Source organism: Pseudophryne corroboree, unplaced genomic scaffold (assembly GCF_028390025.1).
Source record: "Pseudophryne corroboree isolate aPseCor3 unplaced genomic scaffold, aPseCor3.hap2 scaffold_1234, whole genome shotgun sequence".
Lineage (NCBI taxonomy): Eukaryota > Metazoa > Chordata > Amphibia > Anura > Myobatrachidae > Pseudophryne > Pseudophryne corroboree.
Window position 1 is genome coordinate 18,274 of NW_026967860.1, and position 144,179 is coordinate 162,452.

At 50.6% G+C, this 144,179-nt stretch overlaps 1 protein-coding gene across 2 annotated transcripts; it reads right to left on the reverse strand.

The window, feature by feature from the left end:
• Positions 1 to 33,985: 33,985 nt before the first annotated feature.
• On the reverse strand, positions 33,986 to 99,331 carry LOC134993038 (zinc finger protein 345-like). Of its 2 annotated transcripts, none has more exons than XM_063950832.1 (6): positions 99,211 to 99,331; positions 90,501 to 90,681; positions 61,773 to 61,890; positions 53,213 to 53,314; positions 52,481 to 53,053; positions 33,986 to 35,638 (listed from the first exon to the last, which is right to left on the reverse strand). In XM_063950832.1, the coding sequence occupies exons 3-6, from the start codon at positions 61,843 to 61,845 to the stop codon at positions 33,987 to 33,989; spliced, it is 2,400 nt and encodes a 799-aa protein (XP_063806902.1). In that variant the 5' UTR covers positions 61,846 to 61,890; positions 90,501 to 90,681; positions 99,211 to 99,331; the 3' UTR covers position 33,986. The 2 variants fall into 2 exon arrangements, with proteins under 2 accessions (XP_063806902.1, XP_063806901.1); XM_063950831.1 differs by having other exon boundaries at positions 33,986 to 35,641; positions 99,211 to 99,330.
• Positions 99,332 to 144,179: the final 44,848 nt, after the last annotated feature.

A 144,179-nucleotide genomic window follows, 5' to 3' on the forward strand; every position in this document is an offset into this window, starting at 1 on the left:
GCAGCAGCGGCAGCAGTAGGCGTACCACCCAAGGATCCTCTGGAAGAATCCCGATTAGGAGAGGACTCGTCAGTCATCCCAATGACATGGCCTGCAGAAACACTGACGTTCCTGACTAAGGAGGAAATTGACATTGAGTGAGTTGGTGGTGTGGCTTGCAGGAGCTTGGGTACAACAGGAAGAAGGGATTTAGGGGTCAGTGGACTACTTATGCTCTTACCCAAAGTTTCTGAACTTGACAATGACTTCTGATGAATGTGCTGCAGGTGATGTATACGGGTGTTCCTAGGTGGTTAAAATACTTGCCCCTACTTATTACGGATTGACAAAGGCAACACTTGGCATGACACCTGTTTTCCGTATTTGTGGAGAAATTATTCCACACCGAAGAGGTGGCTTTTTTGGTATTTTGCCCAGGTATGATAATGGGTTTTCTCATCCCACGGACAACAACTGTTTCCACTGGTGCCTTATTCAAACAAACCACATCACCCTCAGAATCCTCATCGTCAACTTCCTCCTGTCACGAACCGATCATTCACCACTGTGGGTTCTGGGGTCTGTCCGTTGCCAGCACGGTTGCTCCCAGTGCTGTGTGGCTGTGTGGGGATGCGGTGTGGTCAGCAGCAGAGCTGATGTAGGTTCTGGGAGCTGGGAGTGCGGGGACCGAATGCTCTGCTGTGTGTCTGCAGTATAGGAGGTGGCCATGTTGGAGACCAAATGAGTACCTATGAGAACTTGTGAAACACCTGTGGGTAAGTGTTAGCCAATCCTGTGCTTGTGCTGCCTTTAAGTAGGCTGGGATTATGTTACTCTGAGCCAGTGCTTTGTTGTATGTACTCTATGCCCTAGCTCTGTGCTTTCTCTGTGATATCCTGTGTGGTTCCAGTGGTCCTGATATCGCCTCCGCTCCCAGGGGTCTGCCTGCAGCCTTCACCACAAGAGATCCACCAGCTCCCTGCTGTGCTGTCAGTAAATCGCTCTCCAAGTGGCAACAAGTGGATTCCCGGAGCCCTGTGAGAAGTTTCCCTGTTTGTTCCGTGACTGCCTGCATCAATCATACAGTCTGTGGAAGTTTCTACCTAATCCTGATCCTAGTTCTCTCATCATCCAGTTGAACTCATTCTTCACCATTGTTATCTGCTGCAGCTTCACAGTGCTTCAAGTATTATCTTCACAGCCTGCAAGTATTCTTTTCAGTATTGTATCTTCATTGTTGCTTCATTCAAGGACAATTCTTCACAACCTTCCAGTTTAACCTTTAAGCTTCTGTACAAGTCTCTACAGTTATTCATTTATGTCTACAATATCCAGTTAACACTCCTTACAGTTTGGGACCAATCATTGCTTCATTTGGACAATTCTTCATTCATTCTCAAGCCTGTTTGAATTCAGTTGTATGAACATTTCTTCTATGCATCTATAATACTGTTCCTACTTATTATTATACCATTCATTGCAGTACGTCAGTTTACATTCGGTGACTCATGATTGTCATTTAACTCATTATTGGAATAATTCTCCTGAAATAAATATATGAAACTGAACTTTCCTCGTCCTCCCTGTTTTCACCTTACTCCAGCACCTACACCTTCGGTTGGTCCAGGGTTAACGGATTGACAAAAACAGTGGGCCCTGACACCTATTCAGAGCCAGCTACACCTACATCCTCCTCATCCTGGTGTACGTCTACAGTGTTATCCTCAATCTCAATATCAGCAACTGGACTGGCAGTGCTCTTCCCAGCACTTGCAGGGGGCGTGCAAATGGGCGTAGGAGCCTCCTCTTTCCATATAGTCTTGGGAAGTTCAGTCCTAGACATCACAACCGCGGACACACTTGGACTCTCCTTGGGGATTTGTGATATCTCTGAACGCACAAATGTTTTTTCCTGTGTTTTAACAAGCTTCATTTTTTACATTTTTCAAGAGAGAGGAGGGCTTCCATCCTCATGAGAAGATGAGCCACCAGTCATGAACATAGGCCAGGGCCTTAGCCTTTCCTTGCCACTTCGTGTCGTGATTGGCATATTGCCAATTTTATGTTTCTCGTCAGATAATTTCTTTTTTTTTCTGATTATTAATTTTTGCTTCTTGCTTTTTACACGCCCTCTATGACATTGGGCATCGGCCTTAGCAGACGACGTTGATGGAATTAAATCGTAAATGTCATGACTGGTGGCAGCAGCAGCTTCAGCACTAGTACTAGGAACTGGAAGTGGTTCCTGATCTTCCACTATTTTTTCCTCCAAATTGTTCTCCATTTCACAGGACAGCACCCCTTTATTACTACAGCGCACAGAGCAGTGCCCCTTTATTTTTATAGCACCCCTGTATACTTACAGTATAGAGAGCCAGTGTATTGTTACTTGAACAGCAACACCCCTATATTTTACAGCATTCAGCAGTGTGCTTTTAATTTTTAACAACTGCACCCCTGAATTTTTATAACATACTGGGCCAGCAGCACCCCTATATTTTCCAGCATACAGGAGGACAGTGCCCTTACACCCTGTACAACACAGTGACAGCCAGGACAGCAACACCCATGTACAGCTGCAGCACATGAAACACCAGTGACAGGACAGCACCCCTAACACAGCACAGGTACACCACAGTGACGGCAGCAGCACCCCTACAGAGCACACACTGACCCCACCCAATGCCACCACCCACAGAGAGAGACAGGGGTCTGTCTCCCTCACTCTCCAAGTCTGTGGTGAAAATGGCAGAGACATGTGGATGTTTATATGGAATCCAAATCCCGCGGGAATCTGACAGTGGGATGATGATGTTTTGCCTCATTCTGGTTTCCAAGTTTGGCTGGAAGTCCCGAGCCAGACTCGGATCCAGGCTCAGAGCGTGAAGTTCGGGGGGTTCAGTTCTCAGGGATCCAAACCCGCTCATATCTAATAATAATGTGTAATAAACATTACGCTGTGTAATAATGTGTAATGGGCATTACGGTGTGCAATAATGTGTAATGGGCATCACGCTGTGTAATAATGTGTAATGGGCATTACGGTGTGTAATAATGTGTAATGGGCATTACGGTGTGTAATATTGTGTAATGGGCATTACAGTGTGTAATAATGTGTAATGGGCATAACAGATGTGTAATAATGTGTAATGGGCATAACAGATGTGTAATGGACATTACAGTGCAATAATGTGTAATGGGCATTACAGTGTGTAATAATGTGTAATGGGCAATACAGTGTGTAATAATGTGTAATGGGCATAACGGTGTGTGATAATGTGTAATGGGCATAACGGTGTGTGATAATGTGTAATGGGCATAACGGTGTGTAATAATGTGTAATGGGCAATACAGTGTGTAATAATGTGTAATGGGCATAACAGTGTGTAATAATGTGTAATGTGCATAACGGTGTGTAATAATGTATATTGGGCATTATGATGTGTAATAATGTGTAACGGTGCTGGAGATAAGTTTCTATTTTTCAGCTGGAAGCTCATGCTGTTTGTGCGTGTTAAGCACACCAGTGCTGACAGGAGTATACCGGTGTATGAACAGAGAGGGATGCAAAGCAAACGAACTCACAGACAGACATGGGAGTATAACATAACATACACAGAAGGTGATGGAATAACTAATAAACACAAAGTGAACAAAGAAGCTTGAAGGCTCAGGAATTGGGTGTCTCCCTAGTGTCAGGAATGCTCAGATGGAATAGAGCGGACAATGAGGCGAGATGTAGTGATTTAACATGTGGAGCACCCGAAATGATGTTGCTAAGAGCAACAGAAGGAACCCTAAAGGGTTACCAACGGGTGTGGAAATAAACTCCTTGGTCAGAGATAGAAGTATAGACACAAGGACAGTATCCACAATCCTAACCCCCACTTGCAGGGCACAGGTTCAGCTTACTGCCACTAAACTGACACCTGGACGCCCTGCACAGTGAGAGAGGCAGGCAGGTCTGAGAGTACAGCCGCAAATCTGCTGGGATCACAGAATAGCAAAAGAACCCCAGCAGGTTAAACAACTGACTCCAGTCTTACTGCTAGGTCCGGATTGGCAGAATGATGTACCGAATCCCAAGGCCTATTTGTAGTAAGCAACAAGTAAATACAAAGTAACACAGCACTAGCGAACTCTCTGGAACTGACTAACAAACAAAGATTCAGCAGCACCTGCCTAGCCTGAGAAGATGGTTTATATAGCAGGTGCTGTCCACGCCCCACTCAGACCTCACAGACTGTGAGCACAAAACCAGCGCGGATTCCCTGCCGTGCAGAGCCTGTAACCACTGCACAGTAAAAACCCGGACCGGAGTATCAGCTGCGCTCAGGTTACTTCGCTAACACTTGCCTCCCGGTTGCCATGGCGATGTGGCAGCACAGAGCAGGAGATCCTAACAGTGCGTTACTATACAGGTTGTATGACACAGGTGTGTACATTACACTAGTACTTTGTAGTTAACTTGTGTGTAATATTTTTCTCACAAATATATCAGCAGAGAAATATCGCAAATTCTAGTCTGGATTAATTGAATTGTATCACGAGAACGAGTGCCTGTGGTGTGTAATAAGCGTGGACTATGCCAAGAGGACACAGAGGAATCGGGCATATGACCAGATGATCAGATACAGTAGAGCCAGGAACAGCTAGTTTTTGTAGGATTACAAGAAGTACATGTATTCACAATGTTCAGGAGACGGGACGGATGAGGTTTACAAGCCAACGCTGTGGTATTATGACCTCATGAAAACCACTTTGGAGCAAGAGACAAGGATAAGGTCACAGTGTAATCTGGATCCGGATTCTCCCACTCTTGTGGAAGAGGAGGCATCGGAGATTCTGGATCTGGTAAGTACATACACATTTTTATTGTATTGTACCCACACATTTTTACATGGAGTTAATTTTTGCTTTATATTGCTGGATATTACACCGGAGCTGGAAGTGAAGCCTTCCATGAGCGAGACAACTGAAGTGGACGACCCAACCCCACAGCCATGACCCCCGAAACAGCGGAGGTCATCCGGAAACCCACTTCTGCCCCGCCCAGCTCACAACAGTTTTTTTTACTCTCGCCGAGGAGGTTCTTAATAGGCCCCCGGACTTGGAGCAATCGTTTGGCAATTACATCATGGTGGAAATGTGACTGACGAAGGAGGATCAAAAGAAGATCTACAAGCGTCTGGTTCTTGATACTACCTCATTCACAAATGACAAATCTCTTGTTGAGGTGCGTGAGATAACACTTGGGATAAGGTTGGTTTATTATCCTCCCTGCGCTATCGCCCCTCGGTGTCTAATGTTGTAGATTTCTTGATAAAAGTAACATTTCTTGATACAAGTAAATGACTTAATCTGTTTGCTACTAGATGTCACATGTTACACATAAATCCCCGCTGTTCTTGCAGTCTGGGTTGAACATTGCATGTGACTATGTAACAGAAGACTATATTATGTTCCTCCAATAAGTGTGAATGGAATAAAATAGTCTCATCTTGTGCCTGTATTCTGTATAATGTATTATTCCTATCAGAAAGATGTTACCTGGGTGTTATATATATAGTTACTGGGATACTAGTGGGCTTAGAGAGTGTTTGATCCCAGGATGTAAAGATATTATCTTCATATACAAATTATGGATCGTACTTCATTGTCCTGGTTGAGGCCTTTGGGTGTTTGGGTCACCATGTGGATTATCATACGCAGGTCCTCCCTGTTGATGGTGTGTATGTAGTCACCCCCTCTCCAGGTTTTCTTAACCTCCTTCAGTCCTGTGACCTTGAGTAGTTTGGGATTTGATTCATGATGTTCTTTGTAATGTAAGGAAAGTGGATGTTCTTCCAAACCTTTTTTTTATATTCCGTATGTGTTCATTTATTCTCATTTTGAGTGGCTGTATAGTCCTTCGGTTATGCACACCAGTGCCTGCAGGAAAGTACTGGTGTCAGAACTGTTATGCACTCCAGTGTCTGCAGGAATGTACTGGTGTTTGAACTGTTATGCAAAACAAATGGACTCACAGACAAACTGGGGAAAATATTATATAACGTACACAGAAGGTGATAGGGTAACAAAATACACACAAAGTGAACAGAGAAGCCCAGAGGCTAAGGAACTGGGTATCTCCCTTGTATTAGAACTGCTCAGATGGAAAAAGCAAGATGTTGTGTTTTAATACGTAGAGAACCCGAAATGCTGTTGCTAAGGGCAACAGCAAAACCCTAAAGGGTTACCAACGGGTGTGGCAGTAAACTCCTTGGTCAGAGATGGAATGATAGACACAAGGAGAGTCTCCACAATCCTAATTCTCACTTGCAGTGCACAGGTTTTAGCTTACTGCCACTAAACTGACCCCCGACACCTAGCACAGTGAGACAGGATTAGACAGGCAAGTCTTAGAATACAGCCGCAAACTTGCTAAGTTCACAGAGTAGTAACAGAACCCCAGCAAGCTAAACGACTGACTCCAGTCTTACTGCTAGGTCTGGATTGGCAGAGTGTAATACCAAATCCCCAGGCCTATTTGCAGTAAGCAACAAACAAATACAAAGCTACACAGTACTGGCTAACTTTCATGAACTGACTAACCAACAAAGATTCAGCAGCATCTGCTTACCCTGAAAAGAGGCATTATAAAGCAGATGCTGTCCACGCCCCACTCAGACCTCACAGACTGTGAGCACAAAAACCAGCACCGGATCCCCTGCCGTGCACAGAGCCTATAACCACTGCACAGCAAAAGACCCGAACCGGAGTATCAGCTGTGCTCAGGTTACTCCACTAGCACTTGTCTCCCGGTTGCCATGACGACGTGGCAGCACAGGGCAGGAGACCCTAACAGTACCCCCCCTCTGACGAGGGGTCAAAGAACCCCTACCACCGGGTTTATCGGGGAACTGCGAGAAGAAAGAGCGTATCAGTCTGGGGGCATGAAGATCACAACTGCGCACCCACGACCGCTCCTCCGGGCCATACCCCTTCCAGTGCACCAAAAATGACAGCCGACCCCGAACCACCTTGGAGTCAAGAATCCTTTCAACAACAAACTCCCTCTGGCCACGTATCAGAAGAGGGGAAGGTCTTCCACTGGAAGAAGGATTACTAATCGCCCGTTTTAAAAGGGAACAATGAAATGTTTTATTGATACCCAAAGAACGGGGCAGATCTAACTGAAATGCCACCGGATTGATAACCCTGGTGATCTTATAAGGGCCGATGAACCGGGGCCCTAACTTATGAGATGGCTGTCTCAACTTCAAATTCTTGGTAGACAACCAGACGAAGTCTCCTAATTTGAAGCTGCAGGGTCTTTTCCGCTTATCAAAAACCCTTTTGGTCACTAATGACACAGACACAAGGGCTTTCTTCACTTTCCGCCAAATACCTCTAAGGACCGAAACCACAGAGGAACCACCAGGCGTGGAGTCCAGGGGGTCAAAAAAATTGGCCTTAGGATGATGCCCATACACACAAAGGAAGGGAGAGATCCCTGTAGCAGAGTGAGCCGCGTTGTTATAGGCAAACTCCGCCATGGACAGATGAGCAACCCAGTCAGTCTGACACTTGGAGACATAACACCTGAGGAACTGCTCCAAGGACTGGTTCACCCTTTCAGTCTGCCCATTAGACTGCGGATGGTAGCCTGACGACAAGCTGACAGAAATCTGGAGATCGGAACAAAATGCCCTCCAGAATTTGGCCACAAACTGGGATCCGCGGTCAGAGACCACATCAAGTGGCAACCCGTGGAGACGCACAACATGCAGCATAAATAATTCAGACAGGCGTCTGGCTGATGGCAGCCCAACCAGTGGAACGAAGTGCGCCATCTTCGAAAACCTGTCAACGACAACCCAGATGGCTGTCATCCCCGAGGATTTGGGCAAGTCCACCACAAAATCCATTGAAATGTGGGTCCATGGCTTAGATGGGATAGAGAGTGGATGTAATGGGCCAACAGGAACCCCTCTAGGAGTCTTATTTCGGGCACAGATGTCACATGCCCGAACCCACTGATCCACATCCTTAGCCACCGAGGGCCACCACACCGCCCTAGATAGCAACTCCCGAGTTCTGGCAATACCCGGGTGACCTGCCGACTTCTTGGCATGGAATTCCAGGAACACTCGCTGTCTTAACCTAGGAGGCACAAACAAAAGACCTACCAGAAGGTCTGGAGGAGCCTGCTCCTGTGCTCTAAGGACTAATGATGAGAGGTCCTGGGTAATGCCCACTTTAATACATGATGGGAAAACAATGGGCAACGGCTCCTCGGTGGTCTCCTGGATTGGAGCAAAACTCCGCGAGAGCGCATCAGCCTTGATGTTTTTTGACCCAGGGCGATATGTTGTAAAAAAATGAAAGCGAGCAAAAAACAAAGCCCATCGTGCCTGCCTGGCATTGAGACGCTTCGCTGACTCTAAATATGCCAGATTCTTATGGTCAGTGAGAATTGAGACCACAAACTTAGCCCCCTCAAGCCAGTGTCTCCACTCCTCGAGTGCATCCTTAATAGCCAACAATTCCCGGTTACCCACGTCATAATTCATCTCGGCAGGCGAAAATTTACGGGAAAAGTAAGCACAGGGATGAAGGCGATTATCAGACACTCCCATCTGAGAAAGCACTGCCCCAATACCCATCTCAGAGGCATCCACCTCCACCACAAAAGGACGCTCTGGATCTGGGTGTCGCAGCACCTTGGCCGAAACAAATGCCTCACAAGACCAGTGAGCAACATCCGCCCCTTTCTTAGTGAGTGCCACCAAGGGCGCCACTATAGACGAAAATCCAGCGATAAATCGTCTATAAAAATTCGCAAAGCCCAGGAAACGCTGAAGCACCTTCAAACTAGTGGGCTGCACCCAATCCAGGACTGCCTGTACCTTGGAACCCTCCATTTGGAAACCTTCTGGGGAGATAATATATCCTAGAAATGCGATTTGCTGAACTTCAAATTCGCACTTCTCCAGCTTCGCCCCAAGCCGGTGGTCTCTGAGTTTCTGGAGGACTAAGCGTACATGCTTCCGATGTTCCTCCAGGGAATGGGAGAAGATTAGGATGTCATCTAAGTATACAACTAAGAATCTATCCAAATATTCCCTGAGCACATCATTCATGAAATCCTGGAAGACTGCCGGGGCATTACAGAGCCCAAAAGGCATCACCAAATATTCATAATGCCCTGAGTGGGTATTAAAGGCAGTCTTCCATTCATCCCCCTCTCTTATTCGGATTAGATTGTACGCACCGCGTAGGTCAATCTTAGAAAAAATGGTGGCAGTACGAAGCTGGTCAAACAAGACCGAAATGAGAGGCAGTGGGTATGAGTTTTTAATCGTGATACGGTTCAATTCCCTGAAGTCGATGCAGGGTCGCAACGAACCGTCCTTTTTACCCACGAAGAAGAACCCCGACCCAACTGGAGACTGTGAAGGTCTGATAAATCCCTTAGCCAAGTTCTCCTGAATGTACTCTGCCATAGCCTGAGTCTCAGCACGTGACAGGGAGTACAACCTGCTCTTGGGAAGCTTAGCATTTGGCAACATATCAATGGCACAGTCATAGGGGCGATGGGGAGGTAGTACCTCTGCGACTTTTTTGGAGAACACGTCCGCAAAATCTGCATAACACCCTGGCAATCCTGGCAAACTTAGCTGCGAGAGCCTGACTGGAAGGCTCAAGCAACTCCTGAAACAATCAGTACCCCAACTAAGAATCTCCCCAGAGACCCAGTCAAATTGAGGATTGTGGGCCCTTAACCAGGGTAACCCCAACACCAATGGGGCAAAAGTACAGACAGTCACATAAAAGGACAATTTTTCAGAGTGTGTGGCTCCAATAAACAAAGAAATCTGGCTAGTGCAAGAGGTAATTTTACCTTGGGATAATGGTTCCCCGTTTAACCCACAAATCTCAATTTCCGATGCCAAGGGTACTAAGGGAACAGAGTGTTTCAGGGCGAATTGGCGGTCCATAAAAACCCCGTCGGCCCCACTGTCCACAAAGGCCTCAGTCTTGACAGTTTGACCGAGGATATTCAAGGTCACCGGAATGATAAAAGTCTTCTTGGGAAATTCTGACTTCTGGCCTGACAGGATATTTCCCATCACCCTCAGGCCCTGAAGTTTTCCGGCTTTTCTGGGCATGATACTACTACATGACCTTTATTCCCACAGTACAAACACAACCCCTGCTGTCTCCTCCGCGTCTTCTCACGCGAGGAGAGGCGGGTAGCCCCGATCTGCATAAGCTCCTCAGAAAATTTCTCAGAGTCTGAGGTTCCCTTGGGAAGGAAGGAAATCTCAGTCTCCCTTTCAAGCCTACGCTCTCTCAGCCGTCTATCCACCCGGATGGATAACTGCATGAGCTGATCCAAGCTATCAGGCAAGGGATATTATACCAGTTGGTCCTTTATCTGGTTAGAAAGACCTCTTCGGTACTGGTGTCTCAGGGCTGGGTCATTCCACTGGGTATCATGGGCCAACCTCCGAAACTCCGTACAGTAAACCTCAACTGGCCTTCGCCCTTGCTTAAGGATCGAAATCTGAGCCTCGGCTGAGGCCGTCTTGTCAGGGTCATCATACAACATGCCCAGTGCCGTAAAAAAAGCATCAACACTTTTAAGCGACGGACAGTCAGGCTGCAACCCATATGCCCAGACCTGTGGGTCTCCTTGTAGCAAGGAAATCACTATGCCCACCCGCTGAATCTCCGACCCAGAAGACTGAGGCCTAAGCCGGAAGTATAGCTTGCAGCTCTCCTTGAAACAAAAGAACTGCGAGCGATCTCCAGAAAAACGATCCGGGAGATTTACTTTCGGCTCCTTAACCCCTGCAGGTGCTGCTGCTGCGGGAGCTCCGCCAGCAGCCTGGGAGGTGTGCATTTTAATGGACAAATCATTAAATTGTCGAGTCAGGACCTGCACCTGATCGACCACCTGTTGCAACGTATTTTGAGGGGTATGCTCCATATTCCCACAAAATTTCAACAGGAGTATTAGGCTGCTGAATATGTTATGCACACCAGTGCCTGCAGGAAAGTACTGGTGTCAGAACTGTTATGCACTCCAGTGTCTGCAGGAATGTACTGGTGTTTGAACTGTTATGCAAAACAAATGGACTCACAGACAAACTGGGGAATATGACATAACGTACACAGAAGGTGATAGGGTAACAAAATACACACAAAGTGAACAGAGAAGCCCAGAGGCTAAGGAACTGGGTATCTCCCTTGTATTAGAACTGCTCAGATGGAAAAAGCAAGATGTTGTGTTTTAATACGTAGAGAACCCGAAATGCTGTTGCTAAGGGCAACAGCAAAACCCTAAAGGGTTACCAACGGGTGTGGCAGTAAACTCCTTGGTCAGAGATGGAATGATAGACACAAGGAGAGTCTCCACAATCCTAATTCTCACTTGCAGTGCACAGGTTTTAGCTTACTGCCACTAAACTGACCCCTGACACCTAGCACAGTGAGACAGGATTAGACAGGCAAGTCTTAGAATACAGCCGCAAACTTGCTAAGTTCACAGAGTAGTAACAGAACCCCAGCAAGCTAAACGACTGACTCCAGTCTTACTGCTAGGTCTGGATTGGCAGAGTGTAATACCAAATCCCCAGGCCTATTTGCAGTAAGCAACAAACAAATACAAAGCTACACAGTACTGGCTAACTTTCATGTACTGACTAACCAACAAAGATTCAGCAGCATCTGCTTACCCTGAAAAGAGGCCTTATAAAGCAGGTGCTGTCCACGCCCCACTCAGACCTCACAGACTGTGAGCACAAAAACCAGCACCGGATCCCCTGCCGTGCACAGAGCCTATAACCACTGCACAGCAAAAGACCCGAACCGGAGTATCAGCTGCGCTCAGGTTACTCCACTAGCACTTGTCTCCCGGTTGCCATGACGACGTGGCAGCACAGGGCAGGAGACCCTAACACCTTCCTATGTATTGTTGCGGACAGGGACATTCTAACATATATATGATGCCCTTGCTGTGGCATGGTAAGTTGTCCTGTGTGTTACATGTTGTGGAATGTGAAACAGACATTACTGTTTGGGTAGGTGTGGTGCTTCTAGCTTTTGTTGTGTTGCAGCCCATGCAGGTCCCTTAGTGGTAGAAGTCCCCTTCTTATGTGTTCCATCTATAGTAGTTTGTGTTTTGGTGGTACGTGGCTGTGTACCAGCTTCTTCTTAATGTCTGGTGCTTTCAGGAACACTACATTTGGTTTTGGAGGTATGATATCTGCTAGTGTGTCATCTTGAAGTATCGGCCAATGTTTGTTTATGATCTTTTTAATCTGATTTGCTTGTTTTGTGTATTGTGTTATGAAAGGGATCTCTTTGTCTGTTTTCTGTTCTGGTCTCTTTTTGTATTGTAGGGAGGAGGTCTATCATTTCCCTTACCCATGGTATATGCTGTCTGTACCTTTTCTGTATCGTACTGTTTCTCTCTAAATTTTAAACTTAGTTCTTGTCCTTGTGTCTCATAATCGCTGACTCTGGAGCAGTTCCTCCTGAGTCTTTTGAATTGGCCTACTGGGATACTGTTCAACCAGTTTGGGTGGTGGCAGCTGGAGGTTAGTATGAAGCTACGGACGTCCACTGGTTTGTTGAACGTGTTGGTATGCATTTCGTTATCTGTGATGAATATGTAAATATGTAATTAGTACCAGTGTTGGATTCTTGACCTCATTGTCCTGGACTTCTGATCATTGTGATCTATGCACTTCTTATGTTCCTTATAAAAGCACTGTTCAGAAATCTGCCCTTTATCTTCTATACCCAATGTATGGTGGCAGCACTGATATTCTGTGGGATACGCCTGGTTACTGTTGGCATAGTCCTTGCTAAAAAGACACTTGTTCTCATGATAGAGTCACTGAATCCAGACCAGAATTGGTGATTTTCTTCTATTTTTTTATATATATATATAAAGTTTTTTTTAAAAAGTGTTTTTCTTGTTTAATTAATGGTTGTTAATGCAAATGTCATTTTGTGTAGAATCAGAGTGTCAGCGAGACGTTATGGAGCAAATGTATCATTTACTATTTGCTACTAATTCCCTCAAAACAACCGGACCTCCCAAATGTAAGTAGAAGGAACTGCAGCAGGTATCTCCCATACCTTCATACATGGACATCTCCAGGCAAGGGTCAGGTAAGTTTATTTTTCCAAATACAACAACCCTAATTCACCTACAAGTTAAAAAACAACATTTGAACAGACATAATTAATTTAAAACTAACAAATAAAACTTTCTTTACACAGAAAGAGACCCCCCCTTCCCTCCCGTAATATCATCCCACTATTCAAATGATTTGTCAAAATCGGACACAGCCAAAATCACACCGGAAATCTTTTGATTTTAAACTACTTTATTTCATATCTTTAATTCACATATTTTTGTCTATATTTTAAACTTAAAAAATACTTTACTCAGCAGTTTGCTTGTGGTGGCGAAATGCACATGCGCAGCGGCCGCGCAGACACACACATTGTGGCGGCATCCCTGAGGGGCGAAAGCGGGCGGGCCGGGACCATTTTCCAGGGGCTGCGTGATATCACACCTGCGGTCATCTCTGAGTAACCCCCTATAAGCTTCCAGAGTGCACCACATATCTCATCTTTTCCAAGTTACTACAAATGATATGAGATCGGCAGCAGCACTACTTTCAGGATTATTACACAGAACACACATAAAGGCTGACACAGCAAATAACAGTAACACATACAAGGGATTCATTAGAAATAAGGAAGCATAATCATCATTAAGTCTAATTATCAGCTGATTCTGTGCAGGACCCATACACCTCTTTACTGCCTCCAGCATTCCCTGGTACTGCACTGCGGCCATCTGCCCTGTCTCCCCCCACTACTGCCACCCACAATGTCTCCCCCCACTACTGCCATCTGCCCTGTGTTCCCCCACTACGGCCAACGCACTGTCTCCCCCCACACATGCCACCCGCCCCGTCTCCCACCAACATCTCCCCCCCCATTACTGCCACCCACCCTGTCCCCCCCTACTGCCATCCACCATCTCCCCACCACTACTGCCACCCACCTGTCTCCCTCCATGGTACTAACAGTCCTTCATCAACAGATGGAAGTAACCAGGGCAGTACAGAGGCAGAAGCTGCTTCTGGTACATGGACCCTGGTCATGTAGGGCTGGGAGAGTCAGTAAGATTATGTAATAGGAGCCTACAGTAAGTCAGTACGGAGGCAGAAGCTGCTTCTGGTACATGGACCCTGGTCATGTAGGGCTGGGAGAGTCAGTAAGATTATGTAATAGGGGCCTACAGTAAGTCAGTAAGGAGGCAGAAGCTGCTTCTGGTACATGGACCCTGGTCATGTAGGGCTGGGAGAGTCAGTAAGATTATGTAATAGGGGACTACAGTAAGTCAGTAAGGAGGCAGAAGCTGCTTCTGGTACATGGACCCTGGTCATGTAGGGCTGGGAGAGTCAGTAAGATTATGTAATAGGGGCCTACAGTAAGTCAGTAAGGAGGCAGAAGCTGCTTCTGGTACATGGACCCTGGTCATGTAGGGCTGGGAGAGTCAGTAAGATTATGCAATAGGGGCCTACAGTAAGTCAGTACGGAGGCAGAAGCTGCTTCTGGTACATGGACCCTGGTCATGTAGGGCTGGGAGAGTCAGTAAGATTATGTAATAGGGGACTACAGTAAGTCAGTAAGGAGGCAGAAGCTGCTTCTGGTACATGGACCCTGGTCATGTAGGGCTGGGAGAGTCAGTAAGATTATGTAATAGGGGCCTACAGTAAGTCAGTAAGGAGGCAGAAGCTGTTTCTGGTACATGGACCCTGGTCATGTAGGGCTGGGAGAGTCAGTAAGATTATGCAATAGGGGCCTACAGTAAGTCAGTACGGAGGCAGAAGCTGCTTCTGGTACATGGACCCTGGTCATGTAGGGCTGGGAGAGTCAGTAAGATTCTGTAATAGGGAACTACAGTAAGTCAGTAAGGAGGCAGAAGCTGCTTCTGGTACATGGACCCTGGTCATGTAGGGCTGGGAGAGTCAGTAAGATTATGTAATAGGGGCCTACAGTAAGTCAGTAAGGAGGCAGAAGCTGTTTCTGGTACATGGACCCTGGTCATGTAGGGCTGGGAGAGTCAGTAAGATTATGTAATAGGTGCCTACAGTAAGTCAGTAAGGAGGCAGAAGCTGCTTCTGGTACATGGACCCTGGTCATGTAGGGCTGGGAGAGTCAGTAAGATTATGCAATAGGTGCCTACAGTAAGTCAGTAAGGAGGCAGAAGCTGCTTCTGGTACATGGACCCTGGTCATGTAGGGCTGGGAGAGTCAGTAAGATTATGCAATAGGGGCCTACAGTAAGTCAGTACGGAGGCAGAAGCTGCTTCTGGTACATGGACCCTGGTCATGTAGGGCTGGGAGAGTCAGTAAGATTATGTAATAGGGGCCTACAGTAAGTCAGCAAGGAGGCAGAAGCTGCTTCTGGTACATGGACCCTGGTCATGTAGGGCTGGGAGAGTCAGTAAGATTATGTAATAGGGGCCTACAGTAAGTCAGTAAGGAGGCAGAAGCTGCTTCTGGTACATGGACCCTGGTCATGTAGAGCTGGGAGAGTCAGTAAGATTATGTAATAGGGGACTACAGTAAGTCAGTAAGGAGGCAGAAGCTGCTTCTGGTACATGGACCCTGGTCATGTAGGGCTGGGAGAGTCAGTAAGATTATGTAATAGGGGCCTACAGTAAGTCAGTAAGGAGGCAGAAGCTGCTTCTGGTACATGGACCCTGGTCATGTAGGGCTGGGAGAGTCAGTAAGATTATGTAATAGGGGACTAAAGTAAGTCAGTAAGGAGGCAGATGCTGCTTCTGGTACATGGACCCTGGTCATGTAGGGCTGGGAGAGTCAGTAAGATTATGTAATAGGGGCCTACAGTAAGTCAGTAAGGAGGCAGAAGCTGCTTCTGGTACATGGACCCTGGTCATGTAGGGCTGGGAGAGTCAGTAAGATTATGTAATAGGGGCCTACAGTAAGTCAGTAAGGAGGCAGAAGCTGCTTCTGGTACATGGACCCTGGTCATGTAGGGCTGGGAGAGTCAGTAAGATTATGTAATAGGGGACTACAGTAAGTCAGTAAGGAGGCAGAAGCTGCTTCTGGTACATGGACCCTGGTCATGTAGGGCTGGGAGAGTCAGTAAGATTATGTAATAGGGGACTACAGTAAGTCAGTAAGGAGGCAGAAGCTGCTTCTGGTACATGGACCCTGGTCATGTAGGGCTGGGAGAGTCAGTAAGATTATGTAATAGGGGACTACAGTAAGTCAGTAAGGAGGCAGAAGCTGCTTCTGGTACATGGACCCTGGTCATGTAGGGCTGGGAGAGTCAGTAAGATTATGTAATAGGGGACTAAAGTAAGTCAGTAAGGAGGCAGAAGCTGCTTCTGGTACATGGACCCTGGTCATGTAGGGCTGGGAGAGTCAGTAAGATTATGTAATAGGGGCCTACAGTAAGTCAGCAAGGAGGCAGAAGCTGCTTCTGGTACATGGACCCTGGTCATGTAGGGCTGGGAGAGTCAGTAAGATTATGTAATAGGGGCCTACAGTAAGTCAGTAAGGAGACAGAAGCTGCTTCTGGTACATGGACCCTGGTCATGTAGGGCTGGGAGAGTCAGTAAGATTATGTAATAGGTGCCTACAGTAAGTCAGTAAGGAGGCAGAAGCTGCTTCTGGTACATGGACCCTGGTCATGTAGGGCTGGGAGAGTCAGTAAGATTATGTAATAGGGGCCTACAGTAAGTCAGTAAGGAGGCAGAAGCTGCTTCTGGTACATGGACCCTGGTCATGTAGGGCTGGGAGAGTCAGTAAGATTATGTAATAGGGGCCTACAGTAAGTCAGTAAGGAGGCAGAAGCTGCTTCTGGTACATGGACCCTGGTCATGTAGGGCTGGGAGAGTCAGTAAGATTATGTAATAGGGGCCTACAGTAAGTCAGTAAGGAGGCAGAAGCTGCTTCTGGTACATGGACCCTGGTCATGTAGGGCTGGGAGAGTCAGTAAGATTATGTAATAGGGGCCTACAGTAAGTCAGTAAGGAGGCAGAAGCTGCTTCTGGTACATGGACCCTGGTCATGTAGGGCTGGGAGAGTCAGTAAGATTATGTAATAGGGGACTAAAGTAAGTCAGTAAGGAGGCAGAAGCTGCTTCTGGTACATGGACCCTGGTCATGTAGGGCTGGGAGAGTCAGTAAGATTATGTAATAGGGGACTAAAGTAAGTCAGTAAGGAGGCAGAAGCTGCTTCTGGTACATGGACCCTGGTCATGTAGGGCTGGGAGAGTCAGTAAGATTATGTAATAGGGGCCTACAGTAAGTCAGCAAGGAGGCAGAAGCTGCTTCTGGTACATGGACCCTGGTCATGTAGGGCTGGGAGAGTCAGTAAGATTATGTAATAGGGGCCTACAGTAAGTCAGTAAGGAGACAGAAGCTGCTTCTGGTACATGGACCCTGGTCATGTAGGGCTGGGAGAGTCAGTAAGATTATGTAATAGGTGCCTACAGTAAGTCAGTAAGGAGGCAGAAGCTGCTTCTGGTACATGGACCCTGGTCATGTAGGGCTGGGAGAGTCAGTAAGATTATGTAATAGGGGCCTACAGTAAGTCAGTAAGGAGGCAGAAGCAGCTTCTGGTACATGGACCCCGGTCATGTAGGGCTGGGAGAGTCAGTAAGATTATGTAATAGGGGCCTACAGTAAGTCAGTAAGGAGGCAGAAGCTGCTTCTGGTACATGGACCCTGGTCATGTAGAGCTGGGAGAGTCAGTAAGATTATGTAATAGGGGCCTACAGTAAGTCAGTAAGGAGGCAGAAGCAGCTTCTGGTACATGGACCCTGGTCATGTAGGGCTGGGAGAGTCAGTAAGATTATGTAATAGGGGCCTACAGTAAGTCAGTAAGGAGGCAGAAGCTGCTTCTGGTACATGGACCCTGGTCATGTAGGGCTGGGAGAGTCAGTAAGATTATGTAATAGGGGCCTACAGTAAGTCAGTAAGGAGGCAGAAGCTGCTTCTGGTACATGGACCCCGGTCATGTAGGGCTGGGAGAGTCAGTAAGATTATGTAATAGGGGCCTACAGTAAGTCAGTAAGGAGGCAGAAGCTGCTTCTGGTACATGGACCCCGGTCATGTAGGGCTGGGAGAGTCAGTAAGATTATGTAATAGGGGCCTACAGTAAGTCAGTAAGGAGGCAGAAGCTGCTTCTGGTACATGGACCCCGGTCATGTAGGGCTGGGAGAGTCAGTAAGATTATGTAATAGGGGCCTACAGTAAGTCAGTAAGGAGGCAGAAGCAGCTTCTGGTACATGGACCCCGGTCATGTAGGGCTGGGAGAGTCAGTAAGATTATGTAATAGGGGCCTACAGTAAGTCAGTAAGGAGGCAGAAGCTGCTTCTGGTACATGGACCCCGGTCATGTAGGGCTGGGAGAGTCAGTAAGATTATGTAATAGGGGCCTACAGTAAGTCAGTAAGGAGGCAGAAGCTGCTTCTGGCACATGGACCCTGGTCATGTAGGGCTGGGAGAGTCAGTAAGATTATGTAATAGGGGACTACAGTAAGTCAGTAAGGAGGCAGAAGCTGCTTCTGGTACATGGACCCTGGTCATGTAGGGCTGGGAGAGTCAGTAAGATTATGTAATAGGGGCCTACAGTAAGTCAGTAAGGAGACAGAAGCTGCTTCTGGTACATGGACCCTGGTCATGTAGGGCTGGGAGAGTCAGTAAGATTATGTAATAGGTGCCTACAGTAAGTCAGTAAGGAGGCAGAAGCTGCTTCTGGTACATGGACCCTGGTCATGTAGGGCTGGGAGAGTCAGTAAGATTATGTAATAGGGGCCTACAGTAAGTCAGTAAGGAGGCAGAAGCAGCTTCTGGTACATGGACCCTGGTCATGTAGGGCTGGGAGAGTCAGTAAGATTGTGTAATAGGGGTCTACAGTAAGTCAGTAAGGAGGCAGAAGCTGCTTCTGGTACATGGACCCTGGTCATGTAGGGCTGGGAGAGTCAGTAAGATTATGTAATAGGGGCCTACAGTAAGTCAGTAAGGAGGCAGAAGCTGCTTCTGGTACATGGACCCTGGTCATGTAGGGCTGGGAGTCAGTAAGATTCTGTAATAGGGGACTACAGTAAGTCAGTAAGGAGGCAGAAGCTGCTTCTGGTACATGGACCCTGGTCATGTAGGGCTGGGAGTCAGTAAGATTCTGTAATAGGGGCCTACAGTAAGTCAGTAAGGAGGCAGAAGCTGCTTCTGGTACATGGACCCTGGTCATGTAGGGCTGGGAGAGTCAGTAAGATTATGTAATAGGGGCCTACAGTAAGTCAGTAAGGAGACAGAAGCTGCTTCTGGTACATGGACCCTGGTCATGTAGGGCTGGGAGAGTCAGTAAGATTATGTAATAGGTGCCTACAGTAAGTCAGTAAGGAGGCAGAAGCTGCTTCTGGTACATGGACCCTGGTCATGTAGGGCTGGGAGAGTCAGTAAGATTATGTAATAGGGGCCTACAGTAAGTCAGTAAGGAGGCAGAAGCTGCTTCTGGTACATGGACCCTGGTCATGTAGGGCTGGGAGAGTCAGTAAGATTATGTAATAGGGGACTACAGTAAGTCAGTAAGGAGGCAGAAGCTGCTTCTGGTACATGGACCCTGGTCATGTAGGGCTGGGAGAGTCAGTAAGATTATGTAATAGGGGACTACAGTAAGTCAGTAAGGAGGCAGAAGCTGCTTCTGGTACATGGACCCTGGTCATGTAGGGCTGGGAGAGTCAGTAAGATTATGTAATAGGGGACTACAGTAAGTCAGTAAGGAGGCAGAAGCTGCTTCTGGTACATGGACCCTGGTCATGTAGGGCTGGGAGAGTCAGTAAGATTATGTAATAGGGGACTACAGTAAGTCAGTAAGGAGGCAGAAGCTGCTTCTGGTACATGGACCCTGGTCATGTAGGGCTGGGAGAGTCAGTAAGATTATGTAATAGGGGACTAAAGTAAGTCAGTAAGGAGGCAGAAGCTGCTTCTGGTACATGGACCCTGGTCATGTAGGGCTGGGAGAGTCAGTAAGATTATGTAATAGGGGCCTACAGTAAGTCAGCAAGGAGGCAGAAGCTGCTTCTGGTACATGGACCCTGGTCATGTAGGGCTGGGAGAGTCAGTAAGATTATGTAATAGGGGCCTACAGTAAGTCAGTAAGGAGGCAGAAGCTGCTTCTGGTACATGGACCCTGGTCATGTAGGGCTGGGAGAGTCAGTAAGATTATGTAATAGGGGCCTACAGTAAGTCAGTAAGGAGGCAGAAGCTGCTTCTGGTACATGGACCCTGGTCATGTAGGGCTGGGAGAGTCAGTAAGATTATGTAATAGGGGACTACAGTAAGTCAGTAAGGAGGCAGAAGCTGCTTCTGGTACATGGACCCTGGTCATGTAGGGCTGGGAGAGTCAGTAAGATTATGTAATAGGGGCCTACAGTAAGTCAGCAAGGAGGCAGAAGCTGCTTCTGGTACATGGACCCTGGTCATGTAGGGCTGGGAGAGTCAGTAAGATTATGTAATAGGGGCCTACAGTAAGTCAGCAAGGAGGCAGAAGCTGCTTCTGGTACATGGACCCTGGTCATGTAGGGCTGGGAGAGTCAGTAAGATTATGTAATAGGGGCCTACAGTAAGTCAGTAAGGAGACAGAAGCTGCTTCTGGTACATGGACCCTGGTCATGTAGGGCTGGGAGAGTCAGTAAGATTATGTAATAGGTGCCTACAGTAAGTAAGTAAGGAGGCAGAAGCTGCTTCTGGTACATGGACCCTGGTCATGTAGGGCTGGGAGAGTCAGTAAGATTATGTAATAGGGGCCTACAGTAAGTCAGCAAGGAGGCAGAAGCTGCTTCTGGTACATGGACCCTGGTCATGTAGGGCTGGGAGAGTCAGTAAGATTATGTAATAGGGGCCTACAGTAAGTCAGTAAGGAGACAGAAGCTGCTTCTGGTACATGGACCCTGGTCATGTAGGGCTGGGAGAGTCAGTAAGATTATGTAATAGGTGCCTACAGTAAGTCAGTAAGGAGGCAGAAGCTGCTTCTGGTACATGGACCCTGGTCATGTAGGGCTGGGAGAGTCAGTAAGATTATGTAATAGGGGCCTACAGTAAGTCAGTAAGGAGGCAGAAGCAGCTTCTGGTACATGGACCCCGGTCATGTAGGGCTGGGAGAGTCAGTAAGATTATGTAATAGGGGCCTACAGTAAGTCAGTAAGGAGGCAGAAGCTGCTTCTGGTACATGGACCCCGGTCATGTAGAGCTGGGAGAGTCAGTAAGATTATGTAATAGGGGCCTACAGTAAGTCAGTAAGGAGGCAGAAGCAGCTTCTGGTACATGGACCCTGGTCATGTAGGGCTGGGAGAGTCAGTAAGATTATGTAATAGGGGCCTACAGTAAGTCAGTAAGGAGGCAGAAGCTGCTTCTGGTACATGGACCCTGGTCATGTAGGGCTGGGAGAGTCAGTAAGATTATGTAATAGGGGCCTACAGTAAGTCAGTAAGGAGGCAGAAGCTGCTTCTGGTACATGGACCCCGGTCATGTAGGGCTGGGAGAGTCAGTAAGATTATGTAATAGGGGCCTACAGTAAGTCAGTAAGGAGGCAGAAGCTGCTTCTGGTACATGGACCCCCGGTCATGTAGGGCTGGGAGAGTCAGTAAGATTATGTAATAGGGGCCTACAGTAAGTCAGTAAGGAGGCAGAAGCAGCTTCTGGTACATGGACCCCGGTCATGTAGGGCTGGGAGAGTCAGTAAGATTATGTAATAGGGGCCTACAGTAAGTCAGTAAGGAGGCAGAAGCTGCTTCTGGTACATGGACCCCGGTCATGTAGGGCTGGGAGAGTCAGTAAGATTATGTAATAGGGGCCTACAGTAAGTCAGTAAGGAGGCAGAAGCTGCTTCTGGCACATGGACCCTGGTCATGTAGGGCTGGGAGAGTCAGTAAGATTATGTAATAGGGGACTACAGTAAGTCAGTAAGGAGGCAGAAGCTGCTTCTGGTACATGGACCCTGGTCATGTAGGGCTGGGAGAGTCAGTAAGATTATGTAATAGGGGACTACAGTAAGTCAGTAAGGAGGCAGAAGCTGCTTCTGGTACATGGACCCTGGTCATGTAGGGCTGGGAGAGTCAGTAAGATTATGTAATAGGGGACTAAAGTAAGTCAGTAAGGAGGCAGAAGCTGCTTCTGGTACATGGACCCTGGTCATGTAGGGCTGGGAGAGTCAGTAAGATTGTGTAATAGGGGTCTACAGTAAGTCAGTAAGGAGGCAGAAGCTGCTTCTGGTACATGGACCCTGGTCATGTAGGGCTGGGAGAGTCAGTAAGATTATGTAATAGGGGCCTACAGTAAGTCAGTAAGGAGGCAGAAGCTGCTTCTGGTACATGGACCCTGGTCATGTAGGGCTGGGAGAGTCAGTAAGATTATGTAATAGGGGCCTACAGTAAGTCAGTAAGGAAGCAGAAGCTGCTTCTGGTACATGGACCCTGGTCATGTAGGGCTGGGAGAGTCAGTAAGATTGTGTAATAGGGGCCTACAGTAAGTCAGTAAGGAGGCAGAAGCTGCTTCTGGTACATGGACCCTGGTCATGTAGGGCTGGGAGATTCAGTAAGATTGTGTAATAGGGGCCTACAGTAAGTCAGTAAGGAGGCAGAAGCTGCTTCTGGTACATGGACCCTGGTCATGTAGGGCTGGGAGAGTCAGTAAGATTGTGTAATTGGGGCCTACAGTAAGTCAGTAAGGAGGCAGAAGCTGCTTCTGGCACATGGACCCTGGTCATGTAGGGCTGGGAGAGTCAGTAAGATTATGTAATAGGGGCCTACAGTAAGTCAGTAAGGAGGCAGAAGCTGTTTCTGGTACATGGACCCTGGTCATGTAGGGCTGGGAGAGTCAGTAAGATTATGTAATAGGTGCCTACAGTAAGTCAGTAAGGAGGCAGAAGCTGCTTCTGGTACATGGACCCTGGTCATGTAGTGCTGGGAGAGTCAGTAAGATTATGTAATAGGGCCCTACAGTAAGTCAGTAAGGAGGCAGAAGCTGCTTCTGGTAACATGGACCCTGGACATGTAGGGCTGGAAGAGTCAGTAAGATTATGTAATAGGGGCCTACAGTAAGTCAGTAAGGAGGCAGAAGCTGCTTCTGGTACATGGACCCTGGTCATGTAGGGCTGGGAGAGTCAGTAAGATTATGTAATAGGGGACTACAGTAAGTCAGTAAGGAGGCAGAAGCTGCTTCTGGTACATGGACCCTGGTCATGTAGGGCTGGGAGAGTCAGTAAGATTATGTAATAGGGGACTACAGTAAGTCAGTAAGGAGGCAGAAGCTGCTTCTGGTACATGGACCCTGGTCATGTAGGGCTGGGAGAGTCAGTAAGATTATGTAATAGGGGACTAAAGTAAGTCAGTAAGGAGGCAGAAGCTGCTTCTGGTACATGGACCCTGGTCATGTAGGGCTGGGAGAGTCAGTAAGATTATGTAATAGGGGCCTACAGTAAGTCAGCAAGGAGGCAGAAGCTGCTTCTGGTACATGGACCCTGGTCATGTAGGGCTGGGAGAGTCAGTAAGATTATGTAATAGGGGCCTACAGTAAGTCAGTAAGGAGACAGAAGCTGCTTCTGGTACATGGACCCTGGTCATGTAGGGCTGGGAGAGTCAGTAAGATTATGTAATAGGTGCCTACAGTAAGTCAGTAAGGAGGCAGAAGCTGCTTCTGGTACATGGACCCTGGTCATGTAGGGCTGGGAGAGTCAGTAAGATTATGTAATAGGGGCCTACAGTAAGTCAGTAAGGAGGCAGAAGCTGCTTCTGGTACATGGACCCTGGTCATGTAGGGCTGGGAGAGTCAGTAAGATTATGTAATAGGGGCCTACAGTAAGTCAGTAAGGAGGCAGAAGCTGCTTCTGGTACATGGACCCTGGTCATGTAGGGCTGGGAGAGTCAGTAAGATTATGTAATAGGGGACTACAGTAAGTCAGTAAGGAGGCAGAAGCTGCTTCTGGTACATGGACCCTGGTCATGTAGGGCTGGGAGAGTCAGTAAGATTATGTAATAGGGGACTACAGTAAGTCAGTAAGGAGGCAGAAGCTGCTTCTGGTACATGGACCCTGGTCATGTAGGGCTGGGAGAGTCAGTAAGATTATGTAATAGGGGACTACAGAAAGTCAGTAAGGAGGCAGAAGCTGCTTCTGGTACATGGACCCTGGTCATGTAGGGCTGGGAGAGTCAGTAAGATTATGTAATAGGGGACTAAAGTAAGTCAGTAAGGAGGCAGAAGCTGCTTCTGGTACATGGACCCTGGTCATGTAGGGCTGGGAGAGTCAGTAAGATTATGTAATAGGGGCCTACAGTAAGTCAGTAAGGAGGCAGAAGCAGCTTCTGGTACATGGACCCTGGTCATGTAGGGCTGGGAGAGTCAGTAAGATTATGTAATAGGGGACTACAGTAAGTCAGTAAGGAGGCAGAAGCTGCTTCTGGTACATGGACCCTGGTCATGTAGGGCTGGGAGAGTCAGTAAGATTATGTAATAGGGGACTAAAGTAAGTCAGTAAGGAGGCAGAAGCTGCTTCTGGTACATGGACCCTGGTCATGTAGGGCTGGGAGAGTCAGTAAGATTATGTAATAGGGGCCTACAGTAAGTCAGCAAGGAGGCAGAAGCTGCTTCTGGTACATGGACCCTGGTCATGTAGGGCTGGGAGAGTCAGTAAGATTATGTAATAGGGGCCTACAGTAAGTCAGTAAGGAGACAGAAGCTGCTTCTGGTACATGGACCCTGGTCATGTAGGGCTGGGAGAGTCAGTAAGATTATGTAATAGGTGCCTACAGTAAGTCAGTAAGGAGGCAGAAGCTGCTTCTGGTACATGGACCCTGGTCATGTAGGGCTGGGAGAGTCAGTAAGATTATGTAATAGGGGCCTACAGTAAGTCAGTAAGGAGGCAGAAGCTGCTTCTGGTACATGGACCCTGGTCATGTAGGGCTGGGAGAGTCAGTAAGATTATGTAATAGGGGCCTACAGTAAGTCAGTAAGGAGGCAGAAGCTGCTTCTGGTACATGGACCCTGGTCATGTAGGGCTGGGAGAGTCAGTAAGATTATGTAATAGGGGACTACAGTAAGTCAGTAAGGAGGCAGAAGCTGCTTCTGGTACATGGACCCTGGTCATGTAGGGCTGGGAGAGTCAGTAAGATTATGTAATAGGGGACTACAGTAAGTCAGTAAGGAGGCAGAAGCTGCTTCTGGTACATGGACCCTGGTCATGTAGGGCTGGGAGAGTCAGTAAGATTATGTAATAGGGGACTACAGTAAGTCAGTAAGGAGGCAGAAGCTGCTTCTGGTACATGGACCCTGGTCATGTAGGGCTGGGAGAGTCAGTAAGATTATGTAATAGGGGACTAAAGTAAGTCAGTAAGGAGGCAGAAGCTGCTTCTGGTACATGGACCCTGGTCATGTAGGGCTGGGAGAGTCAGTAAGATTATGTAATAGGGGCCTACAGTAAGTCAGTAAGGAGGCAGAAGCAGCTTCTGGTACATGGACCCTGGTCATGTAGGGCTGGGAGAGTCAGTAAGATTATGTAATAGGGGCCTACAGTAAGTCAGTAAGGAGGCAGAAGCTGCTTCTGGTACATGGACCCTGGTCATGTAGGGCTGGGAGAGTCCGTAAGATTATGTAATAGGGGACTACAATAAGTCAGTAAGGAGGCAGAAGCTGCTTCTGGTACATGGACCCTGGTCATGTAGGGCTGGGAGAGTCAGTAAGATTATGTAATAGGGGACTAAAGTAAGTCAGTAAGGAGGCAGAAGCTGCTTCTGGTACATGGACCCTGGTCATGTAGGGCTGGGAGAGTCAGTAAGATTATGTAATAGGGGCCTACAGTAAGTCAGCAAGGAGGCAGAAGCTGCTTCTGGTACATGGACCCTGGTCATGTAGGGCTGGGAGAGTCAGTAAGATTATGTAATAGGGGCCTACAGTAAGTCAGCAAGGAGGCAGAAGCTGCTTCTGGTACATGGACCCTGGTCATGTAGGGCTGGGAGAGTCAGTAAGATTATGTAATAGGGGCCTACAGTAAGTCAGTAAGGAGACAGAAGCTGCTTCTGGTACATGGACCCTGGTCATGTAGGGCTGGGAGAGTCAGTAAGATTATGTAATAGGGGCCTACAGTAAGTCAGTAAGGAGGCAGAAGCTGCTTCTGGTACATGGACCCCGGTCATGTAGGGCTGGGAGAGTCAGTAAGATTATGTAATAGGGGCCTACAGTAAGTCAGTAAGGAGGCAGAAGCTGCTTCTGGTACATGGACCCCGGTCATGTAGGGCTGGGAGAGTCAGTAAGATTGTGTAATAGGGGTCTACAGTAAGTCAGTAAGGAGGCAGAAGCTGCTTCTGGTACATGGACCCCGGTCATGTAGGGCTGGGAGAGTCAGTAAGATTATGTAATAGGGGCCTACAGTAAGTCAGTAAGGAGGCAGAAGCTGCTTCTGGTACATGGACCCTGGTCATGTAGGGCTGGGAGAGTCAGTAAGATTATGTAATAGGGGCCTACAGTAAGTCAGTAAGGAGGCAGAAGCTGCTTCTGGTACATGGACCCTGGTCATGTAGGGCTGGGAGAGTCAGTAAGATTATGTAATAGGGCCCTACAGTAAGTCAGTAAGGAGGCAGAAGCTGCTTCTGGTACATGGACCCTGGTCATGTAGGGCTGGGAGATTCAGTAAGATTGTGTAATAGGGGCCTACAGTAAGTCAGTAAGGAGGCAGAAGCTGCTTCTGGTACATGGACCCTGGTCATGTAGGGCTGGGAGAGTCAGTAAGATTGTGTAATAGGGGCCTACAGTAAGTCAGTAAGGAGGCAGAAGCTGCTTCTGGCACATGGACCCTGGTCATGTAGGGCTGGGAGAGTCAGTAAGATTGTGTAATAGGGGACTACAGTAAGTCAGTAAGGAGGCAGAAGCTGCTTCTGGTACATGGACCCTGGTCATGTAGGGCTGGGAGAGTCAGTAAGATTATGTAATAGGGGCCTACAGTAAGTCAGTACGGAGGCAGAAGCTGCTTCTGGTACATGGACCCTGGTCATGTAGGGCTGGGAGAGTCAGTAAGATTATGTAATAGGGGCCTACAGTAAGTCAGTACGGAGGCAGAAGCTGCTTCTGGTACATGGACCCTGGTCATGTAGGGCTGGGAGAGTCAGTAAGATTATGTAATAGGGCCCTACAGTAAGTCAGTAAGGAGGCAGAAGCTGCTTCTGGTACATGGACCCTGGTCATGTAGGGCTGGGAGAGTCAGTAAGATTATGTAATAGGGCCCTACAGTAAGTCAGTAAGGAGGCAGAAGCTGCTTCTGGTAACATGGACCCTGGACATGTAGGGCTGGAAGAGTCAGTAAGATTATGTAATAGGGGCCTACAGTAAGTCAGTAAGGAGGCAGAAGCTGCTTCTGGTACATGGACCCTGGTCATGTAGGGCTGGGAGAGTCAGTAAGATTATGTAATAGGGGACTACAGTAAGTGAGTAAGGAGGCAGAAGCTGCTTCTGGTACATGGACCCTGGTCATGTAGGGCTGGGAGAGTCAGTAAGATTATGTAATAGGGGACTACAGTAAGTAAGGAGGCAGAAGCTGCTTCTGGTACATGGACCCTGGTCATGTAGGGCTGGGAGAGTCAGTAAGATTATGTAATAGGGGACTACAGTAAGTCAGTAAGGAGGCAGAAGCTGCTTCTGGTACATGGACCCTGGTCATGTAGGGCTGGGAGAGTCAGTAAGATTATGTAATAGGGGCCTACAGTAAGTCAGCAAGGAGGCAGAAGCTGCTTCTGGTACATGGACCCTGGTCATGTAGGGCTGGGAGAGTCAGTAAGATTGTGTAATAGGGGCCTACAGTAAGTCAGTACGGAGGCAGAAGCTGCTTCTGGTACATGGACCCTGGTCATGTAGGGCTGGGAGAGTCAGTAAGATTATGTAATAGGGGCCTACAGTAAGTCAGTAAGGAGGCAGAAGCTGCTTCTGGTACATGGACCCTGGTCATGTAGGGCTGGGAGAGTCAGTAAGATTATGCAATAGGGGCCTACAGTAAGTCAGTACGGAGGCAGAGGCTGCTTCTGGTACATGGACCCTGGTCATGTAGGGCTGGGAGAGTCAGTAAGATTATGTAATAGGGGCCTACAGTAAATGAGTAAGGAGGCAGAAGCTGCTTCTGGTACATGGACCCTGGTCATGTAGGGCTGGGAGAGTCAGTAAGATTATGTAATAGGGCCCTACAGTAAGTCAGTAAGGAGGCAGAAGCTGCTTCTGGTACATGGACCCTGGTCATGTAGGGCTGGGAGATTCAGTAAGATTGTGTAATAGGGGCCTACAGTAAGTCAGTAAGGAGGCAGAAGCTGCTTCTGGTACATGGACCCTGGTCATGTAGGGCTGGGAGAGTCAGTAAGATTGTGTAATAGGGGCCTACAGTAAGTCAGTAAGGAGGCAGAAGCTGCTTCTGGCACATGGACCCTGGTCATGTAGGGCTGGGAGAGTCAGTAAGATTGTGTAATAGGGGACTACAGTAAGGTCAGTAAGGAGGCAGAAGCTGCTTCTGGTACATGGACCCTGGTCATGTAGGGCTGGGAGAGTCAGTAAGATTATGTAATAGGGGCCTACAGTAAGTCAGTACGGAGGCAGAAGCTGCTTCTGGTACATGGACCCTGGTCATGTAGGGCTGGGAGAGTCAGTAAGATTATGTAATAGGGGCCTACAGTAAGTCAGTACGGAGGCAGAAGCTGCTTCTGGTACATGGACCCTGGTCATGTAGGGCTGGGAGAGTCAGTAAGATTATGTAATAGGGCCCTACAGTAAGTCAGTAAGGAGGCAGAAGCTGCTTCTGGTACATGGACCCTGGTCATGTAGGGCTGGGAGAGTCAGTAAGATTATGTAATAGGGCCCTACAGTAAGTCAGTAAGGAGGCAGAAGCTGCTTCTGGTAACATGGACCCTGGACATGTAGGGCTGGAAGAGTCAGTAAGATTATGTAATAGGGGCCTACAGTAAGTCAGTAAGGAGGCAGAAGCTGCTTCTGGTACATGGACCCTGGTCATGTAGGGCTGGGAGAGTCAGTAAGATTATGTAATAGGGGACTACAGTAAGTGAGTAAGGAGGCAGAAGCTGCTTCTGGTACATGGACCCTGGTCATGTAGGGCTGGGAGAGTCAGTAAGATTATGTAATAGGGGACTACAGTAAGTGAGTAAGGAGGCAGAAGCTGCTTCTGGTACATGGACCCTGGTCATGTAGGGCTGGGAGAGTCAGTAAGATTGTGTAATAGGGGCCTACAGTAAGTCAGTAAGGAGGCAGAAGCTGCTTCTGGTACATGGACCCTGGTCATGTAGGGCTGGGAGAGTCAGTAAGATTGTGTAATAGGGGCCTACAGTAAGTCAGTAAGGAGGCAGAAGCTGCTTCTGGTACATGGGCCCTGGTCATGTAGGGCTGGGAGAGTCAGTAAGATTATGTAATAGGGGACTACAGTAAGTCAGTAAGGAGGCAGAAGCTGCTTCTGGTACATGGACCCTGGTCATGTAGGGCTGGGAGAGTCAGTAAGATTGTGTAATAGGGGCCTACAGTAAGTCAGTAAGGAGGCAGAAGCTGCTTCTGGTACATGGGCCCTGGTCATGTAGGGCTGGGAGAGTCAGTAAGATTATGTAATAGAGGACTACAGTAAGTCAGTAAGGAGGCAGAAGCTGCTTCTGGTACATGGACCCTGGTCATGTAGGGCTGGGAGAGTCAGTAAGATTATGTAATAGGGGCCTACAGTAAGTCAGCAAGGAGACAGAAGCTGCTTCTGGTACATGGACCCTGGTCATGTAGGGCTGGGAGAGTCAGTAAGATTATGTAATAGGGGCCTACAGTAAGTCAGCAAGGAGGCAGAAGCTGCTTCTGGTACATGGACCCTGGTCATGTAGGGCTGGGAGAGTCAGTAAGATTATGTAATAGGTGCCTACAGTAAGTCAGTAAGGAGGCAGAAGCTGCTTCTGGTACATGGACCCTGGTCATGTAGGGCTGGGAGAGTCAGTAAGATTATGTAATAGGGGCCTACAGTAAGTCAGTAAGGAGGCAGAAGCTGCTTCTGGTACATGGACCCTGGTCATGTAGGGCTGGGAGAGTCAGTAAGATTATGTAATAGGTGCCTACAGTAAGTCAGTAAGGAGGCAGAAGTTGCTTCTGGTACATGGACCCTGGTCATGTAGGGCTGGGAGAGTCAGTAAGATTATGTAATAGGGGCCTACAGTAAGTCAGTAAGGAGGCAGAAGCTGCTTCTGGTACATGGACCCTGGTCATGTAGGGCTGGGAGAGTCAGTAAGATTATGTAATAGGGGCCTACAGTAAGTAGGCAGAAGCTGCTTCTGGTACATGGACCCTGGTCATGTAGGGCTGGGAGAGTAAGATTATGTAATAGGGGCCTACAGTAAGTCAGTAAGGAAGCAGAAGCTGCTTCTGGTACATGGACCCTGGTCATGTAGGGCTGGGAGAGTCAGTAAGATTGTGTAATAGGGGCCTACAGTAAGTCAGTAAGGAGGCAGAAGCTGCTTCTGGTACATGGACACTGGTCATGTAGGGCTGGGAGATTCAGTAAGATTGTGTAATAGGGGCCTACAGTAAGTCAGTAAGGAGGCAGAAGCTGCTTCTGGTACATGGACCCTGGTCATGTAGGGCTGGGAGAGTCAGTAAGATTGTGTAATAGGGGCCTACAGTAAGTCAGTAAGGAGGCAGAAGCTGCTTCTGGTACATGGACCCTGGTCATGTAGGGCTGGGAGAGTCAGTAAGATTATGTAATAGGGGCCTACAGTAAGTCAGTACGGAGGCAGAAGCTGCTTCTGGTACATGGACCCTGGTCATGTAGGGCTGGGAGAGTCAGTAAGATTATGCAATAGGGGCCTACAGTAAGTCAGTACGGAGGCAGAAGCTGCTTCTGGTACATGGACCCTGGTCATGTAGGGCTGGGAGAGTCAGTAAGATTATGCAATAGGGGCCTACAGTAAGTCAGTACGGAGGCAGAAGCTGCTTCTGGTACATGGACCCTGGTCATGTAGGGCTGGGAGAGTCAGTAAGATTCTGTAATAGGGAACTACAGTAAGTCAGTAAGGAGGCAGAAGCTGCTTCTGGTACATGGACCCTGGTCATGTAGGGCTGGGAGAGTCAGTAAGATTATGTAATAGGTGCCTACAGTAAGTCAGTAAGGAGGCAGAAGCTGCTTCTGGTACATGGACCCTGGTCATGTAGGGCTGGGAGAGTCAGTAAGATTATGTAATAGGGCCCTACAGTAAGTCAGTAAGGAGGCAGAAGCTGCTTCTGGTAACATGGACCCTGGACATGTAGGGCTGGAAGAGTCAGTAAGATTATGTAATAGGGGACTACAGTAAGTCAGTAAGGAGGCAGAAGCTGCTTCTGGTACATGGACCCTGGTCATGTAGGGCTGGGAGAGTCAGTAAGATTATGTAATAGGGGACTACAGTAAGTCAGTAAGGAGGCAGAAGCTGCTTCTGGTACATGGACCCTGGTCATGTAGGGCTGGGAGAGTCAGTAAGATTATGTAATAGGGGACTACAGTAAGTCAGTAAGGAGGCAGAAGCTGCTTCTGGTACATGGACCCTGGTCATGTAGGGCTGGGAGAGTCAGTAAGATTATGTAATAGGGGCCTACAGTAAGTCAGTAAGGAGGCAGAAGCTGCTTCTGGTACATGGACCCTGGTCATGTAGGGCTGGGAGAGTCAGTAAGATTATGTAATAGGGGCCTACAGTAAGTCAGTAAGGAGGCAGAAGCTGCTTCTGGTACATGGACCCTGGTCATGTAGGGCTGGGAGAGTCAGTAAGATTATGTAATAGGGGCCTACAGTAAGTCAGTAAGGAGGCAGAAGCTGCTTCTGGTACATGGACCCCGGTCATGTAGGGCTGGGAGAGTCAGTAAGATTATGTAATAGGGGCCTACAGTAAGTCAGTAAGGAGGCAGAAGCAGCTTCTGGTACATGGACCCCGGTCATGTAGGGCTGGGAGAGTCAGTAAGATTATGTAATAGGGGCCTACAGTAAGTCAGTAAGGAGGCAGAAGCTGCTTCTGGTACATGGACCCCGGTCATGTAGGGCTGGGAGAGTCAGTAAGATTATGTAATAGGGGCCTACAGTAAGTCAGTAAGGAGGCAGAAGCTGCTTCTGGTACATGGACCCTGGTCATGTAGGGCTGGGAGAGTCAGTAAGATTGTGTAATAGGGGTCTACAGTAAGTCAGTAAGGAGGCAGAAGCTGCTTCTGGTACATGGACCCTGGTCATGTAGGGCTGGGAGAGTCAGTAAGATTATGTAATAGGGGCCTACAGTAAGTCAGTAAGGAGGCAGAAGCTGCTTCTGGTACATGGACCCTGGTCATGTAGGGCTGGGAGAGTCAGTAAGATTATGTAATAGGGGCCTACAGTAAGTCAGTAAGGAAGCAGAAGCTGCTTCTGGTACATGGACCCTGGTCATGTAGGGCTGGGAGAGTCAGTAAGATTGTGTAATAGGGGCCTACAGTAAGTCAGTAAGGAGGCAGAAGCTGCTTCTGGTACATGGACCCTGGTCATGTAGGGCTGGGAGATTCAGTAAGATTGTGTAATAGGGGCCTACAGTAAGTCAGTAAGGAGGCAGAAGCTGCTTCTGGTACATGGACCCTGGTCATGTAGGGCTGGGAGATTCAGTAAGATTGTGTAATAGGGGCCTACAGTAAGTCAGTAAGGAGGCAGAAGCTGCTTCTGGTACATGGACCCTGGTCATGTAGGGCTGGGAGAGTCAGTAAGATTATGTAATAGGGGCCTACAGTAAGTCAGTAAGGATAGCAGATGCTGTTAATTAGCAATCCTTTTTCTAGCGTGCTGGGGGCCGCCCATCGCAGGGCGAGGCAGCCTAGTATGCTGACCGGCGCCTCCCCCCTTTATGAAGCAGAAATTGCGATCGCTCCACAATTTCTGCTTCATCTTAGAAACTAGTGAAGCATCCTGCCAGCTTAGCTGTGCCTGCAGGATCCCCACCGCGTTCTTCTAGATTGCGATGGCTGCGTGTGATGCCATGCAGCCACAGTGAACATGACCGTTTGTCCGCCTCCCTTTCTCGCAACACCGCACTTGTAACGCTCCATCTTCTCACTGGAAATGGAGCTTTACCCCCCACCCCGTGACCGCCTCTGCCTGTTTAACAAGTAGCAATCACATTTCCTACAGCCCCCTGTAGAGAATGCAGGTGCATACGCAGGACGGGCGCTGCGCATGCGTCCGCAAGTTTTTCTCAATAATTCCGTTTGGATCACACACTGTAGTCCAACCTGAATTAGGCCCAGAGTCACCATCTTACAGGCAGCCGGTGAAGGGAGTAGAGAATGGGTGTTATGTGGCAGGAACGGGCTGGTTAGGTAACAGCCTGGCTGCTGCATTCTCTACAAGCTACAAGCGGTGCAATTCTTTTGCTGGGAGACCCAGGTAGAGGATATTGCAGTAGTCTATGTGTGATGATAAAAGTGCATGTATGACTGTAGGTAGATCTTCTGAGGGAAATAAGTGCTGGAGTCTGACTATGTTCCTCAGATGAGGATCTGATTGTGGCAGATACCTGATGTCTAAGTGTCACTCTACCATCCAGGACACCAAGATTCTGCACAGGATCAGCATTATGTAAACCTGAACCCCCAAGCGTAAGTCTGGTTGGTAACAAAGCTGAGCTGTAGCCCTGTCCTTTGTTGGTGAGCTAGCATAAGGACCTGTTTCACCTGGATTAAGTCACAGCCCGCTGGCAACACCCACACCTGGAGCTCAGCTAGACATTTAGGATTGGTACTGGGTTCTCAGTACCCAGAACAAAAGACAGACCATCTGTAGGCAGTGGTAGATGAGGGCATGACAGCTGATTATTTCACCCAGTGGTTACATGTATATTGCAAAAAGCACAGGACATAGGATAAGAACCTTGAAGAACAACGCATGGCAATAATAAGTATACTCCAGAAGATTAAAATGGCTTCTCACCTGTGTGATTTCTCTGGTGTGTAACAAGATGTGATTTCTGTCTAAAACATTTCCCACAGTCAGAACATGGAAATAGCCTCTCACCTGTGTGAGTTCTCTGATGTATAACAAGATCTGATTTCCGGCCAAAACATTTCCCACACTCAGAACATGGAAATGGCTTCTCACCTGTGTGACTTCTGTGATGTATAACAAGATCTGATTTGTATGTAACACATTTCCCACACTCAGAGCAAGAATATGGCTTCTCACCTGTGTGACTTCTCTGATGTTTAACAAGATCTGATTTATATGTAAAACATTTCCCACACTCAGAACATGGAAATGGCCTCTCACCTGTGTGACTTAGCTGATGTCTAACAAGTTGTGATTTCTGGGCAAAACATTTCTCACACTCAGAGCAAGAAAATGGCTTCTCACCTGTGTGACTTCTCTGATGGCTAACAAGTTGTAATTTGTCTGCAAAACATTTCCCACACTCAGGACATGGAAATGGCTTCTCACCTGTGTGACTTCGCTGATGATCAACAAGATGTGATTTCCGTGAAAAACATTTCTCACACTCAGAGCAAGAAAATGGCTTCTCACCTGTGTGACTTCTCTGATGTATAACAAGATGTGATTTGTCTGCAAAACATTTCCCACACTCAGAACATGGAAACGGCTTCTCACCTGTGTGACTTCTCTGATGTCTAACAAGCTCTGGTTTGACTGCAAAACATTTCCCACACTCAGAACATGGAAACGGCTTCTCACCTGTGTGACTTCTCTGATGTCTAACAAGCTCTGGTTTGACTGCAAAACATTTCCCACACTCAGAACATAGAAATGGCTTCTCCCCTGTGTGACTTCTCTGATGTATAACAAGATGTGATTTCCGGGCAAAACATTTCCCACACTCAGAACATGGAAATAGCCTCTCACCTGTGTGAGTTCTCTGATGTATAACAAGATGTGATTTCCGGCCAAAACATTTCCCACACTCAGAACATGGAAATGGCTTCTCACCTGTGTGACTTTGCTGATGTCTAACAAGACATGATTTCCAAGTAAAACATTTTCCACAGTCAGAACATGGAAATGGCCCCTCACCTGTGTGAGTTCTCTGATGTTTAACAAGTTGTGATTTCCGGCCAAAACATTTCCCACACTCAGAACATGGAAATGGCTTCTCACCTGTGTGACTTTGCTGATGTGTAACAAGACATGATTTCCAAGTAAAACATTTTCCACAGTCAGAACATGGAAATGGCCTCTCACCTGTGTGACGTCTCTGATGTCTAACAAGATATGATTTATATGTAAAACATTTTCCACACTCAGAACATGGAAATTGCCTCTCAGCTGCCTTAGCTGGCTGATGGGTAATAAGCTTTGTGTTCTGTGTAAAACATTTGGCATCTATAGAACAGGGAAACACTGTATCTACTCTCAGAGCTGTAACAAATGCTCCAATATCAGAGTGATCAGGAGAACATTTCCCAGGATCAGGGGGATCAGATGATAGAGCTGGATGTATAATTGGGGTAATGGGGTTATCTCCTGGAGAATCCTGTCTACTGTCATTATCTTTTATGTCACAATCCGGGGATAACATTAGACGTCCTTCAGAGATATTCCTGCTTGTGTGTCCATCTGCTGGAAATAAAATACATTATGGAAATACAAAAATGAGAACACACAATAACAAATGTAATATTATAATAAGACTTAGATATCTCTCTCTCTTGTACTTGTAACTAACCATGAAGTATAGATGGAGATGTAGTCACTCGCCAAGTCCTATGTCAGCACCAATGTAAAACAATGGATGGGGAACACATCGTATGAATTGGAGATTCTAGATGAACAATAACATCAGTCATATGAGCTGATGGATCAGAGAAATGTCTCCTAACGTTACTCCTGGAAGCATTGGTAAGGTAGCATTCCTTTATGTGTGTGCTCATATGCTGGTAAGCCTGTACATGTGTTGCTCACCCTTATATAAGGTATATTGCTACAGCAGAGTACGTGTGGAACAAGGTAACTTACATGCAATACACCATATAATACCCTGTAATCATCATCATCTTCCAGGTTATAATCCACTTTTACACCCCCCATCATCAGTGTCTTACCTCTATTCTCTCAATAGTAATAAGGATGATGTGTGTACAGTAAGTATGATATAGAGAATTACATATCAGGATCTATACAGCTGCCGCCATACTTCTGCTTCTCATACGTGTGCTACTGGCAGCAGTGAACATCTGAGTGAGATTGCAGGGAAGACAGCAGAGTCTGATGAGAAAGAGATTGGATCTGCCTTTGCAGGGATGTACCACACCTGTCACCCCTGTTAGTATATAAAATAATAAATAAGAGGGGCCTGAGTCCATCCAGACATGCTTTCTGGAGCTTTTATTACTACGTGGCTTCTTATCTACCCTACCTGATAGCTGTCGGCCACCACTGGAGGCAAGAAACAATCTATTAAGTCCCCCACTTCTCCTGCCCTAAAGCCGCTCACTCCGCTCAGTCCGGGCACCGTTCACTGCCGCAGCCTAGTGACGCAGCTGAAGCCACGGGCTGTATTCTGGAGCTAAGTGTGCCCAGTCTTTCCTGCACGCTCCGGATAGCTGACTTGGAGGCACTTTTGCCTCAGGTGGGAGCACTGGCTCTTCCGCTACTGCTGGGGGCAGAACAGGCTGCGCACAGTCACCGGAGCCCGGCAGTGATATTGGGAAGTGAGGTGATGATCAAGCACTCTTGCTCCGTTGCCCTTTCTCCAAATTCCACTAGCCGATCTGCTAAGGTATCCGTGTCGCCCCACCTGGGACGTTGGACCTCCGGCCCTGCTAGGTATGAAACATGGCTGCTGCTAATAGAGAGGCTGGGGCTTGTGGGTCTCACCGGTTCTGTACAAAGGTCCACTGGTAGGCCGCCCTCTTCAATGCCAACGCCCTTAGTACTCTACCTCCGCCCAGCGGGACTCCGCCAAGCTCACGAGTGCCGCCCTCATGATGCTTCTGGACACATTGAAAGGGATATCCACACCCTTCTCCTGATACACGATCTCCAGATCGTCCTTTGACATTCCACTGAAGACCGCCATCTTGTGCGTTCTCCTGCAGTGCAGTTACTCCTCTCCTAACTCGGCTTCTCCAATCAGGTGACCGAAAAGCCACCTAGGATTATCCCACCGCTATGCCAGCAATTTCTGTGACTGGATGCTTCTGTACGAAAGCCCTCACCCTGCCTTGCGTCCTGCTCCAGTCACAGAATGGATGTTTAGGTCACACGGGATCTGGCCAATTAGGGGATTCCCAATTACCATTAGTAACCGCCTATTACTGACTCCACCCACTGCGTAATGGGCAGGTACTACACTGCCACCACCAGAATCCTTGTCGCTATGGAGTCTGGAACCATGGTACTGCTCTGTATGTGTCTACACGCTATCTTTCCACACCTGTGTGGTGTCGACGAATCACCACTAGTCGCTGGACTTGGCCTCTGCACAGTAGCTGGCGGGAGGCGAAGCTTGGAGACGCTGAGTGCACCCTGGACAACCGGAAAACGGAACTATGTTTGGCATAGCACTGCAGATCACAAGATGAAGCGGTCATCTTGAGGCAGATGTTTATTCACCCAGTCTTAAAAAAGACTGTTCCCTATTGCTAGTGGCAACAGCAATACAGCAAGATGTTTACAGCAGAGTGAAAATAGTATAATACCTCTGGAGGCTAACAGGCCTCTTCTTTTTATCTTACGCCAATACACATACCACAGGGGGCAAGTCCACCGTGCTGTTCTCAACCAATCATTGTTTACCCATGTGATGTGCATGCCTTGGCCACATGCACAGCTATCATTGTCCTCTACGGACGGTGGGGAGTAGTCGCTCTCCTTTGACCGTCCCATCCTGGAGGGTTGGTATCCACCCTGGTGACGCTCAGTCTAGGCTGGGGGAAGTTTTCCCATCTAAACTACTTTCAGGAATCTGCCCGGGTACCCAGCTCACCATCTCCAGTCTAAAATTGGGCTCCAGAGATGGGCAGCCTAGATCCCAGGTCAGGCTTTCCTGCCCACCAAAGGTGATCCCTAAGGAGCTCCAGAAAACCACTCAGCTTGTTTTAAAGCTGAGCTGCTCCTCTCTCTCCTCATGATACTTCCATGTGGGAGGCTAGAGAGGAAGGCATTCCATTTTGGGGGGAAAGTACTGGGGGAATCCACCAGCCTACACCAGGCATGTCCAAATTGCGGCCCTCCAGCTGTTGTGAAACTACATATCCCAGCATGCCCTGACAGTTTTGCTGTCAGAGAATGCTAAAGCTGTGTCAGGGCATGCTGGGATGTGTAGTTTCTCAACAGCTGGAGGGCAGCAGTTTGGACATGCCTGGCCTACACAGTAATGGATTCCCCCCTCCTGGGACACACAAACAAGTGCATTCCACCTTAAATACAATTCAAATACACTATACACATTGGCCCTCATTCCGAGTTGTTCATTCGCTAGCTGTTTTTAGCAGCCGTGCAAACGCTAAGCCGCCACTCTCTGGGAGTTTATGTTAGCTTAGCAGAAGTGCGTTCGAAAGGAACGCAGCGCGGCTACAATATTTTTTTGTGCAGTCTTAGCTTGCGATCACTTCAGACTGTTCAGTTCCTGTTTTGATGTCACAAACACGCCCTGCGTTCGGCCAGCTACACCTGCATTTTTCCTGGCATGCCTGCGTTTTTTTGAACACTCCCCGAAAACGGTCAGTTGACACCCAGTAATGCCCTCTTCCTGTCAATCACTCTGCGGCCAGCAGTGCGACTGAAAAGTGTCGCTATACCTTGTGTGAAACGACATCAATCGTTGTTAAAGAACGCCGTGCGTGCGCATTGCACCGCATACGCATGCGCAGAAGTGCCGATTTTTTTGCATGATCGCTGCGCAGCGAACGAAAGCTGCTTGCAAACAACTCGGAATGACCCACATTGTTGCTTAATAAAATATATACACATACATACACACACATATACACAGTGTTTGCAAATACGCTCTATAGCGCGTATTTTACCCAGATCGGAGGACGGGGACTCACTTTTCAAAAACGTGTGGATCCCCGAGGACGCGCTCCGCTGCAGCCAATTCATGGCTCTCAATTAACTGCGCTTCCTGCCTGTAAAGAGGAGGTGGAGCCTTACCACTACCAGTCCTCTGGTGGTGCCTCCCCCTCCTGGTCACATGCAGCCGCGGATTCACATGGGGGCCGGGCAGAGAATGAAGACGGCTCTACGGCTGCTCTACGCTGTGCTGCGGGCGGGAGGTGAGCGCCGGTGACAGCGTAAGTGCTGTGGGGTAGGGTAAGTAGCCTAGGAGCGGGTGGCTGAACTTGGGTGGTGGCTTTCCTTGCATGCCTTGTGTGTCTTCTGGGAGTGTCATGGGCTTGTAGCCCGACCTCAGTGGTTGTTTCAGGCATCCACTACAGTAAGTTTCCCTGATATTCCCAGCGCCATTCACAAATAGACCAAGCTAAGGATCTATGAGACTATAACATGAATCAATTGTGCAGGCACTGCTGCTACCTGTGGTGCACCCGCTACTTCTTCAGTCAAAAGCATTTATACAAGTGATCTGAGCCCGGGCAACATCATATAAGGCTAGAAATGAGAAGACACACCGGCATCCCAATCGCAGCACTGCCGACACCTAACCCTCCCACTCACAGCCTAACCCTAACCTCCCCCCAGCACTGCCGACACCTAACCCCCTTACCCACTGCCTAACCCTTACCTCCCCCCAGCAGTGCCTAACCCTAACCCCCCTTACCCACAGCCTAACCATAACCTCCCCCCAGCAATGCCTAAACCTAACCCCCCTTACCCATAGTCTAACCCTAACCTCCCCCCAGCAGAGCCTAAACCTAACCCCCCTTACCCACAACCTAACCCTAACCTCCCCCCAGCAATGCCTAAACCTAACCCCCCTTACCCATAGTCTAACCCTAACCTCCCCCCAGCAGAGCCTAAACCTAACCCCCCTTACCCACAACCTAACCTCCCCCCAGCAGTGCCTAAACCTAACCCCCCTTACCCACAGCCTAACCCTAACCCCCCTTACCCACAGCCTAAACCTAACCCCCCTTACCCACAGCCTAACCCCCCTTACCCACAGCCTAACCCTAACCCCCCTTACCCACAGCCTAACCCTAACCCCCCTTACCCACAGCCTAACCATAACCCCCCCTACCCACAGCCCAACCCTAGCCCCCCTTACCCACAGCCCAACCCTAACCCCACTTACCCACAGCCTAACCCAACCCCCCTTACCCACAGCCCAACCCTAACCACCCTTACCCACAGCCCAACCCTAACCACCCTTACCCACAGCCCAACCCTAACCCCCCTTACCCACAGCCTAACCCTAACCCCCCTTACCCACAGCCTAACCCTAACCACCCTTACCCACAGCCTAACCCCCCTTACCCACAGCCTAACCCTAACCCCCCTTACCCACAGCCTAACCCTAACCACCCTTACCCACAGCCTAACCCTAACCACCCTTACCCACAGCCTTTTCAGGACACTATAGTGTGTATAATAGCGTCTCTCCCCCTTATTTACACCCCTGTACCAGTTTCCTGTGTGTCCTGAGTGTCTGGAGGGGCTGTGTGTCCTTCCTGCTGCAGCTGTAAGCAGAGGAAGGCGCCAAAACGCCACTGGTCCCGCTCTAAGGAAGCTCCGCCCCCTGTAATGGCGGCAGAGCTATACATTTATACTGGCAAATGTCTCCTAACAGGTGTAAAATGTAACATGAATGCCTGTTTCCACCACCGCTGCCAGTGTACACAGGGGGCTATAGCGTATCCCTCCGTACAGCGTCCGTATGCCGCTCCTGTGATCGCGCTGCAGCAAGAGCCGGGGGACCTCCCTAGCGGGGCCCCCGGTTTGTACTCGCCACTCTTCTCACCTCCCGGCATTGTTAAGGGTGTGTGACGTGCTGCGATTGCGTTTGCTAATGCACAATGCCCTGCTGTACCAACAACCTCTCAGTACGGTGGTCCTGCAGCGGGGAAGCGGCTCTGACGCCTGAAGAGACCGGTAACCGCCCCCACTCCCCCAACTCCCTCAGTGCAGGTATACTGTTATACTGTTGCCCAAACAGTATACCGACAATAACAACGTTTAAAATAAACGGAGGAAAAATCCTCTGGAGCTCCAGAGTGGCATCCTCTCCTGAGGGCACACTGTTCTAAACTGGCTGCAGGAGGGGGCATAGAGGGGAGGAAGAAAGCACACCCAGTGGAAGAAATCTAAAGTACACCGGCTCCTTTGGACCCCATCTATACCCCATCGTACAAAGTCCCCAATATCCCTTGTGGATGTTAGAGAAAATAGGATTTTAATACCTACCGGTAAATCCTTTTCTCTTAGTCCGTAGAGGATGCTGGGGTCATCATAGAACCATGGGGTATAGACGGGATCCGCAGGAGACATGGGCACTTCAAGACTTTGAAAGGGTGTTAACTGGCTCCTCCCTCTATGCCCCTCCTCCAGACTCCAGTTATAGGAACTGTGCCCAGGGAGACGGACATTTCGAGGAAAGGAATTATTGTTAAACTAAGGTGAGATTCTTACCAGCTCACACCTCAAGAATGCCGCAGAACGTGGCATTCAACAGAACACAAGCCAACGGCATGAACAATTGCAGCAACATGCTGACAATAACGTAACACAACGTGTGTGTAACCACAACTAATAACTGCAGATACAGTACGCACTGGGACGGGCGCCCAGCATCCTCTACGGACTAAGAGAAAAGGATTTACCGGTAGGTATTAAAATCCTATTTTCTCATACGTCCTAGAGGATGCTGGGGTCATCATAGAACCACAGGGTTATACCAAAGCTCTAAAACGGGCGGGAGAGTGCGGATGACTCTGCAGCACCGACTGACCAAACTTAAGGTCTTCATTGGCCGAGGTGTCAAACTGTAGAACTTTGCTAATGTGTTTGACCCCAACCAAGTAGCTGCTCGGGAAAGTTGCAATGCCGAGACCCCCCGGGCAGCCGCCCAGGATGAGCCCACCTTTCTAGTAGAATGGGCCTTCACAGATTCCGGTAACGGCAATCCAGCAGTGGACTGAGCATGCTGAATCGTGTTACAGATCCAGCGTGCAATGATCTGCTTGGAAGCAGGACACCCAATCTTGCTGGGAGCATACAGGACAAACAGAGCCTCTGTTTTCCTAATCTGAGCCATTCTGGAGACATAAATCTTCAAAGCTCTAACCACATCCAGAGATTTTGACTCCGCGAAGGCGTCAGTAGCCACAGGCACCACAATAGGTTGTTTCATGTGGAAAGAGGAAACCACCTTCGGTAGAAATTGTTGAGGTGTCTTCAATTCAGCTCTATCTTCATGGAAGATCAAATAAGGGCTCTTGTGAGACAAGGCCGCTAACTCAGACATCCGCCTTGCAGATGCCAAGGCCAACAGCGATGACCACTTTCCAGGTGAGGAATTTCAACTCCATCGTCCGTAAAGGTTCAAACCAATGTGATTGAAGGAACTGCAAGACCACATTAAGATCCCATGGTGCAACTGGAGGCACAAATGAAGGTTGGATGTGCAACACGCCTTTCACGAAAGTCTGACCTTCTGGAAGGGAGGCCAATTGTTTCTGAAAGAAAACCGATAAGGTCGAAATCTGTACCTTAATTGAGCCCAATTTTAGGCCCGCATCCACACCTGCTTGTAGAAAATGGAGAAAACGTCCTAGCCGAAACTCTTCCGTAGGAGCCCCCTTGGATTCTCACCAAGAAACATATTTTTTCCAAATACGGTGGTAATGTTTAGACGTTACCCCTTTTCTGGCCTGAATAATTGTGGGAATGACTTCACTGGGAATACACTTACGGTCTATGATTTTGCGCACAACCGCCATGCCGTCAAACGTAGCTGTGGTAAGTCCTGATACACGCACGGCCCCTGTTGTAACAGGTCCTCGCGCAGAGGAAGAGGCCAGGGATCTCCTATGAGTAATTCCTGAAGATCTGGATATCAAGCCCTCCTTGGCCAATCTGGGACAATGAGGATCGCCCGGATCTTTGTTCTTCTTATGATCTTTAGAACCTTTGGAATGAGAGGAAGTGAAGGTAATACATACACCGACTGAAACACCCATGGTGTCACCAGTGCATCCACTGCAATTGCTTGAGGGTCCCTTGACCTGAAACAATATCTCTGAAGCTTCTTGTTGAGACAAGATGCCCTCATGTCTACTTGAGGAACTCCCCAACGACTTGTCACCTCTGCGAAGACATCCTGGTGGAGGCCCCACTCTCCTGGATGGAGATCGTGTCTGCTGAGGAAGTCTGCTTCCCAGTTGTCCACTGCTGGAATGAAGATCGCTGACAGAGGGCTTGTATGCTTTTCCGCCCAGCGGAAAATCCTTGTGGCTTCTGCCATTGCCGCTCTGATTTTCGTTCCGCCCTGATGGTTTATGTACGCTACTGCTGTTACATTGTCCGACTGGATCAGTACAGGCAGATCTCGAAGATGTTCTGCTTGCAGAAGGCCGTTGTAAATGGCCCTCAACTCCAGAACATTTATGTGGAAACAAGTTTCCTGACTTGACCATCTTCCTTGGAAGTTTTCTCCCATTGTGACTGCCCCCCCAGCCTCGGAGGATTGCATCAGTGGTCAGCAGGATCCAGTCCTGTATCCCGAACCTGCGCCCCTCTATGAGGTGAGAGCTGTGCAGCCATCACAGGATTGATACCCTGGTCTTGGAAGACAGGATTATCCTCCGGTGTATGTGTAGGTGGGACCCGGAACACTTGTCCAACAGGTCCCACTGGAACACTCTGGCATGGAACCTGCCAAACTGAATGGCCTCGTAGGCCACAACCATCTTCCCCAGCAACCAAATGCATTGATGGATTGACACTTGCTGGTTTCAGAATTTGTTTGCCCAGACTCTGAAGTTCCAGAGCCTTGTCCACTGGAAGAAAGACTCTGTAGTTCTGTGTCCAATATCATTCCAAAAACGACAACCGCGTCGTCGGAATCAACTGTGATTTTGGCAAGTTTAGGGGCCAACCATGTTGCTGAAGAACCGTCAGGGAGAGTGCAACGTTTTGCATCAACTGGTCCCTGGATCTCGCCTTTATCAGGAGATCGTCCAAGTATGGGTCCTTGCTTGCGAAGGAGAACCATCATCTCCGCCATCACTTTGGTGAAAATCCTCGGAGCCGTGGACAGACCAAACGGCAACGTTTGAAATTGGTAATGACAATCCTGAATTGCAAACCTCAGGTAAGCCTGATGCGGAGGATAAATGGGAACATGTAAGTAGGCATCCTTTATGTCCACCGACATCATAAAATCCCCTTCATCCAGACTGGAGATGACTGCTCCGAGAGACTCCATCTTGAATTCGAATTTCTTTAGGTAGAAATTTAGGGATTTCAGGTTTAGGATTGGTCTGACCGAGCCGTCCGGCTTCGGGACCACAAACAGGCTCGAATAAACACCTTCTCCCTGTTGTGACTGGGGAACCATGACGATAACTTGATTTTGACACAACTTTTGTATTGCGTCGCAAACTACCACCCTGTCCGGAAGAGAAGCTGGTAAGGCCGATTTGAAAAAACGGCGAAGGGAAACATCTTAAAACTCCAGCTTGTACCCATGGGATACTATTTGTAAAACCCATGGGTCTAGGTCCGAGCGAACCCAAAACTGACTGAAGAGTTCGAGACATGCCAATTCCACCGCATAGGAGCCCCAACGTCATGCGGTGGAATTGGCAGAAGCCTGGGAGGACTTCTGCTCCTGGGAGCCTAACAAGGCTGGTGATCGTTTACCTCTTCCCCTTCCTCTAGCAGCAAGGAAGGAAGAACCACGCCCTTTCTGTATTTATTGGGCCGAAAGGACTGCATCTGATAGTGATGCATTTTCTTTTGTTGTGGAGGAACATAAGGCAAAAAGGATGACTTACCTGCGGTAGCTGTAGAAACCAAATCATCAAGGCCGTCACCAAATAAGGCCTTACCTTTATATGGTAGAGACTACATACTTTTCTTGGAATCAGCATTCCATTGGTGAATCCACAACGCTCGTCTAGCTGAGACTGCCATGGCATTGGCCTTTGATCCCAATAGACCAATATCTCTCGCAGCTTCCTTAAGGTATGCTGCCGCGTCCTTGATATAACCCAGCGTTAAGAGGATGCTATCCCTATCTAGGGTATCTATTTCAGAAGACAAGTTGTCTGCCCACTTTTCAATAGCCCTACTTACCCACGCAGACGCAATGACAGGTCTGAGTAGCGTACCTGTGGTCGCATAAATGGACTTTAACGTAGTTTCTGGTTTACGATCCGCAGGATCCTTAAGGGAAGCCGTGTCAGGTGACGGGAGAGCCACCTTTTTAGTCAACCTAGACAAGGCCTTGTCCACAGTAGGGGGGGTGACTCCCACTTTTCCCTATCTGCCGAGGGAAACGGATAAGCTACCGTAAATCTTTTGGGAATCTGAAACTTTTTGTCAGGACCTTCCCAGACTTTTCAAATGGAGTGTTCAGTTCATGAGAGGGAGGAAACGTCACCTCAGGTTTCCTTTCCTTATACATACAGGCCCTTTTATCAGGGACAGACGGGTCCTCAGTGATATGTAATACATCTTTAACTGCCACAATCATGTATTGAATGCTAGTTGTCAATTTTGGATCTAATCTGGAATCGCTATAGTCGACACAGGAATCAGAGTCTGTGTCGGTATCAGTGTCTGCCAACTGGGCCAACGTACGTTTTTGTGACCCTGAGGGGACCTGACTTTGGAATAACATATCTTCCACAAATTTCTTCCATGCCAGGGTCTGCGACTCAGACTTATCTAACCTCTAATAAGAGCCACATTAGCATTCAAGGCGTTCAACTCATTTACCCAATCCGGCGTCGGCGGTGCAGACTGGGTCACCCCCGCAGCAGTCTGTGTCCCCAATACAGCCTCCTCCTGGGAAGAGCCTTCAGCCTCAGACATGTCGACACACGTGCACCAAACACCCACAGACACACCGAGCATATAGGGGACAGACCCACAGTAAAGTCTGTCAGAGAGACACAGAGGGCTCACAACCCAGCGCTAAATCAACGGGTCTGAAAACACCAAGAAATTGCCTCAGACCTAAAGCGCTTTTACAGTCACATATATATTGCACCAATTGACCTGCCTCCTCTCCGTTGTGTACCCCTGGTACTTGTCAGTGTGAGGAGGACCAGAGTCTCTGCAGCCTGCGGAGAAGAAATGGCGCTGTGAGGAAGAAGCTCCGCCCCCTTAATGGCGTGCTTCTGTCTCGCATTTTCTGATATTTATACTGGCGGGGGTTAGGACAGTGCCGTGGCACTAATGTCTCCACTTGCCAGTGGAATAATGAGGATGATTTTAGCTGCCCAGGGTGCCCCCCCGCCCGCGCCCTGCACCCTGTAGTGCTGTGTGTGGGAGCTCAGCACGCAGCGTCTGCCCGCTGCGCAGTACCTCAGAAAATGCCGTCAGTGAAGCTGAAGTCTTCTTTTCTTCTGCTACTCACCTGTCTTCTGGCTCTGAAAGGGGGTGACGGCAAGCTGCGGGAGTGAGCATCTAGGCGTACCCAGCGATCAGACCCTCAGGAGCTAATGGTGTCCTGTAGCCAGAAGCAGAGCCATTGAATTCACTGGAAGTGGGTCATACGTCTCTCCCCCAAGTCCCACGAAGCAGGGAGAATGTTGCCAGCAGCCTCCCTGAACATAAAAAACCTAACACAAAGTCTTTTCAGAGAAACTCAGTAGAGCTCCCTGTAGTGCGTCCAGTCTCACTGGGCACAATTCTAATACTGGGGTCTGGAGGAGGGGCATAGAGGGAGGAGCCAGTTCACACCCTTTCAAAGTCTTAAAGTGCCCATGTCTCCTGCGGATCCCGTCTATACCCTATGGTTTTATGATAACCCCCCCCAGCATCCTCTAGGACGTATGAGAAAAAGGAATGGTTTATATATAGACTGGCATGTGCTAATAGAGACACTCTCATTGAATACCTGGCATGTAATACTATAGGCAGAGGTACTGCTAGCACACAGTATGGCTGCTGTTGACACACAGTGACATGATGTGAGGGGGAGAGCAGGAGTATAATAGGGGCTGATGTCTCCTGATATATGAGATACACCAGAGAGTGTGGGGAGGAGACTGGTCAGATCTCTGGGCTGGTAACACACAGTGACAGGATATGAGGAGGAGAGCAGGAGTATAATAGAGGCTGATGTCTCCTGATGTATGAGATACACCAGAGAGTGTGGGGAGGAGACTGGTCAGATCTCTGGGCTGGTAACACACAGTGACATGATGTGAGGGGGAGAGCAGGAGTATAATAGGGGCTGATGTCTCCTGATATATGAGATACACCAGAGAGTGTGGGGAGGAGACTGGTCGGATCTCTGGGCTGGTAACACACAGTGACAGGATATGAGGAGGAGAGCAGGAGTATAATAGAGGCTGATGGCTCCTGACTCCAAATGAGATTTATGGTAAGAACTTACCGTTGTTAAAGCTCTTTCTGCGAGGTACACTGGGCTCAACAGGGAATTACATTGGGGTGTAGAATAGGATCTTGATCCGAGGCACCAACAGGCTCAAAGCTTTGACCTTCTTCCCAGAAAGCATAGCGCCGCCTGCTCTATAACCCCGCCTCCGTGCACAGGAGCTCAGTTTTTGTTAACCAGTCCAATGCAGTAGCAAGGAAAAGAGACAATTGTTAGTAGCCACACACACACACACACACACACACACACACACACACACACACACACACACATTCTCATGACAGGAGAAAGTGTCAGCGGCTAATGCCATACCAACCCAAAAAAGCTAAGTGCATCAGGGTGGGTGCCCTGTGGAGCCCAGTGTACCTCACAGAAAGATTTAACAACAAGTTCTTACCATAAATCTTGTTGTTTTCTGCTGCGGGGTACACAGGGAATGACATTGGGGATGTCCTAAAGCAGTTCCTTACGGGAGGGGACGCACTGTAGCGGGCACAAGAACCCGGCGTCCAAAGGAAGCATCCTGGAAGGCGGAAGTATCAAAGGCATAGAACCTTATGAACGTGTTCACTGAGGACCACGTAGCCGCCTTGCACAATTGTTCAAGGGTCGCACCACGGCGGGTCATCCAAGAAGGTCCAACCGACCGAGTAGAAAGGTCCTATATGATAGCAAGAGCTAGAAGGCCAGCCTGTACATAAGCATGTGCAATCACCATTCTAATCCATCTGGCCAGGGTCTGCTTGTGAGCTGGCCAGCCACGTTTGTGAAAACCAAACAGACCAAAGAGAGAATCAGACTTCCCGACGGGAGCTGTCCTCTTCACATGGATACAGTGAGCCCATACCACATCCAAAGAACTCTCAAGTCAGGAGAGGCAAAGGCCGGAACCACGATCTCCTGATTAAGGTGGGAAGAGGACACCACCTTCAGTAAATACCCTGGACGTGTTCTAAGAACCGCCCGATCACGGTGGAAAATCAGATATGGGCACCCAAATCAGACAGCTGTCTAGCAGAGGCAATAGCCAGCAGAAACAATACCTTAAGGGAAAGCCACTTAAGGTCTGCAGATTCAAGAGGCTCAAACAGAGACTCTTGTAACACCTCCAGAACCACCGACAGGTCCCAAAGAGCCACAGGCGGGATGTAAGGAGGTTGAATCTGCAACACACCCTGAGTGAACGCATGCACATCAGGTAAGGTCGCAATTTTTCTCTGGAACCAAACCGACAAGGCAGAAATATGAAGATTGATGGAGGCCAGACGAAGGCCCAAGTCCAGGTCCTGTTGTAGTAAGGCTAAAAGTTTGGCCGTACTAAACTTGTAAGCATCATGATTGTTAGTGGTGCACCAAGCACCGTAAAAATTCCAGATCCTATGGTAAATCCGAGCAGAGGTCGGTTTCCGGGCCTTCAACATGGTTTGAATGACCGCCTCAGAAAATCCTTTGGCCTTCAAGACGGAAGCTTCAAAAGCCACGCCGTCAAAGCCAATCGGGCTAAATCCTGATATACACAGGGGCCCTGAATGAGGAAATCTGGACACTGCGGAAGTAGAAGGGGATTCTCTATCGAGAGACCCTGAAGGTCTGAGAACCAATGTCATCTGGGCCACGCTGGAGCGATCAGAAGTAGGATTCCTCCTTCTTGCTTGAACTTCCTTATTACTCTGGGCAGGAGTGACACTGGAGGGAACATGTATGGCAGCCGAAAGTTCCATGGAATTGCCAGTGCGTCCACGAACGCTGCTTGAGGATCCCTTGTCCGTGCTCTGTAGACCAGAACCTTGTGATTGTGTCCAGATGCCATCAGGTCCACATTTGGAAGGCCCCACTTGTCCACGAGGAGTTGAAACACTTCTGGATGGAGGCTCCACTCTCTGCCATGTAAAATGAGAAAGTCCGCTTCTCAGTTTAGGACCCCCGGAATGAACACCGTCGATATGGCTGACAGATGACGTTCCACCCACTGAACAATCCGTGATACTTCCCTCAATGCCATGTGGCTTTGAGTGCCGCCTTGATGATTGATGTACGCCACCGTGGTGGCGTTGTCCGACTGTACTTGAACAGGTCTGTTTCTGTATTAAATGAGGGCCAAGTTCAATGAGTTGAACACCGCCCGCAATTCCAGAATGTTTATCAGGAGGAGAGACGACTCCTTGGTCCACCAACCCTGAAGGGAATGTTGTTCCAACACAGAACCCCAACCTCTCATACTGGCATCAGTCATCAGAAGGACCCAGCTGGAGATCCAGAAGGGACGACCCCTGCTAAATCGTTGGTCCTGAAGCAACCAGCTCAGTGACAGATGGACCTCCGGAGACAAGGAGATCATTTGAGACCTGATCCGGTGAGGCAAGCCGTCCCACTTGGTAAGAATTAGCTTCTGCAGAGGGCCAGGAATGGAATTGAGCATACTCCACCATGTTGAAAGCAGACAACATGAGACCTAGCACTTGCATTGCCGAATGTATCGACACTTGCGGACAAGATAGGAAGCATCGAATCCTGTCCTGAAGCTTCAGGACTTTCTCCTGAGACAAAAACAACTGCTGGTTGCGAGTGTCCAACAACGCCCACAGGCAGGAGCAGATTGGGAACAAAAAGCATCCCTGGAAAAATATGTACTAGTGGCCCCACATGGGCAGCACCAGAGGTGTAAGGTCTAGCCATGGCAGCAGCACCCCCTCCACCCAAGACTTTCCAGATAGTGGGCATGTCCAGCATCAAGGGGGAAGATAAAAATAAATAAAATTAAATATTATGAGCACATTATATGATACACCTTCAGAATTTAGGAAACTATATCATTCTTTAGAAATATATATTTTCTTGCTTATTACACCAACCGTATCCCAATCACTATTCACTCAATCTTATATGTCAGCCAAGCAGGCAGACAGAGCATACACTAGATCATCTGCAATCACAGGCTAAGTGGCAAAGTCATTTTCATATATGCAAATTATTTTGTATCTTATTCATTATGTCTATAAAAAGGACCACATGTCCTCAAACAAAACAGGCCCCACAGGTGCGTCGGCCCACCGGGAATCTTCCCTGCAAGCCCTATGGCCAATCCGCCTCTGCCCACAGGTGCACCATGCTCCAAGCAGGGACCAGGGAAGATTTCTTCTAGTTGATGAGCCACCCGTGGGCTTGCAGAAACTGGATAGTCAGATGCAGATGGCGTAGGAGAGTTTCTGGGGAATTTGCCAGGATCAACAAGTCGTCCAGGTATGGTAGGATCCTGACCCCTTGACGGCGGAGCACAGCCGTCATGACCACCATAACCTTGGTGAAGACTTGCGGAGCCGTGGTCAAACCAAAGGGTAACGCCCAAAATTGGTAATGGAGGTTGCCAACCGCAAACGTCAGGTATTGCTGATGCGACATTGCAATGGGAATATGCAGGTAAGCATCCTGTATGTCCAGGGAGACCATATAATCCCCAGGTTCCAATGCCAGAACAATAGAGCGAAGAGTTTCCATACGAAACTTGGAGACCTTCACAAATTTATTCAAGGACTTGAGGTTGAGAATGGGCCGGGAAGACCCATTCGGTTTCGGGACTAGGAACAGCGGTGAATAGTACCCCTTGACTCTCTGAGCCAGAGGCACCTGTACTACCACTCCTGTGTCCAGTAGGGACTGTACCACCGAATGAAGAGTTTTTGCCTTTACCTGATCCGAAGGGATGTCTGTCAGGCAAAATCTATGAGGGGGGTGATTTTTGAAGGATACGGTGTAACCTCAAGTGACGACTTCCCGTACCCAAGCATCGGAAATGGTCTTCAACCATTCCTGGGTATACCCTAGGATTCGCCCCCCCACCCTGTGATCCCCCATGCGGCAGGCTTTTTAGTTTTGGAAGCAGGCTGACGGGTAGTCCAGGCCAGTTTGGGCTTATTTGGTTTGGAAGTGCGTACCTGTTTCGAGTACGCCTGACCCTTTGCTTACCCTGAAGGACAAAAGGGAGTACTCTTAGCCTTCGGCACCGAAGGGGCAGTACTAGGTAAACACGTTGTTTTAGCAGAAGCTAAGTCAGCCACTATCTTATTGAGGTCTTCTCCGAAAAGAATGTCTCCCTTAAACGGGAGTACCTCCAGGGTTTTCTTAGAAGACAGATCCACGGACCAGGACCGCAACCATAGAATCCGGCGAGCCAGTATGGACGTAGTAGAAACCTTGGCCGCCAGAATACCTGTATCCGAAGCCGCCTCCTTAATGTAATGACACGCTGTGACAATATACGACAAGCATTGTCTAGCATGATCAGAAGCGTTGGACGGCAACTCCGCCTCCAGCTCCTGAGCCCACGCTTCCACAGCGTCTGCAGCCCATGTTGCGGCAATGGTGGGCCTATGTGCAGCACCACTTAGAGTGTAAATTGCCTTTAAACAACCCTCCACACGCTTATCCGTCGGCTCTCTCAGGGACGTGACAATAGTTACGGGCAGAGCTGAGGATACCACCAGCTGCGCCACCTGCGAATCCACTGGCGGGTGTGATTCCCAATATTTACTTAGCTCCGCAGCGAGGGGGTAGCGAGCCGGCATCTTCTTGTGAGGCATGAATTTCTTTAAAAAGCTTTTTCCTGGGGCTGCAGCCCCCGTGTTGTATGCCTGCTTACTGCATGGCAGCAACTACAAAACTGAACTCCTGTGCACAAAGGTGGGGTTATAGAGGAGGCAGCGCTTGCATTCTGGGAAGAAGGTCAAAGCTTTGAGCCTGTTGGTGCATCGGATCAAGAGCCTACTCTACATCCCAATGTCATTCCCTGTGGAGCCCAGTGTACCCCGCAGCAGAAATACATATTCCACATTAGTCTGTACTGACAGAGGAGGGTGTAGTATAAGAGATTACTGTAGTGACTGAGCAATGAGAATATGTGACTTCTGTAATAAGTGTTTATTACTCACCTGTGCTGATATCTGTAGGGATCTCCTCCTCCTTACACTGCTGATCACCCCTCACATACGTCTCTTCTTCTCCCTTCATATCAGTCACATACGTCTCTTCTTCTCCCGCTATATCTTCTGCCTTCATATCAGTCACATACGTCTCTTCTTCTCCCTCTATATCTTCTTCCTTTATATCAGTCACATACGTCTCTTCTTCTCCCGCTATATCTTCTGCTTTTATATCAGTCACATACATCTCTTCTTCTCCCTCTATATCTTCTGCCTTTATATCAGTCACATACGTCTCTTCTTCTCCCGCTATATCTTCTGCCTTTATATCAGTCACATATGTCTCTTCTTCTCCCTCTATATCTTCTGCCTTTATATCAGTCACATACGTCTCTTCTTCTCCCGCTATATCTTCTGCCTTCATATCAGTCACATACGTCTCTTCTTCTCCCTCTATATCTTCTTCCTTTATATCAGTCACATACGTCTCTTCTTCTCCCTCTATATCTTCTGCCTTCATATCAGTCACATACGTCTCTTCTTCTCCCTCTGTATCTTCTGTTTTAATATTAGACAGACGTTCTACCTACAAATAATAAAAAAAAAAAACCACTATGACATTTGCATACAGTCAGATTAAACTGAGGTGAAACAGTATAATATCAGTGTATAAGACACACAGCTCCTCTACAGATCATATAGTGAGTCACTTTGGTATATTGGGGAGACCCTAAATCCCACCTACCTGATCCTCCTGTGGGATCCTGTGATTCTCCTCTGTACAGTCCTGGGAATACAGAGGACGGGGACATCTCTCTGGGGTATCTCTGTTACTGGGCCCATCTGTAGGAGACACACAGTGGGGTATATTTACTAAGGTCCCGATTTTGACCGAGATGCCATTTTTTCATCAAAGTGTCATCTCGGTAATTTACTAAGCAATAATCACGGCAGTGATGAGGGCATTCGTAATTTTTTGGAAGACCAACCAAAAAATAAGAATTTACTTACCGATAATTCTATTTCTCGTAGTCCGTAGTGGATGCTGGGACTCCGTCAGGACCATGGGGAATAGCGGCTCCGCAGGAGACAGGGCACAAAAGTAAAAGCTTTAGGATCAGGTGGTGTGCACGGGCTCCTCCCCCTATGACCCTCCTCCAAGCCTCAGTTAGGATACTGTGCCCGGACGAGCGTACACAATAAGGAAGGATCTTGAATCCCGGGTAAGACTCATACCAGCCACACCAATCACACTGTACAACCTGTGATCTGAACCCAGTTAACAGCATGATAACAGCGGAGCCTCTGAAAAGATGGCTCACAACAATAATAACCCGATTTTTTGTAACAATAACTATGTACAAGTATTGCAGACAATCCGCACTTGGGATGGGCGCCCAGCATCCACTACGGACTACGAGAAATAGAATTATCGGTAAGTAAATTCTTATTTTCTCTGACGTCCTAAGTGGATGCTGGGACTCCGTCAGGACCATGGGGATTATACCAAAGCTCCCAAACGGGCGGGAGAGTGCGGATGACTCTGCAGCACCGAATGAGAGAACTCCAGGTCCTCCTCAGCCAGGGTATCAAATTTGCAGAATTTTGCAAACGTGTTTGCCCCTGACCAAGTAGCAGCTCGGCAAAGTTGTAAAGCCGAGACCCCTCGGGCAGCCGCCCAAGATGAGCCCACCTTCCTTGTGGAATGGGCATTTACAGATTTTGGCTGTGGCAGGCCTGCCACAGAATGTGCAAGCTGAATTGTACTACAAATCCAACGAGCAATCGTCTGCTTAGAAGCAGAAACACACAATTTGTTGGGTGCATACAGGATAACAGCGAGTCAGTTTTCCTGACTCCAGCCGTCCTGGAACCATATATTTTCAGGGCCCCGACAACATCTAGCAACTTGGAGTCCTCCAAGTCACTAGTAGCCGCAGGTACCATAATAAGCTGGTTCAGGTGAAACGCTGACACCACCTTAGGGAGAAACTGGGGACGAGTCCGCAGTTCTGTCCTGTCCGAATGGAAAAACAGATATGGGCTTTTGTGAGACAAAGCCGCCAATTCTGACACTCGCCTGGCCGAGGCCAGGGCCAACAGCATGGTCACTTTCCATGTGAGATATTTAAAATCCACAGATTTGAGCGGTTCAAACCAATGTGATTTTAGGAATCCCAGAACTACATTGAGATCCCACGGTGCCACTGGAGGCACAAAAGGAGGCTGTATATGCAGTACTTCCTTGACAAACGTCTGGACTTCAGGAACTGAAGCCAATTCTTTCTGGAAGAAAATCGACAGGGCCGAAATTTGAACCTTAAATGGACCCCAATTTGAGGCCCATAGACACTCCTGTTTGCGGGAAATGCAGGAATCGACAGAGTTGAAAATCCTCCGTGGGGCCCTTCCTGGCCTCACACCACTCAACATATTTTCGCCAAATGCGGTGATAATGTTGTGCGGTCACCTCCTTCCTGGCTCTGACCAGGGTAGGGATGACCTTTTTCCGGAATGCCTTTTTCCCTTAGGATCCGGCGTTCAACCGCCATGCCGTCAAACGCAGCAGCGGTAAGTCTTGGAACAGACATGGTCCTTGCTGAAGCAAGTCCCTTCTTAGTATCTCTTGAAGTTCCGGGTACCAAGTCCTTCTTGGCCAATCCGGAGCCACGAGTATAGTTCTTACTCCTCTACGTCTTATAATTCTCAGTACCTTGGGTATGAGATGCAGAGGAGGGAACACATACACCGACTGGTACACCCACGGTGTTACCAGAACGTCCACAGCTATTGCCTGAGGGTCTCTTGACCTGGCGCAATACCTGTCCAGTTTTTTTGTTCAGACGGGACGCCATCATGTCCACCTTTGGTCTTTCCCAACGGTTCACAATCATGTGGAAGACTTCCAGATGAAGTCCCCACTCTCCCGGGTGGAGGTCGTCCACTCCCGGAATGAACACCGCTGACAGTGTTATCACATGATTTTTCGCCCAGCGAAGAATCCTTGCTGCCATTGCCCTCCTGCTTCTTATGCCGCCCTGTCTGTTTACGTGGGCAACTGCCGAGATGTTGTCCGACTGGATCAGCACAGGTTGACTTTGAAGCAGAGGTCTTCCTATGCTCAGAGCATTGTAAATTGCCCTTAGCTCCAGTATATTTATGTGGAGAGAAGTCTCCAGACTTGACCACACTCCCTGGAAATTTCTTCCCTGTGTGACTGCTTCCCAGCCTCTCAGGCTGGCATCCGTGGTCACCAGGACCCAGTCCTGAATGCCGAATCTGCGGCCCTCTAGTAGATGAGCACTCTGCAGCCACCACAGAAGAGACACCCTTGTACTTGGAGACAGGGTTATTCGCTGATGCATCTGAAGATGCGATCCGGACCATTCGTCCAGCAGATCCCACTGTGAAATCTGCCGAATGGAATCGCTTCGTAAGAAGCCACCATTTTTCCCAGGACCCTTGTGCAATGATGCACTGACACTTTTCCTGGTTTTAGGAGGTTCCTGACTAGCTCGGATAACTCCCTGGCTTTCTCCTCCGGGAGAAACACTTTTTTCTGGACTGTGTCCAGAATCATCCCTAGGAACAGCAGACGTGTCGTCGGGATCAGCTGCGATTTTGGAATATTTAGAAACCACCCGTGCTGTTGTAGCAGTACCCGAGATAGTGCTACTCCGACCTCCAACTGTTCCCTGGACTTTGCCCTTATCAGGAGATCGTCCAAGTAAGGGATAATTAAGACGCCTTTTCTTCGAAGAAGAATCATAATTTCGGCCATTACCTTGGTAAAGACCCGGGGTGCCGTGGACAATCCAAACGGCAGCGTCTGAAACCGATAGTGACAGTTCTGTACCACGAACCTGAGGTACCCTTGATGAGAAGGGCAAATTGGGACATGGAGGTAAGCATCCATGATGTCCAGAGACACCATATAGTCCCCTTCTTCCTGGTTCGCTATCACTGCTCTGAGTGACTCCATCTTGATCTGAACCCTTGTATGCAAGTGTTCAAAGATTTCAGATTTAGAATAGGTCTCACCGAGCCGTCCGGCTTCGGTACCACAAATAGTGTGGAATAATACCCCTTTCCCTGTTGTAGGAGGGGTACTTTGATTATCACCTGCTGGGAATATAGCTTGTGAATTGCTTCCAATACTGCCTCCCTGTCGGAGGGAGACGTTGGTAAAGCAGACTTCAGGAACCTGCGAGGGGGAGACGTCTCGAATTCCAATCTGTACCCCTGGGATACTACCTGTAGGATCCAGGGGTCCACTTGCAAGTGAGCCCACTGCGCGCTGAAACTCTTGAGACGACCCCCCACCGCACCTGAGTCCGCTTGTAAGGCCCCAGCGTCATGCTGAGGACTTGGCAGAAGCGGTGGAGGGCTTCTGTTCCTGGGAAGGGGCTGCCTGCTGCAGTCTTTTTCCCTTTCCTCTACCCCTGGGCAGATATGACTGGCCTTTTGCCCGCTTGCCCTTATGGGGACGAAAGGACTGAGGCTGAAAAGACGGTGTCTTTTTCTGCTGAGAGGTGACTTGGGGTAAACAAGGTGGATTTTCCAGCTGTTGCCGTGGCCACCAGGTCCGATGGACCGACCCCAAATAACTCCTCCCCTTTATACGGCCATACTTCCATGTGCCGTTTGGAATCCGCATCACCTGACCACTGTCGTGTCCATAAACATCTTCTGGCAGAAATGGACATCGCACTTACTCTTGATGCCAGAGTGCAAATATCCCTCTGTGCATCCCGCATATATAGAAATGCATCCTTTAAATGCTCTATAGTCAATAAAATACTGTCCCCGTCAAGGGTATCAATATTTTCAGTCAGGGAATCCGACCAAGCCACCCCAGCGCTGCGCATCCAGGCTGAGGCGATCGCTGGTCGCAGTATAACACCAGTATGTGTGTGTATACTTTTTAGGATATTTTCCAGCCTCCTATCAGCTGACTCCTTGAGGGCGGCCGTATCTGGAGACGGTAACGCCACTTGTTTTGATAAGCGTGTGAGTGCCTTATCCACCCAAGGGGGTGTTTCCCAACGCGCCCTAACTTCTGGCGGGAAAGGGTATAACGCCAATAATTTCTATCGGGGGAAACCCACGCATCATCACACACTTCATTTAATTTATCTGATTCAGGAAAAACTACATGTAGTTTTTTCACACCCCACATAATACCCTTTTTTGTGGTACTTGTAGTATCAGAAATATGTAACACCTCCTTCATTGCCCTTAACATGTAACGTGTGGCCGTAATGGAAAATACGTTTGTTCTTCACCGTCGACACTGGAGTCCGTGTCTGCGTCGACCGACTGAGGTAATGGGCGTTTTAAAGCCCCTGACGGTGTTTGAGACGCCTGGACAGGTACTAATTGGTTTGCCGGCTGTCTCATGTCGTCAACCAACCTTGCAGCGTGTTGACATTATCACGTAATTCCCTAAATAAGCCATCCATTCCGGTGTCGACTCCCTAGAGAGTGACATCACCATTACAGGCAATTGCTCCGCCTCCTCACCAACATCGTCCTCATACATGTCGACACACACGTACCGACACACAGCACACACACAGCACACACACAGGGAATGCTCTGATAGAGGACAGGACCCCACTAGCCCTTTGGGGAGACAGAGGGAGAGTTTGCCAGCACACACCAAAACGCTATAATTATACAGGGACAACCTTATATAATTGTTTTCCCTTATAGCATCTTAATATATAATAATATCGCCACACAAAATGCCCCCCCTCTCTGTTTTAACCCTGTTTCTGTAGATGCAGGGGAGAGCCTGGGAGCCTTCCTAGCAGCGGGGCTGTGTAGGAAAATGGCGCTGTGTGCTGAGGAGAATAGGCCCCGCCCCCTTTTCGGCGGGCTTCTTCTCCCGTTTTTCTGACAACCTGGCAGGGGTTAAATACATCCATATAGCCCCAGAGGCTATATGTGATGTATCTTTTGCCAGCATAGGTACTTTCATTGCTGCCCAGGGCGCCCCCCCCAGCGCCCTGCACCCTCAGTGACCGCGGTGTGAAGTGTGCTGAGAGCAATGGCGCACAGCTGCAGTGCTGTGCGCTACCTTAAGAAGACTGTGAAGTCTTCAGCCGCCGATTTCTGGACCTCTTCTCTCTTCAGCACCTGCAAGGGGTCGGCGGCGCGGCTCCGGTGACCATCCAGGCTGTACCTGTGATCGTCCCTCTGGAGCTAGTGTCCAGTAGCCTAAGAAGCCCATCCATCCTGCACGCAGGTGAGTTCACTTCTTCTGCCCTAAGTCCCGCGTTGCAGTGAGCCTGTTGCCAGCAGGACTCACTGAAAATAAAAAACCTAACAAAACTTTTACTCTAAGCAGCTCTTTAGGAGAGCCACCTAGATTGCACCCTTCTCGGCCGGGCACAAAAATCTAACTGAGGCTTGGAGGAGGGTCATAGGGGGAGGAGCCAGTGCACATCACCTGATCCTAAAGCTTTTACTTTTGTGCCCTGTCTCCTGCGGAGCCGCTATTCCCCATGGTCCTGACTGAGTCCCAGCATCCACTTAGGACGTCAGAGAAAATTACGAATGAATACACCATCGGTCAAAACGCGGCTGTTTAACTATGAATCTCGGTAATTTACTAAGAAGTGCAAAGCAAAAAAAAAAAAACACTGCCGTGAAAAATTACAACTCGTAAAAAAGTGCTAAAAAAAAAACAGACCTGCTTTTTTAATCCGTGATTGTATAGGCATGCAGGGATCCATGAGATCCGTGCATGTATATCAGTGGGAAGGGGTGGGAAAGTGGTTATTTTCTTTAAAAAAATTGCGTGGGGTCCCCCCTCCTAAGCATAACCAGCCTCGGGCTCTTTGAGCCGATCCTGGTTGCAGAAATATGGGGAAAAAATTGACAGGGGTTCCCCCATATTTAAGCAACCAGCATCGGGCTCTGCGCCTGGTCCTGGTTGCAAAAATACGGGGGACAAAAAGAGTAGGGGTCCCCCGTATTTTTAAAACCAGCACCGGGCTCCACTAGCTGGACAGATAATGCCACAGCCGGGGGTCACTTTTATATAGTGCCCTGCGGCCGTGTCATCAAATATCCAACTAGTCACCCCTGGCCGGGGTACCCTGGGGGAGTGGGGACCCCTTCAATCAAGGGGTGTCCCCCCCCCAGCCACCCAAGGGCCAGGGGTGAAGCCCGAGGCTGTCCCCCCCATCCAATTGGCTGCGGGTGGGGGGCTGATATCTTTACATTTTCACAAAAGGCTATTGTTTTTAGTAGCAGTACTACAAGGCCCAGCAAGCCTCCCCCGCATGCTGGTACTTGGAGAACCACAAGTACCAGCATGCGGCGGAAAAAACGGGCCCGCTGGTACCTGTAGTACTACTACTAAAAAAATACCCAAAAAAAGACAAGACACACACACACCTTGAAAGTAAAGTTTTATTACATACATCCACACAAACATACAAACATACTTACCTTATGTTCACACGAGGGTCGGTCCTCTTCTCCAGTAGAATCCAAGGGGTACCTGTTGAATAAATTCTACTCACCAGATCCAGGGTCCCAGGCTCCTCGGAGAATCCTTTTGTAATCCACGTACTTGATTAAAATAAAAAAAAACGGACACCCGAGCCACGCACTGAAAGGGGACCCATGTTTGCACATGGGCCCCCTTTCCCCGAATGCCAGAAACCCACTCTGACTGATGTCTAAGTGGGTTTCTTCAGCCAATCAGGGAGCGCCACGTTGTAGCACCCTCCTGATTGGCTGTGTGCTCCTGTACTGACTGACAGGCAGCACGCGGCAGTGTTACAATGTAGCACCTATGCGCTCCATTGTAACCAATGGTGGGAACTTTCTGCCCTGCGGTTGACCGAAAGTGACCTCACCGCTGAGCAGAAAGTTCCCACCATTGGTTACAATGGAGCTCATAGGCGCTACATTGTAACACTGCCGTGTGCCGCCTGTCACTCAGTACAGGAGCACACAGCCGATCAGGAGGGTGCTACAACGTGGCGCTCCCTGATTGGCTGAAGAAACCCACTTAGACATCAGTCAGAGTGGGTTTCTGGCATTCGGGGAAAGGGGGCCCATGTGCAAACATGGGTCCCCTTTCAGTGCGTGGCTCGGGTGTCCGTTTTTTTTTTAAATCAAGTACGTGGATTACAAATGGATTCTCCGAGGAGCCTGGGACCCTGGATCTGGTGAGTAGAATTTATTCAACAGGTACCCCATGGATTCTACTGGAGAAGAGGACCGACCCTCGTGTGAACATAAGGTAAGTATGTATGTATGTTTGTGTGAATGTATGTAATAAAACTTTACTTTCAAGGTGTGTGTGTGTATTATCTTTTTTTGGGTATTTTTTTAGTAGTAGTACTACAGGTACCAGCGGGCCCGTTTTTCCGCCGCATGCTGGTACTTGTGGTTCTCCAAGTACCAGCATGCGGGGGAGGCTTTCTGGGCCTTGTAGTACTGCTACTAAAAACAATATCTTTTCATTTTCACAAAAGGCTATCAGCCCCCCATCCGCAGCCAATTGGATGGGGGGGGGGGGGGGCAGCCTCGGGCTTCACCCCTGGCCTTTGGGTGGCTGGGGGGGGGGGCCCCTTGATTGAAGGGGTCCCCACTCCCCCAGGGTACCCCGGTCAGGGGTGACTAGTTGGATATTTGATGCCACGGCCTCAGGGCACTATATAAAAGTGACCCCCGGCTGTGGCATTATCTGTCCAGCTAGTGGAGCCCGGTGCTGGTTTTAAAAATACGGGGGACCCCTACTCTTTTTGTCCCCCGTATTTTTGGAACCAGGACCAGGCGCAGAACCCGATGCTGGTTGCTTAAATATGGGGGAACCCCTGTCAATTTTTTCACCATATTTCTGCAACCAGGATCGGCTCAAAGAGCCCGAGGCTGGTTATGCTTAGGAGGGGGGACCCCACGCAATTTTTTTTCACGTTTTACAGTGTTTATTTAAAAAAAAAAAAAATTAACCCCAGCACGGATCACACAGATCCGGCCGAGATTCATTTTGAAAAAGTCGGCAGTGTTTTGCTAATCACTGCCGTAAAAAACAGAAAAAAAAAAAAAAAAACGAACAACATCGACATCAGAAAACCCGAAAAGGCAAAATACGGGAGCTTAGTAAATTAGTCGTAATCAATTCAAAAAGTTGCAAATTTACACTGTCGATGTCATTCGTGATTGAACTTTGACCTTTTTCCCGAAAATTACGAATGTTAGTAAATATACCCCAGTGACTGAGTACAGTGTATATATCTGATTATCAGATGATGTGTGTATATAGGGGGCCCCATACCTGCTCTCCCCTGTACAATACATGACAGTCTCCTCTTATCCAGAGATGTGAGGGTCCGGTGATTCTCCATCATCACGTCCTTGTACAGACCCCTGTGTTCCTCTATATACTCCTCCTCCTGCATGGAGACATAGACAGTGACATCCTGACACCTTATAGGCACCTGACACACACAGTGATACAGTCATCACCCAGACACATCCCCTGGTGTTACTGTATAGTGTCCCATTCCCAGCAGTCACCTCTCCAGTCATCACCCAGACACATTCCCTGGTGTTACTGTATAATGTCCCATTCCCAGCAGTCACCTCTCCAGTCATCACCCAGACACATCCCCTGGTGTTACTGTATAATGTCCCATTCCCAGCAGTCACCTCTCCAGTCATCACCCATACACGTCCCCTGGTGTTACTGTATAGTGTCCCATTCCCAGCAGTCACCTCTCCAGTCATCACCCAGACACATCCCCTGGTGTTACTGTATAATGTCCCATTCCCAGCAGTCACCTCTCCAGTCATCACCCAGACACATCCCCCTGTGTTACTGTATAATGTCCCATTCCCGGCATTCACCTCTCCAGTCATCACCCAGACACGTCCCCCGGTGTTACTGTATAATGTCCCATTCCCAGCAGTCACCTCTCCAGTCATCACCCAGACACATCCCCCTGTGTTACTGTATAATGTCCCATTCCCAGCAGTCACATCTCCAGTCATCACCCAGACACATCCCCCTGTGTTACTGTATAATGTCCCATTCAATGCAGTCACCTCTCCAGTCATCACCCAGACACATCCCCCAGTGTTACTGTATAATGTCCCATTCCCAGCAGTTACCTCTCCAGTCATCACCCAGACACATCCCCTGGTGTTACTGTATAATGTCCCATTCCCAGCAGTCACCTCTCCAGTCACCACCCAGACACGTCCCCCAGTGTTACTGTATAATGCCCAATTCTCAGCAGTCACCTCTCCAGTCATCACCCAGACACATCCCCTGGTGTTACTGTATAATGTCCCATTCCCAGCAGTCACCTCTCCGGTCATCACCCAGACACATCCCCTGGTGTTACTGTATAATGCCCAATTCCCAGCAGTCACCTCTCCAGTCATCACCCAGACACTTCCCCTGGTGTTACTGTATAATGCCCCATTCCCAGCAGTCACCACCCAGATACGTCCCCCAGTGTTACTGTAGAATGTCCCATTCCCAGCAGTCACCTCTCCAGTCACCACCCAGACACGTCCCCCAGTGTTACTGTATAATGCCCAATTCCCAGCAGTCACCTCTCCAGTCATCACCCAGACACATCCCCTGGTGTTACTGTATAATGTCCCATTCCCAGCAGTCACCTCTCCAGTCATCACCCAGACACGTCCCCCAGTGTTACTGTATAATGTCCCATTCCCAGCAGTCACCTCTCCAGTCACCACCCAGACACGTCCCCCAGTGTTACTGTATAATGCCCAATTCCCAGCAGTCACCTCTCCAGTCATCACCCAGACACGTCCCCCAGTGTTACTGTATAATGCCCAATTCCCAGCAGTCACCTCTCCAGTCATCACCCAGACACATCCCCTGGTGTTACTGTATAATGTCCCATTCCCAGCAGTCACCTCTCCAGTCACCACCCAGACACGTCTCCCAGTGTTACTGTATAATGCCCAATTCCCAGCAGTCACCTCTCCAGTCATCACCCAGACATGTCCCCTGGTGTTACTGTATAATGCCCCATTCCCAGCAGTCACCTCTCCAGTCATCACCCAGACACGTCCCCCGGTGTTACTGTATAATGTCCCATTCCCAGCAGTCACCTCTCCAGTCATCACCCAGACACGTCCCCCGGTGTTACTGTATAATGCCCCAGTCCCAGCAGTCACCTCTCCAGTCATCACCCAGACACGTCCCCCGGTGTTACTGTATAATGCCCCAGTCCCAGCAGTCACCTCTCCAGTCATCACCCAGACACATTCCCTGGTGTTACTGTATAATGCCCCATTCCCAGCAGTCACCTCTCCAGTCATCACCCAGACACATCCCCTGGTGTTACTGTATAATGTCCCATTCCCAGCAGTCTCCTCTCCAGTCATCACCCAGACACATCCCCTGGTGTTACTGTATAATGTCCCATTCCCAGCAGTCTCCTCTCCAGTCATCACCAAGACACATCCCCTGGTGTTACTGTATAATGCCCCATTCCCAGCAGTCACCACCCAGATACGTCCCCCAGTGTTACTGTATAATGCCCCATTCCCAGCAGTCACCACCCAGATACGTCCCCCAGTGTCACTGTATAATGCCCAATTCCCAGCAGTCACCTCTCCAGTCATCACCCAGACACATCCCCTGGTGTTACTGTATAATGCCCCATTCACAGCAGTCACCTCTCCAGTCATCACCCAGAAACATCCCCTGGTGTTACTGTATAATGTCCCATTCCCAGCAGTCACCTCTCCAGTCATCACCCAGACACATCACCTGGTGTTACTGTATAATGCTCCATTCCCAGCAGTCACCTCTCCAGTCATCACCCAGACACGTTCCCTGGTGTTACTGTATAATGCCCCATTCCCAGCAGTCACCACCCAGATACGTCCCCCAGTGTTACTGTATAATGTCCCATTCCCAGCAGTCACCTCTCCAGTCACCACCCAGACACGTCCCCCAGTGTTACTGTATAATGCCCAATTCCCAGCAGTCACCTCTCCAGTCATCACCCAGACACATCCCCTGGTGTTACTGTATAATGCCCCCTTCCCAGCAGTCACCTCTCCGGTCATCACCCAGACACATCCCCTGGTGTTACTGTATAATGTCCCATTCCCAGCAGTCACCTCTCCAGTCATCACCCAGACACTTCCCCTGGTGTTACTGTATAATGTCCCATTCCCAGCAGTCACCTCTCCAGTCATCACCCAGACATATCCCCTGGTGTCACTGTATAATGCCCCATTCCCAGCAGTCACCACCCAGATACGTCCCCCAGTGTTACTGTATAATGTCCCATTCCCAGCAGTCACCACCCAGACACGTCCCCCAGTGTTACTGTATAATGCCCAATTCCCAGCAGTCACCTCTCCAGTCATCACCCAGACACATCCCCTGGTGTTACTGTATAATGCCCCATTCCCAGCAGTCACCACCCAGATATGTCCCCCAGTGTTACTGTATAATGTCCCATTCCCAGCAGTCACCTCTCCGGTCATCACCCAGACACATCCCCTGGTGTTACTGTATAATGTCCCATTCCCAGCAGTCACCACCCAGACATGTCCCCTGGTGTTACTGTATAATGCCCAATTCCCAGCAGTCACCTCTCCAGTCATCACCCAGACATGTCCCCTGGTGTTACTGTATAATGCCCCATTCCCAGCAGTCACCTCTCCAGTCATCACCCAGACACATCCCCTGGTGTTACTGTATAATGTCCCATTCCCAGCAGTCACCTCTCCAGTCATCACCCAGACACATCCCCCGGTGTTACTGTATAATGTCCCATTCCCAGCAGTCACCTCTCCAGTCATCACCCAGACACATCCCCTGGTGTTACTGTATAATGTCCCATTCCCAGCAGTCACCTCTCCGGTCATCACCCAGACACATCCCCTGGTGTTACTGTATAATGTCCCCTTCCCAGCAGTCACCTCTCCGGTCATCACCCAGACACATCCCCTGGTGTTACTGTATAATGTCCCCTTCCCAGCAGTCACCTCTCCGGTCATTACCCAGACACATCCCCTGGTGTTACTGTATAATGTCCCATTCCCAGCAGTCACCTCTCCAGTCATCACCCAGACACATCCACTGGTGTCACTGTATAATGCCCCATTCCCAGCAGTCACCACCCAGATACGTCCCCCAGTGTTACTGTATAATGTCCCATTCCCAGCAGTCACCTCTCCAGTCACCACCCAGACACGTCCCCCAGTGTTACTGTATAATGCCCAATTCCCAGCAGTTACCTCTCCAGTCATCACCCAGACACATCCCCTGGTGTTACTGTATAATGCCCCATTCCCAGCAGTCACCACCCAGATATGTCCCCCAGTGTTACTGTATAATGTCCTATTCCCAGCAGTCACCTCTCCAGTCATCACCCAGACACATCCCCTGGTGTTACTGTATAATGTCCCATTCCCAGCAGTCACCTCTCCAGTCATCACCCAGACATGTCCCCTGGTGTTACTGTATAATGCCCAATTCCCAGCAGTCACCTCTCCAGTCATCACCCAGACATGTCCCCTGGTGTTACTGTATAATGCCCCATTCCCAGCAGTCACCTCTCCAGTCATCACCCAGACACATCCCCTGGTGTTACTGTATAATGTCCCATTCCCAGCAGTCACCTCTCCAGTCATCACCCAGACACATCCCCCGGTGTTACTGTATAATGCCCCATTCCCAGCAGTCACCTCTCCAGTCATCACCCAGACACGTCCCCCGGTGTTACTGTATAATGCCCCAGTCCCAGCAGTCACCTCTCCAGTCATCACCCAGACACATTCCCCGGTGTTACTGTATAATGCCCAATTCCCAGCAGTCACCTCTCCAGTCATCACCCAGACATATCCCCCAGTGTTACTGTATAATGCCCAATTCCCAGCAGTTACCTCTCCAGTCATCACCCAGACACATCCCCTGGTGTTACTGTATAATGCCCCATTCCCAGCAGTCACCTCTCCAGTCATCACCCAGACACGTGCCCTGGTGTTACTGTATAATTCCCCATTCCCAGCAGTCACCTCTCCAGTCATCACCCAGACACATCCCCTGGTGTTACTGTATAATGTCCCATTCCCAGCAGTCACCTCTCCAGTCATCACCCAGACACATCCCCTGGTGTTACTGTATAATACCCCATTCCCAGCAGTCACCTCTCCAGTCATCACCCAGACATGTCCCCCGGTGTTACTGTATAATGTCCCATTCCCAGCAGTCACCTCTCCAGTCATCACCCAGACACGTCCCCTGGTGTTACTGTATAATTCCCCATTCCCAGCAGTCACCTCTCCAGTCATCACCCAGACATGTCCCCTGGTGTTACTGTATAATGCCCCATTCCCAGCAGTCACCACCCAGATATGTCCCCCAGTGTTACTGTATAATGTCCCATTCCCAGCAGTCACCTCTCCGGTCATCACCCAGACACATCCCCTGGTGTTACTGTATAATGTCCCCTTCCCAGCAGTCACCTCTCCGGTCATCACCCAGACACATCCCCTGGTGTTACTGTATAATGTCCCCTTCCCAGCAGTCACCTCTCCGGTCATCACCCAGACACATCCCCTGGTGTTACTGTATAATGTCCCATTTCCACCAGTCACCTCTCCAGTCATCACCCAGACACTTCCCCTGGTGTTACTGTATAATGTCCCATTCCCAGCAGTCACCTCTCCAGTCATCACCCAGACACATCCCCTGGTGTCACTGTATAATGCACCATTCCCAGCAGTCACCACCCAGATATGTCCCGCAGTGTTACTGTATAATGTCCCATTCCCAGCAGTCACCTCTCCAGTCATCACCCAGACATGTCCCCTGGTGTTACTGTATAATGCCCAATTCCCAGCAGTCACCTCTCCAGTCATCACCCAGACATGTCCCCTGGTGTTACTGTATAATGCCCCATTCCCAGCAGTCACCTCTCCAGTCATCACCCAGACACATCCCCTGGTGTTACTGTATAATGTCCCATTCCCAGCAGTCACCTCTCCAGTCATCACCCAGACACATCCCCCGGTGTTACTGTATAATGCCCCATTCCCAGCAGTCACCTCTCCAGTCATCACCCAGACACGTCCCCCGGTGTTACTGTATAATGCCCCAGTCCCAGCAGTCACCTCTCCAGTCATCACCCAGACACATTCCCCGGTGTTACTGTATAATGCCCAATTCCCAGCAGTCACCTCTCCAGTCATCACCCAGACATATCCCCCAGTGTTACTGTATAATGCCCAATTCCCAGCAGTTACCTCTCCAGTCATCACCCAGACACATCCCCTGGTGTTACTGTATAATGCCCCATTCCCAGCAGTCACCTCTCCAGTCATCACCCAGACACGTGCCCTGGTGTTACTGTATAATTCCCCATTCCCAGCAGTCACCTCTCCAGTCATCACCCAGACACATCCCCTGGTGTTACTGTATAATGTCCCATTCCCAGCAGTCACCTCTCCAGTCATCACCCAGACACATCCCCTGGTGTTACTGTATAATACCCCATTCCCAGCAGTCACCTCTCCAGTCATCACCCAGACATGTCCCCCGGTGTTACTGTATAATGTCCCATTCCCAGCAGTCACCTCTCCAGTCATCACCCAGACACGTCCCCTGGTGTTACTGTATAATTCCCCATTCCCAGCAGTCACCTCTCCAGTCATCACCCAGACATGTCCCCTGGTGTTACTGTATAATGCCCCATTCCCAGCAGTCACCACCCAGATATGTCCCCCAGTGTTACTGTATAATGTCCCATTCCCAGCAGTCACCTCTCCGGTCATCACCCAGACACATCCCCTGGTGTTACTGTATAATGTCCCCTTCCCAGCAGTCACCTCTCCGGTCATCACCCAGACACATCCCCTGGTGTTACTGTATAATGTCCCCTTCCCAGCAGTCACCTCTCCGGTCATCACCCAGACACATCCCCTGGTGTTACTGTATAATGTCCCATTTCCACCAGTCACCTCTCCAGTCATCACCCAGACACTTCCCCTGGTGTTACTGTATAATGTCCCATTCCCAGCAGTCACCTCTCCAGTCATCACCCAGACACATCCCCTGGTGTCACTGTATAATGCACCATTCCCAGCAGTCACCACCCAGATACGTCCCCCAGTGTTACTGTATAATGTCCCATTCCCAGCAGTCACCTCTCCAGTCACCACCCAGACACGTCCCCCAGTGTTACTGTATAATGCCCAATTCCCAGCAGTCACCTCTCCAGTCATCACCCAGACACATCCCCTGGTGTTACTGTATAATGCCCCATTCCCAGCAGTCACCACCCAGATATGTCCCGCAGTGTTACTGTATAATGTCCCATTCCCAGCAGTCACCTCTCCGGTCATCACCCAGACACATCCCCTGGTGTTACTGTATAATGTCCCATTCCCAGCAGTCACCTCTCCAGTCATCACCCAGACACATCCCCTGGTGTTACTGTATAATGTCCCATTCCCAGCAGTCACCTCTCCAGTCATCACCCAGACACATCCCCTGGTGTTACTGTATAATGTCCCATTCCCAGCAGTCACCTCTCCAGTCATCACCCAGACACATCACCTGGTGTTACTGTATAATACCCCATTCCCAGCAGTCACCTCTCCAGTCATCACCCAGACATGTCCCCCGGTGTTACTGTATAATGTCCCATTCCCAGCAGTCACCTCTCCGGTCATCACCCAGACACATCCCCTGGTGTTACTGTATAATGTCCCATTCCCAGCAGTCACCTCTCCGGTCATCACCCAGACACATCCCCTGGTGTTACTGTATAATGTCCCCTTCCCAGCAGTCACCTCTCCGGTCATCACCCAGACACATCCCCTGGTGTTACTGTATAATGTCCCCTTCCCAGCAGTCACCTCTCCGGTCATCACCCAGACACATCCCCTGGTGTTACTGTATAATGCCCCATTCCCAGCAGTCACCACCCAGATACGTCCCCCATTGTGACTCTATAATGCCCCATTCCCAGCAGTCACCACCCAGATACGTCCCCCAGTGTCACTGTATAATGCCCAATTCCCAGCAGTCACCTCTCCAGTCATCACCCAGACACATCCCCTGGTGTTACTGTATAATGCCCCATTCACAGCAGTCACCTCTCCAGTCATCACCCAGAAACATCCCCTGGTGTTACTGTATAATGTCCCATTCCCAGCAGTCACCTCTCCAGTCATCACCCAGACACATCACCTGGTGTTACTGTATAATGCTCCATTCCCAGCAGTCACCTCTCCAGTCATCACCCAGACACGTTCCCTGGTGTTACTGTATAATGTCCCATTCCCAGCAGTCACCTCTCCAGTCATCACCCAGACACATCCCCTGGTGTCACTGTATAATGCCCCATTCCCAGCAGTCACCACCCAGATACGTCCCCCAGTGTTACTGTATAATGTCCCATTCCCAGCAGTCACCTCTCCAGTCACCACCCAGACACGTCCCCCAGTGTTACTGTATCATGCCCAATTCCCAGCAGTCTCCTCTCCAGTCATCACCCAGACACTTCCCCTGGTGTTACTGTATAATGCTCCATTCCCAGCAGTCACCTCTCCAGTCATCACCCAGACACGTTCCCTGGTGTTACTGTATAATGCCCCATTCCCAGCAGTCACCACCCAGATACGTCCCCCAGTGTTACTGTATAATGTCCCATTCCCAGCAGTCACCTCTCCAGTCACCACCCAGACACGTCCCCCAGTGTTACTGTATAATGCCCAATTCCCAGCAGTCACCTCTCCAGTCATCACCCAGACACATCCCCTGGTGTTACTGTATAATGCCCCCTTCCCAGCAGTCACCTCTCCGGTCATCACCCAGACACATCCCCTGGTGTTACTGTATAATGCCCCATTCCCAGCAGTCACCTCTCCAGTCATCACCCAGACACATCCCCTGGTGTCACTGTATAATGCCCCATTCCCAGCAGTCACCACCCAGATACGTCCCCCAGTGTTACTGTATAATGTCCCATTCCCAGCAGTCACCACCCAGACACGTCCCCCAGTGTTACTGTATAATGCCCAATTCCCAGCAGTCACCTCTCCAGTCATCATCCAGACACATCCCCTGGTGTTACTGTATAATGCCCCATTCCCAGCAGTCACCACCCAGATATGTCCCCCAGTGTTACTGTATAATGTCCCATTCCCAGCAGTCACCTCTCCGGTCATCACCCAGACACATCCCCTGGTGTTACTGTATAATGTCCCATTCCCAGCAGTCACCACCCAGACATGTCCCCTGGTGTTACTGTATAATGCCCAATTCCCAGCAGTCACCTCTCCAGTTATCACCCAGACATGTCCCCTGGTGTTACTGTATAATGCCCCATTTTCAGCAGTCACCTCTCCAGTCATCACCCAGACACATCCCCTGGTGTTACTGTATAATGTCCCATTCCCAGCAGTCACCTCTCCAGTCATCACCCAGACACATCCCCTGGTGTTACTGTATAATGTCCCATTCCCAGCAGTCACCTCTCCGGTCATCACCCAGACACATCCCCTGGTGTTACTGTATAATGTCCCATTCCCAGCAGTCACCACCCAGATATGTCCCCCAGTGTTACTGTATAATGTCCCCTTCCCAGCAGTCACCTCTCCGGTCATCACCCAGACACATCCCCTGGTGTTACTGTATAATGTCCCCTTCCCAGCAGTCACCTCTCCGGTCATTACCCAGACACATCCCCTGGTGTTACTGTATAATGTCCCATTCCCAGCAGTCACCTCTCCAGTCATCACCCAGACACATCCCCCGGTGTTACTCTATAATGCCCCATTCCCAGCAGTCACCTCTCCGGTCATCACCCAGACACATCCCCTGGTGTTACTGTATAATGTCCCCTTCCCAGCAGTCACCTCTCCGGTCATCACCCAGACACATCCCCTGGTGTTACTGTATAATGTCCCCTTCCCAGCAGTCACCTCTCCGGTCATCACCCAGACACATCCCCTGGTGTTACTGTATAATGTCCCATTTCCAGCAGTCACCTCTCCAGTCATCACCCAGACACTTCCCCTGGTGTTACTGTATAATGTCCCATTCCCAGCAGTCACCTCTCCAGTCATCACCCAGACACATCCCCTGGTGTCACTGTATAATGCCCCATTCCCAGCAGTCACCACCCAGATACGTCCCCCAGTGTTACTGTATAATGTCCCATTCCCAGCAGTCACCTCTCCAGTCACCACCCAGACACGTCCCCCAGTGTTACTGTATAATGCCCAATTCCCAGCAGTCACCTCTCCAGTCATCACCCAGACACATCCCCTGGTGTTACTGTATAATGCCCCATTCCCAGCAGTCACCACCCAGATATGTCCCCCAGTGTTACTGTATAATGTCCCATTCCCAACAGTCACCTCTCCGGTCATCACCCAGACACATCCCCTGGTGTTACTGTATAATGTCCCATTCCCAGCAGTCACCTCTCCAGTCATCACCCAGACACATCCCCTGGTGTTACTGTATAATGTCCCATTCCCAGCAGTCACCTCTCCAGTCACCACCCAGACACGTCCCCCAGTGTTACTGTATAATGCCCAATTCCCAGCAGTCACCTCTCCAGTCATCACCCAGACATGTCCCCTGGTGTTACTGTATAATGCCCCATTCCCAGCAGTCACCTCTCCAGTCATCACCCAGACACGTCCCCTGGTGTTACTGTATAATGTCCCATTCCCAGCAGTCACCTCTCCAGTCATCACCCAGACACGTCCCCCGGTGTTACTGTATAATGCCCCAGTCCCAGCAGTCACCTCTCCAGTCATCACCCAGACACGTCCCCCGGTGTTACTGTATAATGCCCCAGTCCCAGCAGTCACCTCTCCAGTCATCACCCAGACACATTCCCCGGTGTTACTGTATAATGCCCAATTCCCAGCAGTCACCTCTCCAGTCATCACCCAGACACATCCCCTGGTGTTACTGTATAATGCCCCATTCCCAGCAGTCACCTCTCCAGTCATCACCCAGACACATCCCCTGGTGTTACTGTATAATGCCCCATTCCCAGTAGTCACCACCCAGATACGTCCCCCATTGTGACTCTATAATGCCCCATTCCCAGCAGTCACCACCCAGATACGTCCCCCAGTGTCACTGTATAATGCCCAATTCCCAGCAGTCACCTCTCCAGTCATCACCCAGACACATCCCCTGGTGTTACTGTATAATGCCCCATTCACAGCAGTCACCTCTCCAGTCATCACCAAGAAACATCCCCTGGTGTTACTGTATAATGTCCCATTCCCAGCAGTCACCTCTCCAGTCATCACCCAGACACATCACCTGGTGTTACTGTATAATGCTCCATTCCCAGCAGTCACCTCTCCAGTCATCACCCAGACACGTTCCCTGGTGTCACTGTATAATGCCCCATTCCCAGCAGTCACCACCCAGATACGTCCCCCAGTGTTACTGTATAATGTCCCATTCCCAGCAGTCACCTCTCCAGTCACCACCCAGACACGTCCCCCAGTGTTACTGTATCATGCCCAATTCCCAGCAGTCTCCTCTCCAGTCATCACCCAGACACTTCCCCTGGTGTTACTGTATAATGTCCCATTCCCAGCAGTCACCTCTCCAGTCATCACCCAGACACATCCCCTGGTGTCACTGTATAATGCCCCATTCCCAGCAGTCACCACCCAGATACGTCCCCCAGTGTTACTGTATAATGTCCCATTCCCAGCAGTCACCTCTCCAGTCACCACCCAGACACGTCCCCCAGTGTTACTGTATCATGCCCAATTCCCAGCAGTCTCCTCTCCAGTCATCACCCAGACACTTCCCCTGGTGTTACTGTATAATGCTCCATTCCCAGCAGTCACCTCTCCAGTCATCACCCAGACACGTTCCCTGGTGTTACTGTATAATGCCCCATTCCCAGCAGTCACCACCCAGATACGTCCCCCAGTGTTACTGTATAATGTCCCATTCCCAGCAGTCACCTCTCCAGTCACCACCCAGACACGTCCCCCAGTGTTACTGTATAATGCCCAATTCCCAGCAGTCACCTCTCCAGTCATCACCCAGACACATCCCCTGGTGTTACTGTATAATGCCCCCTTCCCAGCAGTCACCTCTCCGGTCATCACCCAGACACATCCCCTGGTGTTACTGTATAATGTCCCATTCCCAGCAGTCACCTCTCCAGTCATCACCCAGACACTTCCCCTGGTGTTACTGTATAATGTCCCATTCCCAGCAGTCACCTCTCCAGTCATCACCCAGACACATCCCCTGGTGTCACTGTATAATGCCCCATTCCCAGCAGTCACCACCCAGATACGTCCCCCAGTGTTACTGTATAATGTCCCATTCCCAGCAGTCACCACCCAGACACGTCCCCCAGTGTTACTGTATAATGCCCAATTCCCAGCAGTCACCTCTCCAGTCATCACCCAGACACATCCCCTGGTGTTACTGTATAATGCCCCATTCCCAGCAGTCACCACCCAGATATGTCCCCCAGTGTTACTGTATAATGTCCCATTCCCAGCAGTCACCTCTCCGGTCATCACCCAGACACATCCCCTGGTGTTACTGTATAATGTCCCATTCCCAGCAGTCACCACCCAGACATGTCCCCTGGTGTTACTGTATAATGCCCAATTCCCAGCAGTCACCTCTCCAGTCATCACCCAGACATGTCCCCTGGTGTTACTGTATAATGCCCCATTCCCAGCAGTCACCTCTCCAGTCATCACCCAGACACATCCCCTGGTGTTACTGTATAATGTCCCATTCCCAGCAGTCCCCTCTCCAGTCATCACCCAGACACATCCCCCGGTGTTACTGTATAATGTCCCATTCCCAGCAGTCACCTCTCCAGTCATCACCCAGACACATCCCCTGGTGTTACTGTATAATGTCCCATTCCCAGCAGTCACCTCTCCGGTCATCACCCAGACACATCCCCTGGTGTTACTGTATAATGTCCCATTCCCAGCAGTCACCTCTCCAGTCATCACCCAGACACATCCCCTGGTGTTACTGTATAATGCCCCATTCCCAGCAGTCACCACCCAGATATGTCCCCCAGTGTTACTGTATAATGTCCCATTCCCAGCAGTCACCTCTCCGGTCATCACCCAGACACATCCCCTGGTGTTACTGTATAATGTCCCCTTCCCAGCAGTCACCTCTCCGGTCATCACCCAGACACATCCCCTGGTGTTACTGTATAATGTCCCCTTCCCAGCAGTCACCTCTCCGGTCATTACCCAGACACATCCCCTGGTGTTACTGTATAATGTCCCATTCCCAGCAGTCACCTCTCCAGTCATCACCCAGACACATCCCCTGGTGTCACTGTATAATGCCCCATTCCCAGCAGTCACCACCCAGATACGTCCCCCAGTGTTACTGTATAATGTCCCATTCCCAGCAGTCACCTCTCCAGTCACCACCCAGACACGTCCCCCAGTGTTACTGTATAATGTCCCATTCCCAGCAGTCACCTCTCCAGTCATCACCCAGACATGTCCCCTGGTGTTACTGTATAATGCCCAATTCCCAGCAGTCACCTCTCCAGTCATCACCCAGACATGTCCCCTGGTGTTACTGTATAATGCCCCATTCCCAGCAGTCACCTCTCCAGTCATCACCCAGACACATCCCCTGGTGTTACTGTATAATGTCCCATTCCCAGCAGTCACCTCTCCAGTCATCACCCAGACACATCCCCCGGTGTTACTGTATAATGCCCCATTCCCAGCAGTCACCTCTCCAGTCATCACCCAGACACGTCCCCCGGTGTTACTGTATAATGCCCCAGTCCCAGCAGTCACCTCTCCAGTCATCACCCAGACACATTCCCCGGTGTTACTGTATAATGCCCAATTCCCAGCCGTCACCTCTCCAGTCATCACCCAGACACATCCCCCAGTGTTACTGTATAATGCCCAATTCCCAGCAGTTACCTCTCCAGTCATCACCCAGACACATCCCCTGGTGTTACTGTATAATGCCCCATTCCCAGCAGTCACCTCTCCAGTCATCACCCAGACACGTGCCCTAGTGTTACTGTATAATTCCCCATTCCCAGCAGTCACCTCTCCAGTCATCACCCAGACACATCCCCTGGTGTTACTGTATAATGTCCCATTCCCAGCAGTCACCTCTCCAGTCATCACCCAGACACATCCCCTGGTGTTACTGTATAATACCCCATTCCCAGCAGTCACCTCTCCAGTCATCACCCAGACATGTCCCCCGGTGTTACTGTATAATGCCCCATTCCCAGCAGTCACCACCCAGATATGTCCCCCAGTGTTACTGTATAATGTCCCATTCCCAGCAGTCACCTCTCCGGTCATCACCCAGACACATCCCCTGGTGTTACTGTATAATGTCCCCTTCCCAGCAGTCACCTCTCCGGTCATCACCCAGACACATCCCCTGGTGTTACTGTATAATACCCCATTCCCAGCAGTCACCTCTCCAGTCATCACCCAGACACATCCCCTGGTGTTACTGTATAATGCCCCATTCCCAGCAGTCACCACCCAGATATGTCCCCCAGTGTTACTGTATAATGTCCCATTCCCAGCAGTCACCTCTCCGGTCATCACCCAGACACATCCCCTGGTGTTACTGTATAATGTCCCCTTCCCAGCAGTCACCTCTCCGGTCATCACCCAGACACATCCCCTGGTGTTACTGTATAATGTCCCCTTCCCAGCAGTCACCTCTCCGGTCATCACCCAGACACATCCCCTGGTGTTACTGTATAATGTCCCATTTCCAGCAGTCACCTCTCCAGTCATCACCCAGACACTTCCCCTGGTGTTACTGTATAATGTCCCATTCCCAGCAGTCACCTCTCCAGTCATCACCCAGACACATCCCCTGGTGTCACTGTATAATGCCCCATTCCCAGCAGTCACCACCCAGATACGTCCCCCAGTGTTACTGTATAATGTCCCATTCCCAGCAGTCACCTCTCCAGTCACCACCCAGACACATCCCCTGGTGTTACTGTATAATGTCCCATTCCCAGCAGTCACCTCTCCAGTCATCACCCAGACACATCCCCTGGTGTTACTGTATAATACCCCATTCCCAGCAGTCACCTCTCCAGTCATCACCCAGACATGTCCCCCGGTGTTACTGTATAATGTCCCATTCCCAGCAGTCACCTCTCCAGTCATCACCCAGACACGTCCCCTGGTGTTACTGTATAATGCCCCATTCCCAGCAGTCACCTCTCCAGTCATCACCCAGACATGTCCCCTGGTGTTACTGTATAATGCCCCATTCCCAGCAGTCACCACCCAGATATGTCCCCCAGTGTTACTGTATAATGTCCCATTCCCAGCAGTCACCTCTCCGGTCATCACCCAGACACATCCCCTGGTGTTACTGTATAATGTCCCCTTCCCAGCAGTCACCTCTCCGGTCATCACCCAGACACATCCCCTGGTGTTACTGTATAATGTCCCCTTCCCAGCAGTCACCTCTCCGGTCATCACCCAGACACATCCCCTGGTGTTACTGTATAATGTCCCATTTCCAGCAGTCACCTCTCCAGTCATCACCCAGACACTTCCCCTGGTGTTACTGTATAATGTCCCATTACCAGCAGTCACCTCTCCAGTCATCACCCAGACACATCCCCTGGTGTCACTGTATAATGCCCCATTCCCAGCAGTCACCACCCAGATACGTCCCCCAGTGTTACTGTATAATGTCCCATTCCCAGCAGTCACCTCTCCAGTCACCACCCAGACACGTCCCCCAGTGTTACTGTATAATGTCCCATTCCCAGCAGTCACCTCTCCAGTCATCACCCAGACACATCCCCTGGTGTTACTGTATAATGTCCCATTCCCAGCAGTCACCTCTCCAGTCATCACCCAGACACATCCCCTGGTGTTACTGTATAATGTCCCATTCCCAGCAGTCACCTCTCCAGTCATCACCCAGACACATCCCCTGGTGTTACTGTATAATGTCCCATTCCCAGCAGTCACCTCTCCGGTCATCACCCAGACACATCCCCTGGTGTTACTGTATAATGTCCCATTCCCAGCAGTCACCTCTCCGGTCATCAGCCAGACACATCCCCTGGTGTTACTGTATAATGTCCCCTTCCCAGCAGTCACCTCTCCGGTCATCACCCAGACACATCCCCTGGTGTTACTGTATAATGTCCCCTTCCCAGCAGTCACCTCTCCGGTCATCACCCAGACACATCCCCTGGTGTTACTGTATAATGTCCCATTTCCAGCAGTCACCTCTCCAGTCATCACCCAGACACTTCCCCTGGTGTTACTGTATAATGTCCCATTCCCAGCAGTCACCTCTCCAGTCATCACCCAGACACATCCCCTGGTGTCACTGTATAATGCCCCATTCCCAGCAGTCACCACCCAGATACGTCCCCCAGTGTTACTGTATAATGTCCCATTCCCAGCAGTCACCTCTCCAGTCACCACCCAGACACGTCCCCCAGTGTTACTGTATAATGCCCAATTCCCAGCAGTCACCTCTCCAGTCATCACCCAGACACATCCCCTGGTGTCACTGTATAATGCCCCATTCCCAGCAGTCACCACCCAGATATGTCCCCCAGTGTTACTGTATAATGTCCCATTCCCAGCAGTCACCTCTCCGGTCATCACCCAGACACATCCCCTGGTGTTACTGTATAATGTCCCATTCCCAGCAGTCACCTCTCCAGTCATCACCCAGACACATCCCCTGGTGTTACTGTATAATGTCCCATTCCCAGCAGTCACCTCTCCAGTCACCACCCAGACACGTCCCCCAGTGTTACTGTATAATGCCCAATTCCCAGCAGTCACCTCTCCAGTCATCACCCAGACATGTCCCCTGGTGTTACTGTATAATGCCCCATTCCCAGCAGTCACCTCTCCAGTCATCACCCAGACACGTCCCCTGGTGTTACTGTATAATGTCCCATTCCCAGCAGTCACCTCTCCAGTCATCACCCAGACACGTCCCCCGGTGTTACTGTATATTGCCCCAGTCCCAGCAGTCACCTCTCCAGTCATCACCCAGACACGTCCCCCGGTGTTACAGTATAATGCCCCAGTCCCAGCAGTCACCTCTCCAGTCATCACCCAGACACATTCCCCGGTGTTACTGTATAATGCCCAATTCCCAGCAGTCACCTCTCCAGTCATCACCCAGACACATCCCCTGGTGTTACTGTATAATGCCCCATTCCCAGCAGTCACCACCCAGATACGTCCCCCAGTGTTACTGTATAATGTCCCATTCCCAGCAGTCACCTCTCCAGTCACCACCCAGACACGTCCCCCAGTGTTACTGTATCATGCCCAATTCCCAGCAGTCTCCTCTCCAGTCATCACCCAGACACTTCCCCTGGTGTTACTGTATAATGCTCCATTCCCAGCAGTCACCTCTCCAGTCATCACCCAGACACGTTCCCTGGTGTTACTGTATAATGCCCCATTCCCAGCAGTCACCACCCAGATACGTCCCCCAGTGTTACTGTATAATGTCCCATTCCCAGCAGTCACCTCTCCAGTCACCACCCAGACACGTCCCCCAGTGTTACTGTATAATGCCCAATTCCCAGCAGTCACCTCTCCAGTCATCACCCAGACACATCCCCTGGTGTTACTGTATAATGCCCCCTTCCCAGCAGTCACCTCTCCGGTCATCACCCAGACACATCCCCTGGTGTTACTGTATAATGTCCCATTCCCAGCAGTCACCTCTCCAGTCATCACCCAGACACTTCCCCTGGTGTTACTGTATAATGTCCCATTCCCAGCAGTCACCTCTCCAGTCATCACCCAGACACATCCCCTGGTGTCACTGTATAATGCCCCATTCCCAGCAGACACCACCCAGATACGTCCCCCAGTGTTACTGTATAATGTCCCATTCCCAGCAGTCACCACCCAGACACGTCCCCCAGTGTTACTGTATAATGCCCAATTCCCAGCAGTCACCTCTCCAGTCATCACCCAGACACATCCCCTGGTGTTACTGTATAATGCCCCATTCCCAGCAGTCACCACCCAGATATGTCCCCCAGTGTTACTGTATAATGTCCCATTCCCAGCAGTCACCTCTCCGGTCATCACCCAGACACATCCCCTGGTGTTACTGTATAATGTCCCATTCCCAGCAGTCACCTCTCCAGTCATCACCCAGACACATCCCCTGGTGTTACTGTATAATGCCCCATTCCCAGCAGTCACCTCTCCGGTCATCACCCAGACACATCCCCTGGTGTTACTGTATAATGTCCCATTCCCAGCAGTCACCTCTCCAGTCATCACCCAGACACATCCCCTGGTGTTACTGTATAATACCCCATTCCCAGCAGTCACCTCTCCAGTCATCACCCAGACATGTCCCCCGGTGTTACTGTATAATGCCCCATTCCCAGCAGTCACCACCCAGATATGTCCCCCAGTGTTACTGTATAATGTCCCATTCCCAGCAGTCACCTCTCCGGTCATCACCCAGACACATCCCCTGGTGTTACTGTATAATGTCCCCTTCCCAGCAGTCACCTCTCCGGTCATCACCCAGACACATCCCCTGGTGTTACTGTATAATACCCCATTCCCAGCAGTCACCTCTCCAGTCATCACCCAGACACATCCCCTGGTGTTACTGTATAATGCCCCATTCCCAGCAGTCACCACCCAGATATGTCCCCCAGTGTTACTGTATAATGTCCCATTCCCAGCAGTCACCTCTCCGGTCATCACCCAGACACATCCCCTGGTGTTACTGTATAATGTCCCCTTCCCAGCAGTCACCTCTCCGGTCATCACCCAGACACATCCCCTGGTGTTACTGTATAATGTCCCCTTCCCAGCAGTCACCTCTCCGGTCATCACCCAGACACATCCCCTGGTGTTACTGTATAATGTCCCATTTCCAGCAGTCACCTCTCCAGTCATCACCCAGACACTTCCCCTGGTGTTACTGTATAATGTCCCATTCCCAGCAGTCACCTCTCCAGTCATCACCCAGACACATCCCCTGGTGTCACTGTATAATGCCCCATTCCCAGCAGTCACCACCCAGATACGTCCCCCAGTGTTACTGTATAATGTCCCATTCCCAGCAGTCACCTCTCCAGTCACCACCCAGACACATCCCCTGGTGTTACTGTATAATGTCCCATTCCCAGCAGTCACCTCTCCAGTCATCACCCAGACACATCCCCTGGTGTTACTGTATAATACCCCATTCCCAGCAGTCACCTCTCCAGTCATCACCCAGACATGTCCCCCGGTGTTACTGTATAATGTCCCATTCCCAGCAGTCACCTCTCCAGTCATCACCCAGACACGTCCCCTGGTGTTACTGTATAATGCCCCATTCCCAGCAGTCACCTCTCCAGTCATCACCCAGACATGTCCCCTGGTGTTACTGTATAATGCCCCATTCCCAGCAGTCACCACCCAGATATGTCCCCCAGTGTTACTGTATAATGTCCCATTCCCAGCAGTCACCTCTCCGGTCATCACCCAGACACATCCCCTGGTGTTACTGTATAATGTCCCCTTCCCAGCAGTCACCTCTCCGGTCATCACCCAGACACATCCCCTGGTGTTACTGTATAATGTCCCCTTCCCAGCAGTCACCTCTCCGGTCATCACCCAGACACATCCCCTGGTGTTACTGTATAATGTCCCATTTCCAGCAGTCACCTCTCCAGTCATCACCCAGACACTTCCCCTGGTGTTACTGTATAATGTCCCATTACCAGCAGTCACCTCTCCAGTCATCACCCAGACACATCCCCTGGTGTCACTGTATAATGCCCCATTCCCAGCAGTCACCACCCAGATACGTCCCCCAGTGTTACTGTATAATGTCCCATTCCCAGCAGTCACCTCTCCAGTCACCACCCAGACACGTCCCCCAGTGTTACTGTATAATGTCCCATTCCCAGCAGTCACCTCTCCAGTCATCACCCAGACACATCCCCTGGTGTTACTGTATAATGTCCCATTCCCAGCAGTCACCTCTCCAGTCATCACCCAGACACATCCCCTGGTGTTACTGTATAATGTCCCATTCCCAGCAGTCACCTCTCCAGTCATCACCCAGACACATCCCCTGGTGTTACTGTATAATGTCCCATTCCCAGCAGTCACCTCTCCGGTCATCACCCAGACACATCCCCTGGTGTTACTGTATAATGTCCCATTCCCAGCAGTCACCTCTCCGGTCATCAGCCAGACACATCCCCTGGTGTTACTGTATAATGTCCCCTTCCCAGCAGTCACCTCTCCGGTCATCACCCAGACACATCCCCTGGTGTTACTGTATAATGTCCCATTTCCAGCAGTCACCTCTCCAGTCATCACCCAGACACTTCCCCTGGTGTTACTGTATAATGTCCCATTCCCAGCAGTCACCTCTCCAGTCATCACCCAGACACATCCCCTGGTGTCACTGTATAATGCCCCATTCCCAGCAGTCACCACCCAGATACGTCCCCCAGTGTTACTGTATAATGTCCCATTCCCAGCAGTCACCTCTCCAGTCACCACCCAGACACGTCCCCCAGTGTTACTGTATAATGCCCAATTCCCAGCAGTCACCTCTCCAGTCATCACCCAGACACATCCCCTGGTGTCACTGTATAATGCCCCATTCCCAGCAGTCACCACCCAGATATGTCCCCCAGTGTTACTGTATAATGTCCCATTCCCAGCAGTCACCTCTCCGGTCATCACCCAGACACATCCCCTGGTGTTACTGTATAATGTCCCATTCCCAGCAGTCACCTCTCCAGTCATCACCCAGACACATCCCCTGGTGTTACTGTATAATGTCCCATTCCCAGCAGTCACCTCTCCAGTCACCACCCAGACACGTCCCCCAGTGTTACTGTATAATGCCCAATTCCCAGCAGTCACCTCTCCAGTCATCACCCAGACATGTCCCCTGGTGTTACTGTATAATGCCCCATTCCCAGCAGTCACCTCTCCAGTCATCACCCAGACACGTCCCCTGGTGTTACTGTATAATGTCCCATTCCCAGCAGTCACCTCTCCAGTCATCACCCAGACACGTCCCCCGGTGTTACTGTATATTGCCCCAGTCCCAGCAGTCACCTCTCCAGTCATCACCCAGACACGTCCCCCGGTGTTACAGTATAATGCCCCAGTCCCAGCAGTCACCTCTCCAGTCATCACCCAGACACATTCCCCGGTGTTACTGTATAATGCCCAATTCCCAGCAGTCACCTCTCCAGTCATCACCCAGACACATCCCCTGGTGTTACTGTATAATGCCCCATTCCCAGCAGTCACCACCCAGATACGTCCCCCAGTGTTACTGTATAATGTCCCATTCCCAGCAGTCACCTCTCCAGTCACCACCCAGACACGTCCCCCAGTGTTACTGTATCATGCCCAATTCCCAGCAGTCTCCTCTCCAGTCATCACCCAGACACTTCCCCTGGTGTTACTGTATAATGCTCCATTCCCAGCAGTCACCTCTCCAGTCATCACCCAGACACGTTCCCTGGTGTTACTGTATAATGCCCCATTCCCAGCAGTCACCACCCAGATACGTCCCCCAGTGTTACTGTATAATGTCCCATTCCCAGCAGTCACCTCTCCAGTCACCACCCAGACACGTCCCCCAGTGTTACTGTATAATGCCCAATTCCCAGCAGTCACCTCTCCAGTCATCACCCAGACACATCCCCTGGTGTTACTGTATAATGCCCCCTTCCCAGCAGTCACCTCTCCGGTCATCACCCAGACACATCCCCTGGTGTTACTGTATAATGTCCCATTCCCAGCAGTCACCTCTCCAGTCATCACCCAGACACTTCCCCTGGTGTTACTGTATAATGTCCCATTCCCAGCAGTCACCTCTCCAGTCATCACCCAGACACATCCCCTGGTGTCACTGTATAATGCCCCATTCCCAGCAGACACCACCCAGATACGTCCCCCAGTGTTACTGTATAATGTCCCATTCCCAGCAGTCACCACCCAGACACGTCCCCCAGTGTTACTGTATAATGCCCAATTCCCAGCAGTCACCTCTCCAGTCATCACCCAGACACATCCCCTGGTGTTACTGTATAATGCCCCATTCCCAGCAGTCACCACCCAGATATGTCCCCCAGTGTTACTGTATAATGTCCCATTCCCAGCAGTCACCTCTCCGGTCATCACCCAGACACATCCCCTGGTGTTACTGTATAATGTCCCATTCCCAGCAGTCACCTCTCCAGTCATCACCCAGACACATCCCCTGGTGTTACTGTATAATGCCCCATTCCCAGCAGTCACCTCTCCGGTCATCACCCAGACACATCCCCTGGTGTTACTGTATAATGTCCCATTCCCAGCAGTCACCTCTCCAGTCATCACCCAGACACATCCCCTGGTGTTACTGTATAATGTCCCATTCCCAGCAGTCACCTCTCCAGTCACCACCCAGACACGTCCCCCAGTGTTACTGTATAATGCCCAATTCCCAGCAGTCACCTCTCCAGTCATCACCCAGACATGTCCCCTGGTGTTACTGTATAATGCCCCATTCCCAGCAGTCACCTCTCCAGTCATCACCCAGACACGTCCCCTGGTGTTACTGTATAATGTCCCATTCCCAGCAGTCACCTCTCCAGTCATCACCCAGACACGTCCCCGGTGTTACTGTATATTGCCCCAGTCCCAGCAGTCACCTCTCCAGTCATCACCCAGACACGTCCCCCGGTGTTACAGTATAATGCCCCAGTCCCAGCAGTCACCTCTCCAGTCATCACCCAGACACATTCCCCGGTGTTACTGTATAATGCCCAATTCCCAGCAGTCACCTCTCCAGTCATCACCCAGACACATCCCCTGGTGTTACTGTATAATGCCCCATTCCCAGTAGTCACCACCCAGATACGTCCCCCATTGTGACTCTATAATGCCCCATTCCCAGCAGTCACCACCCAGATACGTCCCCCAGTGTCACTGTATAATGCCCAATTCCCAGCAGTCACCTCTCCAGTCATCACCCAGACACATCCCCTGGTGTTACTGTATAATGCCCCATTCACAGCAGTCACCTCTCCAGTCATCACCCAGAAACATCCCCTGGTGTTACTGTATAATGTCCCATTCCCAGCAGTCACCTCTCCAGTCATCACCCAGACACATCACCTGGTGTTACTGTATAATGCTCCATTCCCAGCAGTCACCTCTCCAGTCATCACCCAGACACGTTCCCTGGTGTTACTGTATAATGTCCCATTCCCAGCAGTCACCTCTCCAGTCATCACCCAGACACATCCCCTGGTGTCACTGTATAATGCCCCATTCCCAGCAGTCACCACCCAGATACGTCCCCCAGTGTTACTGTATAATGTCCCATTCCCAGCAGTCACCTCTCCAGTCACCACCCAGACACGTCCCCCAGTGTTACTGTATCATGCCCAATTCCCAGCAGTCTCCTCTCCAGTCATCACCCAGACACTTCCCCTGGTGTTACTGTATAATGTCCCATTCCCAGCAGTCACCTCTCCAGTCATCACCCAGACACATCCCCTGGTGTCACTGTATAATGCCCCATTCCCAGCAGTCACCACCCAGATACGTCCCCCAGTGTTACTGTATAATGTCCCATTCCCAGCAGTCACCTCTCCAGTCACCACCCAGACACGTCCCCCAGTGTTACTGTATCATGCCCAATTCCCAGCAGTCTCCTCTCCAGTCATCACCCAGACACTTCCCCTGGTGTTACTGTATAATGCTCCATTCCCAGCAGTCACCTCTCCAGTCATCACCCAGACACGTTCCCTGGTGTTACTGTATAATGCCCCATTCCCAGCAGTCACCACCCAGATACGTCCCCCAGTGTTACTGTATAATGTCCCATTCCCAGCAGTCACCTCTCCAGTCACCACCCAGACACGTCCCCCAGTGTTACTGTATAACGCCCAATTCCCAGCAGTCACCTCTCCAGTCATCACCCAGACACATCCCCTGGTGTTACTGTATAATGCCCCCTTCCCAGCAGTCACCTCTCCGGTCATCACCCAGACACATCCCCTGGTGTTACTGTATAATGTCCCATTCCCAGCAGTCACCTCTCCAGTCATCACCCAGACACTTCCCCTGGTGTTACTGTATAATGTCCCATTCCCAGCAGTCACCTCTCCAGTCATCACCCAGACACATCCCCTGGTGTCACTGTATAATGCCCCATTCCCAGCAGACACCACCCAGATACGTCCCCCAGTGTTACTGTATAATGTCCCATTCCCAGCAGTCACCACCCAGACACGTCCCCCAGTGTTACTGTATAATGCCCAATTCCCAGCAGTCACCTCTCCAGTCATCACCCAGACACATCCCCTGGTGTTACTGTATAATGCCCCATTCCCAGCAGTCACCACCCAGATATGTCCCCCAGTGTTACTGTATAATGTCCCATTCCCAGCAGTCACCTCTCCGGTCATCACCCAGACACATCCCCTGGTGTTACTGTATAATGTCCCATTCCCAGCAGTCACCACCCAGACATGTCCCCTGGTGTTACTGTATAATGCCCAATTCCCAGCAGTCACCTCTCCAGTCATCACCCAGACATGTCCCCTGGTGTTACTGTATAATGCCCCATTCCCAGCAGTCACCTCTCCAGTCATCACCCAGACACATCCCCCGGTGTTACTGTATAATGTCCCATTCCCAGCAGTCACCTCTCCAGTCATCACCCAGACACATCCCCTGGTGTTACTGTATAATGTCCCATTCCCAGCAGTCACCTCTCCGGTCATCACCCAGACACATCCCCTGGTGTTACTGTATAATGTCCCATTCCCAGCAGTCACCTCTCCAGTCATCACCCAGACACATCCCCTGGTGTTACTGTATAATGCCCCATTCCCAGCAGTCACCACCCAGATATGTCCCCCAGTGTTACTGTATAATGTCCCATTCCCAGCAGTCACCTCTCCGGTCATCACCCAGACACATCCCCTGGTGTTACTGTATAATGTCCCCTTCCCAGCAGTCACCTCTCCGGTCATCACCCAGACACATCCCCTGGTGTTACTGTATAATGTCCCCTTCCCAGCAGTCACCTCTCCGGTCATTACCCAGACACATCCCCTGGTGTTACTGTATAATGTCCCATTCCCAGCAGTCACCTCTCCAGTCATCACCCAGACACATCCCCTGGTGTCACTGTATAATGCCCCATTCCCAGCAGTCACCACCCAGATACGTCCCCCAGTGTTACTGTATAATGTCCCATTCCCAGCAGTCACCTCTCCAGTCACCACCCAGACACGTCCCCCAGTGTTACTGTATAATGCCCAATTCCCAGCAGTTACCTCTCCAGTCATCACCCAGACACATCCCCTGGTGTTACTGTATAATGCCCCATTCCCAGCAGTCACCACCCAGATATGTCCCCCAGTGTTACTGTATAATGTCCCATTCCCAGCAGTCACCTCTCCGGTCATCACCCAGACACATCCCCTGGTGTTACTGTATAATGTCCCATTCCCAGCAGTCACCTCTCCAGTCATCACCCAGACATGTCCCCTGGTGTTACTGTATAATGCCCAATTCCCAGCAGTCACCTCTCCAGTCATCACCCAGACATGTCCCCTGGTGTTACTGTATAATGCCCCATTCCCAGCAGTCACCTCTCCAGTCATCACCCAGACACATCCCCTGGTGTTACTGTATAATGTCCCATTCCCAGCAGTCACCTCTCCAGTCATCACCCAGACATGTCCCCCGGTGTTACTGTATAATGTCCCATTCCCAGCAGTCACCTCTCCAGTCATCACCCAGACATGTCCCCCGGTGTTACTGTATAATGTCCCATTCCCAGCAGTCACCTCTCCAGTCATCACCCAGACACGTCCCCTGGTGTTACTGTATAATTCCCCATTCCCAGCAGTCACCTCTCCAGTCATCACCCAGACATGTCCCCTGGTGTTACTGTATAATGCCCCATTCCCAGCAGTCACCACCCAGATATGTCCCCAAGTGTTACTGTATAATGTCCCATTCCCAGCAGTCACCTCTCCGGTCATCACCCAGACACATCCCCTGGTGTTACTGTATAATGTCCCCTTCCCAGCAGTCACCTCTCCGGTCATCACCCAGACACATCCCCTGGTGTTACTGTATAATGTCCCCTTCCCAGCAGTCACCTCTCCGGTCATCACCCAGACACATCCCCTGGTGTTACTGTATAATGTCCCATTCCCAGCAGTCACCTCTCCAGTCATCACCCAGACACATCACCTGGTGTTACTGTATAATACCCCATTCCCAGCAGTCACCTCTCCAGTCATCACCCAGACATGTCCCCCGGTGTTACTGTATAATGTCCCATTCCCAGCAGTCACCTCTCCGGTCATCACCCAGACACATCCCCTGGTGTTACTGTATAATGTCCCATTCCCAGCAGTCACCTCTCCGGTCATCACCCAGACACATCCCCTGGTGTTACTGTATAATGTCCCATTCCCAGCAGTCACCTCTCCGGTCATCACCCAGACACATCCCCTGGTGTTACTGTATAATGTCCCATTCCCAGCAGTCACCTCTCCGGTCATCACCCAGACACATCCCCTGGTGTTACTGTATAATGTCCCCTTCCCAGCAGTCACCTCTCCGGTCATCACCCAGACACATCCCCTGGTGTTACTGTATAATGTCCCATTTCCAGCAGTCACCTCTCCAGTCATCACCCAGACACTTCCCCTGGTGTTACTGTATAATGTCCCATTCCCAGCAGTCACCTCTCCAGTCATCACCCAGACACATCCCCTGGTGTCACTGTATAATGCCCCATTCCCAGCAGTCACCACCCAGATACGTCCCCCAGTGTTACTGTATAATGTCCCATTCCCAGCAGTCACCTCTCCAGTCACCACCCAGACACGTCCCCCAGTGTTACTGTATAATGCCCAATTCCCAGCAGTCACCTCTCCAGTCATCACCCAGACACATCCCCTGGTGTTACTGTATAATGTCCCATTCCCAGCAGTCACCTCTCCAGTCATCACCCAGACACATCCCCTGGTGTCACTGTATAATGCCCCATTCCCAGCAGTCACCACCCAGATATGTCCCCCAGTGTTACTGTATAATGTCCCATTCCCAGCAGTCACCTCTCCGGTCATCACCCAGACACATCCCCTGGTGTTACTGTATAATGTCCCATTCCCAGCAGTCACCTCTCCAGTCATCACCCAGACACATCCCCTGGTGTTACTGTATAATGTCCCATTCCCAGCAGTCACCTCTCCAGTCACCACCCAGACACGTCCCCAGTGTTACTGTATAATGCCCAATTCCCAGCAGTCACCTCTCCAGTCATCACCCAGACATGTCCCCTGGTGTTACTGTATAATGCCCCATTCCCAGCAGTCACCTCTCCAGTCATCACCCAGACACGTCCCCTGGTGTTACTGTATAATGTCCCATTCCCAGCAGTCACCTCTCCAGTCATCACCCAGACACGTCCCCCGGTGTTACTGTATAATGCCCCAGTCCCAGCAGTCACCTCTCCAGTCATCACCCAGACACGTCCCCCGGTGTTACTGTATAATGCCCCAGTCCCAGCAGTCACCTCTCCAGTCATCACCCAGACACATTCCCCGGTGTTACTGTATAATGCCCAATTCCCAGCAGTCACCTCTCCAGTCATCACCCAGACACATCCCCTGGTGTTACTGTATAATGCCCCATTCCCAGCAGTCACCTCTCCAGTCATCACCCAGACACATCCCCTGGTGTTACTGTATAATGCCCCATTCCCAGTAGTCACCACCCAGATACGTCCCCCATTGTGACTCTATAATGCCCCATTCCCAGCAGTCACCACCCAGATACGTCCCCCAGTGTTACTGTATAATGTCCCATTCCCAGCAGTCACCTCTCCGGTCATCACCCAGACACATCCCCTGGTGTTACTGTATAATGTCCCATTCCCAGCAGTCACCTCTCCAGTCATCACCCAGACATGTCCCCTGGTGTTACTGTATAATGTCCCATTCCCAGCAGTCACCTCTCCAGTCATCACCCAGACACATCCCCTGGTGTCACTGTATAATGCCCCATTCCCAGCAGTCACCACCCAGATACGTCCCCCAGTGTTACTGTATAATGTCCCATTCCCAGCAGTCACCTCTCCGGTCATCACCCAGACACATCCCCTGGTGTTACTGTATAATGTCCCATTCCCAGCAGTCACCTCTCCAGTCATCACCCAGACATGTCCCCTGGTGTTACTGTATAATGCCCAATTCCCAGCAGTCACCTCTCCAGTCATCACCCAGACATGTCCCCTGGTGTTACTGTATAATGCCCCATTCCCAGCAGTCACCTCTCCAGTCATCACCCAGACACATCCCCTGGTGTTACTGTATAATGTCCCATTCCCAGCAGTCACCTCTCCAGTCATCACCCAGACACGTCCCCCGGTGTTACTGTATAATGTCCCATTCCCAGCAGTCACCTCTCCAGTCATCACCCAGACACGTCCCCCGGTGTTACTGTATAATGCCCAATTCCCAGCAGTCACCTCTCCAGTCATCACCCAGACATGTCCCCTGGTGTTACTGTATAATGCCCCATTCCCAGCAGTCACCTCTCCAGTCATCACCCAGACACATTCCCCGGTGTTACTGTATAATGCCCAATTCCCAGCAGTCACCTCTCCAGTCATCACCCAGACACATCCCCCGGTGTTACTGTATAATGTCCCATTCCCAGCAGTCACCTCTCCAGTCATCACCCAGACACGTCCCCTGGTGTTACTGTATAATTCCCCATTCCCAGCAGTCACCTCTCCAGTCATCACCCAGACACGTCCCCTGGTGTTACTGTATAATGCCCCATTCCCAGCAGTCACCTCTCCAGTCATCACCCAGACACATCCCCTGGTGTTACTGTATAATACCCCATTCCCAGCAGTCTCCTCTCCAGTCATCACCCAGACACATCCCCCGGTGTTACTGTATAATGTCCTATTCCCAGCAGTCACCTCTCCAGTCAGCAGCTTAATGATCTTGTTAGGGAGTTCCAGGATCTTCTGGTCAATGTGTCAGTGAGTGAGGTGGAGGCACCGTGATGGGGCTCTGGGTCCTGCGCAGTCCTCCTGACACACGGGGATGGCTGCTCGGTGTCTCACACTCGCCGGATGTCTTCTTCACTATTGCGTAACCCTGCGAAATGGGGGAGACATTACTGTAAATACTCACAGATCTCCTCATCTCCCCTGTATTATTACTATAGATATAAGTGATTTCACTGTGACGCTCCCAGATCCCCTCACCTCCCCAGTCATGTCCCTGTATTATTACTATAGATATAAGTGATGTCACTGTGACACTCCTAGACCCCCCTCACGTCCCTGTATTATTACTACTGTGCCAATAGACACACTCATCCCAACCCACACAGTGCACCTGTCCTGTAACGGGCACACTTACCTCTGCATTATGGTTACCTCCTTTCTACTCAATGCACCTACCAGACACACACGAGGGACGTGCGATGAGGTACATTTATCAGGAGGCACTGGCTAGTACCAGAGACAGATTTACACACAATATATGAGCCCAAGGATTACACACAGGAGCAGAGGTATATACACGTGGGCATTATACACAGGTGCAGAGGTATATACACGTGGGCATTATACACAGGTGCAGAGGTATACACACGTGGGCATTAGACACAGGTGCAGAGGTATACACACGTGGGCATTAGACACAGGTGCAGAGGTATACACACGTGGGCATTAGACACAGGTGCAGAGGTATACACACGTGGGCATTAGACACAGGTGCAGAGGTATACACACGTGGGCATTATACACAGGTGCAGAGGTATACACACGTGGGCATTATACACAGGTGCAGAGGTATACACACGTGGGCATTATACACAGGTGCAGAGGTATACACACGTGGGCATTAGACACAGGTGCAGAGGTATACACACGTGGGCATTAGACACAGGTGCAGAGGTATACACACACGTGGGCATTAGACACAGGTGCAGAGGTATACACACACGTGGGCATTAGACACAGGTGCAGAGGTATACACACACGTGGGCATTAGACACAGGTGCAGAGGTATACACACACGTGGGCATTATACACAGGTGCAGAGGTATACACACGTGAGCATTAGACACAGGTGCAGAGGTATACACACGTGGGCATTAGACACAGGTGCAGAGGTATACACACGTGGGCATTAGACACAGGTGCAGAGGTATACACACGTGGGCATTAGACACAGGTGCAGAGGTATACACACGTGGGCATTATACACAGGTGCAGTGGTATACACACGTGGGCTATATACACAGGTGCAGAGGTATACACACGTGGGCATTATACACAGGTGCAGAGGTATACACACGTGGGCATTATACACAGGTGCAGAGGTATACACACGTGGGCATTATACACAGGTGCAGAGGTATACACACGTGGGCATTATACACAGGTGCAGAGGTATACACACGTGGGCATTATACACAGGTGCAGAGGTATACACACGTGGGCATTAGACACAGGTGCAGAGCTATACACACGTGGGCATTATACACAGGTGCAGAGGTATATACACGTGGGCATTATACACAGGTGCAGCATTATATACACGTGGGCATTATACACAGGTGCAGAGGTATACACACGTGGGCATTAGACACAGGTGCAGAGGTATACACACGTGGGCATTATACACAGGTGCAGTGGTATATACACGTGGGCTATATACACAGGTGCAGAGGTATACACACGTGGGCATTAGACACAGGTGCAGTGGTATATACACGTGGGCATTATACACAGGTGCAGCGGTATACACACGTGGGCATTAGACAGGTGCAGCGGTATACACACGTGGGCATTAGACACAGGTGCAGCGGTATACACACGTGGGCATTATACACAGGTGCAGAGGTATACACACGTGGGCATTATACACAGGTGCAGCGGTATACACACGTGGGCATTATACACAGGTGCAGAGGTATACACACGTGGGCAAAATACACAGGTGCAGAGGTATACACACGTGGGCATTATACACAGGTGCAGAGGTATATACACGTGGGCATTATACACAGGTGCAGAGGTATATACACACGTGGGCATTAGACACAGGTGCAGTGGTATATACACGTGGGCATTATACACAGGTGCAGAGGTATATACACACGTGGGCATTATACACAGGTGCAGAGGTATATACACGTGGGCATTAGACACAGGTGCAGAGGTATATACACGTGGGCATTAGACACAGGTACAGAGGTATATACACGTGGGCATTAGACACAGGTACAGAGGTATATACACGTGGGCATTAGACACAGGTACAGAGGTATATACACGTGGGCATTAGACACAGGTGCAGTGGTATATACACGTGGGCATTAGACACAGGTACAGAGGTATATACACGTGGGCATTAGACACAGGTGCAGTGGTATATACACGTGGGCATTATACACAGGTGCAGTGGTATATACACGTGGGCATTATACACAGGTGCAGAGGTATACACACGTGGGCATTATACACAGGTGCAGAGGTATACACACGTGGGCATTAGACACAGGTGCAGAGGTATACACACGTGGGCATTAGACACAGGTGCAGAGGTATACACACGTGGGCATTATACACAGGTGCAGAGGTATACACACGTGGTCATTATACACAGGTGCAGAGGTATACACACGTGAGCATTATACACAGGTGCAGAGGTATACACACGTGGGCATTATACACAGGTGCAGAGGTATACACACGTGGGCATTATACACAGGTGCAGAGGTATACACACGTGGGCATTATACACAGGTGCAGAGGTATACACACGTGGGCATTATACACAGGTGCAGAGGTATATACACGTGGGCATTATATACAGGTGCAGAGGTATATACACGTGGGCATTATACACAGGTGCAGAGGTATACACACGTGGGCATTAGACACAGGGGCAGAGGTATACACACGTGGGCATTAGACACAGGTGCAGAGTTATACACACGTGGGCATTATACACAGGTGCAGAGGTATACACACGTGGGCATTATACACAGGTGCAGCGCTATACACACGTGGGCATTATACACAGGTGCAGAGGTATACACACGTGGGCATTAGACACAGGTGCAGAGGTATACACACGTGGGCATTATACACAGGTGCAGAGGTATACACACGTGGGCATTATACACAGGTGCAGAGGTATATACACGTGGGCATTATACACAGGTGCAGAGGTATACACACGTGGGCATTAGACACAGGTGCAGAGGTATACACACGTGGGCTATATACACAGGTGCAGAGGTATACACACGTGGGCATTAGACACAGGTGCAGAGGTATACACACGTGGGCATTAGACACAGGTGCAGAGGTATATACACGTGGGCATTAGACACAGGTGCAGAGGTATATACACGTGGGCATTAGACACAGGTGCAGAGGTATATACACGTGGGCATTAGACACAGGTGCAGAGGTATATACACGTGGGCATTAGACACAGGTGCAGAGGTATATACACGTGGGCATTAGACACAGGTGCAGAGGTATATACACGTGGGCATTAGACACAGGTACAGAGGTATATACACGTGGGCTATATACACAGGTGCAGAGGTATACACACGTGGGCATTATACACAGGTGCAGAGGTATATACACGTGGGCATTATACACAGGTGCAGTGGTATATACACGTGGGCATTAGACACAGGTGCAGTGGTATATACACGTGGGCATTAGACACAGGTGCAGAGGTATACACACGTGGGCATTATACACAGGTGCAGAGGTATATACACGTGGGCATTATTGAAACGACAGCTGACTGCCGGGGGGGGGGGGGGGGAGAACGACGACAGGTGACGGCCAGGGGGGGGGGGGGGGGGGGACGGGACACGACAGGTGACGGCCATGGGGGGGGGGGGGGGGGGGGGGACACGCCAGGTGACAGTCAGGGGGGACGGCAGGTGATGAAAAGGGGGTGGCAGGAGAGGAAGATGTGTCAGGGTACAGCCAGGCAGATGCAGGAGTGGCAGGTGATGAGTAGGGGGCTGCAGGTGAGGCAGCAGGGTACAAGCAGGAGAGCCAGGTGACGGACATGTGGGTGGCAGGAGATGCAGGTGGTGAAAGATGACGGGCAGGGGGTGGTAGAAGAGGCAATGGAGGAAAGGTACAGGCAGAGAGGCACAGGTAAGACAGGCGGGTGGCAGGTGAAAGACAGCGGGTGATAGTAGAGGCAGGTTACAGGCAGGAAAGTGGCAGGTGATGGGCAGGGGGGTGGTAGGAAAGGCAGGTGGTGGCAGGTGACAGACAGGGGGTGGTAGAAGAGGCAGGGGCAGCAGGAGTGTCAGGCAACTGGCAAGCAGCTGCAGACGACTGGCAGGGTACAGGACAGGGTGGTAGGGTATAGACTGAGGACGACAGGTGGTGGCAAGAGAGGCGGGTGACAGACGGGGTGGCAGGGGGTGGTAGGGTACAGGCAGGGGGTGGCAGGAGAGGTGGGTGACAGGCAGCGGGTGGCAGGAAAGGCGGGTGACAAACAGGAAGTGGCAGATGACATGCAAGGGATGGCATAAGAGGTGGGTGACATGCAGGGGGTGGCAGGAGAGGAAGGTGACATACAGGGAGGGGCAGATGACAAGCAGTGGATGGCATGAGAAGTGGGTGACAGACAGGAGGTGGTAAGGTACAGGACGGGGTGGTAGGGTATAGACTGGGGGCGGCAGGAGAGGCGGGTGGCAGGGTACAGGCAGGAGGTGGAAGGAAAGGTGGGTGACAGGCAGCGAGTGGCAGGGGGAGGCAGATGACATGCAGGGGGTGGCATGAGAGGTGGGTGACAGGCAGGGGCTGGCAGCAGAGGGGAGTGACATACAGGGAGTAACAGATGACAGGCAGCGGGAGGCAGATGACATGTAGGGGATGGCATGAGAGGTGGGTGACAGGCAGGGGCGTCAGCAGAGGCGGGTGACATACAGGGAGTAACAGATGACAGGCAGGGGATGGCATGAGAGGTGGGTGACAGGCAGGAGTGGCAGGGTAGAGGCAGGGGGTGGCAGGAGAGGCGGGTGACAGACGGGGTGGTAAGGTACAGGCAGGGGGTAGCAGGTGACAGGCAGGGGGCAGCAGGTGAGGAGGCATTCGGAGAGTGTCAGGGGCATTAGGAGAATGTCAGGGGCGGCAGGTGAGGGGGCATTAGGAGAATGTCAGGGGCGGCAGGTGAGGGGGCATTAGGAGAATGTCAGGGGCGGCAGGTGAGGGGGCATTAGGAGAATGTCAGGGGCGGCAGGTGAGGGGGCATTAGGAGAATGTCAGGGGCGGCAGGTGAGGGGGCATTAGGAGAATGTCAGGGGCGGCAGGTGAGGGGGCATTAGGAGAATGTCAGGGGCGGCAGGTGAGGGGGCATTAGGAGAATGTCAGGGGCGGCAGGTGAGGGGGCATTAGGAGAATGTCAGGGGCGGCAGGTGAGGGGGCATTAGGAGAATGTCAGGGGCGGCAGGTGAGGGGGCATTAGGAGAATGTCAGGGGCGGCAGGTGAGGGGGCATTAGGAGAATGTCAGGGGCGGCAGGTGAGGGGGCATTAGGAGAATGTCAGGGGCGGCAGGTGAGGGGGCATTAGGAGAATGTCAGGGGCGGCAGGTGAGGGGGCATTAGGAGAATGTCAGGGGCGGCAGGTGAGGGGGCATTAGGAGAATGTCAGGGGCGGCAGGTGAGGGGGCATTAGGAGAATGTCAGGGGCGGCAGGTGAGGGGGCATTAGGAGAATGTCAGGGGCGGCAGGTGAGGGGGCATTAGGAGAATGTCAGGGGCGGCAGGTGAGGGGGCATTAGGAGAATGTCAGGGGCGGCAGGTGAGGGGGCATTAGGAGAATGTCAGGGGCGGCAGGTGAGGGGGCATTAGGAGAATGTCAGGGGCGGCAGGTGAGGGGGCATTAGGAGACTGTCAGGGGCGGCAGGTGAGGGGGCATTAGGAGACTGTCAGGGGCATCAAGTAAGGGGGCATTAGGAGAATGTCAGGGGCATCAAGTAAAGGGGCATTAGGAGAATGTCAGGGGCAGCAGGTGAGGGGGCATTAGGAGAATGTCAGGGGCAGCAGGTGAGGGGGCATTAGGAGAATGTCAGGGGCAGCAGGTGAGGGGGCATTAGGAGAATGTCAGGGGCAGCAGGTGAGGGGGCATTAGGAGAATGTCAGGGGCAGCAGGTGAGGGGGCATTAGGAGAATGTCAGGGGCAGCAGGTGAGGGGGCATTAGGAGAATGTCAGGGGCAGCAGGTGAGGGGGCATTAGGAGAATGTCAGGGGCAGCAGGTGAGGGGGCATTAGGAGAATGTCAGGGGCAGCAGGTGAGGGGGCATTAGGAGAATGTCAGGGGCAGCAGGTGAGGGGGCATTAGGAGAATGTCAGGGGCAGCAGGTGAGGGGGCATTAGGAGAATGTCAGGGGCAGCAGGTGAGGGGGCATTAGGAGAATGTCAGGGGCAGCAGGTGAGGGGCATTAGGAGAATGTCAGGAGCAGCAGGTGAGGGGGCATTAGGATAACGCAGGGGAAGCAGGTGAGGGGCCATTAGGAGAATGTCAGGGGCAGCAGGTGTGGGGGCATTAGGATAATGTCAGGGGCAGCAGGTGAGAGGGCATTAGGACAATGTCAGGGGCAGCAGGTGAGAGGGCATTAGGACAATGCCAGGGGCAGCAGGTGAGGGGGCATTAGGAGATTGTAGGGAATGCAGGTGAGGGGGTATTAGGAGAATGTCAGTGGCAGGAGAGAGGGTATTAGGAGAGGATGGGGGCAGGAGAGAGGGTATTAGGAGAGGATGGGGGCAGGAGAGGGGGTATTAGGAGAGGATGGGGGCAGGAGAGGGGGTATTAGGAGAGGTTGGAGGCAGGAGAGGGGGTATTAGGAGAGGTTGGGGGCAGGAGAGGGGGTATTAGGAGAGGTTGGGGGCAGGAGAGGGGGTATTAGGAGAGGTTGGGGGCAGGAGAGGGGGTATTAGGAGAGGTTGGGGGCAGGAGAGGGGGTATTAGGAGAGGGGGTATTAGGAGGATTTGGGGCAGTAGAGGGGGTATTAGGAGAGAATGGGGGCATTAGGAGAGGTGGGGGCAGGAGAGGGGGTATTAGGAGAGGTGGGGGCAGGAGAGGGGGTATTAGGAGAGGTGGGGGCAGGAGAGGGGGTATTAGGAGAGGATGGGGGCAGGAGAGGGGGTATTAGGAGAGGATGGGGGCAGGAGAGGGGGTATTAGGAGAGGTTGGGGGCAGGAGAGGGGGTATTAGGAGAGGTTGGGGGCAGGAGAGGGGGTATTAGGAGAGGTTGGGGGCAGGAGAGGGGGTATTAGGAGGACTTGGGGCAGGAGAGGGGGTATTAGGAGGACTTGGGGCAGGAGAGGGGGTATTAGGAGGACTTGGGGCAGGAGAGGGGGTATTAGGAGGACTTGGGGCAGGAGAGGGGGTATTAGGAGGACTTGGGGCAGGAGAGGGGGTATTAGGAGAGGTTGGGGCAGGGGAGGGGGTATTAGGAGAGGTTGGAGGCAGGAGAGGGGCGATTGGGGGCAGGAGAGGGGGTATTAGGAGAGGTGGGGGCAGGAGAGGGGGGTATTAGGAGAGGTTGGGTCAGGAGAGGGGGGTATTAGGAGAGGTTGGGGTCAGGAGAGGGGCGATTGGGGGCAGGAGAGGGGGTATTAGGAGAGGTTGAAGGCAGGGTATTAGGAGAGGTTGGGGGCAGGATAGGGGGGTATTAGGAGAGGATGGGGGCAGGAGAGGGGGTATTAGGAGAGGATGGGGGCAGGAGAGGGGGTATTAGGAGAGGATGGGGGAAGGAGAGGGGGTATTAGGAGAGGATGGGGGAAGGAGAGGGGGTATTAGGAGAGGATGGGGGAAGGAGAGGGGGTATTAGGAGAGGATGGGGGAAGGAGAGGGGGTATTAGGAGAGGATGGGGGAAGGAGAGGGGGTATTAGGAGAGGTGGGGGCAGGAGAGGGTATTAGGAGAGGATGGGGCAGGAGAGGGGGTATTAGGAGGACTTGGGGCAGGAGAGGGGGTATTAGGAGAGGTTGGGGCAGGGGAGGGGGTATTAGGAGAGGTTGGAGGCAGGAGAGGGGCGATTGGGGGCAGGAGAGGGGGTATTAGGAGAGGTTGAAGGCAGGGTATTAGGAGAGGTTGGGGGCAGGAGAGGGGGGTATTAGGAGAGGATGGGGGCAGGAGAGGGGGCATTAGGAGAGGTGGGTGGGGCAGGAGAGGGGGTATTAGGAGAGGATGGGGCAGGAGAGGGGGTATTAGGAGAGGATGGGGGCAGGAGAGGGGGTATTAGGAGAGGATGGGGGCAGGAGAGGGGGTATTAGGAGAGGATGGGGGCAGGAGAGGGTATTAGGAGAGGTGGGGGCAGGAGAGGGGGTATTAGGAGAGGTGGGGGCAGGAGATGGGGTATTAGGAGAGGTGGGGGCAGGAGAGGGGGTATTAGGAGAGGTTGGGGGCAGGAGAGGGGGTATTAGGAGATGTTGGGGGCAGGAGAGGGGGGTATTAGGAGAGGATGGGGCAGGAGAGGGGGTATTAGGAGAGGATGGGGCAGGAGTGGGGGTATTAGGATAGGTTGGGGCAGGAGAGGGGGTATTAGGAGAGGATGGGGCAGGAGAGGGGGTATTAGGAGAGGTGGGGGCAGGAGACAGGTGGGATGAGGGGACATTACCTGGAGGATAAGGCAGCAGCTCACACCCTGTGTACCGGAAGTGGGCGGGGCGGAATTTCCGTGGGATCAGCATAACGCATAGGATTATGGGTAGTGACTACCACGGTAACTCATCAACCAGGAGCAGCCCCGCCCACTCACTGCTTATAGGCCGCAGCTTCCAGTCACTATCACACTCAGCCCCGCCCTTACTCCCTCTCATAGGCCGCAATACTGCGTCACTCATTTACCTCCAGCCCCGCCCACTCATTGCCCATTGGATGCAGCGTCTCGTCACACAACAACCTCTCCCTGCCCGCCCACTCTCCCGCCCATTGGCCACCGTATCCTATCACTCTCCTGTCCATTGGCCGTGGCCACGCCCACTCACCTGCTCATAAATCGCAGCTTCCAGTCAGTTACCTCCAGTCCCGCCCTCTCTCCCTCTCATAGGTCGCAATGCCCCGTCACTCAACTACCTCCAGCTCCGCCCACAGCACGCAGTTTCGCGTCACTCAGCCATCATTAGCCCCGCCTACTCTCTGGCCCCGCCTCCCTGTTACGTCATTATCAGAGCTCAGACTCATTCCCATTTCCCACAAGGCAGCAGGAGCAGAGAGCAGCCATTGCTGTGTCTGGCAGCAGGTAATGATATTATTATTATTATTATTATTCTATAGGCTGAGCAGCTCTGGTGTCAGGTTCTGTACTACAGGGGGAGCAGCCTCTGGTGCCTTGTTATAGTGCAGCTGGAGCAGCCTCTGGTGCTGCATTATCCCTGTACAGGTGGCTGACACTCTAGTGTCCTATTACCGTAATACATGTGGCGCAGACCCCGCCGTTACCGTAATACAGGCGGCGCAGACCCCGCCGTTACCGTAATACAGGTGATGCAGACCCCGCCGTTACCGTAATACAGGTGGCACAGACCCCGCCATTACCGTAATACAGGTGGCACAGACCCCGCCATTACCGTAATACAGGTGGCGCAGACCCCGCCGTTACCGTAATACAGGTGGCGCAGATCCCGCCGTTACCGTAATACAGATGGCGCAGACCTCGCCGTTTCCGTAATACAGATGGCGCACATCCCGCCTTTACCGTGATACAGGTGGCGCAGACCCCGCCGTTACTGTAATTCTATAAACGGGACATTACAGGTGTTGTGTCCTGTGGCATTGTACTATACAGGTGGAGCGGCATATGTTGTCTTAATATTCAGGGGAGCTGTATTAAAATACAGGGGAGTGGCATGTGTTGTCCTACTGTACAGGGGGAGCGACCTGGGGCATCCTCCTATACAGGGGTAGTGGATTATGACATCCTACTATACAGGGGGAGCAGCCTGTGTTGTCCTTTTATACAGGGTAAGTGGCCTGTGGTGTCTTGTTACTTTATTTTCTCTGACGTCCTAGTGGATGCTGGGACTCCGTAAGGACCATGGGGAATAGCGGCTCCGCAGGAGACAGGGCACAATAATAAAAGCTTTAGGATCAGGTGGTGTGCACTGGCTCCTCCCCCTATGACCCTCCTCCAAGCCTCAGTTAGATTTTTGTGCCCGGCCGAGAAGGGTGCAATCTAGGTGGCTCTCCTAAAGAGCTGCTTAGAGTAAAAGTTTTGTTAGGTTTTTTATTTTCAGTGAGTCCTGCTGGCAACAGGCTCACTGCTACGAGGGACTTAGGGGAGAAGAAGTGAACTCACCTGCGTGCAGGATGGATTTGCTTCTTAGGCTACTGGACACCATTAGCTCCAGAGGGATCGAACACAGGCCCAGCCATGGAGTCCGGTCCCAGAGCCGCGCCGCCGACCCCCTTGCAGATGCCGAAGAGTGAAGAGGTCCAGAAACCGGCGGCAGAAGACTTTTCAGTCTTCATGAGGTAGCGCACAGCACTGCAGCTGTGCGCCATTGTTGTCAGCACACTTCACACCAGCGGTCACTGAGGGTGCAGGGCGCTGGGGGGGGGGCGCCCTGGGCAGCAATGAAAGTACCTTTACTGGCTAAAATACATCACATATAGCCTCTGGGGCTATATGGATGTATTTAACCCCTGCCAGGATGTCAGAAAAACAGGAGAAGAAGCCCGCCGAAAAGGGGGCGGGGCCTATTCTCCTCAGCACACAGCGCCATTTTCCCTCACAGAAATGCTGGTGGGAAGGCTCCCAGGCTCTCCCCTGCACTGCACTACAGAAACAGGGTTAAAACAGAGAGGGGGGGGGGGGCACTTTTTTGGCGGTATAATTATATATGTGAAAATGCTATAAGGGAAAACACTTATATAAGGGGCTGTCCCTGTATAATTATAGCGTTTTGGTGTGTGCTGGCAAACTCTCCCTCTGTCTCCCCAAAGGGCTAGTGGGGTCCTGTCCTCTATCAGAGCATTCCCTGTGTGTGTGCTGTGTGTCGGTACGTGTGTGTCGACATGTATGACGACGATGTTGGTGAGGAGGTGGAGCAATTGCCTGTATTGGTGATGTCACTCTCTAGGGAGTCGACACCGGAATGGATGGCTTATTTAGGAATTACGTGATAATGTCAACACGCTGCAAGGTCGGTTGACGACATGAGACGGCCGGCAAACAAATTAGTACCTGTCCAGGCGTCTCAGACACCGTCAGGGGCTTTAAAACGCCCATTTACCTCAGTCGGTCGACACGGACACTGACTCCAGTGTTGACGGTGAAGAAACAAACGTATTTTCCTTTGGGGCCACACGTTACATGTTAAGGGCAATGAAGGAGGTGTTACATATTTCTGATACTGTGTAGGAAAAAAACTGTGTTCCCTAATGCACACCGAGTGAATAATATTACTATATAATAATAGTCAGATAATACGGAGATCTTAGTTGCGTATATCTGCAGATATAGGGTTAAGCCCCCAGGCCGATCGACAAGGCTTCTCCGTCACTGGGGGTCCCTAATACTAGGTATGGGCCTGGGGTGCAGGACCCCACAATGTCGGCACAGGTCGGCCACCCCAGGTCAGCACACAGGTGAAAATTAATAGGGGTTAATAAGAAGCACAGAAGTGCTATGTAAGTGGTGTGATTAAAAAATATATACAAAGTGATAGGAAAAATAATAAGTGTTAATAAAGTGTTAGGGTGTGCCGACCTGCAACAGCCCACCCATACCGACACAGGGGCCACTGCACCCCACACCCACCCCAGGCCCATACCTAGTATTAGGGACCCCCAGTGACGGAGAAGCCTTGTCGATCGGCCTGGGGGCTTACCCCTATATCTGCAGATATACGCAACTAAGATCTCCGTATTATCTGACTATTATTATATAGTAATATTATTCACTCGGTGTGCATTAGGGAACACAGTTTTTTTCCTACACAGAATTACCCCTCCCCTTTTAGCACCTGAGTGACATTACAATCTGATTGAGCAGCTTCCCACCTTGTATATTTCTGATACTACAAGTACCACAAATAAGGGTATTATGTGGGGTGTGAAGAAACTAGAGATGAGCGCCTGAAATTTTTCGGGTTTTGTGTTTTGGTTTTGGGTTCGGTTCCGCGGCCGTGTTTTGGGTTCGACCGCGTTTTGGCAAAACCTCACCAAATTTTTTTTATCGGATTCGGGTGTGTTTTGGATTCGGGTGTTTTTTTCAAAAAACCCTAAAAAACAGCTTAAATCATAGAATTTGGGGGTCATTTTGATCCCAAAGTATTATTAACCTCAAAAACCATAATTTACACTCATTTTCAGTCTATTCTGAATACCTCACACCTCACAATATTATTTTTAGTCCTAAAATTTGCACCGAGGTCGCTGTGTGAGTAAGATAAGCGACCCTAGTGGCCGACACAAACACCGGGCCCATCTAGGAGTGGCACTGCAGTGTCACGCAGGATGTCCCTTCCAAAAAACCCTCCCCAAACAGCACATGACGCAAAGAAAAAAAGAGGCGCAATGAGGTAGCTGTGTGAGTAAGATTAGCGACCCTAGTGGCCGACACAAACACCGGGCCCATCTAGGAGTGGCACTGCAGTGTCACGCAGGATGGCCCTTCCAAAAAACCCTCCCCAAACAGCACATGACGCAAAGAAAAAAAGAGGCGCAATGAGGTAGCTGTGTGAGTAAGATTAGCGACCCTAGTGGCCGACACAAACACCGGGCCCATCTAGGAGTGGCACTGCAGTGTCACGCAGGATGGCCCTTCCAAAAAACCCTCCCCAAACAGCACATGACGCAAAGAAAAAAAGAGGCGCAATGAGGTAGCTGTGTGAGTAAGATTAGCGACCCTAGTGGCCGACACAAACACCGGGCCCATCTAGGAGTGGCACTGCAGTGTCACGCAGGATGTCCCTTCCAAAAAACCCTCCCCAAACAGCACATGACGCAAAGAAAAAAAGAGGCGCAATGAGGTAGCTGTGTGAGTAAGATTAGCGACCCTAGTGGCCGACACAAACACCGGGCCCATCTAGGAGTGGCACTGCAGTGTCACGCAGGATGTCCCTTCCAAAAAACCCTCCCCAAACAGCACATGACGCAAAGAAAAAAAGAGGCGCAATGAGGTAGCTGTGTGAGTAAGATTAGCGACCCTAGTGGCCGACACAAACACCGGGCCCATCTAGGAGTGGCACTGCAGTGTCACGCAGGATGGCCCTTCCAAAAAACCCTCCCCAAACAGCACATGACGCAAAGAAAAAAAGAGGCGCAATGAGGTAGCTGTGTGAGTAAGATTAGCGACCCTAGTGGCCGACACAAACACCGGGCCCATCTAGGAGTGGCACTGCAGTGTCACGCAGGATGTCCCTTCCAAAAAACCCTCCCCAAACAGCACATGACGCAAAGAAAAAAAGAGGCGCAATGAGGTAGCTGTGTGAGTAAGATTAGCGACCCTAGTGGCCGACACAAACACCGGGCCCATCTAGGAGTGGCACTGCAGTGTCACGCAGGATGGCCCTTCCAAAAAACCCTCCCCAAACAGCACATGACGCAAAGAAAAAAAGAGGCGCAATGAGGTAGCTGTGTGAGTAAGATTAGCGACCCTAGTGGCCGACACAAACACCGGGCCCATCTAGGAGTGGCACTGCAGTGTCACGCAGGATGGCCCTTCCAAAAAACCCTCCCCAAACAGCACATGACGCAAAGAAAAAAAGAGGCGCAATGAGGTAGCTGTGTGAGTAAGATTAGCGACCCTAGTGGCCGACACAAACACCGGGCCCATCTAGGAGTGGCACTGCAGTGTCACGCAGGATGTCCCTTCCAAAAAACCCTCCCCAAACAGCACATGACGCAAAGAAAAAAAGAGGCGCAATGAGGTAGCTGTGTGAGTAAGATTAGCGACCCTAGTGGCCGACACAAACACCGGGCCCATCTAGGAGTGGCACTGCAGTGTCACGCAGGATGTCCCTTCCAAAAAACCCTCCCCAAACAGCACATGACGCAAAGAAAAAGAAAAGAAAAAAGAGGTGCAAGATGGAATTGTCCTTGGGCCCTCCCACCCACCCTTATGTTGTATAAACAGGACATGCACACTTTAACCAACCCATCATTTCAGTGACAGGGTCTGCCACACGACTGTGACTGAAATGACGGGTTGGTTTGGACCCCCACCAAAAAAGAAGCAATTAATCTCTCCTTGCACAAACTGGCTCTACAGAGGCAAGATGTCCACCTCATCATCATCCTCCGATATATCACCGTGTACATCCCCCTCCTCACAGATTATCAATTCGTCCCCACTGGAATCCACCATGTCAGCTCCCTGTGTACTTTGTGGAGGCAATTGCTGCTGGTCAATGTCTCCGCGGAGGAATTGATTATAATTCATTTTAATGAACATCATCTTCTCCACATTTTCTGGATGTAACCTCGTACGCCGATTGCTGACAAGGTGAGCGGCGGCACTAAACACTCTTTCGGAGTACACACTTGTGGGAGGGCAACTTAGGTAGAATAAAGCCAGTTTGTGCAAGGGCCTCCAAATTGCCTCTTTTTCCTGCCAGTATAAGTACGGACTGTGTGACGTGCCTACTTGGATGCGGTCACTCATATAATCCTCCACCATTCTATCAATGGTGAGAGAATCATATGCAGTGACAGTAGACGACATGTCCGTAATGGTTGTCAGGTCCTTCAGTCCGGACCAGATGTCAGCATCAGCAGTCGCTCCAGACTGCCCTGCATCACCGCCAGCGGGTGGGCTCGGAATTCTGAGCCTTTTCCTCGCACCCCCAGTTGCGGGAGAATGTGAAGGAGGAGATGTTGACAGGTCGCGTTCCGCTTGACTTGACAATTTTCTCACCAGCAGGTCTTTCAAGCCCAGCAGACTTGTGTCTACCGGAAAGAGAGATCCAAGGTAGGCTTTAAATCTAGGATCGAGCACGGTGGCCAAAATGTAGTGCTCTGATTTCAACAGATTGACCACCCGTGAATCTTTGTTAAGCGAATTAAGGGCTCCATCCACAAGTCCCACATGCCTAGCGGAATCGCTCCGTGTTAGCTCCTCCTTCAATGTCTCCAGCTTCTTCTGCAAAAGCCTGATGAGGGGAATGACCTGACTCAGGCTGGCAGTGTCTGAACTGACTTCACGTGTGGCAAGTTCAAAATGCATCAGAACCTTGCACAACGTTGAAATCATTCTCCACTGCGCTTGAGACAGGTGCATTCCACCTCCTATATCGTGCTGAGTTGTATAGGCTTGAATGGCCTTTTGCTGCTCCTCCAACCTCTGAAGCATATAGAGGGTTGAATTCCACCTCGTTACCACTTCTTGCTTCAGATGATGGCAGGGCAGGTTCAGTAGTTTTTGGTGGTGCTCCAGTCTTCTGTACGTGGTGCCTGTACGCCGAAAGTGTCCCGCAATTCTTCTGGCCACCGACAGCATCTCTTGCACGCCCCTGTCGTTTTTTAAATAATTCTGCACCACCAAATTCAAGGTATGTGCAAAACATGGGACGTGCTGGAATTTGCCCATATTTAATGCACACACAATATTGCTGGCGTTGTCCGATGCCACAAATCCACAGGAGAGTCCAATTGGGGTAAGCCATTCCGCGATGATCTTCCTCAGTTGCCGTAAGAGGTTTTCAGCTGTGTGCGTATTCTGGAAACCGGTGATACAAAGCGTAGCCTGCCTAGGAAAGAGTTGGCGTTTGCGAGATGCTGCTACTGGTGCCGCCGCTGCTGTTCTTGCGGCGGGAGTCCATACATCTACCCAGTGGGCTGTCACAGTCATATAGTCCTGACCCTGCCCTGCTCCACTTGTCCACATGTCCGTGGTTAAGTGGACATTGGGTACAGCTGCATTTTTTAGGACACTGGTGACTCTTTTTCTGAGGTCTGTGTAAATTTTCGGTATCGCCTGCCTAGAGAAATGGAACCTAGATGGTATTTGGTACCGGGGACACAGTACCTCCAACAAGTCTCTAGTTGGCTCTGCAGTAATGATGGATACCGGAACCACGGTTCTCACCACCCAGGATGCCAAGGCCTCAGTTATCCGCTTTGCAGTAGGATGACTGCTGTGATATTTAATCTTCCTCGCAAAGGACTGTTGGACAGTCAATTGCTTGGTGGAAGTAGTAAAAGTGGTCTTACGACTTCCCCTCTGGGATGACCATCGACTCCCAGCAGCAACAACAGCAGCGCCAGCAGCAGTAGGCGTTACACGCAAGGATGCATCGGAGGAATCCCAGGCAGGAGAGGAATCGTCAGAATTGCCAGTGACATGGCCTGCAGGACTATTGGCATTCCTGGGGAAGGAGGAAATTGACACTGAGGGAGTTGGTGGGGTGGTTTGCGTGAGCTTGGTTACAAGAGGAAGGGATTTACTGGTCAGTGGACTGCTTCCGCTGTCGGCCCAAGTTTTTGAACTTGTCACTGACTTATTATGAATGCGCTGCAGGTGACGTATAAGGGAGGATGTTCCGAGGTGGTTAACGTCCTTACCCCTACTTATTACAGCTTGACAAAGGGAACACACGGCTTGACACCTGTTGTCCGCATTTCTGTTGAAATACCTCCACACCGAAGAGCTGATTTTTTTGGTATTTTCACCTGGCATGTCAACGGCCATATTCCTCCCATGGACAACAGGTGTCTCCCCGGGTGCCTGACTTAAACAAACCACCTCACCATCAGAATCCTCCTGGTCAATTTCCTCCCCAGCGCCAGCAACACCCATATCCTCCTCATCCTGGTGTACTTCAACACTGACATCTTCAATCTGACTATCAGGAACTGGACTGCGGGTGCTCCTTCCAGCACTTGCAGGGGGTGTGCAAATGGTGGAAGGCGCATGCTCTTCACGTCCAGTGTTGGGAAGGTCAGGCATCGCAACCGACACAATTGGACTCTCCTTGTGGATTTGGGATTTCGAAGAATGCACAGTTCTTTGCTGTGCTGCTTTTGCCAGCTTGAGTCTTTTCATTTTTCTAGCGAGAGGCTGAGTGCTTCCATCCTCATGTGAAGCTGAACCACTAGCCATGAACATAGGCCAGGGCCTCAGCCGTTCCTTGCCACTCCGTGTCGTAAATGGCATATTGGCAAGTTTACGCTTCTCCTCCGACAATTTTATTTTAGGTTTTGGAGTCCTTTTTTTAATGATATTTGGTGTTTTGGATTTGATATGCTCTGTACTATGACATTGGGCATCGGCCTTGGCAGACGACGTTGCTGGCATTTCATCGTCTCGGCCATGACTAGTGGCAGCAGCTTCAGCACGAGGTGGAAGTGGATCTTGATCTTTCCCTAATTTTGGAACCTCAACATTTTTGTTCTCCATATTTTAATAGGCACAACTAAAAGGGACCTCGGGTAAACAATGGAGATGGATACTAGTATACAATTATGGACTGCCTGCCGAGTGCAGACACAGAGGTAGCCACAGCGGTGAACTACCGTACTGTACTGTGTCTGCAGCTAATATAGACTGGTTGATAAAGAGAAGATGTCTATGTAACTATGTATGTATAAAGAAGACTGAAAAAAAACCACGGTTAGGTGGTATACAATTATGGACGGACTGCCTGCCGAGTGCAGACACAGAGGTAGCCACAGCCGTGAACTACCGTACTGTACTGTGTCTGCAGCTAATATAGACTGGTTTAGTGTTCACTCTAGGAGTGAACTGGGGCAGGGCGCCGGGCTCAGCGGGGGCACATGTGTGCGCGCGGCGAAGCCGCGCGCGCGCCCGAAATGGGGGCGTGGCCACGCAAATTAGGGGGCGTGGTCACGCCTCCGTCATTTTGGGGGGCGGTGCGGCCCACAGACGCTACTATAGAGAGCGTCTGTGGCCGGCGACGTCACTGTTGGGGGCGTGCCCAGCACCTCCGTCGGTGCTGGGCTTCCCCCAGCCCTCTCCCAATGCGTAAATGGATGCCGCGCGCATGCGCACGGCATCTATACACGCCGGGAGGGCAGGGAGCGGGCGGCTGTTATAGCAGGGCGCCGCAAAAGGGCAGGGCGGGTTTTGCCTGTTAAAAAACGGGCAGGGCGCGGCGCCCTGCTAAAACAGCCTAGAGGGAACACTACTGGTTGATAAAGAGAAGATGTCTATGTAACTATGTATGTATAAAGAAGACTGAAAAAAAACCACGGTTAGGTGGTATACAATTATGGACGGACTGCCTGCCGAGAGCAGACACAGAGGTAGCCACAGCCGTGAACTACCGTACTGTACTGTGTCTGCAGCTAATATAGACTGGTTGATAAAGAGAAGATGTCTATGTAACTATGTATGTATAAAGAAGACTGAAAAAAAAACACGGTTAGGTGGTATACAATTATGGACGGACTGCCTGCCGAGTGCAGACACAGAGGTAGCCACAGCCGTGAACTACCGTACTGTACTGTGTCTGCAGCTAATATAGACTGGTTGATAAAGAGAAGATGTCTATGTAACTATGTATGTATAAAGAAGAATGAAAAAAAACCACGGTTAGGTGGTATACACTTATGGACGGACTGCCTGCCGAGTGCAGACACAGAGGTAGCCACAGCCGTGAACTACCGTACTGTACTGTGTCTGCAGCTAATATAGACTGGTTGATAAAGAGAAGATGTCTATGTAACTATGTATGTATAAAGAAGACTGAAAAAAAACCACGGTTAGGTGGTATACAATTATGGACGGACTGCCTGCCGAGTGCAGACACAGAGGTAGCCACAGCCGTGAACTACCGTACTGTACTGTGTCTGCAGCTAATATAGACTGGTTGATAAAGAGAAGATGTCTATGTAACTATGTATGTATAAAGAAGAATGAAAAAAAACCACGGTTAGGTGGTATACAATTATGGACGGACTGCCTGCCGAGTGCAGACACAGAGGTAGCCACAGCCGTGAACTACCGTACTGTACTGTGTCTGCAGCTAATATAGACTGGTTGATAAAGAGAAGATGTCTATGTAACTATGTATGTATAAAGAAGAATGAAAAAAAACCACGGTTAGGTGGTATTACAATTATGGACGGACTGCCTGCCGAGTGCAGAGACACAGAGGTAGCCACAGCCGTGAACTACCGTACTGTGTCTGCTGCGACTGGATGATAAATTATATAAAAAATATATATATATCACTACTGCAGCCGGACAGGTATATATTATGTATTATATAATGACGGACCTGCTGGACACTGTCTGTCAGCAGAATGAGTTTTATTTTTATAGAATAAAAAAAACAACAACACACAAGTGAAGTCACACGACGAGTGTTTAACTTTTTCAGGCAATCACAATATAAGTATACTACTAACTATACTGGTGGTCAGTGTGGTCGGGTCACTGGTCAGTCACACTGGCAGTGGCACTCCTGCAGCAAAAGTGTGCACTGTTTAATTTTAATATAATATTATGTACTCCTGGCTCCTGCTATAACCTATAACTGGCACTGCAGTGCTCCCCAGTCTCCCCCACAATTATAAGCTGTGTGAGCTGAGCAGTCAGACAGATATATATATATAATATATAGATGATGCAGCACACTGGCCTGAGCCTGAGCAGTGCACTGCACAGCACACAGATATGGTATGTGACTGACTGAGTCACTGTGTGTATCGCTTTTTTCAGGCAGAGAACGGATATATTAAATAAACTGCACTGTCTGCTGGTCACTCACTATATAATATATTATGTAGTTGTACTCCTGGCTCCTGCTATAACCTATAACTGGCACTGCAGTAGTGCTCCCCAGTCTCCCCCACAATTATAAGCTGTGTGAGCTGAGCAGTCAGACAGATATATTATATATAATATTATATATAGATAATAGATGATGCAGCACACTGGCCTGAGCCTGAGCAGTGCACACAGATATGGTATGTGACTGAGTCACTGTGTGTATCGCTTTTTTCAGGCAGAGAACGGATTATAAACTGCACTGTCCTCACTAGTAAACTCTCTCCACTCAGTCTCTACACTTCTACAGTAACAGTACTCCTCCTAGTCAGCTCCAGTAAATCTCTCTCAGTCTCTTATAATCTAAATGGAGAGGACGCCAGCCACATCCTCTCCCTATCAATCTCAATGCACGTGTGAAAATGGCGGCGACGCGCGGCTCCTTATATAGAATCCGAGTCTCGCGAGAATCCGACAGCGTCATGATGACGTTCGGGCGCGCTCGGGTTAACCGAGCAAGGCGGGAGGATCCGAGCCTGCTCGGACCCGTGGAAAAAACCATGAAGTTCGGGCGGGTTCGGATTCAGAGAAACCGAACCCGCTCATCTCTAGAAGAAACTACCTGTAGTTTTTCCTGAATCAGATAAATTAAATTAAGTGTGTGATGATACGTGGGTTTCCTCCGATAGAAAATTATTGGCGGTATACCCTTTCCCGCCAGAAGTTAGGGCGAGTTGGGAAACACCCCTTAGGGTGGATAAGGCGCTCACACGCTCATCAAAACAAGTGGCGTTACCGTCTCCAGATACGGCCGCCCTCAAGGAGCCAGCTGATAGGAGGCTGGAAAATATCCTTAAACGTATATATACACATACTGGTGTTATACTGCGACCAGCAATCGCCTCAGCCTGGATGTGCAGCGCTGGGGGGGCTTGGTCGGAGTCCCTGACTGAAAATATTGATACCCTTGACAGGGACAGTATTTTATTGACTATAGAGCATTTAAAGGATGCATTTCTATATATGCGAGATGCGCAGAGGGATATTTGCATTCTGGCATCAAGAGTAAGTGTGATGTCCATATCTGCCAGACGATGTTTATGGACACGACAGTGGTCAGGTGATGCAGATTCCAGACGGCACATGGAAGTATTGCGTAAAAAGGGGCGGTCCATCGGACCTGGTGGCCATGGCAACAGCTGGAAAATCCACCTTTGTTAGCCCAAGTCACATCTCAGCAGAAAAAGACACAGTCTTTTCAGCCTCAGTCCTTTCGTCCCCATTAAGGGCAAGCGGGCAAAAGGCCAGTCATATCTGCCCAGGGGTAGAGGAAAGGGAAGAAGACTGCAGCAGGCAGCCCATTCCCAGGAACAGAAGCCCTCCACAGCTTCTGCCAAGTCCGCAGCATGACGCTGGGGCCGTACAAGCGGACTCAGGTGCGGTGGGGGGTCATCTCAAGAGTTTCAGCACGCAGTGGGCTCACTCGCAAGTGGACCCCTGGATCCTACACGTAGTATCCCAGGTGTACAGATTGGAAATTCGAGACGTCTCCCCCTCACAAGTTCCTGAAGTCTGCTTTACCAACGTCTCCCTCCGACAGGGAGGCAGTATTGGAAACAATTCACATGCTGTATTCCTAGCAGGTGATAATCAAAGTACCCCTCCTACAACAAGGAAAGGGGTATTATTCCACACTATATTGTGGTACTGAAGCCAGACGGCTCGGTGAGACCTATTCTAAATCTGAAATATTTGAACACTTACATACAAAGGTTCAAATCAAGATGGAGTCACTCAGAGCAGTGATAGCGAACCAGGAAGAAGGGGACTATATGGTGTCACTGGACATCAGGGATGCTTACCTACATGTCCCAATTTGCCCTTCTCACCAAGGGTACCTCAGGTTCGTGGTACAGAACTGTCACTATCAGTTCAGACGCTGCCGTTTGGATTGTCCACGGCACCCCGGGTCTTTACCAAGGTAATGGCCGAAATGATGATTCTTCTTAAAAGAAAATGGACGATTTCCTGATAAGGGCAAGGTCCAGAGAACAGTTGGAGGTCGGAGTAGCACTATCTCAAGTAGTTCTACGACAGCACGGGTGGATTCTAAATATTCCAAAATCGCAGCTGTTTCCGACGACACGTCTACTGTTCCTAGGGATGATTTTGGACACAGTCCAGAAAAGGGTGTTTCTCCCGGAGAAGAAAGCCAGGGAGTTATCCGAGCTAGTCAGGAACCTCCTAAAACCAGGAAAAGTTTCAGTGCATCATTGCACAAGGGTCCTGGGAAAAATGGTGGCTTCTTACGAAGCGATTCCATTCGGTAGATTTCACGCAAGAACCTTTCAGTGGGATCTGCTGGAAAAATGGTCCGGATCGCATCTTCAGATGCATCAGCGGATAACCCTGTCTCCAAGGACAAGGGTGTTTCTTCTGCGTTGGCTGCAGAGTGCTCATCTATTAAAGGGCCGCAGATTCGGCATGCAGGACTGGGTCCTGGTGACCACGGATGCCAGCCTGAGAGGCTGGGGAGCAGTCACACAAGGAAAAAATTTCCAGGGAGTGTGATCAAGTCTGGAGACTTCTCTCCACATAAATATACTGGAGCTAAGGGCAATTTACAATGCTCTAAGCTTAGCAAGACCTCTGCTTCAAGGTCAGCAGGTATTGATCCAGTGGGACAACATCACGGCAGTCGCCCACGTAAACAGACAGGGCGGCACAAGAAGCAGGAGGGCAATGGCAGAAACTGCAAGGATTCTTCGCTGGGCGGAAAATCATGTGATAGCACTGTCAGCAGTGTTCATTCCGGGAGTGGAAAACTGGGAAGCAGACTTCCTCAGCAGGCACGACCTCCACCCGGGAGAGTGGGGACTTCATCGGGAAGTCTTCCACATGATTGTAAACCGTTGGGAAAAACCAAAGGTGGACATGATGGCGTCCCGCCTGAACAAAAAACTAGACAGATATTGCGCCAGGTCAAGGGACCCTCAGGCAATAGCGGTGGACGCTCTGGTAACACCATGGGTGTACCAGTTGGTGTATGTGTTCCCTCCTCTGCCTCTCATACCAAAAGTACTGAGAATCATAAGAAGGAGAGGAGTAAGAACGATACTCGTGGTTCCGGATTGGCCAAGAAGGACTTGGTACCCGGAACTTCAAGAGATGCTCACGGAAGACCCGTGGCCTCTACCTCTAAGAAAGGACCTGCTCCAGCAGGGGCCTTGTCTGTTCCAAGACTTACCGCGGCTGCGTTTGACGGCATGGCGGTTGAACGCCGGATCCTGAAGGAAAAAGGCATTCCAGATGAAGTCATCCCTACCCTGGTCAAAGCCAGGAAGGATGTAACCGCAAAACATTATCACCGCATTTGGCGAAAATATGTTGCGTGGTGTGAGGCCAAGAAGGCCCCTACAGAGGAATTCCAACTGGGTCGTTTCCTCCATTTCCTGCAAACAGGACTGTCTATGGGCCTAAAATTAGGGTCCATTAAGGTTCAAATTTCGGCCCTGTCGATTTTCTTCCAGAAAGAACTGGCTTCAGTGCCTGAAGTTCAGACATTTGTAAAAGGGGTACTGCATATACAGCCTCCTTTTGTGCCTCCAGTGGCACCTTGGGATCTCAATGCTGTTTTGAGTTTCCTAAAGTCACATTGGTTTGAACCACTCACCACTGTGGACTTAAAATATCTCACATGGAAGGTGACGATGCTGTTAGCCCTGGCTTCAGCCAGGCGTGTGTCAGAATTGGCGGCTTTATCATATAAAAGCCCTTACTTAATTTTTCATTCTGACAGGGCAGAATTGAGGACTCGTCCTCAATTTCTCCCTAAGGTGGTTTCTGCTTTTCACATGAACCAACCTATTGTGGTACCTGCGGCTACTAGGGACTTGGAGGACTCCAAGTTACTTGACGTTGTCAGGGCCCTGAAAATATATGTTTCCAGGAGGGCTGGAGTCAGAAAATCTGACTCGCTGTTTAGCCTGTATGCACCCAACAAGATGGGTGCTCCTGCTTCTAAGCAGACGATTGCTCGCTGGATTTGTAATACAATTCAGCTTGCACATTCTGTGGCAGGCCTGCCACAGCCAAAATCTGTAAAAGCCCATTCCACAAGGAAAGTGGGCTCATCTTGGGCGACTGCCCGAGGGGTCTCGGCTTTACAACTTTGCCGAGCAGCTACTTGGTCAGGGGCAAACACGTTTGCTAAATTCTACAAATTTGATACCCTGGCTGAGGAGGACCTGGAGTTCTCTCATTCGGTGCTGCAGAGTCATCCGCACTCTCCCGCCCGTTTGGGAGCTTTGGTATAATCCCCATGGTCCTTACGGAGTCCCAGCATCCACTAGGGCGTCAGAGAAAATAAGATTTTACTTACCGATAAATCTATTTCTCGTAGTCCGTAGTGGATGCTGGGCGCCCATCCCAAGTGCGGATTGTCTGCAATACTTGTACATAGTTATTGTTACAAAAATCGGGTTATTCTTGTTGTGAGCCATCTTTTCAGAGGCTTCTTCGTTGTTATCATACTGTTAACTGGGTTCAGATCACAGGTTGTACGGTGTGATTGGTGTGGCTGGTATGAGTCTTACCCGGGATTTAATATCCTTCCTTATTATGCACGCTCGTCCGGGCACAGTATCCTAACTGAGGCTTGGAGGAGGGTCATAGGGGGAGGAGCCAGTGCACACCATCTGATCCTAAAGCTTTTATTATTGTGCCCTGTCTCCTGCGGAGCCGCTATTCCCCATGGTCCTTACGGAGTCCCAGCATCCACTACGGACTACGAGAAATGGATTTATCGGTAAGTAAAATCTTATTATATAGGGTGAGCGACATGTATTGTCTTTCTATACAGAAGGAGTGGCCTGTGTTGTCATATTACAGGGGTAGCATCCTGTACTGTCATAGTATACAGGGGGAGTGGCCTGTGTTGTCATAATATACAAGTGGAGGGACCTGTGGTGTCTTGTTACTATTATTATATAGGGTGGGCGGAATGTATTTTCTTTCTATACAGAAGGCGTGGCCTGTGTTGTCATAATATACAGGGGCAGCGGCCTGTGTTGTCATAATATACAGGGGCAGCGGCCTGTGTTGTCATAATATACAGGGGTAGCATCCTGTGTTGTCATAGTATACAGGGGGAGCGGCATGTATTTTCATAATATACAGGGGTAGCATCCTGTGTTGTCATAGTATACAGGGGGAGCGGCATGTATTGTCATAATATACAGGGGTAGCTTCCTGTGCTGTCATAGTATACAGGGGCTGCGGCCTGTGTTGTCAAAATATACAGGGGTAGCTTCCTGTGCTGTCATAGTATACAGGGGGAGCGGCCTGTGTTGTATTTATTAGCAGTTTCTTATATAGTGCAGCATATTCTGTTGCGCTTTACAATTAGAACAGCAGTAATAGAACGAAACAGGGTCAAAACAGACAGACATAGAGGTAGGAAGGTCCTGCTCGCAAGCTTACAATCCATAAGGAAATAGGCATTGATACACAAGGATAGATGCTACCTGTTGCATAATGGTCCACCAGATTGCCAGTTTCTTAATGGGTTGTATGATATGATCACCCAGCGATGAGATGAGGTACAGACTGAGAACAACAGAGGACCCAAGACTGAGACTTGCGGTACTCCAACTGGTAGAGGTAGAAAAGAAGAGATAGAATCAGAGAAGTGAACACTGACAGAGTGATTAGATAGGTAGGATGAGAACCAGGAGAGGGCTGTGTCCTGAAGACCTAGAGATTGTAGTATTTGTTTGAGAAGAGAGTGGTCAATGATGTCATAAGCAGCAGAGAGATCTAGAAGAATGAGTAGTGTGTAATGGCCTTTAGATCTAGCAGTGACTAGATCATTCACTACTTTGGTCAGTGCAGTCTCTGGAGTGTTGGGCATGAAAGCCTGACTGAAGTGGGTCCAATAAGTTGTGGGAGTTAAGAAGGTGTGTGAAGCGAGTGTAGGCAAGTCTCTCAAGTAGCTTGAAGGGATATGGTAGCTGAGAAATGGGACGGTAGTTAGAGAGTGTGTTTGGGTCAGAGGTGTGTTTGTTTAGAATGGGAGTAATCACTGCATGCTTAAACAGAGAGGGAAAGATACCAGTAGAGAGAGAGAGATTACAGATTTTAGTTAAGGTTGGGATAAGCACAGGAGACAAAGTTTTACTGACCTGTGAGGGTATAGGATCAAGAGGAGAGGTAGTGGAGTAGGAGGATGAAAAGAGTGTTGATACTTCATCTTCACTTGTGGGATCAAAGTGCCAGAGGGTTCAGGTAGGGAATTGAGCAGGTCACTGGCTGAGGAAGAGCGTACCATTTCATCTCAGATTTTTTCAATCTTATCCTTGAAGTAGGAGGCAAGTTCTTGTGCACTGATACACAAAACACTGGGGCAGATGTATTAACCTGGGGAAGGCATAAGGAAGTGATAAACCAGTGATATGTGCAAGGTGATACACGCACCAGCCAATCAGATCCTACTGTTAATTTACATATTGGAACTGATTGGCTGGTGCCTTTATCACCTTGCATTTGTCTCTGGTTTATCACTTCCTTATGCCTTCTCCAGGTTAATACATCTGCCCCACTATTATTTGCAGCGCCTGCATCAATTAAATAAAATCAGAAAAAATATTTTTAAAAATTCATTGGTGGGGACAATGCTTGGTATACGTTCACCAATATATAGGAGTTGTGTATTGCTCCTATTAGGAATAACTAGATGAAAGAAATATAATAGGGGCGCTCATATATCAAAACACTGTACCCAACAAAATAACAGCCATGGAGTCCCAATAGTTATTAAAATTACTTTATTATAAATAAATACTTTTGTATCTGTATATATTGCTATTAAATATTAACTATTCTTGTACAATTGTGTAGCAATTTCATAACACATGTATAATTAATTAACAGTACTTACAGACTCCTATAAAAAGCAGCTAGAAACCAAATACATATATTAATGTAATTGTTCAATGGTAATATGACCAATATATCCAACCGGGCGGCCCCGGAAAGAAAATATTCGTTGTGGCTTAAAAACAACTGCTGGAAGATAAAAAAAAACGTTTATATGCCAAGCCCAGGTGGGTGCCGGCGCGGAACTGATGAGAAGAGAACCATCAAGTCCATTGGTGGAAAATCCGTTATGCGCTTGATGTATATTCTCCTCCAGGATTACATCACCTCTTCCACTATAGCTGGATTGTATGGGTAACGGTCCCAAGATGTTAACACTGTTGATAGAAGCGGCGTGTGGACCGTGTCCACAGCGGGGATGGAATTGCTGCTAAATAGTGAAGATCTCGTGGTGGATATATAAACCATAGTCAATTTTTCAGACTGGGGGCAGTTTGGATTCCCGTCTCTTATATGGGACTTGAGGTGACTCGTACCTTGTTTGTGCTGCCGCTACAGCTTTATCATTGGGCTGATTGGCCCTGGGATATGGGCGCTCTTGGTAATGTCAGCATGTGAACCGCTGTATAAGGCCGTATGGTGAGAGTCCCGTGCTGGATGATATAAGCTGCAGTCAGTTGTTCAAGCTGGAGGGGGATTAGCTTCCCGACTCCCATGCAGGGCTTGAGATGGATTGATCGGTAATGTTCAAACAGGGCCGGTATATGGAGTAACCACCTGGACTGGTTTGTGCTGTTGTAGGCACTGATAGTAGCTAGTGGGGGAGGTGAGGGAGGTTAAAGAAGTGATTTAAATGTATTAAAAAGTTGCTTGGAGTTGGTGGCATGAGGAGATGAGAGATTGGAAATATGTTTGTTTGGCAGTGTCCAGGGCCTGATGATAGGAGTGGTAGGTGGTCTTATATCTGAGGATTCTGAGATTTACGCCACTGACATTCTACTTTACGTGACAGTTTTTGTAGGTGTCTTGTTGATTTAGCGTTCCATGGTTGGCATCTAAGCCTATGTAGCCACTTCATCAAGAGTGTGATGGGTAGCTGGAGCCTCTCTAGGGTCCTGTGCAGGTGTGATACAGCAGTGTCAGGTGTGGTAAATGTAGGGATTGGTGAGAGCAGTTGTTGCAGAGAAGTGGAAAGTTGTTGAAAATGTATATTGTTAGTATTTCTGCGGGTTAGAGGAGGCTTGCTAGGTTTTTGTGCCATAGAATTTAGAGTAATAGAAGAGATTGTGAAGGTGATCAGGATGTGATCAGAGAAAGGGAAAGGAGTGTTAATGAATTCAGAAACTGAGCAGAGCCTGGTGAACACAAGATCAAGGCAGTGGCCCTCCTGGTGAGTAGAGGTGTCAGACCATTGGGTGAGGCCAAGAGAGGAGGTTAGAGAGAGGAGTTTGGAGGCATGAACAGATTGTGGACAGTCAAGAGCTATATTGAAATTGCCCATAATGATGGTGGAGATGTCAGAGGATAAGATGTATGGGAGCCAGGCAGAAAATTCTTCTAGAAATTGTTGTTTGGGTTGCCCAGGAGGGCGATAGATAGCTGCAACATGCAGAGAGAGGGGGGGGGGGTAGGGGGAATCCTGATAGAGTGAACTTCAAATTATGTGAATGCGAGTGATGGAACCTGAGGTAGAACAGTGTATGTGAAAGATTGGGACAGTAATATTCCAACCCCACCACCTTTACTATTACCAGGCCTGGGGGGGGGGGGGGTGAAGTGGAAACCACCGTGTGACAGTGCTGCAGGGGAGGCCGTGTCTGATTGTGTGAGCCAGGTTTCTGTTATAGCCAGCAGATAAAAGTTGTGATATATGAAGAGGTTATGGATGGATGGTAATTTGTTAGAAACAGAGCGTGCATTCCATAAGCCACATTTTAGTGACTTGGAGGGGGATGGGAGACACGTGATATTTATGAGGTTAGATAGATTTCTATGTTGTTTTGAGATAGATGAGTGTGAGAGGGACAGGTGGTTGGGGCCTGTATTTGGTGATATGGCACCAGCTAATAAAAGCAGAAGAGTGAGATAAATATTGGTGGATGTCTGTGAGTGTTTATTCTGGTGGCCAATTGTGGTTGTCAAAGTACTTGCAGAGAAGTAAGTATAAAGCTCATGAGTGGTTAGAAGAGGAGAGTGGAGAATAGAAGCTGTAATGTGAACAGAGGGGTGAGTTTTAGGGTGAGTGGAGAAGGTGTTAAATTTAGTGAGAATTCCATGAATTGAAATAAGAAATAGTAGTTTGATGAACATGCTGTGGTCGTTTGTGAGATAATATTGGGTTAAGTGGTGTAGGAATAAGTTGTTTAAGTAAGTTACCGTTCCTTGATGGTGCTCAATGTTTGTTCAGCTGTTTTTTTTAACTGTTCGGAGACTGCTGGGAATGGGGCATTATACAGTAACAGCGGGGGACTTGTCTGGGTGATGACTGGAGAGGTGACTGCTGGGAATTGGGAATGGGGCATTATACAGTAACACCAGGGGATGTGTCTGGGTGATTACTGGAGAGGTGACTGCTGGGAATGGGACATTATACAGTAACACCGGGGGATGTGTCTGGGTGATGACTGGAGAGTTGACTGCTGGGAATGGGACATTATACAGTAACACGAGGGACGTGTCTGGGTGGTGACTGCTGGGAATGGGACATTATACAGTAACACCGGGGGATGTGTCTGGGTGATGACTGGAGAGGTGACTGCTGGGAATGGGGCATTATACAGTAACACCGGGGGATGTGTTTGGGTGATGACTGGAGAGTTGACTGCCGTGAATGGGTCATTATACAGTAACACCGGGGAAAGTGTCTGAGTGATGACTGGAGAGTAGACTGCCGGGAACGGGACATTATACAGTAACACCATGTGTCTGGGTGATGACTGTATCACTGTTTGTGTCAGGTTCCTATAAGGTGTCAAGATGTCACTGTCTATGTCTCCATGCAGAAGGGGGAGTATATAGAGGAACACAGCGGTCTGTACAAGGACGTGATGATGGAGAATCACCGGCCCCTCACATCACTGGGTAAGAGGAGACTGTCATGTATTGTACAGGGCAGAGCAGGGATGGGGGCCCCTATATACACACATCACCTGATAATCACATATATACACTGTACTCAGTCACTGTGTGTCTCCTACAGATTGGCCCAGTAACAGAGATACCCCAGAGAGATGTCCCCGTCCTCTGTATTCACAAGATTGTACAGAGGAGAATCACAGGATCCCACAGGAGGATCAGGTAGGTGGGATTTAGGGTATCCCCAATATACCAAAGTGACTGTCACTATATGATCTGTAGAGGAGCTGTGTGTCTTATACACTGATATTATACTGTTTTACCTCTGTTTAATCTAACACTATGCAAATGCCATTGTATTATTTTTTGGGTTATTTAGGAAGAACGTCTGTCTGATATAAAGTCAGAAGATATAGAGGGAGAAGAAGAGACGTATGTGACTGATATGAAGGCAGAAGATATAGAGGGAGAAGAAGAGACGTATGTGACTGATATAAAGGCAGAAGATACAGAGGGAGAAGAAGAGACGTATGTGACTGATATAAAGGCAGAAGATATAGAGGGAGAAGAAGAGACGTATGTGACTGATATAAAGGCAGAAGATATAGAGGGAGAAGAAGAGACGTATGTGACTGATATGAAGGCAGAAGATATAGAGGGAGAAGAAGAGACGTATGTGACTGATATAAAGGCAGAAGATATAGATGGAGAAGAAGAGACGTATATGACTGATATGAAGGCAGAAGATGTAGTGGGAGAAGAAGAGACGTATGTGAGGGGTGATCAGCAGTGTAAGGAGGAGGAGATCCCTACAGATATCAGCACAGGTGAGTAATAAACACTTAATACAGAAGTCACATATTCTCATTGCTCACTCACTACAGCAATCTCTTATCCTACACCCTCCTCCGCCATCAGCCCTGTTCTCAGTTGGGTGTTTCTAACACAAGGCTATCCATGACAAATATCACATGTAGAGAGTTATTACACACAACACTATAATGTTATTAAAAGTAACAAGCAGAAGTTTATTATTAGTGATTATATATAAATGTGTATATATGTATGTATATAATATAATTAGTATTGTTTTTTGTGGAGTGCCTAATTTATGTTAGATGATGCAGGTATGAAATATTTCCTACTATGCAGTAGACCTGAGCTCACCAAATACAATTCGTATAAGATTCAGAAATGAAATGAAATTTGAATCTAGAACTTCAAGTAAAACAGATTAAAAGCTTATCACAAGTACATATCTGTATAATCATAAGACAAGCGTTTTGCACTTGTTGTCACCCTTGCATGGGCGGGCTTGTTCTTAACCACTCCAATTCACTCTAAATCCAAATTGCGTGTCACCCAATGCGTTTCATCAATAGTGACTTCTTCAGGGGTGTTTTCTGTTAAAGGCTTTATCCTCAAATATCAATTGTGTAGACTTGAAATAATTGTGTAACCTTCAGACGGTAATTGTGGACTTGTTCATGATGAACACATTCCTAATTACTTGTGAATAATAGTTCCTGCTCTGTGCAGTTCTGAGGTTATGACTTTAGGGAATGTAATGGTCAGATCCAATATTGCTCAATCTAAGGTCTCCCAGTAGCCTTACTACATACATAAATGTGTCTTGCACTCACTCTATTAACTAACAATAATAAACAGTGGAGTTTTAGTTCATGTATTGCTCAGTGCATTTAAGCCTGCAGCCCCCGACAAGGGACCTCACTATACTGCAGGTCCTACTCTATTGCTCAAAATAATAACCATAAAAACAGCAATCACATTAGTGTTAAACTTTAGGTATGCTCTCAGCGGTGGAACAGTGGCTGAAAGGCTTGAATTGTTTTTTAGAGCACCAGTCTGACGTGCCACCACATCTCACGTGGCACTCCTATTCACCAGATCTGGGACTGTGGTACTGTTTGGCTGGGTCCGGCATTGTTTTGTTGGTGCAGTTCCTGATGCGTTTGGAACGATTGGTGGTTGCTGGGCGCCTTAAATTCCTGTTATCCCGATTTCGCCCACTGTTCTGCCGCTGAGATTCTTGGTGTCCATGCTTCTTCCACTGTAGATGGATACTACTCACTGTCTACGAGGGATCACCAACAAACAAATGCCGCCACCTCCTCCAGGCTATGGCCATGGTCTCGGCCAAAACCAATGGCTCCCCTTTGCCAGTTGCATCATGTGCACGACCCATGGTTCCATCTAAAAAAGAAACAATATCTCAACAAATTTGCATTGTATCAATACCTCAGACATTCACAATGATCAACCAGTAGTTTTAGTGTCACCATCTACACGCATGTGCACGTCCCGTGTCGTTGAACTTTATTTATTTATATCTGTTTTAAAGCCGCGCTCACATCCTCCATGAAAAGCTTCCACCTGGGTGTGATCCAAGGAGCCCCAAACAGTGGTGACCAAATGTAGAGAAGAGTGAAGGAGCACTCACCAGATTTCAAATGCACAGTCACTTTATTGCATACTTGCTAAATCCCGGCCTGACAATAGGGAAGCAGCTTGGGTTATCAGCCTCTGATACACGTGTCCTTTCTAATCCACAAGGTACAGACCAGCTCTCAGATTTCAGCTCCTCACTCTCCAAATTGCTAAGTGGGAACAATAATTCATAATTGTCTTGTCAGCTGAATATGCTGGTCAGCCTGGGGCATGATGCCACCCTCGACTGGTGGTCAGGAAGTAGGACAATAATACCCCATCCATGGTTATCTCCTCTTGGACACAGTCCTCATAGATCCTCCTGCCAGCTGGTTAATAGGTGTCCATCTTCCATATCAGTAAATGGGAAGGTGTAGTTGTGCAATACCCACTGATTGCCACCAAATGTGACGGTCCTAGGTCTATGTATGTGCCAAACTGGCACCCTGGTTGCTTCTCCAAGTCCTACAGATCACACAGGACACACAAGAGCAAAGATACAAATAATACCTCTATTTTCTGCTGCGGGGTACACTGGGCTCCACAAGGAATAACATTGGGGTGTAGAGTAGGATCTTGATCCGAGGCACCAACAGGCTCAAAGCTTTGACATTCTTCCCAAGATGCTCAGCGCCGCCTCCTATATCCCCCCCGCCTCCGTGCACAGGAGCTCAGTTTGTAAGTTGGTGCCTGCAGTGCAGGCAGCTAACAGGTAGGGCTGCTCCAGCAGTCCGGATTATAAGCGTTTATTTGAAGAAAGAAGAACTTTGAAGACCTCAGGGGATGCAGCAGTGTTGAATGTCAGTCAGACATCCCCTGCTGCAGCTCCATCACTCCACCAGCGGCGCTGTATACTCCCATGCCCTGGTTGCCGGGTAACTACAGCAGAGACTCCGGTGTTCTTCTCTAGTCACACACACTCACCGCTGCCCTCCGGGATCGCGTGGCCGCTGGTAGAAGGGGAGGTAAGGGGTCTCTTCGGCCCGCTGTAATCGCTATCCGGCGCGGCCGTGGGAGGGGGGCTGCGCGCGCTGGTGTGGACACTTTTAGGGGCGGGCGCTCCACTAATCACCGGGACACAGGGCACAGGTGGGGGTTTTTCTCCTATAAAAATCCAGTTTTTAACAGTCCACAGTGCCCGGTGGGGATGTCAGCAGGGGGATAAGGCCTAACCTGCAGCCCCTCCCCCAGCCCCAGGGCGCCATTTGGGTAAATGTTCCTGCCCTGGAGCTGCATACAGTGATCGCGCCGAGCAGGAAAAATTGTGGGTCCCGGGGACCCCTCACTTTAAAAAATTGGGGTCTTACGTCACAGTTTCTGGGTCCGATAGCAGTGTATGCTTTTGAGCTCCCCTTATGCCTCTCCACATAGCATTAGACCACCCAACATGGTTGATAGCAGTTATGGCAGTATTGGGAGGCAAGTAGGGGGTTAGGTGCAGGTAGTGCTGTAGGCAGTGTTAGGGGTAGGGAGGCATCAGTACCCAGGATTCGGTGCTTCCTGCTCCCCGTCAACTTTTAAGATCAGCTTCTCCGTGTCCTTCTTGAAGCCCTACCGCTATAACACGAGGTGTGTGCGTATGCTGGGCACTGTCTGAGTATGGGGTTGGTGAGTATGCTGGGCACAGTCTGAGTATGGGGTTGGTGAGTATGCTGGGCACTGTATGAGTATGGGGTTGGTGAGTATGCTGGGCACTGTGTGAGTATGGGGTTGGTGAGTATGCTGGGCACAGTCTGAGTATGGGGTTGGTGAGTATGCTGGGCACTGTCTGAGTATGGGGTTGGTGAGTATGCTGGGCACTGTTTGAGTATGGGGTTGGTGAGTATGCTGGGCACAGTCTGAGTATGGGGTTGGTGAGTATGCTGGGCACAGTCTGAGTATGGGGTTGGTGAGTATGCTGGGCACAGTCTGAGTATGGGGTTGGTGAGTATGCTGGGTACAGTCTGAGTATGGGGTTGGTGAGTATGCTGGGCACAGTCTGAGTATGGGGTTGGTGAGTATGCTGGGCACAGTCTGAGTATGGGGTTGGTGAGTATGCTGGGCACTGTCTGAGTATGGGGTTGGTGAGTATGCTGGGCACTGTCTGAGTATGGGGTTGGTGAGTATGCTGGGCACAGTCTGAGTATGGGGTTGGTGAGTATGCTGGGCACTGTATGAGTATGGGGTTGGTGAGTATGCTGGGCACTGTGTGAGTATGGGGTTGGTGAGTATGCTGGGCACTGTCTGAGTATGGGGTTGGTGAGTATGCTGAGCACTGTTTGAGTATGGGGTTGGTGAGTATGCTGGGCACAGTCTGAGTATGGGGTTGGTGAGTATGCTGGGCACAGTCTGAGTATGGGGTTGGTGAGTATGCTGGGCACTGTCTGAGTATGGGGTTGGTGAGTATGCTGGGCACTGTCTGAGTATGGGGTTGGTGAGTATGCTGGGCACAGTCTGAGTATGGGGTTGGTGAGTATGCTGGGCACAGTCTGAGTATGGGGTTGGTGAGTATGCTGGGCACTGTTTGAGTATGGGGTTGGTGAGTATGCTGGGCACTGAGTATGGGGTTGGTGAGTATGCTGGGCACTGTATGAGTATGGGGTTGGTGAGTATGCTGGGCACTGTCTGAGTATGGGGTTGGTGAGTATGCTGGGTACTGTCTGAGTATGGGGTTGGTGAGTATGCTGGGCACAGTCTGAGTATGGGGTTGGTGAGTATGCTGGGCACTGTCTGAGTATGGGGTTGGTGAGTATGCTGGGCACTGTTTGAGTATGGGGTTGGTGAGTATGCTGGGCACAGTCTGAGTATGGGGTTGGTGAGTATGCTGGGCACAGTCTGAGTATGGGGTTGGTGAGTATGCTGGGCACTGTTTGAGTATGGGGTTGGTGAGTATGCTGGGCACAGTCTGAGTATGGGGTTGGTGAGTATGCTGGGCACTGTCTGAGTATGGGGTTGGTGAGTATGCTGGGCACTGTCTGAGTATGGGGTTGGTGAGTATGCTGGGCACTGTCTGAGTATGGGGTTGGTGAGTATGCTGGGCACTGTGTATGGTGGGATGTATCCTGGGCACTGTGGGTATTGAGTACCCATATACTAGGGTGTATAATGAGCACTGTGTGGGTATGGGTTGTGCGTATGATGGCCACTGTGCAGGTGTGTGGGTATAGAGGGTGCTATGAGCATTGTAAGTGTGTATAATGAGTACTGTGTGGGTATAGAGTGTTCTGAGAGCTGTGGGGGTGTATAATAGGCACTGTGTGGTATAGGGGTGTGCAGATGATGGTCACTATGGGGGTGTGAATACAGAGCACTATGTGGGTATGGGGGTGTTTATAATGGGCACTGTGTGGGTATGTGGGGTAGAATGGGTGCAGTAGAGGTGGAAGGTGGTAGGATAGGTGCAGTAGTGGAAGGAGGTAGGGTAGGTGAAGTGGTAGCAGGGGGTAGGATAGGTGCAGTAGTGGTAGCAGGGGTAAGATAGGTGCAGTAGTGGTAGGGGGTAAGATAGGTGCAGTAGTGGTAGTAGGGGGTAAGATAGGTGCAGTAATGGTAGCAGGGGGTAGGATAGGTGCAGTAGTGGTAGTATGGGGTAGGATAGGTGCAGTAGTGGTAGCAGGGGGTAGGATAGGTGCAGTAGTGGTAGAAGGGGGTAGGATGGGTGCAGTAGTGGTAGCAGGGGGTAGGATAGGTGCAGTAGTGGTAGCAGGGGGCAGGATAGGTGCAGTAGTGGTAGGGGGTAGGATAGGTGCAGTAGTGGTAGGGGGTAGGAAAGGTGCAGTAGTGGTAGCAGGGGGCAGGATAGGTGCAGTAGTGGTAGCAGGGGGCAGGATAGGTGCAGTAGTGGTAGGGGGTAAGATAGGTGCAGTAGTGGTAGCAGGGGGTAGGATAGGTGCAGTAGTGGTAGCAGGGGGTAGGATAGGTGCAGTAGTAGTAGCAGGGGGTAGGATAGGTGCAGTAGTGGTAGGGGGTAGGATAGGTGCAGTAGTGGTAGGAGGTAGGATAGGTGAAATGGTAGCAGGGGGTAGGATAGGTGCAGTAGTGGTAGGGGGTAGGATAGGTGCAGTAGTGGTAGCAGGGGGTAGGATAGGTGCAGTAGTGGTAGCAGGGGGTAAGATAGGTGCAGTAGTGGTACCAGGGGGTAGGATAGGTGCAGTAGTGGTAGCAGGGGGCAGGATAGGTGCAGTAGTGGTAGCAGGGGGCAGGATAGGTGCAGTAGTGGCAGGGGGTAGGATAGGTGCAGTAGTGGTAGCAGGGGGCAGGATAGGTGCAGTAGTGGTAGCAGGGGGTAGGATAGGTGCAGTAGTGGTAGCAGGGGGTAAGATAGGTGCAGTAGTGGTAGTAGGGGGTAAGATAGGTGCAGTAGTGGTAGCAGGGGGTAGGATAGGTGCAGTAGTGGTACCAGGGGGTAGGATAGGTGCAGTAGTGGTAGCAGGGGGTAAGATAGGTGCAGTAGTGGTAGCAGGGGGTAAGATAGGTGCAGTAGTGGTAGCAGGGGGTAGGATAGGTGCAGTAGTGGTAGCAGGGGGTAGGATAGGTGCAGTAGTGGTAGCAGGGGGTAGGATAGGTGCAGTAGTGGTAGCAGGGGGTAAGATAGGTGCAGTAGTGGTAGCAGGGGGTAGGATAGGTGCAGTAGTGGTAGGGGGCAGGATGGGTGCAGTAGTGGTAGCAGGGGAAGGACAGGTGCAGTAGTGGTACCAGGGGGTAGGATAGGTGCAGTAGTGGTAGCAGGGGGTAAGATAGGTGCAGTAGTGGTAGCAGGGGGTAAGATAGGTGCAGTAGTGGTAGCAGGGGGTAGGATAGGTGCAGTAGTGGTAGCAGGGGGTAGGATAGGTGCAGTAGTGGTAGCAGGGGGTAGGATAGGTGCAGTAGTGGTAGCAGGGGGTAGGATAGGTGCAGTAGTGGTAGCAGGGGGTAAGATAGGTGCAGTAGTGGTACCAGGGGGTAGGATAGGTGCAGTAGTGGTACCAGGGGGTAGGATAGGTGCAGTATTGGTAGTAGGGGGTAAGATAGGTGCAGTAGTGGTAGCAGGGGGTAGGATAGGTGCAGTAGTGGTAGGGGGCAGGATAGGTGCAGTAGTGGTAGCAGGGGAAGGACAGGTGCAGTAGTGGTAGCAGGGGGTAGGATAGGTGCAGTAGTGGTAGCAGGGGGTAAGATAGGTGCAGTAGTGGTAGCAGGGGGTAAGATAGGTGCAGTAGTGGTAGTAGGGGGTAAGATAGGTGCAGTAGTGGTAGCAGGGGGTAGGATAGGTGCAGTAGTGGTAGGGGGCAGGATAGGTGCAGTAGTGGTAGCAGGGAAAGGACAGGTGCAGTAGTGGTAGCAGGGGGTAGGATAGGTGCAGTAGTGGTAGCAGGGGGTAAGATAGGTGCAGTAGTGGTAGCAGGGGGTAGGATAGGTGCAGTAGTGGTAGCAGGGGGTAGGATAGGTGCAGTAGTGGTAGCAGGGGAAGGACAGGTGCAGTAGTGGTAGCAGGGGGTAGGATAGGTGCAGTAGTGGTAGCAGGGGGTAAGATAGGTGCAGTAGTGGTAGCAGGGGGTAGGATAGGTGCAGTAGTGGTAGCAGGGGGTAGGATAGGTGCAGTAGTGGTAGCAGGGGGTAGGATAGGTGCAGTAGTGGTAGCAGGGGGTAGGATAGGTGCAGTAGTGGTAGCAGGGGGTAGGATAGGTGCAGTAGTGGTAGCAGGGGGTAGGATAGGTGCAGTAGTGGTAGCAGGGGGTAGGATAGGTGCAGTAGTGGTACCAGGGGGTAGGATAGGTGCAGTAGTGGTACCAGGGGGTAGGATAGGTGCAGTATTGGTAGCAGGGGGTAGGATAGGTACAGTAGTGGTAGCAGGGGGCAGGATAGGTACAGTAGTGGTAGCAGGGGGCAGGATAGGTACAGTAGTGGTACCAGGGGGTAAGATAGGTGCAGTAGTGGTGGTAGCAGGATGGGTGCAGTAGTGGTAGTAGCAGGGGGCAGGATGGGTGCAGTAGTGGTAGCAGGGGGTAAGATAGGTGCAGTAGTGGTAGTAGGGGGTAAGATAGGTGCAGTAGTGGTAGCAGGGGGTAGGATAGGTGCAGTAGTGGTAGGGGGCAGGATAGGTGCAGTAGTGGTAGCAGGGGAAGGACAGGTGCAGTAGTGGTAGCAGGGGGTAAGATAGGTGCAGTAGTGGTAGCAGGGGGTAGGATAGGTGCAGTAGTGGTAGCAGGGGGTAGGATAGGTGCAGTAGTGGTAGCAGGGGGTAAGATAGGTGCAGTAGTGGTAGTAGGGGGTAGGATAGGTGCAGTAGTGGTAGCAGGGGGTAAGATAGGTGCAGTAGTGGTAGCAGGGGGTAGGATAGGTGCAGTAGTGGTAGCAGGGGGTAGGATAGGTGCAGTAGTGGTAGCAGGGGAAGGACAGGTGCAGTAGTGGTAGCAGGGGGTAGGATAGGTGCACTAGTGGTAGCAGGGGGTAAGATAGGTGCAGGATGGGTGCAGTAGTGGTAGCAGGGGGTAAGATAGGTGCAGGATGGGTGCAGTAGTGGTAGCAGGGGGTAGGATAGGTGCAGTAGTGGTAGCAGGGGGTAAGATAGGTGCAGTAGTGGTAGCAGGGGGTAGGATAGGTGCAGTAGTGGTAGCAGGGGGTAGGATAGGTGCAGTAGTGGTAGCAGGGGGTAGGATAGGTGCAGTAGTGGTAGCAGGGGGTAGGATAGGTGCAGTAGTGGTAGCAGGGGGTAAGATAGGTGCAGTAGTGGTAGCAGGGGGTAGGATAGGTGCAGTAGTGGTAGCAGGGGGTAAGATAGGTGCAGTAGTGGTACCAGGGGGTAGGATAGGTGCAGTAGTGGTACCAGGGGGTAGGATAGGTGCAGTATTGGTAGCAGGGGGTAGGATAGGTACAGTAGTGGTAGCAGGGGGTAGGATAGGTACAGTAGTGGTAGCAGGGGGCAGGATAGGTACAGTAGTGGTAGCAGGGGGTAAGATAGGTGCAGTAGTGGTAGCAGAGGGTAGGATAGGTGCAGTAGTGGTAGCAGGGGGTAGGATAGGTGCAGTAGTGGTAGCAGGGGAAGGACAGGTGCAGTAGTGGTAGCAGGGGGTAGGATAGGTGCACTAGTGGTAGCAGGGGGTAAGATAGGTGCAGGATGGGTGCAGTAGTGGTAGCAGGTGGTAAGATAGGTGCAGGATGGGTGCAGTAGTGGTAGCAGGGGGTAGGATAGGTGCAGTAGTGGTAGCAGAGGGTAAGATAGGTGCAGTAGTGGTAGCAGGGGGTAGGATAGGTGCAGTAGTGGTAGCAGGGGGTAGGATAGGTGCAGTAGTGGTAGCAGGGGGTAGGATAGGTGCAGTAGTGGTAGCAGGGGGTAAGATAGGTGCAGTAGTGGTAGCAGGGGGTAGGATAGGTGCAGTAGTGGTAGCAGGGGGTAAGATAGGTGCAGTAGTGGTACCAGGGGGTAGGATAGGTGCAGTAGTGGTACCAGGGGGTAGGATAGGTGCAGTAGTGGTAGCAGGGGGCAGGATGGGTGCAGTAGTGGTAGTAGCAGGGGGCAGGATGGGTGCAGTACTGGTAAGGGGTAGGATAGGTGCAGTAGTGGTAGTAGGGGGTAGGATAGGTGCAGTAGTGGTAGCAGGGGGTAGGATAGGTGCAGTAGTGGTAGGGGGTAGGATAGGTACAGTAGTGGTAGCAGGGGGTAGGATAGGTACAGTAGTGGTAGCAGGGGGTAAGATAGGTGCAGTAGTGGTAGCAGGGGGTAGGATAGGTGCAGTAGTGGTAGCAGGGGGTAGGATAGGTGCAGTAGTGGTAGCAGAGGGTAAGATAGGTACAGTAGTGGTAGCAGGGGGCCGGATAGGTACAGTAGTGGTAGTAGCAGGGGGTAGGATAGGTGCAGTAGTGGTATGGGGTAGGATAGGTGCAGTAGTGGTAGGGGGTAGGATAGGTGCAGTAGTGGTGGTAGCAGGATGGGTGCAGTAGTAGTAGTAGCAGGGGGCAGGATGGGTGCAGTAGTGGTATGGGGTAGGATAGGTGCAGTAGTAGCAGGGGGTAGGATAGGTGCAGTAGTGGTATGGGGTAGGATAGGTGCAGTAGTAGCAGGGGGTAGGATAGGTGCAGTAGTGGTATGGGGTAGGATAGGTGCAGTAGTAGCAGGGGGTAGGATAGGTGCAGTAGTGGTGGTAGCAGGATGGGTGCAGTGGTGGTAGGGGGTAGGATAGGTACAGTAGTGGTAGGGGGTAGGATAGGTGCAGTAGTGGTAGCAGGGGGTAGGATAGGTGCAGTAGTGGTAGCAGGGGGTAGGATAGGTGCAGTAGTGGCAGGGGGTAAGATAGGTGCAGTAGTAGTAGCAGGGAGTAAGATAGGTGCAGTAGTGGTAGCAGGGGGTAGGATAGGGGCAGTAGTGGTAGAAGGGGGTAGGATGGGTGCAGTAGTGGTAAGGGGTAGGATAGGTGCAGTAGTGGTAGCAGGGGGTAGGATAGGTGCAGTAGTGGTAGCAGGGAGTAAGATAGGTGCAGTAGTGGTAGCAGGGGGCAGGATAGGTGCAGTAGTGGTAGGGGGTAGGATAGGTGCAGTAGTGGTGGTAGCAGGATGGGTGCAGTACTGGTAAGGGGTAGGATAGGTGCAGTAGTGGTAGTAGGGGGTAGGATAGGGGCAGTAGTGGTAGCAGGGGGTAGGATGAGTGCAGTAGTGGTAGGGGGTAGGATAGGTGCAGTAGTGGTGGTAGCAGGATGGGTGCAGTACTGGTAAGGGGTAGGATAGGTGCAGTAGTGGTAGTAGGGGGTAGGATAGGGGCAGTAGTGGTAGCAGGGGGTAGGATGAGTGCAGTAGTGGTAGGGGGTAGGATGGGTGCAGTAATGGTAGCAGGGGGCAGGATGGGTGCAGTAGTGGTAGCAGGGGGCAGGATAGGTGCAGTAGTGGTAGCAGGGGGTAGGATAGGTGCAGTAGTGGTAGCAGGGGGTAGGATAGGTGCAGTAGTGGTAGGGGGTAGGATAGGTGCAGTAGTGGTAGCAGGGGGCAGGATAGGTGCAGTAGTGGTAGCAGGGGGTAGGATAGGTGCAGTAGTGGTAGCAGGGGGCAGGATGGGTGCAGTAATGGTAGGGGGTAGGATAGGTGCAGTAGTGGTAGCAGGGGGTAGGATAGGTGCAGTAGTGGTAGCAGGGGGTAAGATAGGTGCAGCAGTGGTAGGGGGCAGGATGGGTGCAGTAGTGGTAGGGGGTAGGATAGGTGCAGTAGTGGTAGCAGGGGGTAAGATAGGTGCAGCAGTGGTAGGGGGCAGGATGGGTGCAGTAGTGGTAGTAGCAGGGGGTAGGATAGGGGCAGTAATGGTAGCAGGGGGTAAGATAGGTGCAGCAGTGGTAGGGGGCAGGATGGGTGCAGTAATGGTAGCAGGGGGTAAGATAGGTGCAGCAGTGGTAGGGGGTAGGATAGGTGCAGTAGTGGTAGCAGGGGGTAGGATAGGTGCAGTAGTGGTAGCAGGGGGTAGGATAGGTGAGGCAGTGGTAGGGGGCAGGATGGGTGCAGTAGTGGTAGTAGCAGGGGGCAGGATGGGTGCAGTAGTGGTAGTATGGGGTAGGATAGGTGCAGTAGTGGTAGCAGGGGGTAGAACAGATGCAGTAGTGGTAGCAGGGGGTAGGATAGGTGCAGTAATGGTAGCAGGGGGCAGGATGGGTGCAGTAATGGTAGCAGGGGGCAGGATGGGTGCAGTAGTGGTAGTAGCAGGGGGCAGGATAGGTGCAGTAATGGTAGCAGGGGGTAAGATAGGTGCAGCAGTGGTAGGGGGTAGGATAGGTGCAGTAGTGGTAGCAGGGGGTAGGATAGGTGCAGTAGTGGTAGCAGGGGGTAAGATAGGTGCAGTAGTGGTAGGGGGTAGGATAGGTGCAGTAGTGGTAGCAGGGGTAAGATAGGTGCAGTAGTGGTAGGAGGTATGATAGGTGCAGTAGTGGTAGCAGGGGGTAGGATAGGTGCAGTAGTGGTAGCAGGGGGTAAGATAGGTGCAGTAGTGGTAGGGGGTAGGATAGGTGCAGTAGTGGTAGGGGGTAGGATAGGTGCAGTAGTGGTAGCAGGCGGTAGGATAGGTGCAGTAGTGGTAGCAGGGGGTAAGATAGGTGCAGTAGTGGTAGGGGGTAGGATAGGTGCAGTAGTGGTAGCAGGGGTAAGATAGGTGCAGTAGTGGTAGGAGGTATGATAGGTGCAGTAGTGGTAGCAGGGGGTAGGATAGGGGCAGTAGTGGTAGAAGGGGGTAGGATGGGTGCAGTAGTGGTAGCAGGGGGTAAGATAGGTGCAGTAGTGGTAGCAGGGGGTAGGATAGGTGCAGTAGTGGTAGCAGGGGGTAGGATAGGTGCAGTAGTGGTAGCAGGGGGTAGGATAGGTGCAGTAGTGGTAGCAGGGGGTAGGATAGGTGCAGTAGTGGTAGCAGGGGGTAAGATAGGTGCAGTAGTGGTAGCAGGGGGTAGGATAGGTGCAGTAGTGGTAGCAGGGGGTAAGATAGGTGCAGTAGTGGTACCAGGGGGTAGGATAGGTGCAGTAGTGGTACCAGGGGGTAGGATAGGTGCAGTATTGGTAGCAGGGGGTAGGATAGGTACAGTAGTGGTAGCAGGGGGTAGGATAGGTACAGTAGTGGTAGCAGGGGGTAGGATAGGTGCAGTAGTGGTAGCAGGGGGTAAGATAGGTGCAGTAGTGGTAGGGGGTAGGATAGGTGCAGTAGTGGTAGCAGGGGTAAGATAGGTGCAGTAGTGGTAGGGGGTAGGATAGGTACAGTAGTGGTAGCAGGGGGTAGGATAGGTGCAGTAGTGGTAGCAGGGGGTAGGATAGGGGCAGTAGTGGTAGAAGGGGGTAGGATGGGTGCAGTAGTGGTAAGGGGTAGGATGGGTGCAGTAGTGGTAAGGGGTAGGATAGGTGCAGTAGTGGTAGGGGGTAGGATAGGTGCAGTAGTGGTGGTAGCAGGATGGGTGCAGTAGTGGTAGGGGGTAGGATAGGTGCAGTAGTGGTAGTAGGGGGTAGGATAGGGGCAGTAGTGGTAGCAGGGGGTAGGATAGGTGCAGTAGTGGTAGCAGGGGGTAGGATAGGTGCAGTAGTGGTAAGGGGTAGGATAGGTGCAGTAGTGGTAGTATGGGGTAGGATAGGTGCAGTAGTAGTAGTATGGGGTAGGATAGGTGCAGTAGTGGTAGCAGGGGGTAGAACAGGTGCAGTAGTGTTAGCAGGGGGTAGGATAGGTGCAGTAGTGGTGGTAGCAGGGGGTAGGATAGGTGCAGTAGTGGTAGCAGGGGGAAGGATAGGTGCAGTAGTGGTAGCAGGGGGTAGGATAGGGGCAGTAGTGGTAGAAGGGGGTAGGATGGGTGCAGTAGTGGTAAGGGGTAGGATGGGTGCAGTAGTGGTAAGGGGTAGGATAGGTGCAGTAGTGGTAGGGGGTAGGATAGGTGCAGTAGTGGTGGTAGCAGGATGGGTGCAGTAGTGGTAGGGGGTAGGATAGGTGCAGTAGTGGTAGTAGGGGGTAGGATAGGGGCAGTAGTGGTAGCAGGGGGTAGGATAGGTGCAGTAGTGGTAAGGGGTAGGATAGGTGCAGTAGTGGTAAGGGGTAGGATAGGTGCAGTAGTGGTAGTATGGGGTAGGATAGGTGCAGTAGTAGTAGTATGGGGTAGGATAGGTGCAGTAGTGGTAGCAGGGGGTAGGACAGGTGCAGTAGTGGTAGCAGGGGGTAGGATAGGTGCAGTAGTGGTAGCAGGGGGCAGGATGGGTGCAGTAATGGTAGCGGGGGCAGGATGGGTGCAGTAGTGGTAGCAGGGTGCAGGATAGGTGCAGTAGTGGTAGCAGGGGGTAGGATAGGTGCAGTAGTGGTAGCAGGGAGTAAGATAGGTGCAGTAGTGGTAGGGGGTAGGATAGGTGCAGTAGTGATATCAGGATGGGTGCAGTAGTAGTAGCAGGGAGTAAGATAGGTGCAGTAGTGGTAGGGGGTAGGATAGGTGCAGTAGTGGTAGCAGGGGGTAAGATAGGTGCAGTAGTGGTAGCAGGGGGTAAGATAGGTGCAGTAGTGGTAGGGGGTAGGATAGGTGCAGTAGTGGTAGCAGGCGGTAGGATAGGTGCAGTAGTGGTAGCAGGGGGCAGGATGGGTGCAGTAATGGTAGCAGGGGGCAGGATGGGTGCAGTAGTGTTAGCAGGGGGTAGGATAGGTGCAGTAGTGGTAGCAGGGGGCAGGATGGGTGCAGTAGTGGTAGCAGGGGGCAGGATAGGTGCAGTAGTGGTAGCAGGGAGTAAGATAGGTGCAGTAGTGGTAGGAGGTATGATAGGTGCAGTAGTGGTAGCAGGGGGTAGGATAGGGGCAGTAGTGGTAGAAGGGGGTAGGATGGGTGCAGTAGTGGTAAGGGGTAGGATGGGTGCAGTTGTGGTAAGGGGTAGGATAGGTGCAGTAGTGGTAGGGGGTAGGATAGGTGCAGTAGTGGTGGTAGCAGGATGGGTGCAGTAGTGGTAGGGGGTAGGATAGGTGCAGTAGTGGTAGTAGGGGGTAGGATAGGGGCAGTAGTGGTAGCAGGGGGTAGGATAGGTGCAGTAGTGGTAAGGGGTAGGATAGGTGCAGTAGTGGTAAGGGGTAGGATAGGTGCAGTAGTGGTATGGGGTAGGATAGGTGCAGTAGTGGTAGCAGGGGGTAGGACAGGTGCAGTAGTGGTAGCAGGGGGTAGGATAGGTGCAGTAGTGGTAGCAGGGGGCAGGATGGGTGCAGTAATGGTAGCAGGGGGCAGGATGGGTGCAGTAGTGGTAGCAGGGGGCAGGATAGGTGCAGTAGTGGTAGCAGGGGGTAGGATAGGTGCAGTAGTGGTAGCAGGGAGTAAGATAGGTGCAGTAGTGGTAGGGGGTAGGATAGGTGCAGTAGTGATATCAGGATGGGTGCAGTAGTAGTAGCAGGGAGTAAGATAGGTGCAGTAGTGGTAGGGGGTAGGATAGGTGCAGTAGTGGTAGCAGGGGGTAAGATAGGTGCAGTAGTGGTAGCAGGGGGTAAGATAGGTGCAGTAGTGGTAAGGGGCAGGATGGGTGCAGCAGTAGTGGTAGCAGGGGGTAGGATAGGTGCAGTAGTGGTAGCAGGGGGTAGGATAGGGGCAGTAGTGGTAGGGGGTAGGATAGGTGCAGTAGTAGTAACAGGGGGTAAGATAGGTGCAGCAGTGGTAGCAGGGGGTAGGATAGGTGCAGTAGTGGTAGCAGGGGGCAGGATAGGTGCAGTAGTGGTAGCAGGGGGTAGGATAGGTGCAGTAGTGGTAGCAGGGAGTAAGATAGGTGCAGTAGTGGTAGCAGGGGGCAGGATAGGTGCAGTAGTGGTAGGGGGTAGGATAGGTGCAGTAGTAGTAGGGGGTAGGATAGGTGCAGTAGTGGTAGCAGGCGGTAGGATAGGTGCAGTAGTGGTAGCAGGGGGTAAGATAGGTGCAGTAGTGGTAGGGGGTAGGATAGGTGCAGTAGTGGTAGCAGGGGTAAGATAGGTGCAGTAGTGGTAGCAGGGGGTAAGATAGGTGCAGTAGTGGTAGCAGGGGGTAAGATAGGTGCAGTAGTGGTAGGGGGTAGGATAGGTGCAGTAGTGGTAGCAGGCGGTAGGATAGGTGCAGTAGTGGTAGCAGGGGGTAAGATAGGTGCAGTAGTGGTAGGGGGTAGGATAGGTGCAGTAGTGGTAGCAGGGGTAAGATAGGTGCAGTAGTGGTAGGAGGTATGATAGGTGCAGTAGTGGTAGCAGGGGGTAGGATAGGGGCAGTAGTGGTAGAAGGGGGTAGGATGGGTGCAGTAGTGGTAAGGGGTAGGATAGGTGCAGTAGTGGTAGGGGGTAGGATAGGTGCAGTAGTGGTGGTAGCAGGATGGGTGCAGTAGTGGTAGGGGGTAGGATAGGTGCAGTAGTGGTAGTAGGGGGTAGGATAGGGGCAGTAGTGGTAGCAGGGGGTAGGATAGGTGCAGTAGTGGTAAGGGGTAGGATAGGTGCAGTAGTGGTAGGGGGTAGGATAGGTGCAGTAGTGGTAGTATGGGGTAGGATAGGTGCAGTAGTGGTAGCAGGGGGTAAGATAGGTGCAGTAGTGGTAGTAGGGGGTAGGATAGGTGCAGTAGTGGTAGCAGGGAGTAAGATAGGTGCAGTAGTGGTAGGGGGTAGGATAGGTGCAGTAGTGATATCAGGATGGGTGCAGTAGTAGTAGCAGGGAGTAAGATAGGTGCAGTAGTGGTAGGGGGTAGGATAGGTGCAGTAGTGGTAGCAGGGGGTAAGATAGGTGCAGTAGTGGTAGCAGGGGGTAAGATAGGTGCAGTAGTGGTAAGGGGCAGGATGGGTGCAGCAGTAGTGGTAGCAGGGGGTAGGATAGGTGCAGTAGTGGTAGCAGGGGGTAGGATAGGGGCAGTAGTGGTAGGGGGTAGGATAGGTGCAGTAGTAGTAACAGGGGGTAAGATAGGTGCAGCAGTGGTAGCAGGGGGTAGGATAGGTGCAGTAGTGGTAGCAGGGGGCAGGATAGGTGCAGTAGTGGTAGCAGGGGGTAGGATAGGTGCAGTAGTGGTAGCAGGGAGTAAGATAGGTGCAGTAGTGGTAGCAGGGGGCAGGATAGGTGCAGTAGTGGTAGGGGGTAGGATAGGTGCAGTAGTAGTAGGGGGTAGGATAGGTGCAGTAGTGGTAGCAGGCGGTAGGATAGGTGCAGTAGTGGTAGCAGGGGGTAAGATAGGTGCAGTAGTGGTAGGGGGTAGGATAGGTGCAGTAGTGGTAGCAGGGGTAAGATAGGTGCAGTAGTGGTAGCAGGGGGTAAGATAGGTGCAGTAGTGGTAGCAGGGGGTAAGATAGGTGCAGTAGTGGTAGGGGGTAGGATAGGTGCAGTAGTGGTAGCAGGCGGTAGGATAGGTGCAGTAGTGGTAGCAGGGGGTAAGATAGGTGCAGTAGTGGTAGGGGGTAGGATAGGTGCAGTAGTGGTAGCAGGGGTAAGATAGGTGCAGTAGTGGTAGGAGGTATGATAGGTGCAGTAGTGGTAGCAGGGGGTAGGATAGGGGCAGTAGTGGTAGAAGGGGGTAGGATGGGTGCAGTAGTGGTAAGGGGTAGGATAGGTGCAGTAGTGGTAGGGGGTAGGATAGGTGCAGTAGTGGTGGTAGCAGGATGGGTGCAGTAGTGGTAGGGGGTAGGATAGGTGCAGTAGTGGTAGTAGGGGGTAGGATAGGGGCAGTAGTGGTAGCAGGGGGTAGGATAGGTGCAGTAGTGGTAAGGGGTAGGATAGGTGCAGTAGTGGTAGGGGGTAGGATAGGTGCAGTAGTGGTAGTATGGGGTAGGATAGGTGCAGTAGTGGTAGCAGGGGGTAAGATAGGTGCAGTAGTGGTAGTAGGGGGTAGGATAGGTGCAGTAGTGGTAGCAGGGGGCAGGATGGGTGCAGTAGTGGTAGTAGCAGGGGGTAGGATAGGTGCAGTAGTGGTGGTAGCAGGATGGGTGCAGTGGTGGTAGGGGGTAGGATAGGTGCAGTAGTGGTAGCAGGGGGTAGGATGGGTGCAGTAGTGGTAGTAGCAGGGGGCAGGATGGGTGCAGTACTGGTAAGGGGTAGGATAGGTGCAGTAGTGGTAGTAGGGGGTAGGATAGGTGCAGTAGTAGCAGGGGGTAGGATAGGTGCAGTAGTGGTGGTAGCAGGATGGGTGCAGTGGTGGTAGGGGGCAGGATGGGTGCAGTAGTGGTAGCAGGGGGCAGGATGGGTGCAGTAGTGGTAGTAGCAGGGGGTAGGATAGGTGCAGTAGTGGTGGTAGCAGGATGGGTGCAGTGGTGGTAGGGGGTAGGATAGGTGCAGTAGTGGTAGCAGGGGGTAAGATAGGTGCAGTAGTGGTAGGGGGTAGGATAGGTGCAGTAGTGGTAGCAGGGGGTAAGATAGGTGCAGTAGTGGTAGCAGGGGGCAGGATAGGTGCAGTAGTGGCAGGGGGTAGGATAGGTGCAGTAGTGGTAGTAGGGGGTAGGATAGGGGCAGTAGTGGTAGCAGGGGGTAGGATGAGTGCAGTAGTGGTAGGGGGTAGGATGGGTGCAGTAATGGTAGCAGGGGGCAGGATGGGTGCAGTAGTGGTAGCAGGGGGCAGGATAGGTGCAGTAGTGGTAGCAGGGGGTAGGATAGGTGCAGTAGTGGTAGCAGGGGGCAGGATGGGTGCAGTAATGGTAGGGGGTAGGATAGGTGCAGTAGTGGTAGCAGGGGGTAGGATAGGTGCAGTAGTGGTAGCAGGGGGTAAGATAGGTGCAGCAGTGGTAGGGGGCAGGATGGGTGCAGTAGTGGTAGGGGGTAGGATAGGTGCAGTAGTGGTAGCAGGGGGTAAGATAGGTGCAGCAGTGGTAGGGGGCAGGATGGGTGCAGTAGTGGTAGTAGCAGGGGGTAGGATAGGGGCAGTAATGGTAGCAGGGGGTAAGATAGGTGCAGCAGTGGTAGGGGGCAGGATGGGTGCAGTAATGGTAGCAGGGGGTAAGATAGGTGCAGCAGTGGTAGGGGGTAGGATAGGTGCAGTAGTGGTAGCAGGGGGTAGGATAGGTGCAGTAGTGGTAGCAGGGGGTAGGATAGGTGAGGCAGTGGTAGGGGGCAGGATGGGTGCAGTAGTGGTAGTAGCAGGGGGCAGGATGGGTGCAGTAGTGGTAGTATGGGGTAGGATAGGTGCAGTAGTGGTAGCAGGGGGTAGAACAGATGCAGTAGTGGTAGCAGGGGGTAGGATAGGTGCAGTAGTGGTAGCAGGGGGCAGGATGGGTGCAGTAATGGTAGCAGGGGGCAGGATGGGTGCAGTAGTGGTAGTAGCAGGGGGCAGGATAGGTGCAGTAATGGTAGCAGGGGGTAAGATAGGTGCAGCAGTGGTAGGGGGTAGGATAGGTGCAGTAGTGGTAGCAGGGGGTAGGATAGGTGCAGTAGTGGTAGCAGGGGGTAAGATAGGTGCAGTAGTGGTAGGGGGTAGGATAGGTGCAGTAGTGGTAGCAGGGGTAAGATAGGTGCAGTAGTGGTAGGAGGTATGATAGGTGCAGTAGTGGTAGCAGGGGGTAGGATAGGTGCAGTAGTGGTAGCAGGGGGTAAGATAGGTGCAGTAGTGGTAGGGGGTAGGATAGGTGCAGTAGTGGTAGGGGGTAGGATAGGTGCAGTAGTGGTAGCAGGCGGTAGGATAGGTGCAGTAGTGGTAGCAGGGGGTAAGATAGGTGCAGTAGTGGTAGGGGGTAGGATAGGTGCAGTAGTGGTAGCAGGGGTAAGATAGGTGCAGTAGTGGTAGGAGGTATGATAGGTGCAGTAGTGGTAGCAGGGGGTAGGATAGGGGCAGTAGTGGTAGAAGGGGGTAGGATGGGTGCAGTAGTGGTAGCAGGGGGTAAGATAGGTGCAGTAGTGGTAGCAGGGGGTAGGATAGGTGCAGTAGTGGTAGCAGGGGGTAGGATAGGTGCAGTAGTGGTAGCAGGGGGTAAGATAGGTGCAGTAGTGGTACCAGGGGGTAGGATAGGTGCAGTATTGGTAGCAGGGGGTAGGATAGGTACAGTAGTGGTAGCAGGGGGTAGGATAGGTACAGTAGTGGTAGCAGGGGGTAGGATAGGTGCAGTAGTGGTAGCAGGGGGTAAGATAGGTGCAGTAGTGGTAGGGGGTAGGATAGGTGCAGTAGTGGTAGCAGGGGTAAGATAGGTGCAGTAGTGGTAGGAGGTATGATAGGTGCAGGATGGGTGCAGTAGTGGTAGCAGGGGGTAGGATAGGGGCAGTAGTGGTAGAAGGGGGTAGGATGGGTGCAGTAGTGGTAAGGGGTAGGATGGGTGCAGTAGTGGTAAGGGGTAGGATAGGTGCAGTAGTGGTAGGGGGTAGGATAGGTGCAGTAGTGGTGGTAGCAGGATGGGTGCAGTAGTGGTAGGGGGTAGGATAGGTGCAGTAGTGGTAGTAGGGGGTAGGATAGGGGCAGTAGTGGTAGCAGGGGGTAGGATAGGTGCAGTAGGGGTAGGATAGGTGCAGTAGTGGTAAGGGGTAGGATAGGTGCAGTAGTGGTAGTATGGGGTAGGATAGGTGCAGTAGTAGTAGTATGGGGTAGGATAGGTGCAGTAGTGGTAGCAGGGGGTAGGACAGGTGCAGTAGTGTTAGCAGGGGGTAGGATAGGTGCAGTAGTGGTAGCAGGGGGCAGGATGGGTGCAGTAATGGTAGCAGGGGGCAGGATGGGTGCAGTAGTGGTAGCAGGGGGTAGGATAGGTGCAGTAGTGGTAGCAGGGAGTAAGATAGGTGCAGTAGTGGTAGGAGGTATGATAGGTGCAGTAGTGGTAGCAGGGGGTAGGATAGGGGCAGTAGTGGTAGAAGGGGGTAGGATGGGTGCAGTAGTGGTAAGGGGTAGGATGGGTGCAGTAGTGGTAAGGGGTAGGATAGGTGCAGTAGTGGTAGGGGGTAGGATAGGTGCAGTAGTGGTGGTAGCAGGATGGGTGCAGTAGTGGTAGGGGGTAGGATAGGTGCAGTAGTGGTAGTAGGGGGTAGGATAGGGGCAGTAGTGGTAGCAGGGGGTAGGATAGGTGCAGTAGTGGTAGCAGGGGGTAGGATAGGTGCAGTAGTGGTAAGGGGTAGGATAGGTGCAGTAGTGGTAAGGGGTAGGATAGGTGCAGTAGTGGTAGTATGGGGTAGGATAGGTGCAGTAGTAGTAGTATGGGGTAGGATAGGTGCAGTAGTGGTAGCAGGGGGTAGGACAGGTGCAGTAGTGGTAGCAGGGGGTAGGATAGGTGCAGTAGTGGTAGCAGGGGGCAGGATGGGTGCAGTAATGGTAGCGGGGGCAGGATGGGTGCAGTAGTGGTAGCAGGGGGTAAGATAGGTGCAGTAGTGGTAGCAGGGGGTAGGATAGGTGCAGTAGTGGTAGCAGGGAGTAAGATAGGTGCAGTAGTGGTAGGGGGTAGGATAGGTGCAGTAGTGATATCAGGATGGGTGCAGTAGTAGTAGCAGGGAGTAAGATAGGTGCAGTAGTGGTAGGGGGTAGGATAGGTGCAGTAGTGGTAGCAGGGGGTAGGATAGGTGCAGTAGTGGTAGCAGGGAGTAAGATAGGTGCAGTAGTGGTAGGGGGTAGGATAGGTGCAGTAGTGATATCAGGATGGGTGCAGTAGTAGTAGCAGGGAGTAAGATAGGTGCAGTAGTGGTAGGGGGTAGGATAGGTGCAGTAGTGGTAGCAGGGGGTAAGATAGGTGCAGTAGTGGTAGCAGGGGGTAAGATAGGTGCAGTAGTGGTAGGGGGTAGGATAGGTGCAGTAGTGGTAGCAGGCGGTAGGATAGGTGCAGTAGTGGTAGCAGGGGGCAGGATGGGTGCAGTAATGGTAGCAGGGGGCAGGATGGGTGCAGTAGTGGTAGCAGGGGGTAGGATAGGTGCAGTAGTGGTAGCAGGGAGTAAGATAGGTGCAGTAGTGGTAGGAGGTATGATAGGTGCAGTAGTGGTAGCAGGGGGTAGGATAGGGGCAGTAGTGGTAGAAGGGGGTAGGATGGGTGCAGTAGTGGTAAGGGGTAGGATGGGTGCAGTTGTGGTAAGGGGTAGGATAGGTGCAGTAGTGGTAGGGGGTAGGATAGGTGCAGTAGTGGTGGTAGCAGGATGGGTGCAGTAGTGGTAGGGGGTAGGATAGGTGCAGTAGTGGTAGTAGGGGGTAGGATAGGGGCAGTAGTGGTAGCAGGGGGTAGGATAGGTGCAGTAGTGGTAAGGGGTAGGATAGGTGCAGTAGTGGTAAGGGGTAGGATAGGTGCAGTAGTGGTATGGGGTAGGATAGGTGCAGTAGTGGTAGCAGGGGGTAGGACAGGTGCAGTAGTGGTAGCAGGGGGTAGGATAGGTGCAGTAGTGGTAGCAGGGGGCAGGATGGGTGCAGTAATGGTAGCAGGGGGCAGGATGGGTGCAGTAGTGGTAGCAGGGGGCAGGATAGGTGCAGTAGTGGTAGCAGGGGGTAGGATAGGTGCAGTAGTGGTAGCAGGGAGTAAGATAGGTGCAGTAGTGGTAGGGGGTAGGATAGGTGCAGTAGTGATATCAGGATGGGTGCAGTAGTAGTAGCAGGGAGTAAGATAGGTGCAGTAGTGGTAGGGGGTAGGATAGGTGCAGTAGTGGTAGCAGGGGGTAAGATAGGTGCAGTAGTGGTAGCAGGGGGTAAGATAGGTGCAGTAGTGGTAGGGGGTAGGATAGGTGCAGTAGTGGTAGCAGGCGGTAGGATAGGTGCAGTAGTGGTAGCAGGGGGTAGGATAGGTGCAGTAGTGGTAGCAGGGGGTAAGATAGGTGCAGTAGTGGTAGGGGGTAGGATAGGTGCAGTAGTGGTAGCAGGGGTAAGATAGGTGCAGTAGTGGTAGGAGGTATGATAGGTGCAGTAGTGGTAGCAGGGGGTAGGATAGGGGCAGTAGTGGTAGAAGGGGGTAGGATGGGTGCAGTAGTGGTAAGGGGTAGGATAGGTGCAGTAGTGGTAGGGGGTAGGATAGGTGCAGTAGTGGTGGTAGCAGGATGGGTGCAGTAGTGGTAGGGGGTAGGATAGGTGCAGTAGTGGTAGTAGGGGGTAGGATAGGGGCAGTAGTGGTAGCAGGGGGTAGGATAGGTGCAGTAGTGGTAAGGGGTAGGATAGGTGCAGTAGTGGTAGCAGGGGGTAGGATAGGTGCAGTAGTGGTAGTATGGGGTAGGATAGGTGCAGTAGTGGTAGCAGGGGGTAGGACAGGTGCAGTAGTGGTAGTAGGGGGTAGGATAGGTGCAGTAGTGGTAGCAGGGGGCAGGATGGGTGCAGTAATGGTAGCAGGGGGTAAGATAGGTGCAGCAGTGGTAGGGGGCAGGATAGGTGCAGTAATGGTAGCAGGGGGTAAGATAGGTGCAGTAGTGGTAGCAGGGGGTAGGATAGGTGCAGTAGTGGTAGCAGGGGGCAGGATGGGTGCAGTAATGGTAGCAGGGGGCAGGATGGGTGCAGTAGTGGTAGTAGCAGGGGGCAGGATAGGTGCAGTAATGGTAGCAGGGGGTAAGATAGGTGCAGCAGTGGTAGGGGGCAGGATGGGTGCAGTAGTGGTAGTAGCAGGGGACAGGATGGGTGCAGTAGTGGTAGCAGGGGGTAAGATAGGTGCAGGATGGGTGCAGTAGTGGTAGGGGGTAGGATAGGTGCAGTAGTGGTAGCAGGGGTAAGATAGGTGCAGTAGTGGTAGGGGGTAGGATAGGTGCAGTAGTGGTAGTAGGGGGTAGGATAGGGGCAGTAGTGGTAGCAGAGGGTAGGATAGGTGCAGTAGTGGTAAGGGGTAGGATAGGTGCAGTAGTGGTAGGGGGTAGGATAGGTGCAGTAGTGGTAGCAGGGGGTAGGATAGGTGCAGTAGTGGTAGTAGGGGGTAGGATAGGGGCAGTAGTGGTAGCAGGGGGTAGGATAGGTGCAGTAGTGGTAAGGGGTAGGATAGGGGCAGTTGTGGTAGCAGGGGGTAAGATAGGTGCAGTAGTGGTAGCAGGGGGTAGGATAGGTGCAGTAGTGGTAGCAGGGGGCAGGATGGGTGCAGTAATGGTAGCAGGGGGTAGGATAGGTGCAGTAGTGGTAGCAGGGGGCAGGATGGGTGCAGTAATGGTAGCAGGGGGTAAGATAGGTGCAGCAGTGGTAGGGGGCAGGATGGGTGCAGTAGTGGTAGTAGCAGGGGGCAGGATGGGTGCAGTAGTGGTAGGGGGTAGGATAGGTGC

Bases quoted from the DNA above. Each gene is read 5' to 3' on its own strand.
- LOC134993038 (XM_063950831.1), bottom strand. From the start codon at position 61,845: ATGATGGAGAATCACCGGACCCTCACATCTCTGGATAAGAGGAGACTG. The intron at 53,054-53,212 runs GTGGGATTTAGG...ATTTGTAGGTAG, and splicing joins CCCACAGGAGGATCAGGTAG to AACGTCTGTCTAATATTAAA. The intron at 35,642-52,480 runs GTGAGTAATAAA...TTTTATTTCCAG, and splicing joins CCCTACAGATATCAGCACAG to CAGATGGACACACAAGCAGG.